Below are 134,704 nucleotides of genomic sequence, written 5' to 3'. Positions count from 1 at the left end.
GGTTAGGTGGGCTTCTGCCCACAGTCTGGGGCTGTTACCACCCACCAGTCCTTCCTGGCACTGCAGCCCGGCAGGCAGGCTAGGGCTGGGGCAGAGCCCTCAGACAGGCAGGCTGTGGCCCAGGGGCACGTGGGATGCCAGGGAGGTGCTCTGCTGCTCCCTGGGAGCTCTGCCACGGAGCTGGGCACCTGGAGCAGGTGAGGTGTAGCTGAGGTGCTGGGCCCATGGTTAGGTGAGTTGGAGGGGAGGGGAGGGCCCTTCCCACAGGGCAGAAGATGGGTCGCAGCGCCCCGAGGGCAGTAAGCCGGGCGCAAGAGCCCAGGGGCTGCTGGCCGTGCCTGCCGCAGCTCTCACCTGGCTGGATGGTGTCCATCCTCATCTCCAGCAGCTTCTGGCGGGCAGTGTAGTCGGTGTAGGGCTGCGTGCAGGTCTCCACACAGAGGTGCCCGGCTTTGCGGATGGCCAGGAAGCCTTTCTGCAGGGTGTTGGCTATGGCAGCGCCTGGCAGGAGGGCAAGCAGAGGAGTGAGCAAGCACCAGTGCCCTGGAGGGGCAGAGCCCAGGGGTTGCAATTTAGCTTGTAAGCAGCTAGCACAGGGAAAAGACTGCCCCGAGCGCCCCAGCAAGGAGAGGGCAGGCCAGAGCCCAGGTTAACCCTTTGTTCACTGGAGGTCAGGCAGTGCCCTCACCCCAGCACACACTCCCATCCCTAGCCCCGAGGGAGGAGACACCCGGGAGCGGACAAGGGCTTACCCAAGATGAAGCCCATGGCGTCAATTCCAGCGACCAGGTCGATGGGGTCTTCGCAGAAGGGCTGGAGCAGGTCTGCAATGCAGTCCTGCAGGCCCTGGGGAGACAGCAGAGCTGCTGAGGGTGCTGCGGGCTGGTGAGTGCTGCCACCCGCCTGCCCAGTCTGGAGCAGAGATGCCTGCGCTCACTGGCTGGTGCTCACTTCATCTCCAGGTGGCTGGGCATGTACCCAGGCCCTCCGAAGGGAGCCCGCTGGCCCCTGCAGTGGCACTGGAGGCCTTCAGGCAGGATGTGCTGGAGCCGCAGGGCCAGGAGAGCTAGGCAGCCAGGCGCCTGGCTCCATGCGTCCCCTCCTGCTCCACTCCATGGGAGCCAGTTTGCCAGGCAGTTCCCAGGTACTGGCTGTGTCCCCCTGACCGGGCTCAGAGCCAGCAGGTGCCCAGCCAGCGACGCCCCTGGGAGCAGGGTCAGCAAGGCAGAGCCCTTGGCTTCTTTCTGTGCCCAGGTGGCCGAGGCTGCCCTTGTGTCCCAGGTCTGCATGCCCAGGGCTCGGGGCCCATCCTCCCCCTCACTAACCCACCAGCCCAGCATTATGGGACTCCTGGCAGAGGCTGGTGCCATAGCAGGCCCTGCTCACTCGTCTGGCCAGCTGTGCCCATCACCACGGGGTTGGGGCACAGCTAGCTAGGGCGGGTGACCCTCCTGGCAGATCCCTTTAACCCTTTCCCCCCTGCTACACATGAATGGACACCCCTGGGCCCAGCAACCCGTAGCTAGACTGCCCGCCACGTGCAGCCCCCTTACTGGGGCAGGGGGCGTACCTGCCAGTGACAATACAGCCTGGAGGGGTCGAGCCAAGGATAACTGGGGCCCTTGACATTCGGGGCTATGAGTGCTAAATACCATCCCGTCTCTCGGCTGCTGGGAACACGCCACAGGTCCATGAGCACAGGGCAGCGCAGGGCACGGCTGGAACCTGCTGCACGGGAAGAAGAGTCAGCCCTAAATCCGCTGGGACGGCTGGCACAGCGCCCGCAGGAGGGATGCTCAGGGGGCACCTTACCCACCTCCTGCCCGCCAGCACAGCCGCGCATCACGTGAGCAGAGAGCAGCTCTGCTCCTCCTGGCCCCCTGCCGCAGGAACCCACCCCGACCCCCTGGGGCAAGGCCTGCGGTTCACAGGCATCCCAGGAACCACAAAGCAGCCAGTGGCCCCCAGGAAAGGAGCCAGGAGGAGCTGAGTCAGGGCCGAGCTGGCTTCTCATGGGAAGCACCTGCCAGGCCCTCACTTCTGGAGCAGAGTCCAGCCGCTCAACTGCTTTATTTACCAGCAGGGCTGCTCTCTCAGCCGCTCGAAACGAGCAAAGACTGGACAACACGGCGTCCTGGGGCCTGAGTCCTAGGTGCTGTAGGTGGGCTCAGTGCTCCAGTGTCTGAAATAAACAAGCCCATGGTCAGGGGCTACCCTCCAAAAACAACCCAACACCAACCAGTGCCTGTCAAAAACCCTCCAAAAACAACCCAACACCAACCAGTGCCCATCAACAACTGTCACGGAGTCCCCGGGCGATGCTCTGGAACTGCTCCCTACGAAGCCAGGCAGGACTCTGGGGTAGTCACCTTTCTGGGAGCAGCCTGTCTGCAGGACACACAGCTCACCCAGCTTCCACCTTCCTGGGTCTGACCTCGGAGCATTCAGCATCCTCTGCCCCTCCGTGCGCTTCCCACAGCGAGTCCGCCCAGGCAGGCTCCTGGGGAAGCCAGAGGGTCCTGCCCCCCAACTCCGCAGTCAGACGGGACTCTCAGCCAGCCAGTAAAACAGAGGTTCATTAGACAACAGGAACATGGTCTAAAACAGAGCTTGTAGGTGCAGAGAACAGGACCCCTCAGCTGGGTCCATTTTGGGGGGCAGTGAGCCAGACAACCACGTCTGCCCTTCACACCATGTCCCAGCCAGCCCCAAACTGAAACTCCCTCCAGCCCCTCCTCCACTGGGCTTTGTCCCTTTCCCGGGCCAGGTGGGCACCTGATTTCTTTGTTCTCCAAACCTTTAGCTCTCACCTTGCAGGGCGGAAGGGCCCAGGCCATCAGTTGCCAGGAAACAAGAGGGTGTCGGCCATTCTCTGTGTCCAGACCCCTGCACATACCTGCCCTCTTGGGCTCTGCAAGGATCATACACCCTTACCCCACCACCTAGATACTTAAGAACTGCCTAGGGGAAACTGAGGCACCCCCACACTATTCAGAGGAAACATTAAGAACAGTCCCGCTTCGTCACATCTCTCCCCCCTTTGAAACCGAACTGAGAGGGGTCACTTTAGCTGGTGACCTGGGGAAGTTCGAAGCCACCAACGTTCCCACAACAATCCTCCAAAAACAACCCAACACCAACCAGTGCCTGTAAACAACCCTCCAAAAACAACCCAACACCAACCAGTGCCTGTAAACAACCCTCGAAAAACAACCCAACACCAACCAGTGCTCGTAAACAACCCTCGAAAAACAACCCAACACCAACCAGTGCCCGTAAACAACCCTCGAAAAACAACCCAACACCAACCAGTGCCCGTAAACAACCCTCGAAAAACAACCCAACACCAACCAGTGCCCGTAAACAACCCTCGAAAAACAACCCAACACCAACCAGTGCCTGTAAACAACCCTCGAAAAACAACCCAACACCAACCAGTGCCTGTAAACAACCCTCGAAAAACAACCCAACACCAACCAGTGCCTGTAAACAACCCTCGAAAAACAACCCAACACCAACCAGTGCCTGTAAACAACCCTCGAAAAACAACCCAACACCAACCAGTGCTCGTAAACAACCCTCAAAAAACAACCCAACACCAACCAGTGCTCGTAAACAACCCTCGAAAAACAACCCAACACCAACCAGTGCCTGTAAACAACCCTCGAAAAACAACCCAACACCAACCAGTGCCTGTAAACAACCCTTCAAAAACAAACCTGCATGCTGCAGCGCACACAAAGTTCAGCAAGGCAACAGCTTTCATTGTCAAGTTTCCTAGTGGTTAGTACAAGCGAGGAGGAGTAAGGCTGGGAGGGGCCTGGCCTCCCAGTAAACCCCCCAGCCCCTTGGCATCCATGCAGCGCTGCCGAGTCCCTGGAGACCAGTCGGGATTCTGTTGTGCCCGTTGCTCCATGGGCCCCGGCTGTGCCGGCCCGTAGCTCCTTCAGCCTGAGCCCCTGCGTTTCACACACCTTCCTGGCCCGTACCCCTCGCTTTCCGTTTGCTGCTGCAGCTCATTCCCACTAACGCGCCCCAAGCAGGAGCCATTTAAATGCCCCCTGAGCGGGGGCCACGCTGGCTCAGTACCTGCAGGAGGGTCTCTGCTGTGGAGCCCTGGTCCCAGTGCTTCAGAGCCCGGGGGGGCGGGCAGCAGGCAGGCCTCACCCACGTCCCTGCAGAGCCAAAGTGCAACTGGACACGGACGAAGCTCCCGTCACAAACAACAACAGCTGGGGAAAGCTCGGGCCGGGGCCGAGGGCTGGTGAGCTCAGAGAGAGTTGTTGCAGTGGGGGAGGTTTAGATTGGATATTAGGAAAAACTTTTTCACTAAGAGGGTGGTGAAACACTGGAATGCGTTACCTAGGGAGGTGGTAGAATCTCCTTCCTTAGAGGTTTTTAAGGTCAGGCTTGACAAAGCCCTGGCTGGGATGATTTAACTGGGAATTGGTCCTGCTTTGAGCAGGGGGTTGGACTAGATGACCTTCTGGGGTCCCTTCCAACCCTGATATTCTATGATTCTATGATTCTATGTTCACCATTCAGTCTCTGGGCAAGCCCCTGAGGACACGGCCTGGGGGAGGAAGGGGACACCAAAGGGAGGGAGAGCCAGGGGACACACGAGCCTTTGGAGCCTCAATGGGAGAACGCTGCGGGAGTGGCCCAGGTGCCCAGGGCAAGCCCAGCATCCCCGGGGCCTGAGACCTGTTCACACAGGGCCTGTCCATCCTGCAGTCAGGCAGAGCGAGTGCTGCACATCGCCAGACCCCAGCGAGTGTCAAAGCGAGCCGGGTGACCATAGCAGGGCGGCTACGTCAGGCAGCCCAGGCAACGCAGGGGCTCGCCCCAGGGGTAGCGCCCGGGCTCCCGGGTGGGTGAGGCCAGCCTGGGTCCCTGCTGCTGTCCCGCAGGCAGATCTGTTCCCGCACAGTGTGTCTGCACGTGGGGCAATCCCAGCTCCTGATTGCGGTGAGACAGACCCTGCGTCGCCTGGAGTCCAGCAGCTGCGGGGACCACGACTGCCCGACTGCAAAGGCAGCTGGTTTCCTGCTACCCCTGCTCAGGCCTGAGTGGTCTACTCACCGGGCCCTCCAGCAGCTCCGCGATGCTGCACAAGGCTGCTCCTCTGCTGGGGCAGCATTTGGCACCGGAGCCCACTGCAAGTCAGGGAGGAGATCTTCCCCCAGTCTGTCCCCAAGCCTCCTGCACCTGCATGCTGGAGCAGGCCCTGGGGACTCACAGCAGAGGGAGCAGGGAGCCTCCCTAGTGACCCTGCAGGGTGGAGAGCTCCCCAGAGCCCTGGTATTGCAGGGGATCCCAGCAAAGCTCCTTATCAGCATCCTGACCACTCCCTCCCCCAGCAATACTGAGCCACGGAGCCCCCTGCCAGCACTGCTTGGGCCAAGGCCTGAGAGCCAGGGCAATGAAATAGCCCCTGGGTGTCTCTCATGCCAGGCCCCAGGGTGGAGCCCAGACCAGGAGCCTTGGAAGCACGGGGTGGAACCAAGCCAAGACAGCACTGAGGAGGAATATCTGGGGCCCACGGCCAGCTCCTGGGTGACCTTTTGCCCAGCACAGTCCTGCCCCGGTTGGGGAGCAGCCTCCCCGTGCTGGGCCGCCCGGTTCCACACCCTCCATTGGCACTGCCCTCTGGGTTACGTGCCTACCATCTGACCCTTCCTGGGGCCTTCGCTTTGCCCCAGCAGTGATCCCCGCGCCTGGCCAGGTCTCCTGGCCCTGTGGAAGGGGCAGGGGGCCACGCTGCTGCTTTCTTGTTTTGCTGGGCCCACGTTTGCACAAGAAGAACCTTGTCCCAAGTGCTAATTCATTCTCCAGAGACCCCGTCCCTCGTGCACGTCGTCGCCGCTCGCTCGCTCGGGGGCCGGGGGCCTGGCAGCATAAGGCACCATCGGCCCAGGCCCTCCCCCCACCTCTCTCCCCGGGGCGGGGGAAGCAGCAGGTATCAGGCAGGGACTCCCTGGGTCAGCAGAAGGCATGGCCTGTCGCTCACGCCCGCTGGGCGCTCTCCCCCCGTGCCCCCTGCAGGGCTGGCTCATCCGCAGGCTGGTGCCTTCACCTGCCTGTGGAGAGAACCCCATCGCCCTATGGGGCGGGCCTGGGCGTCAGCTGGGGGCACAGAGTGCAGGGTCCCTCTCCCCTGCCCTGCGGAGCGGGGGGCGGGCTGTCTGGTGGGGAGCAGATGCCTGCATTGGCAGGGCTCTGCCACCTGAGCGGCAGGGTTTGTGCGACAGTCAGTCCCCCCCACCCTTTACAGGGACCCCCATCGAGCGGTGACCCGGGCATGGAGCCCCTGGACAGAGACTAGAGCGGGGTCCCTTATAGCCACACAGGGCTCGCAGGCCCCATGCCCCCTCTGCGGCCACCAGGGGGAGCAGTGGGTAAGCAGGTGGAGACGGGTCTCACGCGACTGGGGATGCCAATGTTCAGCTGGCACCTGGTGCCCGGAAAGCCCAGCATCCTCTCTGCTGCTGCACTGGGGCTGGTGTCCAGGTCGCGGTCCGGGCTGGGGCTCGGGGAGATGGGCAGGGAGCACGCCCAGAGCTGAGCCCAGAGGCAGGTGATGTTCAAAACCAGAGAGCGAAGGGGAAATGAGTTATCCACTCAGCTTCCTGGCATCAAACTGGCCGGTTACAGGCTGCACCCAAGTCAGGCCCTGCCCTCTTCCCCCCACCATGGCAGCCGAGACATCTGGCCCCACCCCAGCCTGCATCACAGACATGGCCTTGTGGGCACAGCCCTGCCCCAGCAGCATGGGGTGCTTTCCAAGTGGGGGATTTCCTTGTTTTTTCCTTGTTTTTCCAATGGGTTGCATGCAGGGGGCGGGGGGGAGGGATTCAGTTTCCCTGGGTGTTCCTGGTTTAACGAGGGGATGGGAGAGGGAGTTTGTTGGTACAAAGGACCAGGGACGGAACATGGGACCCCAGCCACTGGCCTGGAGAATGGAGAGCCCAGCGACAGGTGACCTGGCGATCCAGAGGCCCAGCTCAGGAGTCGCAGCCAGTTCTGGCCAGTGGGAGGACAATGGGCTGCAAAGGGAGGACCCTGGTGACCTGACCAGCTGGTTCCAGCCAGAGGGGGCCAGAGGACAGGAGAGGGGGGCCCGGCGACCCTGTTTACCTGCAGAGAAGACAATGGACAGGGGGGCCAGAGCACGGAAGAGAGGAGAGGGGGGGCCAGACGACCCTGTTTACCTGCAGAGAAGACAATGGACAGAGGCGGGGCTTGGAGCCGGTGCTATCAGATGCCCAGCTGGGAAGCAGGGGGGCTCTGGGCTGGAGGGAGGGAGCAGGCAGAGGCCACCTGGATGCAGGGGAGACTTGGATATACTGGGCTGAGGGAGGCCAGGCCTGAGGCCCGGAGAGTTTCCAGTGATGTGTTCAATGCTCAATAAACCTCCTGTTTTACGCTGACTGAGAGTCGCTCCGGTCTAGAGAACAGGGTTGAATCACCCCCTTTGGGGGGCGGGGAGTGGAGGCCCCGGGGGGCCAGAGTGAGTGGACTCCCTGAGGGGGCCCATGGCGAGAGACAGGTGTGCTAAGGCTCAGAGAGGTGCGGCTCCAGGAGGTGGAGGGGCTTAACCCCGAGAGAGAGTGGACCCCCGAGAAGGGCTGTTGCACTGAAGGGGGTTCCCCCCAGGGACCACACTGAGCCAAGAGTGGGCATGACCTGTGAGTCCGTGACAGGTGGCATGGAGGAAACGACAAACACCTGGCAAAGCAGCTTAGCACCGTCACTGGGCTCCACGTGGGCAGCACACCTGGGACTGGCTCACCTGCTGCCAGGGGAGAGCTGCGGCTGTTTCTGTGCCGCAGGTCGGTGCTCCTCTGGCTGGCAATCAGCCGCTTGCTGCCCTGCCGGCGCACAAAGCCAGAGACCCGAGCGGATGTACAAAGTCAGGCCACTTGCTAGCTGGATGGAAGCGACTGCCCCTGTCCCTGCCCAGTGCTCTGGGCCCTGGCCTGGCCCTGCACCCCCAGCAGCAGCTGGGCGGGGGTGACCGGATACCTACACACGTGGGGAACCCTGCTGCTCCAGGGGGGAGTTTGTAATGTGAAAACAGGCTGAACATGGCTGAGAAGGTAAAACCCAGCTGGTACCAGGCTGTGCGTGCCAGGGCTCCATGACCCCAGGGGTGACTGAACAAACGTGTGCTCAGCCGCGTGCGGACATGCCCATCGCTTCACGCTGCCCCACGGACGCGCTCGGCGGCAGAGCGCCCAGCCTGGGTTCCTATCGGACAGCCAGCGGGGCTGGTGCTGAGGCCTGCCAAGTGCCAAGGGGGCTCCCACATGGCTCATGAGATGAGTGGTTGGTGATGATAGAGACGGAAGGAAGAGGGAGCTGAGGGCCCAAAAACTCATTGCACTGGTCACCGAACCTGCATTCATACCTATGTCCCCACAGATAAAGGCTAGTGCCCCCCCCACGAGCCTCCCCACTGAGTCTCATTCCCTCTTCCCCCACGACCCTCCCCACTGAGTCTCAGCCCCACCTACCCCCCACGACCCTCCCCACTGAGTCTCAGCCCCACCTACCCCCCACGACCCTCCCCACTGAGTCTCAGCCCCACCTGCCCCCCATGACCCTCCTCACTGAGTCTCAGCCCCACCTACCCCCCACGACCCTCCCCACTGAGTCTCAGCCCCACCTACCCCCCACGACCCTCCCCACTGAGTCTCAGCCCCACCTACCCCCCACGACCCTCCCCACTGAGTCTCATTCCCTCTTCCCCCACGACCCTCCCCACTGAGTCTCATCCCCTCGTCCCCCATGACCCTCCCCACTGAGTCTCAGCCCCACCTACCCCCCACGACCCTCCCCACTGAGTCTCATTCCCTCTTCCCCCACGACCCTCCCCACTGAGTCTCATTCCCTCGTCCCCCACGACCCTCCCCACTGAGTCTCATCCCCTCGTCCCCCACGACCTTCCCACTGAGTCTCAGCCCCACCTACCCCCCACGACCCTCCCCACTGAGTCTCATCCCCTTGTCCCCCACGACCCTCCCCACTGAGTCTCATCCCCTCGTCCCCCACGACCCTCCCCACTGAGTCTCAGCCCCACCTACCCCCCACGACCCTCCCCACTGAGTCTCATCCCCTCGTCCCCCACGACCCTCCCCACTGAGTCTCATTCCCTCTTCCCCCACGACCTTCCCACTGAGTCTCAGCCCCACCTACCCCCCACGACCTTCCCACTGAGTCTCATTCCCTCTTCCCCCACGACCCTCCCCACTGAGTCTCATTCCCTCGTCCCCCACGACCCTCCCCACTGAGTCTCATCCCCTCGTCCCCCACGACCTTCCCACTGAGTCTCAGCCCCACCTACCCCCCACGACCCTCCCCACTGAGTCTCATCCCCTTGTCCCCCACGACCCTCCCCACTGAGTCTCATCCCCTCGTCCCCCACGACCCTCCCCACTGAGTCTCAGCCCCACCTACCCCCCACGACCCTTCCCACTGAGTCTCCTCCCCTCATCCCCCACGACCCTCCTCTCTGGGTCTCAGCCCCATCTGCCCCCCCATGACCCTCCTCTCTGGGTCTCGGCCCCATCTGCCCCAGCCTCTCCCGGGGACGCGCTGGGGCCTGGGTGAAGGACAGAGCACGGCTGCGTTGTGCTGGGGAAAGGCCAAGGGGTTCCTGGCCGACTGGTGGCTGAGACCTTTGTCCGCGCTTTTGGCTCCCAGGTCCCTGCACATTCCACAAGGGCTTTGGTGGGGCCGGGAGAGGTGGTGATGCTGCGGTGCCAGGAGGAGCCTGGGACGGGAGCTGATTGGCAAGGGGGCCGAGCTGCCCTCAGACCAGCCAGGGTTCGGGTGGAGCTGGCTGCACTCCCATGGGCTGGCCCAGCGGGGCCGGGGAGGTCAGTGGCCAGGCCCTGGGGGTCAGGCTGGCTAGTTGCCAGAGTGCCCCACAGAGGCCAGTGCGAACACTGCAATGTCTGTCATGCATCCATGGGGCTGGGGGCTGGGCCCTTGTCCTCCCAGCCCCCCACCTGTTTGCAGCCCCATGGCCTAGGGCAGTATCGGGAAGGGCTGAGGTCAGAGATGCTCCCTAATCCTGCTGGTCCCGGAGCCCTGGAGCAGCAGGCTGGGGGTGGGCAGGGCTGGAGTCCCACAGGGATGGCTCTTCACTCCTGGGTAGGAAAAGCGTGTAGCCCCCGCTTCCAACCAGCCTCCTCTCCCCTTCCCTTGCCACTACCCCACAATGCACAGCCCAGCCCACCTCGCAGAACTGGGCCGGAGAGAGGGAACTCAGAACATTGTCTTTTAATAGCTCCCCCTCTGAACCCGCCAGTCCCTCGGCACCCACCAGGCACATGTCGCTAGGAAGGTGAGCCAAGCACCAGGGCCTCGGCAGGGCCCCTGGCAAAGCTGGGATCCCCAGGAGCTGCGCTGGGGCCTGCATCTGACTCACAGTCCTCATCAGGGCGCTCGACGATGGGCTCATGGGGTGGGACCTGGTGAGGGAAGAGTTAAAGGAATGTAACCACTAATGTAGCAGGGCACAAACAATGCCCAGAACATGGGGCAGGGAGCGCATGGCTTGGGCACCACCCCCATGCACTGCAGGACCCCCCCATACCGGGGGGCACATGGTGCGGGCACTGTCCCCATGCACTGCAAGACCCCTCCATACCAGGGGGCACATGGTGCGGGCACTGTCCCCATGCATTGCAGGACCCCCCCCCATACCGGGGGGCACATGGTGCGGGCACTGTCCCCATGCACTGCAGGACCCCCCCCATACCGGGGGGCACATGGTGCAGGCACTGTCCCCATGCACTGCAAGACCCCCCCATACCAGGGGGCACATGGTGCGGGCACTGTCCCCATGCATTGCAGGACCCCCCCCCATACCGGGGGGCACATGGTGCGGGCACTGTCCCCATGCACTGCAGGACCCCCCCATACTGGGGGGCACATGGTGCGGGCACTGTCCCCATGCACTGCAGGACCCCCCCATACCAGGGGGCACATGGTGCGGGCACTGTCCCCATGCACTGCAGGACCCCCCCCATACCGGGGGGCACATGGTGCGGGCACTGTCCCCATGCACTGCAGGACCCCCCCATACCGGGGGGCACATGGTGCGGGCGCTGTCCCCATGCACTGCAGGACCCCCCCCATACCGGGGGGCACATGGTGCGGGCACTGTCCCCATGCACTGCAGGACCCCCCCATGCTGGGGGGTGCACGGCTTGGGTACTGTCCCCACGCACTGCAGGACCCCTCTCCCTCAGGCATGGGCGAACCCCCAGGGAACTCTGGGAAGAGTCCAGCACAAGTACACCCCACAGTGCACTGCAAAGCACCCCCCATGCTAAGAAGTATGAGCTGCAGTATCCGCCCCCACCCCACCTGGACCTGCAGCCTGGGCACACGTTGTCCCCCAGGGAGGAGTACCACAGGCAAGGACTTAGCAACGGCTTGGTGGCAGATTTCTCCCTCCCCAGGAGAGCAGAGGCCTGGTCCCCCTGCCTGTGCCTTGGATGGCACCACCCCTGTGCAGAGCAAGGGCCAAGCAGGTGTGAACGCCACCCCCATGGGCGTGGCAGAGAGTTCTGATTGGGTGGCACGTCCCTCTCCCCACCCCACCCCCGGCCCGCAAATGTTCTGTCCTGGGGTGTGGCCCAGTGAGGCTCCCCCTCCCTCCCGATAGGGTGGGGGGACTGCAGGGTTTCCCCTGGCTTACAGAGCCTTGGGCGGGTGGGTCTCGCCAGCCCATGCCCCCAGTGACACCTGCCGTTTGCTGTCTCTGCTGCCTGCTGCCCTGCCCAGCCTGTGAGGGAAGCGGAGTCCCAAGGGCCAGGTTCCCCACAGCCGCGTCTCAGGGAGAGCAAGCCCCTTGGGGACTTACCAGCGACGATCTCCTCCTCGGCCGGGAGGGACAGTCCCTGATCAGCCGCAACTCCTGCTCCCGACTGTGCAGCTGGAAGCTGCTTGAACATCTCGGCTTCTGGCTCACGGGGCTCCCCATAAGCCCCGCAGTCTTCAGTACCGTGTGCATGGATTGTGCCTGGAGAGCCAATGCCAGGGGAATAGGTTCCCAGCTGCCCAGATCCTCGTCCAGCCAGCAACCCCCAAGAGTGCACGTCCCTGGATCCGGGCTGCGAGGCAAGTGCTGGGGCCGAGTGCTCCAGAGGGGGACTGGCCCTGGCCCTGGCCCATGTGCCCTGGAATGAGCCAGGGCCGAGGTTCCATTCCACCAGGTCACAGAGCCGCTGAGAATGGCCAGAGAGCGCCATGGAAATGCACAAGCCACCAGCGAGCTTGGGGCAGGGGCTGGGTGGGCGGCTGCAGGGCGCATCGCCTGTTGCTGGGCTTTTTAAGAAACAAAGCTTTAGTTCAGATTACATATTTCCCCCCAACAAACCCTGTGAGCGAGGGATGTAGGCATGAGATCAAATAAATCTAAGTTCACAGTATTTACCCCTGACATTAATTGGTAAAAAACGTTACTATCAAAGAAGACTTGCCAGGCAGGCTCACACCAAGATACCAGGGAAGTTACTGGTTTTACTCTTTTCAAATCAAGCTCGTTTGGAGTTTCTCAGGCGGACACTACTGCCCCGAGGGAGGTCAGGCCCTGGCCAGGCTCCCGCAGCCCCTTGGCTCAGGTATTACACCCCCCCATACACACGCTCAGCCCCTCCCCTAGCTCAGGCATGGGGCTCCTCTCCCAGACCCTGCCTCTGGCTCCGGAGCCGTGGGGGCCTGACGGAGTGGTGTGCTCTTCTCCCCGCCGGGGGTGGCGCTGCTGGGTCTCCAGGGGGCTGCCCTGCATCTGGAAGGTGCAGCGTACACCTTGCTCCAGGGCCAGCCGGTGCCCCCACATTTGGTGGGAAGGGACAGACAGACAGACAGGAGCGGAAGCCTGGCTGGGGGCAGGGGGGTGGAAAGGGATTGACAGACACGAGTGGAAAGCTGGCTGGAGGGGGTGGGTAAGGACAGACAGACCAGTGAAAAGCTGGCTGGAGCGGGTGGGAAGGGACAGACAGACAGACAGACCAGTGGAAGGCTGGCTGGAGGGGGTGGGATGAGACGGATGGACGGACAGACAGACCTTGCATCTTTCCACAGGTATCCTGGGCACTTTACATTCTGTGGCCCAGCTCTGGCAGCCTCGGCCTTGGCCCTGGCCCAGCGACACAAAGCTCCGCTCTGAGCCGGGTTGTGACTGTGAATTGTCAGTGGGCTCCTTGACAGGGGGTGTGTGAAGCCAGCGAAGAAGGGTAACGAGCCCTGGCAACCGTTCCCAGGAGCTGTCAGCAAAGTCTGGCACCCTGGACGCTGAGCAGGGCCTGGACCCACCTCGAGCCAGGCCCAGGGGGCCCTGCACAGGCCAGCTCCCGTCACAGTGCAGAGGGAGTGGGCCCGAGGGCTGCTGGCTTGTTGGCCATGGAGGCAACCGAGCCGCCCCCCAACCTGCTGTCTCCCAACAGCAGGAGCTGGCATAGGAGCGCTGGCTCTGGGGCAGCTCACAGACACCCACATCCTCAGGGGAGTGGGCTTGGGGCTCAGTCAGGCTCTGAGCTGTGACAGCTGGCCCTGATCCCGCTTCGGGAGTGTCCACAGCGTGTCAGGTGCAGCCCCACCCTAAAGAATGGGGAGGTGGGCCCCACTTGTCACGGAGTCCCCGGGTGATGCTCTGGAACTGCTCCCTACGAAGCCAGGCAGGACTCTGGGGAAGTCTCCTTTCTGTGAGCAGCCTGTCTGCAGGACACACCGCTCACCCAGCTTCCACCTTCCTGGATCTGACCTCGGAGCATTCAGCCTCCTCTGCCCCTCCCTGCGCTTCCCCCAGCAAGTCCGCCCAGGCGGGGTCCTGGGGAAGCCAGAGGGTCCTGCACCCCAACTCCGCAGTCAGACTGGACTCTCAGCCAGGTAGTAAAACAGAAGGTTTATTAGACGACAGAAACATGGTCTAACACAGAGCTTGCAGGTGCAGAGAACAGGACCCCTCAGCTGAGTCCATTTTGGGGGGCAGTGAGCCAGACAACCACGTCTGCACTTCACTCCATGTCCCCAGCCAGCCCCAAACTGACTCTCGCCAGCCCCTCCTCCTCTGGGCTTTGTCCCTTTCCGGGGCCAGGAGGGCACCTGATTCCTTTGTTCTCCAGCCCTTTAGCTCTCACCTTGCAGGGGGGAAGGGCCAGGCCATCAGTTGCCAGGAAACAGGGTGTCGGGGCCATTCTCTGTGTCCAGACCCCTGCACACACCTGCCCTCTAGGGCTCTGCAACAATCATACACCCCCATCCCACCCCCTAGATACTTAAGAACTGCATAGAGGAAACTGAGACACCCCCACAATATTCAGAGGAAACATTAAGAACAGTCCCGCTTCATCACATCTCTCCCCCCTTCGAGACTGAACTGAGAGGGGTCACTTTAGCTGGTGACCTGAGGAACTTCGAAGCCACCAACGTTCCCATGGATGCCCCAGCATCTCTCCCATTCCTCGGTGGGAGTTACACCAGGCCCTTCCAGTTTCACACCCTCCCTTAGGTCGGGGGTGGTCGATAGCACTCGCAGGCCGCATGTGGGAAGGTTTATGCAGCCGTGCCCTTTTGCCACTCCAAAACTCCTGGGGGTCAAACTGGGATCGGGTCTTCTCCCTGTGCTCCAGTCTGGAGGCCTGCAATTCAGGCTCTCTTGGTTAAGAGCCCCCGTCTTGACCTGGGCCACATACTGTTCGCTTACAGAATCAGCATGGAGACATCCCTTTCTCAACAACTTTGTCTCCCCAACTAGCTGGCCAAACACAGCCACTTGGTTATAGGACTGTTTAACTTTCTTAACAGCTTTCACCCCATCTGAGACCTTTTCAAAGCTATCCACACTGGATCTTTCAACAGGAAAGTCAGTGGATCCATTCACAACAGAAAATTTCTGGCTGTTAGGAACTGAAACTTTCTGGATTAAATCACTTTCACACCCTTCAGTTGCAGTAAACTGCTTGCAAAGACGACCATGAGGATTCCTTTCTCCAGGGGCTTTTCTATGCAACAATTCACTCCTCACAGAAATTCTGCTCTTACCCTCTTTAACGAGGGCTTGCTCTAGAGGAACACTTTCCTGAACAACAACAGACTCTTTCTGGGTCTCCCTTACATCCAGAATTACCTCTGGCCCATCCGGCAGATTCCTACACCATCCCCTTTCAGGCAAACTTACAGACTCTCTAGATAAAAGGTCAGAAGCATTCTCTTTCCCTTTGCCACACACAAGTTCAGGAATCTTTTCCTTCTTGCTACAGGTTTCCACACCCTCAGTAGGTAACACAATCACATCACCTTCATGCTCTCCTTGTGCCCTGGCTAGGATCTCACCCTGATCAGACAGAGTTGCTACACCCTTTCCCAACAACACACTAGCAACAGGCAAAATACAAGCACCAGAATTGTCTGGTCTCTGGGATTTTACATAGACACTAACTGGATGCGACCTAGTTACAGGGCCATTCTCCCGAGCAGACACAAACTTAGGACCATTCCCTTCCTGGGCTTTAGCTGAATCAAGAACCAGCTCTGAGACACCTGCACGACCCTCAACCATCACAGGTTGAAAGGCCCCTTCTGTCTGCTCCACAGATGAAGAAGAGCCGGACACACTTTCTCCTTTCCCAGACACACAGCTTGGGATCTCTTTCCCCTGGTCCCAGCACACAAGGCGGGTCACAGACAACTGCTTGGAGATCAGGGTAGCTCCCTCCATAGGCAAGTCAATACCCCTGACAGACACAGGCACGTTTCCTTCCCTGTCCCAATTCTCCACCCAGGGACACTCATCTTCCACTCTCCTCGCCTTCCCACCCTGCTGACTAGACACAGCCATCAGCTCATAAGGCTGCCTGGGCTCATCCAGACTTTCCTTACCAAGCACCTTGCCGCTCCCCACAGATCCCCTGCCCTGCCTGTGTCTCCCCCCACTCAGCTGGGGTCTCAGCTCCCACTGTGCTCAGCGCTGCCCTTGCTGTCCCAGTAGGGGTAGGCAGCGAGCTCGCTGCTTTCCTCACTGCGTCAGAGCCGGCCTGAGCCCCCTCTCCAGTGTGCAAGGGGGTGGGGAGCATCTCTCTGTCCCACCCAGCCCCAGGGGCTGGTTACAGGCAGGCAGGTAGCCTGAGCCTAACAGCTCCTCCCCACTGCCAGCCAGGTCATCTGCATTTTCACTGACCATTTCCCTCTCCACTGATTGGTTCCCTGGATTCAAATTCAAACCCTCGGCAGTTACAGGAGCAGGGCCTGGATCCTGTCCCAAAGAGACACAGTCACCCCACAACAGGGTCTCACAGCTGGTGTCCTGGAGAACCCCAACAACCAGCCAGCCCCACCCCTCCTGGGTCTGCACAGGGATCCGGGCCATAGGCAGGGCGAGGGGCTTCATCCCTGGGACCTTCACCCAGCTCACACAGCCCCATAGCATCTGAGGCTGCACCACCCAGGGCCTGACAACAGTTTTCTCTCTCCCAGGATCTCGCCACCCCAGGAATGTCTCCCCATTGATCATCACCTTCTGCTCCCACTGGAGGTCCGAGGGGCCTGGCCCCAGGAAACTCCACACAGACATATAGGTTGGGGTCAGGAGTGGGAGCGTGTCCACCTCCCCACCCATCTGGCTGATGGAGTCTATGGCCTTGGGACCCAGCAAGGGAGCTAGACACCGGGGCTTTTCCGCAGGGTCCCCCTGGTTCAAATCGCCAGCCTGCTCAAAGGCAGTGAGGTGGCATCCACATCCCCCCCACCCCCTTAATCAGGGGCAGCAATTTAGTCTCGAGGTTCCCTGCAGAACTGGCCCCCCGGGGTCTATCCCCACTCACCCCTGGGGGGTCCCCTAGCCATCCCCACTCCCCCACTGCCAGTTCATGCTGCTGCTGCTTCTGCAGCTCTTTCTCGGAGTCTCGCTGTCTCTCACAGTCCTCTTGCTCTCTCGGACTCAGCTCCAATCCCGTCCATCTCCAATCTCCCGATGGGGAACCCGATCCTGACGATCCTCATCTGGTCGGGGACAGGAGTCTTGGGGGGTGCCTGGCTACCACTCAAGCTGCTCCCAGATCCTGCTATAGCCTCATTTGGGGTCAGGAATCTGCTCCTTAGAGCCGTCATCCTCCTCCAGCTGCATGATGAACTCTGCTTTGGTGAACTTTCCAATGCGCAACCCTCTCTTTCTGCACAGGGTTCCGATGTCCTTCTTAAGGAGACAGTGACAGGCCATCACTCCGCTCTTCCCAAGTTGTTGTGGACTCACCGGCCTGTGTGCTCTCAGCTCCCCACGGTTTCCAGGGAGAACCCCTAGTGTGCCAGCCCTTCTCGAGGTCACCACCTCTTTGCCAGGGTCGAGCTGCAGACTCCTCCGCCCCTGGGACCGCTCGCTACAATCCCCAGGGGAACCCTGTTACTGCAAAAGTCCTTCTCTCTGGTCACACACTCCCAGGGGTTAACCGCCCCTGAAACCGTCTCTCTCTGAATCTTCAGCACGCCTGGTCTCCGTCAATCCCCCTTCGTTTTACTGCTCCCCAGTCACTTACTGCAGGAAGCGCCATCCACGGGGTGCAGTACATCCCACCGCTCCCACCAGTTGTCACGGAGTTCCCAGACGATGCTCTGGAACAGCTCCCTACTAAGCCAGGCAGGACTCTGGGGAAGTCTCCTTTCTGTGAGCAGACTGTCTGCAGGACACACAGCTCACACAGCTTCCACCTTCCTGGGTCTGACCTCAGAGCATTCAGCATCCTCTCTGCCCCTCCTTGCGCTTCCCACAGCCAGTCTGCAAGGCGGGGTCCTGGGGAAGCAGAGGGTCCTGCCCCCCAACTCCGCAGTCAGACGTGACTCTCAGCCAGCCACTAAAACAGAAGGTTTATTAGATTGTTGCCGGCACCCAGTGCCGAGAGGCTGAACAACAGCTTGAGTGGTTCGTTACTCGGTGTGCTACACCCAATAATCACAACGGGGTGGAGAAGCAGAAAAGTTTATTTGAAGCTTCAAATAGGTACAGGGAGATTTGAATCTCAGATCCTGTACACAGAGCAGGAAGTTACACAGGCTTTTATACATCCTTTTTCCCAGCATACTTATCCAATAGCAAGCTGCCCCAAGTATCCATATAGCTAGCCAATCCAGTTCCCAGCTAGTTCCCTGGTTCTCTGTATCATTTATTAAACTATACATAAAGCTGCTTTATTCAGCATTGTTCTTCCATATCTGCCCTGTGTGGCCTTGCTTAGTTTCAGGCAATCTGACTCTGCAACATATTGTTGCAGATTCTCAGCATAACTGCTGTGTGTGCCTCCAGGCGGGGGCGGGGGGGCAAGGACACTTGGGCCTAGTACGCAGAGCTGCTGCGAGTGCCTCCAGGCGAGAGGGGGGGCCAAGGACACCTGGGCCTAGTGTGAGGGGGCTTCATCGACACTCGTGGTCTTCCATCCCCTCGAGTTACCTAGTGGCCATGCCCCAGTGTCCCCAACAAGATGACAGGAACATGGTCTAAAACAGAGCTTGCAGGTGCAGAGAACAGGACCCGTCCGCTGGGTCCATTTTGGGGGACAGTGAGCCAGACAACCGTGAGCCAGACAACCACATCTGTACTTCACTCCATGTCCATGTCTCCAGCCAGCCCCAAACTGAAACAATCTCCAGCCCCTCCTCCTCTCGGCTTTGTCCCTTTCCGGGGCCAGGAGGTCACCTGATTCCTTTGTTCTCCAACCCTTTAGCTCTCACCTTGCAGGGGGGAAGGGCCCAGGCCATCAGTGGCCAGGAAACAGAGTGTTGGCCATTCTCTGTGTCCAGACCCCTGCACACACCTGCCCTCTAGGGCTCTGCAAGGATCATACACCCTTACCCCACCACCTAGATACTTAAGAACTGTATAGGGGAAACTAAGGCACCCCCCACACTATTCAGAGGAAACATTAAGAACAGTCCCACTTCGTCACACCACTACCTGGGCCATGGGTTACAGAGAGCAGCCCTGAATCTGGCACCATTTCCCCTTTAAATTCCCTGCAGTCCCATGGTCCCCTATTGCCTGCCATGTGGTGCCACCAATCTCACCTCCTTGGCTGCCAGGGTCAGGCTGTGCCCAGGCTTCACAGCCAGAGGAAAGACACGAGACAGAGGCAGTGCCAGGGCTGCAATCCCTCCCCATCCTCCAGGCCGGTGTGAAGGAGCTGCCCAGAGGTTACATACACTGCCTGGCAGGCAGGGTTCATAAATGGGGCACATGGGGGGCAGTGTCAGGCTGCAATTCATGGCCAGAGATTTTAGAGGGGAACCCCCCAGCTCACCTGCCCCTTCCCCAGTACCATCCAAAGGCCAGGGGGCTGTCGGCTTGCCCGCTGCAGGGTGGCAGCAGGAACTTGCTGAAAGCCCAAGGCCTGACACTCCTGGGCCAAAGCCAGAACCGAATTCCTCCCGAGTACGCTAGGCCCCAGTGTGCTGCTCATGCACAAGCAGGGCTGCTCAGCGCAAGGCCAAGCGCTGCATGCCGGAGCCTGTGGCCTCTGCCAGCTGCATCACGGGAATGGGAGGTAGCCCTGAGCCACGCCATCAACCCCCGGGTACCTTTGGGGCCCCCGGAGGCTGCCAGGCCAGAAAACTCCTGCAGCCCATAGCCGGGCAGGGTGGGTGCAGCGCCTGGCCTGTGTGAGAACAGGGTGCGTTGCCTTGGGAGGTTCAGGTGGCAGCCCAGCCAGCGGGAGCCCACGGCACAGGGGCTGCCAGCCCCATGTTAAAGGCCCCAGCAGATCGTGTGGCTTTTCCATAATCCAGCCCCGGTCTCTAGGCTCCTTAATGCAACTTTTATTAATATGCTCAAAGAAAGAGGTGTTCTTGGCATGAATTCCCGTGGCCCGTGGTGTGAGAGCGGGTGACTCCCCCTGCACTGGCCTGGCTGCTGCATCACAAAGGGCCCTGTTCCGGGCACAGGAACATGAAAGAGCCGATGGCGTGTTCAGGGGGAGGCAAAATCTGAAAGGAGCCTGAGTCCTATGGGCCCTGCAACATCACCCCATTGCAGGCTGCCAGGCAACCAGGCTCAGCCCGCCCCTTGGAAGCCGTGAATTCAGGAGAGGGGGCTTGGGGGTAACTCTCGGTCAGAGGCCTGGGAAGGGAAGAAGGCAGATTAAGCGCTAACCCTTTCTTTGCCAGGCTGAGGCCTGGGAATACAGCTGAACAGAGCCTGGCCTGGGAGGGTCTGAGCCGCCTGCTGACGGGGTGCTTGGCACCTCACGCGACTGGGTCTCTTGCTTGAGCCAAACCCACGCGGAGGGTATTGGGGCAGGTTGGCTGAGACCAGGAAGAGCCGGTCTTGGTCCCAGAGGCCATGGAGCCATTCCCGGCTGCGCACAGAGAGCAGGGCCAGCTGCCCCCAGGGCTGAGGACGGGAGAGATTCACCCACCCATGTGGAATCCTGGTCCCAACCAAGTGGCTGGGCTCAGCACAGGCTGGTCTACAGTCTCACAGCTGGAGGGGGCCTCTGGAAACCCCTGTGTTCCCCAGGGCTCCCATCAAAGGCCAGCAATGGGATGCACACAGCTCCCAGAAGATGCTCTTCAGGCATCAGCCAGGCAGGGTCTGCTCCCTCTCCCCTCACCCAGCAGCCCTCGTAGCCCCTTGCAGAGCCCCCAGAGCCCCCGAGGGGCAGGACGAGCTCATTGTTCTCGTGGCACAACCCGAGCTCCTGCGAGAACAGACCCGTCAGCACCAGGGCAGAGCCCAGCAGTGTGGTGCGGTGCCAGGCTGCCACAGAGCAGTGGCTTGGGGGTCTGAGCCCCAGGGCTGACAGCCCCTTTCACCCCCTGGCACGGTTGTCCCAACCCTTCAGACCCATCAGATACATCCAGCATCGTGCCGGTTCCTCTGTGAGCCTTGCTTTGCTGGTACCGAGAACTCAAGGGGCTTTTCCTGATGCCCTTGGCCAAACCTCTCCCTCCCCACACACATTGTGCTGGGTGGTGGCTCCCACCTTCACCCCAGAGGTGGCTGCATCCTTGGTGCCGGAGGGACGGCGGCTCAGCTGAGAGCAATGTGAGAGTTGAATGAGTTCAGCTAGCTGGGGATGGGGGGCTGCAGATGCTCACAGAGGCGTCATGGCTGTCGTTACAGATTCGGGCTCCAGAGGGAGGCCCAGCTTGCCCTGCCTGACAGCCCTGAGTCTGGGCGAGGGCTGCCACCTCTGGGGCACCAAACACCAGGGCATGTGGCATGATCCCAGGGCCCGGGCACCTTTCAGCTAGCTCAGAAAAGGGACATTCCTAGGGAAACCTGACCAACCTGCAGCCCTGGACTGGGTTTGTCTCCTCCCCACCCCCCCAGCATGCTCTGGGCCTGCACTGGGAGCAGGTGTCTTTCCACCCCCACCCCAAGTGAAGACAGGCCCCGTCTGCCCTCCTTGCGGGGTTAAAGCCCAGCATCCCACCCGATCTTTGGGAACACCTAGTGCAAATAAATGCCCCCCCCCCGCATCCCCTCTCTGTCCATGGCTGCCTCATGCCTCAGAAGGGTCCCTGGACTCCCCTCCCCACCCTGCCATCTGGGGTGAGATCAACTGGGGACTCCCTAGACAGAGGAGAGAGGGGGAACAAAGGGGGGGAAGGGGAGGAGAGAGAGATGGGGAACAAAGGGGGGGGAAGGGGAGGAGAGAGAGATGGGGAATGGGCGTGGGGAGAGGAGATGGGGGAGGGGATGCGAGCAGGGTAGAAGGGTTGGGGAGGGGGCAGGGGGCTCGTGGGGCAATATATGGGGAGGGGGAAGGGCAGAGAGGGAGTTGCAGTGGGGAGGGGGTCTGGGGGTAGATGAGGAGGGTGAGGGAGTAGCGGGGGGACAGAGGGAAGGGGCGGTCGGGGGGGAAGAGGGGTCAGGAGGGGGAGTGGGGGGGAGGGAAGGGGCAGGGAAGGGGCGGTGCCGGGGCAGGAGGGCGGCGAAGGGGCAGGGAAGGGGCGGTCCCGGGGCAGGAGGGCGGCGAAGGGGCAGGGAAGGGGCGGTCCCGGGGCAGGAGGGCGGCGAAGGGGCAGGGAAGGGGCGGTCCCGGGGGGGTTGATAAGGCGGCGGAGAGGCGCTGTCTGGCCCCGCGGTGCTGAAGGCGGCCGGGCCATGCGGGCCGTGGCGCTGCGGCTCCTGTGTCTGCTGGCGGCGGCTCGGGGGGCCGAGAGCCCCGGGCAGCCCGGCCCCGCCTGCGCCCCCGCCGGCTCCCCGGGCTCGGGCGGGCGGCAGCCGCTGGGCGCCACGTGGGCGCCCGGCCGGGGGCGGCCGGAGCCGGCGGGAGGCGCCGCCCGCAGACGGGCCAAGCGGGGCTTCACTTACCCGGGCACCCTCTGGTGCGGGGCCGGCAGCAACGCCGACAGCTTCGAGCAGCTGGGTGAGGGCCGGGACCCCCCCCCCCGCCTTGCCCGGGGCGCTGGAGCCGGGTCGGGACCCCCCCCCCCGCCTTGCCCGGGGCGCTGGAGCCGGGTCGGGACCCCCCCCCCCGCCTTGCCCGGGGCGCTGGAGCCGGGTCGGGACCCCCCCCCCCGCCTTGCCCGGGGCGCTGGAGCCGGGTCGGGACCCCCCCCCCCGCCTTGCCCGGGGCGCTGGAGCCGGGTCGGGACCCCCCCCCCCGCCTTGCCCGGGGCGCTGGAGCCGGGCCGGGACCCCCCCCCCGCCTTGCCCGGGGCGCTGGAGCCGGGCCGGGACCCCCCCCCCGCCTTGCCCGGGGCGCTGGAGCCGGGCCGGGACCCCCCCCCCGCCTTGCCCGGGGCGCTGGAGCCGGGCCGGGACCCCCCCCCCGCCTTGCCCGGGGCGCTGGAGCCGGGCCGGGACCCCCCCCCCGCCTTGCCCGGGGCGCTGGAGCCGGGCCGGGACCCCCCCCCCGCCTTGCCCGGGGCGCTGGAGCCGGGCCGGGACCCCCCCCCCGCCTTGCCCGGGGCGCTGGAGCCGGGCCGGGACCCCCCCCCGCCTTGCCCGGGGCGCTGGAGCCGGGCCGGGACCCCCCCCCGCCTTGCCCGGGGCGCTGGAGCCGGGCCGGGACCCCCCCTCACTGCCCGGGGCCCTGGAGCCGGGTCGGGACCCCCCCCCGGGACCACCCGGGGCGCTGGAGCCGGGCCCCCCCCCCCACAGCAGATCTATGCGAGGAGCGGCAAACCGCAGCCCCCTACCCCGCCCAGTCCGAGTGTGGACGGGGGCGGGAGACGCGGGGCGGGGGGGTCGGAGTGCTCAGTGACTGATCACTCAACACACCCCGCGGGGGGGGGCAGGTAAACCGTGAGTGTGAGGGGGCAAGTGGGGGCGTTTGCAGAGGTTGGTGTGTGTGGGGGTGTGTTTGGGTGTGAGCGGGGGGTCGTTGGGGTGTGTGTGGAGGAGGTGGGGGGGTGGGGTCATTGCGGTGTGCAGGGGGGGTTTATGAGTGTCTGTTGGGGGTTGTTGGATGGGTTGGGGGTGCACGTGGGGGTTGTTGGGGATGCATGCAGGAGGGGGTGGGGTCTTTGGGGGTGTCCATGGGAGGTGTGGGGCGTTGGGTGTGTGGGGGTTTTGGGGTGTCTGTGTGAGGGGGTTGTGTGTGGGGGGGTAGTTGGGGGTGTGCATGTGGGTTTTTGGGGTGGGGCCTTTGGGAGTGTGTGGGGAGGTTTTGGGGGTGTCCGTGGCATGTGTGGGGGGTTTTGGGGGCATGTGTGGGGGTTTTGGGCGGCATGTGGGAGGCAGACGGGGTTTTGGGGGTGTCCGTGGGAGGTGGGGGGGGTTTGGGGGCATGTGGGAAGCAGATGGGGTTTTGGGGGTGTCCATGGGAGGTGGGGGGGTTGGGGGCATGCCTGGGGGGTTTGGGGGGCATGTGGGAGGCGGATGGGGTTTTGGGGGTGTCCGTGGGGGGGTTTGGGGGGCATGTGGGAGGCGGACGGGGTTTTGGGGGTGTCCGTGGGAGGTGGGGAGGGGTTTGGGGGGCATGTGGGAGGCGGACGGGGTTTTGGGGGTGTCTGTGGGAGGTGGGGAGGGGTTTGGGGGGCATGTGGGAGGCGGACGGGGTTTTGGGGGTGTCCGTGGGAGGTGGGGGGCATGTGGGAGGCGGACGGGGTTTTGGGGGTGTCCGTGGGAGGTGGGGGGCATGTGGGAGGCGGATGGGGTTTTGGGGGTGTCCGTGGGAGGTGGGGGACATGTGGGAGGCGGACGGGGTTTTGGGGGTGTCCGTGGGAGGTGGGGGACATGTGGGAGGCGGACGGGTTTTGGGGGTGTCCGTGGGAGGTGGGGGGCATGTGGGAGGCGGACGGGGTTTTGGGGGTGTCCGTGGGAGGTGGGGGGCATGTGGGAGGCGGACGGGGTTTTGGGGGTGTCCGTGGGAGGTGGGGGGCATGTGGGAGGCGGACGGGGTTTTGGGGGTGTCCGTGGGAGGTGGGGGACATGTGGGAGGCGGATGGGGTTTTGGGGGTGTCCGTGGGAGGTGGGGGACATGTGGGAGGCGGATGGGGTTTTGGGGGTGTCCGTGGGAGGTGGGGGACATGTGGGAGGCGGATGGGGTTTTGGGGGTGTCTGTGGGAGGTGGGGGGTTGGGGGACATGTGGGAGGCGGATGGGGTTTTGGGGGTGTCTGTGGGAGGTGGGGGGGTTTGGGGGGCATGTGGGAGGCGGACGGGGTTTTGGGGGTATCTGTGGGAGGTGGGTGGGTTGGGGGACATGTGGGAGGCGGACGGGGTTTTGGGGGTGTCCGTGGGAGGTGGGGGGGTTGGGGGACATGTGGGAGGCGGACGGGGTTTTGGGGGTGGCGTGGGGTTGGGGTCGTGGGGGGCTTTGGGGGTGTGCACAGGCTGGGTGCAGGGTGGTTGAGGGGAGCGAGGAGGAGCGGGAGGGGCAGGGCTGTCAGCGAGTCTGGAAGGCAGCCTTGGCAGACTAGCAGCAGCCGGGAGGCAGGGCCCCACGTGTGCCGAGAGCCCCGGAGCCTGTTGCCTCAGGCCTGCCGGCCGCAGAGCTGGCAGCCCTCGGGCGTTCACGCTGGGGCCCGCTCCGGCGTGCCGCTCTTGTGCGGCGCGGGGGGCTGAGGTGTTCTCTCCCTCGTCCCCCCAGGAGAACACCGGGAGACCGACAAGTGCTGCCGGGAGCACGACCACTGTCAGCACGTCATCCACCCCTTCACGTACCAGTACGGCTACCGGAACCTCCGCTGGCATACCATCAGCCACTGCACCTGCGACCTGCGGTGCGGGGCCTGGCCCGGCCCGCTGCCGGGGCTGCACGGGGGAGCCAGCCATGGCCGACGGCCAGGGGATGCTGTCGGGCCGGGGGGATACGCTGCCCCGGCTGTTGAACACAAAGTAGTGACAGCTTGGGCAGCGGCAGGGGGTTGGAATTTCCCGACTTCTCCCCCCTGCCGGGAGCAGAGCCAAGCGGGCGCTGGAGAACAGGCTGCTGCAGGGCAGGCTGAGGCTACTGGCTTTCTTTGTAACCTGGGCCAAGACCCAGCCTCTGGGTGGGTCCACGCACGTGGGAGGGTTTTCTCCAGTCCATGTGGTTCAGCCATCTCTCCCAGAGGAGGTCACTCGGTGGATGGAAGAATTCACCCGCCCCCCTCACTGTGTCTGCCCCGGGGGTTTGGTCGACCTGATCACAGCACCCAGGGCACAGGCCTTAGGCATAGGAACAGCTTACCCGCTGACGGAAGGCCCCAGAGACGGGTAGGGTTAGTTAACTGGCACGGAGTACAATGCTGCCCACTGGCAGCAGCTACAGGCCCCGTCACCGGGCCCGTTGGCTGGTTCCTGTTTAGAAACCTGCATGCCACAGTTCTCCCAAACCAGTCCCGCTGCCCTGAGGCCTTGTGCTGGAGACACTGGACAGCTCTCCCCACCGCAGCGCTTGCTCCGAGAGACAGGCTGCTGCAGGGGGTGAGGAACAAGAGCCGGTGAAGTCCCGTGACAGCTCCTCCCCCGCTGCCCCGGCCAGCGCCCAGATCAGCCTGGCAGGAGAGGCCCCGTGCCCCTTTCTTACCCTGCCTGAGGCTCTGCGTTGCCCTTGCAGGTTGAAAGGCTGCCTGAGGCAGGTGAATGACACTGCCTCCCGCGTGGTGGGCCAGGCGTTCTTCAACGTGATCCAGGTGCCCTGCTTTGAGTTCACCTACAGAGAACAGTGCGTGGAGCCCTATCTGTACATCTGGTAAGTCCTGACCAGGGAGCCTGGGGTGCTCCCACGCCCCTCCCGCTGCACCCCCCTCACTCTGCTTCTCGTCCCACTTCTCTCAAGGTGCAAGAAGTACAACACCGTGGCCATTGCGGTCCCCCGGGCGCCGGTGCTCTATGAGTTTGGTGGGGAACTGATAGACCAAGTGGCAGCCGGCTCAGACAGGGCTCCCTCCAGCCCAGCGCCCCAGCCCAGCACTCCCCCACCTAGAGAGAGCACGGGCAGATGGGCCCCTCCTCCGACAAAGCACCCACCCCCAGGCCAGGTTGTCACACGGGCTATGGACAGCTCCCAGAAGTCTGCGCCCACTGGGCCCAAGCCAGAGAGCCCCACCAAGAACCAGCGGAAGGGGAAAGGGAAGAAGAGAGGGAGGAAAACCATGAAAGGAAAAGGGCTGAAAAAGAAGAAAGTCCATTCCAAAATTGAGGTGCTGGGGCTCCCCACCCCCACTGCAGATGCTGCCTCCCTCCTCCCTAAGCATCTGGGGCTGGGGGAGCTGGGAAACAAGCTGCTGGACTCTGGGGGGAAGGAGGATGCATTCAATGCCATCCTGAACGATGCCCCCATCCGGGAGGAGACCCTGACTCCACACGGGACAGCGCAGGCTGAAAACAGTGACTGGGGGCAGTGGAAAACAAGGCCTTTACCTACTCTCCAGCCCACGTTCCCAGCTGCCAGCAGGAGGAAGAGGAGGCGGGAAAGAAATGGAAGGAAGCGCCTGAGAAAGAAAGCGGAGTCTCTGCCCAGGCCTGTCTGAGACTCACTGCAGCCAAGGCTGCCCTTCCCCTCGTCCCCAAGAGAGCAGCTTGCCAGTGTAATAAATTAGCTCAATGCAGCAGATGGTACCATGCTAGTGTTCTATACCTAACCCGTCCAGCCCAGACCCTGCTGCTGGCAGGGTGTCCGTGCAGGGCCGATGAGATGGAGCTCCTGCTGCTGGCAGGGTGTCCGTGCAGGGCGGCTCCTGCTGCAGGGAGTCCTCTGTGACTTGGCTGCTGCGTCACCAGCGCCGTTGAAATGTTTGTCCAGGAAAGAGGTGACAATGCAGTTTCGTACATTTGTAAAGCGGGACAAGGAACAGGAAAGACTCCAGATCTAATCCAGCACGGAGCCAAAAGAACAAGAGAGCTGGGCTTAGCATAGCCGAATGGGGAGAGCCCTGCCTGCTACAGAGCGGAGGGCACGGACCAGAAACCCCTGCTCGTGCAGCTGCGGGGCGGCAAAGCCTGCCTGTTCCACCAGCGGAGCAGACCGGCAGTCACCGTGGCAGCACCCCTCTGGCCATGCAGCGAAAGGCACAGTCCCTGCCCTGAAGGGTCTAGGCAAGATGAAAGTCCCTGGGGAGGGGTAGAAACAGGCGAGGGAGAGCACGCGTGTGATCACTGCACTAGTGTGCAGAGCTAGTGGTTCTTCTTCAGCTGTTGCTTTCCTGATCCCACCTCAGCTCCTGTATTTCCCCTGCTCCCCAAAATGGGTAATTGCATCAGGGGTTCCCAAGAGATACTTTGGCCCTGGTCCTTTTTTGCTTTACTGAAGTTTTGGGGCTCATGCTAACTGCCCCCTAGGAAGTAAACACCCACCCAGCCCCTGCTGGCACAGCATATACCCCCCTTAGCGCCAACACCCCCTGCTTGGGTGCCTTTTAAAGTTAGACTCCCAGAGATTTGCTGGTTCCAGGGCCTGGAGCACGGTGACGGGGGCTGCTCTTCCTGCACACCCACAAAGAAACAACCCTGGTTGCGTCCCAGTGTTTGGAGGGGAAACAGCAGCACAATGGGACCCTGTGAGAGCAGATGCCAGAGAACTGGGCAGAGCAGAAGGGGAAAATTCTTCAGGCTCCCAGCCCTTGGTCAGCTCGGAGGCCAGCCCAGCACCTGACCCTCCCAGGGCAGCACTTAAAAGAAAAGCAAGTTGTGTGTGTTTCTGTGAACTGGGTGCTTGTTTGGCCTAGGCCAGGCAGACAGCGCCTTGGGCTTTGAGAAAGTATCCTGTTTGGTCCAAGTGTTGGACCATGAGAGGGGCGCAGGTTATTAAAGAACTAGGCTGAGTTACTCCTCACCATTAACGCGGTTTCATTTCTCAACGCTCAGCTCAGGCACGGAGCTGTTTTCCCTGCAAGCTGGCAGGGCAGGAATGGCAGTGGGAGGATGGGCATGCAGATTTCCTGCACTGAGTTAAGGGCAGGGCAGGCGGTTCCCTGCCCTGACCCCGCCTTAGCACGGCTGGTCAGTACCTTGATTTGGGGCATTCATTAACCAACTGCAGCTTCTTGCTTAGCTGGGATGGGGTTGCTGCTGTAGCAGTTCTCAAGCCACTTACAGAGCTTGGGGGTTTATAACAATAATTCTCTGCCCTGCTCCAGTGATAGCAATGGGGGGTGCTGAGTTTTACACACGAACCCTCTGGCCCGCAGGCAGGTACTAACTCCGTTTGACTGAACAGGTCAGTGCCCTGCATAAAGCTACATGCCAAACCAGCGCCTATGGGCCGGGAACCCAGGCCAGAGCCCAGCCTGTGCTGTACCCACAGGTGGTAGCAGCTGGAGGGTCACTTGTGAACATTAACATCATGCCCACGCACCCTGCAATTCTGTGGTGTCCTCGAGGCAGGGCGCCCATCTGTCTGTGTGGCCTGCGGCTCTAAGAGTCAAGGTCTCTCACTGTGTGGACTTCGGCTGCTTTGCTGCAGCCACTGGGAGATCAAGGGGGTGGAGGATGTGCCTCAAGGAGCTCCCCAATGGGCTCAAGGTCTTGCAGGCACCAGCCAAGCACTTGGATGAAACGTGTATGAATACCTAAGAAGGCATAAGGCAGAGGTTTGCCCCAGTTACACAGCTCAGGAAAGCCCTGCTCCCACTCTCATTCTGCACTGAGCGAGAGATGCAAAGATCATGCTGGAAAACAGATCCACCAATGCATGGGAGAAGCCCTGTTTTCAGCGAGCTCCACCCTGGAGCCAGGCAAGCCATTCTAGCCAAGTCTCTCAGGAGACTAAAAAAGCCTTCATTTAAAACCAGCATTTGGCAAGATGATCCTTATCTCAGTGTCAGCCATAGGGCCCAGGTACGAGGTGCTGGGGGAGGGCCGTGTGCCTGTCCATGCAGGGAGGCCTCTCAGCGTTACCCAGCCACTCAGAGCATGCAATGCTAAAGCAAAAAGCACAGGAGCGTTTAGTTTCAGACTTTTGGGGAGATACTGATTTAAACCTGCCACCGCATCCTGCAGGACTCTTCAAATACCGTAAGAGACCAGCCCCTGCTCCGGAGAGGATGGGCCATTCCCCCGCCCTTGGACAAAGGATCATGAGAACCCAGACACATCACAAGCGAGCAGCCTACTTACCATGGGCCCCGCACAGAGCCAAGCGTGCTGCTTGTCACTCAGCCACAGCAGTGCAGCTCAGAGCGAGCCTAACCCTGGGAACGGCCTTTCCAAAGCTTTGCACTCCTACCGAGCGGCCATGGGCGTGCAAGGGGGCAGAGCGCTAGCCGGAGAGAGACATTTAAAACCACAGTGCAGTGCCTCCGAGCTCAGCCAAGCGTTGCTAGGCAGAGTCTTTCAAGCGATGTCCTGGGTGCAAGCGGGAGCGATGTAGCGTAGAAGGCTGCGGCCTCCTCTGGGGAAGGAGGCAGGGTGTGGGAGGGGATCGCGACTTGCAGGAGGGCCTGGGATACAAATGGGAAACGCAGGCTCCCATTTCCTACTAGCAGCAGCTCGTACACATCTTCCCAATCTCCCCCGTGGAGATCAGACCAAACCCACCCCGCCCGAGCAGAGGTTGGTGCAGGAGCGTTATCGTTATCCGGGCTGCAACATGCATGCTGCGGAACCGGAACGCCCCAGCCCGAAGCAGCAAGAGGGCCCAGCAGCGTAAAGGGAGGAAACGCAGGCTCTCTACAGCAGCGGCTAACACTTCTCATAACCTGCTGCATGTTTTGCCAGGGCCTGTAGCTCAGGGACGTGCCCCCTTGAGCGTTTACAGGCCATGCCATCATTAGAGCCACACAAGTGCTGGTAGAACAGAGACGGGGCAGCTACACTTGTGTGACGCAGGAGGGAGCGGGGTTGGCGTCTAGTTCTACGGGGACTGTCTGCATTGGGGAGGGGAGAGCAAGGGATGAGCCTGGAATCTGAGCCAGGAAGGGGGTGGGGCCAGGTGACATCTTTGCCAGGGAAACTGGACAAAGGCTAGAGGAGAGAGCCTGCAGTTTTGTGCTAGGTGGTGGAAAGCAGGGAACCCCAAGGCTGGGGTCAAGCTCCCTGCCCCCCAGAAGGACTTGACTGAGGGGTCCTGGTTGTACCCACAAGTTCCGTTTTAGACTGTGTTCCTGTTGTCCAATAAACCTTCCAGTTTACTGGCTGACGGAGTGTCACGGTGAATCCCAGGAAGAGGGGTGCAGGGCCCTGACTCCCCCACACTCCATGACAACCTGGCATCCCCAGAGCAGGGCAGGAGGTGGCTTACAGAGCGGAGCGCGTTAGTGCAGTAGGCAGGGAGAACGCTGGGTACAATCGACATCCCAAAAGTAGAATTTTATTGATGGAAAGGGAAAAAACTAAAACCAAAGACAGCCAGAAGGAGCGGCCAGACGAAGCGCAATGGCTCTCTGGCAGGTTCCTTCACAGGAAGCTACTCCACAGTCAAATTCCTGTCATACAGAACTGAACAAAATAAACAAACAGCGTAAGGTTAGTATGCTTGTTAATCTACCCCCGAGCAGAGCCCGCCTGCACGGTAAGGAGAGGGATGCAGCCAGGCCAGCACCCTGGGGAGCAAAGGGGATATGCTGTAGGGAAACCAGGTCCTGCACTCCTTGGGAGAACAGCTTCACCTTCTTGTCTCCTGCATCTCTTGCTATTTAAGGGCATTTGCACGCAACAGGACCTTTGTTTCCTAAGCTGTCTGCTCCTTTCCCAGCTGAGGGCAGAGCCCTCTGGGACTTCAAGGAGCGGGTTGTGATGTTAACAGATCAAGAGCAACAAAAATCCTGCTTCCAGGCAAAATCCTCCTGGAGAAGGCAGGTGGCGAAATACAGGGAAGTGTATTGAACAGAGCCCTCAGCTCTGGCAGGGCTGCTTCTGACCCAGGACAGACAGTACCTGCGTTCCGTCAGCCTCCTGCCTGGCTCCTGCTAGGACAGAGGGGAGGGCAGTGCCAGGGGTGTCGCCCTGATACGCTGGGCTGAGAACCCCACACAACACATTCAACACAAAATATTCTTCAGCATCAGCCCACCAGGCAACTCGGGCAACACAAGACGAGGGGCATTTCCTGGTTCACTGCTGTACTCTGCTTCTGCAGCAAATCCGTGGTTGAGAGCAGAGGCAGGCAATACAGGATGAGAAGAGAACACCTCCAGACTAGTGTTCAGTAGAAACACTATTTATTCACCCTTTTCGGTTACATGTGGACAGAGCTAAGCGGGATGACAGAGGACATGCACTTCAGGCTGATTCGCATTCTCCTCACCACAGGAGTGGCTGCACTTGCAGTGCCTTAGGTCTTGCTCACTCTTGGAAAAGCTGCTGTTACCCAGGGTTTTGCTTTGCAGTCCAAGTTAAAAACCAACTGAATAAATATTGTCCCAAATGAAGCCAGGAGAGGATGAGCCTGTGGTACAGCTGCTTCCCTCTCTGGCAAGAGCCCTAGCCCAGAGCTGCTCTGCTAGAACACCCTTGCAAATACAGCTGGGGCAGTTGGTGGAGTTTGGCAGAGCCCACTATACAAGGAGCCACCAAGCAAACAGGAGCAGAAACTTCAGAGGATGTGGGTTGAGTTGTCCGAGCCCCCACGGGATTTCGTTCCGTGGGTCAGAACGGGGACGGGCGACGTTCAGAATACATGACGATCAAAATAAAACTTCGCTCTAGGCCAAGAGCTTTTGCATTTCCAGCTAGGTTTGCTTTCTAGTCTTTGGCTGTGAAAGCAGGTCGCTGTGCATTTCTAAAGGGTCTCGTTCGACCCTTGTAACTGTTTTGCTGAGCTTCCCACACGGTGAACCAAGGTTTAGTGCACAGAGGTGTCTGCAGCATCCCTTCCTATGATCTGTGTGTGTGTATTTATACCAGCCCTGCCAAGTATATTAGCTCATGTGGGTGGACGCACCAAGTGTCATTTCACATAGTTTTATGAAGTATAAAATAGGAGTTGTGTGGAGAAGGGAAGGGAACTCGTTCTCAGCTGTTCTCCCTCCCCCCTCCCCTCCCAAGAGAAAGAACAGAGGTCAAGGGTCAGGTCCAGCAAGGCCTATCGATCCATTTCATCCAGAAGTGGTGTGGCGTCCCCAGCAATGGACATGGGCGTGCTCTCGATCATGGGGCTGGGAGATGGACGAGGGGTCAGCCTCTGCTTCTGTTTCCTCCGCTCAGCCTCCTTCTCCTGGAGCCACTGCTCGGCCATTTTCCCCCAGTCGATTGCAGCGTGGCTGTTGGACCTACACAGACAAAAGCAGGAAGTGAAACATACGAATAGCAGGAGCCCAACAGGGTCAGTTTCCCTCCCCAGGTGCTGCCTTCGCAGAAGGATGCCACTACTGGATGCCCCCAAAGTCTCTCTCTCCTATTCAAAGGCAGGCAGGTGACAGGGCAGCCCACGCAGACTTCCTCCCCCAGCACGGTTACTCAGAGCAAGGTGCAGCCTGGCATGATGGGACCCTGGGACCCATGGGCTCTGCAGCTTGAGCTGGTGGCTCTAGGATGCCTGCAGAACTCTGTGGGCTGTGTTCAGTTACGTCGGAGGTAGCAGATTCCTCATAGCTGCAGAGTGGCCTTTAGTCAATGGGACCCATTGTGGCCAATTTCCTTAGCAGAGTCAGTTCCGCCCTTACGCCTGGCCAAGGAACGGGTTCCCGATTCCTGATCCAGTGCCACAGTGTCAGAAGGGGCCAGCCCGCAGCTCCTTGCTCTGGCTTCTTTACACCCCCCATCAGCACCACGGCCTGAACTGTACTTCCCCAGGGCCGATGGGCCGTGACTACGCTCTTCACCCTTGCTCGGCTGCAGTTCTCCCCAGACACCGCTTCCTCTGCCCTTTGAGCAGTGGCCATGCAGCTCTTTCTCCAGGTGCACATGCTGAATGTCCCCACCCGCCACCCCCGGCCTGTGCAGCACGCCCCCTACTGGCAGCAGGCAGAGTTACTGCAGAGCCTGGGTCCTGCTGCCAGGGCCGCGCTTGCGTGGCCCTGCACTGTGCTCAGGGCAAGAGTGGCTCAAAGACAGCAGAGAGCTGCACACATCCAGCACCATGGATGAGCTACTCACTTCGGCTGCTGCCTCTGCCTGGAACTGGACGATGGCTGCGACTGGGTGGACTGGGGCGTAGTGCTGGCCTGCAGCTGATGATACTGAGGGGTTGTAATTGGCTGGCTGGGGGTTGTGTAGGAGTAGCTGGGGGTCATCAGAGGGGTGGCCACTGGCTGCTGTGCTGGAGTTGTAAAGACCTGCAGGAGGACCGACACGCTTAGGCTAGCGCAAGGCTCAGGGCACCACCGGAGCAAGGCTAGACAGACGCCCAGAGCACAGCACATTCCCTCACCTTTTACCCAGCGAGCAGCCACACAAAGGGCAGGAGGCAGGGTCAGGTCCTCACTACACGTCACTAAGCCGCCATGCCTTCCTCAGGGCGCGGCCTAGCACCACTGGAGGGTTTTGTGGGGACTCCAACAGGGAGCGATAGGCCCCAGATGTCAAGTCCAGAGTGCCTACCCCAAGGAGGAGGGTTTTAGCTGAGAGCTCCCCAAGGGGGCAGGGGCATCTGCTGCACTGAACCAAGCCAAGCCCCTCCTGCTGCCATGGAGGGCCGGAGACAGTGGGTGGAGTGGGCAGGTGCAGACGCACGCGGGGAACTGCTCAGTGGCGGGTTGGGAGGAGAGTCCAGGGCCACCTTCGGGCATGAGGCAGAGCTGGAGTGTTGCCTGCCTGCACACCTCCCAGCTGAAAGCCCTGCAAGCTCAGCACATATTTTCATAGCTAATCCCTTTCATGTGCAGCTCCATGCTGCCGATACTGAAGCACAATCATGTCGTTTCGTGTCCCTCTCACTCACCACTGGGTCCCAACCAACCCCAGGCACACCTTCCTCGCAGCCAGCATTGCATTTCCCATGTTCCCGGCCCTGGGGACACGGAAAAAGGCCCAGGAATCTGCACAGCAGGGCTGAATGCTGCAGCTAGGCCGCTGGCTGACCACGGCAGGTCTGTACTGCCCTTGGGTATCCGTGCAGCCCATTGTGCTGTCCCCTGCACAGCCAGTCTCTAATGCTGCCGAGGAAGGCGGCGCTTCCAGGAGGGACAGGCTGCTGCGCGCTCTGATTCCTGCCCCTCTGGCTCAGCTACTCAAGATACACCTACGTGATACGCGCTGCTGCCCCCTCCGCTGCCTCCGTAGCCATACTGGCTGGATGCCCACTGTGCAGGCGTGGCACTGGGGTTCTGCCCTTGGCCCGTCACCGCGGCGATGGCACTGAACATCTGTGAGGTCATGTTCTGTGGCAGCGCGTTCACGGCTCGGGTCAGATCTAGAAGAGAAAACACCGAGTTCCGTGAAGTGAAGACACAGGAAGAGAATGTGACTCTGGTCTGGGGACTAGCTTCGGAGTCAGCCTCCATAGATCTGACCGAGGAGACAGGCCGGTACTCACCAGCTAGGTTAATATTAGCAGGAGTAGCATTGATGGAGGCGGGGGTCCGGGTCCTGCTGCTGCTGCTCGGGGTGATACCTTGTGAAACAAGAGAGAGGAGTATGTGTGACACCCTGGCACCCCAATATTCATCACTGTCATGTAATTAGAATATGTTTTGTACAAAGTCTGCGTTGTGAGAGGTCATTCTAAAAGTCTTGATCTGCTAAACAGCAATATTGTTGGATTGTATGTGCTGTCGTCGTGTGTGAAGTTATGAAGTTTGGCTATGTGTGTGTAACTGAAACACGTTGCGAGGCTGAAAACACCCACAAGCAGCCTTTCAGGTACAACAGTAAAAAGGGCAAACAATGTTAATGGCTCATTGAGGAAAGACACACAAGCACCAGGATTACCCCAGGAACCGTGTACAACAGAAACCTCTCCTCTCCGAGATAGCACTACACCATGGGAGCGGTTTGACCAGATCACTGCAAAAGAGCTTTCCAGCAAGTGGGGAGAAGATATAAAAGGGGGACAATGACATCATGAGGGTACTTGAGTCTCCCTACAACAACAAACCTGGAAACACCTGAGGAACAAGGACTGAACTGTGGGAAGTGATGGTCCCAGGCTAGAGGGATTGTTAGCCTGTGTATGAAAACCTGGGAAAGCCTTAAGAATCTGCCACCCTGTTTTATCACTCAGGGTGAGAATTTGCAAATTCATATCCCACCTATCTATTGTGTTAAGCTCAGTTAGCAGTTTTGTTTATTTACTAAGGGAATCTGCTTTGATCTGTTTGCTATCACTTCTAATCACTTAAAAATCCATCTTTTGGAGATAATAAACTTGTTTTGTTTTGTCAAAAACTAGTGAGTGGAAATCATAACTGGGGGGACAAAAAGCTGTTGCATATCTTCCTCCACATTGAGGGAGGGGGCAAATTTCATGAGCTTATGCTGTACAGCTCTCTGTGCAGTGCAAGACAATATAATTTTGCGTTTACCCTCCAGACAGGGTGTGCATGCCTGGGAAGCTGGTAAGTGCCCTAGCTGTATAGCCTTCCTGTGCAGGGGCTAGTCACAAAGCCTGTCTGCATGTTACTACAGCTGGGTGTGTCCCTACTTGTGTGCTGGTGAAAGTGTGAGACCGAGAGCGTGTCTGCAGCTTGTTACAGCATCAAAGCGTGAGTGGGAGCCCAGGCTGGTGGGTCGGGGGGCTCAGTGGTACCCCAGTTCCAGGTGACACGCCGAGGAGGGGGGAACCTGTCATAGTATGTAATTCTGAAATCTGAGTGGGGGTTCTTACTACCCAGGATTTTAAAAGATCCCAGCAAAAGTCTTGTGTCAAGGTGCTACTCTGCTCAAAAACAGGGACAATGGAATAAAGAGCATCTGGTACGTAGGGGACAGAGATAAGAGTGAAATGGTCAGGCCCAGCCCACACCATGCTGCTTGCCTGGCAGACAGATTCCTTCTAAACAGCATTAGTTTATGCGGATGAAAAGCAAAGCTAAGCACTTTAATCTGGTTTTCTTGGGAACATTTCCCACATTCAGATCAATGGAGCCTTTCTGTATTTCAACAGACAGGGAGTCTGGAACGTCACCAAAATCAAACTCTGATTTTCCGACATTCCAGTAGGTCTCCCGAGCCATCTGGATCCCCAAGTTCACTTTGTGGTTTTTGAGCTTTGTTTACAATCAGCAAGGCCATGGATGTTTAAAGAACAGAGCTTCACAGCCCAGCTTCTCTTACTGAGCCCTGTGGCACAGTCACAAGGATGACGCCGACCCTTTCTGGTGCAATGAATGAGTCACAAACACAGGAGAGAGACTTCTCTGCAAGGCAGAGCAAGAGCTGACATACAGGCAGACAGCAGATCATGTGTGTGTGTGTGTCTGGCTGTACAAGTCCCTGTAACCGGAAGCAGCTCTGTAACTGCACATCTGACTAATTGCTGACAGATGCTTGATCCCATTTCCATTTAGACTATCCATGGAGCATGAGCCAGCCCTTAATTAGTCTGCCCCACGAGTTGATTTCCTGCAGGACAGAACAATTCTGGTGATTAGGATTTGGGGGTCACCTGGCACTGGGTCCTGATAATGATCCTTAAACCACCGGAAGAGCCCATTCACTGTAGGGAAGATCTGTCCCCGGTACCGGAATCCCTCTGGTGTTACCGTCACATACTCTATCCTGTAAGGTCAGGAAGGGGGAGAGACGAGCACATTGCACTGCGGCACACTTTACCGACTGCTGGCAATCAATCACCAGCTCCTCCCAACACAGCGTGAGAAAGGGATGGGTGGGGCACATGGTACTGAGATGATGGGGGCATCAGAAAGGAACCCACAGACTCTGCTGGGACTACCCGCCTTCCATCAGCTTCCAGCCCAGCCCCAGTAACACTTGGCCATGACTCAGGAAATGCCAATGGCTAGCGGACTGCTGAGGATACTCAAAGGGAATCCATACTCTCCCCTGCCGAGGGGTGGGACATGGCTCATGGTGGCCACCTGGTCAAAGGCATCAGCAGCCAACCTGATGAGACTACATGTGTGAGGCACCTGCAGACCAAACCCCAAGGGTCAGGGCTGCTGCTACACACTGAACCAGAGCAGAGCCCAAGAAAAGTCAGGCCGGGGACAAGCAAAGGCCCAGGCCCTGCAATGACTGACAGCCAGCTGTACGAAACAACATACATGCACCACTGACCTCGGTTTCCCTCGAGGCTGGTATCCGAGAAGGAATTTGCCAGGTAGCTCTTTACACGCACAGATAAAGTAAGGAATAAAGGTTGGCTTCTCCTTCTTGGTCTTTATTAGAAGTTCTTCCAGTTTCTGGTTAGAGGGGAAGAGAGATAAACGCTCCATTGAGATGCCCTGTGCAGCCTGGGGGCAGCACCAGGACTCACAGGGGCGCGCTGATGGCCTCAGAACACTGCAGTGCTGGCTTCCGCCCAGCCCACCCCTCCCCATGGCAGTGTCCAGGCACAAACAGCATTCAGTGGTTTCATCTAGGGCTCATTTCACAATGCTGAGTATGGCACGTAGGGCTGGCAGCTGTAACCACTCGGTGGAAGCAACTGGGAGGTCCAGATGGACACTCTCGTGCTTACTTAGGTCAGTGCTGCAAACAAGTCTTCAAGCAATGGTGTGAGGGGAGCAGCATCCCTTTATCCCGCTTTAGGGCACTCATGTCCCATCTGAGAGCCCTTCCCCTAGAGTGGGGCAGCAGCAGAGCTGGAGAGGGAGAGATGCCTTTCTGCCCGTGTCTTTGTGACGTGCAAGCACTGTCAGGCTGTCCTCCCTTCCCTGGCGTAGACAGTGACAAAGCCCTTCAGACATTCCGGCCCAGCAAGCCAGCCCAGGCTCTCTGCTGGTTCTACCGCTCCAAGCTAGCTCCCCCAGACACAAAGCGGGGAGGTGACCAACACAAGCACTGTGCGATAGGTCAGAACACATGAACCTCTTCTATTTTACCCCGGACTTGAACTCAGTGGTTCGTGTTCACACAGAGGCCAGGAGACTGATCTGGGGCAGCCAGCTGCTCCTGCGCTTTGCTTCTTACAGCTCTGCAGCAGCCCCTCTGGGAGGCTCACCTTCCTGTCTCCACCACTGCAGTCTTGGTAGTATTTGTGACTCAGCAGGTCTCTAGCAAAAGACGCCATTGGTTGGACATAGCGAGCGACGATTTCATCCAGGTCCTCGAATTCCTTGGAACGAACACAGAAAGAGCCACTTTATTCCGAGTCTGACTCCTGAACCTCCAGAGGCAAAACTGAACCCGCTGCGCTGAGCGATGCCTGGGCCTTGGGGGCTCAGACCCTCTTAACCCCGAATGCTAGAGGGGAAGGCACCACAGGGTGACGAGACTGCCTGTCTGCAGTGGAGAGCAGGGCAAGGGCCCTGGCTCCCTGGAGAGGCCCACTCCCTTAGACACGTGCTCTGTAGGATTAATGTGCACAGTGCAAGTGGTGGGCAGCTCAGTGCCTTTCAGTCTCAGGGATAAACAGTGACCCCAATTCTATTTGACAAGCTCGGAGGGGAAGCACTTTGTTCCTTAGACTAAAGGAGCAAATGGAGCACAGCAAACTGTCTTGCAGTGGTTGGACTAGATCAGGGTTTCTCAGCTGATGGGTTGAAACCGACCCAGGGATGGGGGCATGAAAGGCAATGGGGAGTCATGAGGCATTGGAAACAATCTAAAGCAAGGAAAAATCTCATTCCTGACTCCTCAAGGTCAAGTATTCTCGGTCAGCCTCCTGAAACACACAACAGATTAGTTGCACAGGCATTGCACTGTTCTCATGGATCCATTTTCCCCTCACAACTTTAGAAAATAAATGTAATGGGGCTGCATTGTTTTGTTTTTTACACTTCAGATAAGGAGTCACAGCGACCTGAAAAGGTTGAGAATCACTGAACTGGATTAGCTAATGGGCTCTTCTAACACTGATCTCTAGGATTCTTTTACACAGAGCCACCAGTTACTCTAAAATCTGAATAGAGAGGCTGGCTGCCGAGCATTCGCTCAGGAACTGGAAGGGAGGGAAACTGGAAGCTGCTCCCAGACAGTCCGGAAGCACCTGTGAGAAGAGTAAACCCTCAGGATCCGGCTCCCAGCCTCACAGGCTGTCCATGGCCGGTTCCATGTTTCTCACCCAGCTTTGTGAAGCTAGGAAAGGTTTTGGTTTGATGGCCAACTTGTACTAACGTCTTCTGCAAGCCAGGAGTGGTAGCACCCCAGCTTCTGCTTCCACCTCTGGCTTCGAAACGCCAAACCATTCAATCCTTCAGCAGTTCCTCTGGGGTGACTGTGCCCACCCTCCATGCTGAGTCAGCTTTCACCTCCCATTAACTGGGCTGGGATTCACTCCACCAGGTTCACGTCCCCAGTCATGCTTCCACCGACTCTTACCTCTGTGTTAATCCAAAGGGTGGAGCCCAAACTGAAGGCGTTCTCCTTGCCCTCCTCTCGGACATCCACATGCTGGTAAATCCCATCGTTCACCTTCCAGGTGACAGTCAGGTGGTTCTCCCCCTTGCTGCTTGGCCGGATGATCACGTCCCCTTGGTCCATGGTCTCCATCATCTTCTCGGCTTGCTTGAAGCTGATATTATGGAATGACGGGTGAGCGATCACCCTCTTGATGTATGCTGTAGACAAGTGGGCGGTTAGCATTCCCATAGTAGCAGTTTCATTGCAAGAAACATCCAGTCCCATTTCTTTTCCCTGGAGCAGACTGCGAATATCCATGCCCCAGGTTCTCAGGGCCCTAGAGAAGGGATACTCACTTGTGCGCTGCTGTTTCCTCTTGTAGTCTTCTTCCTGCTTGTGATCTGCTGCCTCAGCATCAAAGTCATAGTAAGTGTCTTTGGGCAGCTTCCATTCATTGTTCTTATCCATCAGGTCTGACGTCCTGCAGGTCAGGTCTGCACTGAACTTCTCAATGTCTATCTTCATGATCCTACAGTGAACAGTCATTCCTACCTGCAGAGAGGCAGACTGGATTAGTCAGCAGGTGCAACTCACATGCTGCACCCGTCACTCGGAGAGTGACCTATCACAGCCGCACCAGGTGTGGTAGGCTTACCTCGAGTATTTAAAGGGACACATCAACCTGAAAATAATGATTAGATATCCCTCTGAAAGCTGTTTATCTACCACTGTTACAATGACCCTACAGAAGACTAGACCTGGAAGGGATTAGAGGAGAATCTGACTCTTCTCCAGTGTTTTCTCTTTGGCATTTCACAGCCCTTTGCATAGTCAGCTTCCTTGTTCTGTTGCTGGTGTCCCCTAGTGCCTCGGAGCTGAAAGGGGAAGTGAACAGAGAGCAAGCAGCAGTCAGGTGTGCACACACAACAGGATGGGGTGGTGGGCAGAGCACGTTTTCAAGCCTGTCCAAAAGACCCTTCTAAATGAACAGGGGAGCAGAAAAACCCTTAACATTTTAAAGATCCAGGTCATAGTGTTTAAAGGGGCTCTAGGAGAATCTGGTATGTAGTCCATTTAAATGTGTTTAAGTTGACAGTGTCCTCTTAAAAGGGATTGCTAGGAGACCTCAGATCTCAGCAGGATAGTCCTTCATCTAAACGCTAATTCCCTCAGTAAGGATCCCAAAGGAGAGCACAGAGATGAACCCTTCTCTTTTAATTACGTGGACATCTGCATTCTATACCCATGTAATTCTACTAATAGGGCCCAGGTCCCCGTTCTGACGGAGACCAAGTAACTCAGACAAGCCACAGAAACTGATTCAACTAGGAAAAATAACCCTGAGAGAGGGATTCAGCTAGGAGAAACTACCCTGAGTGAGGGGAAAATGACCCTCCTGGAATCTAGCAGCCGCTCCTTGAGCTATTTTGAAAGCTGGAAACAAAGGTCAGCTCCTCATTAGAATGCCTTCCAGCCTCCCAGGGTCTGGACTTCATACAGACTGTAATAAATCCTGCACAGTGTAATATGCTAACTGATTCACACAGTTCCCACCAGCAGCTAAGGGAGACTTGCAGTCTGGGAGAAGGAAGCAAACAAGAACCTAGATTCACTATTGATTTAGAGCCCACAAGAGAAAGAGCAGTTGCAGGGATATCAGGGGGGCAGAGAGATGAGCAGGATTCTGAGCCTCTGGTACCAGCTCTTTAGAGACACCCATCAGGAGCTGGAAGAGGAGATGCACTCTGTTCTCCTACCTTCACCCTTTCTTCTGGCCGCTTAACCACCTTGTCGCTGAGAAACTTGGTTGGTATAAAGCCAGTGACCCCATTGTCCAGCCGTGTCTTCACCCCAATAGCCTGGCCAGGGCAGGAGCCACTGTCAAAGTGATTCCAAACCTTAAGGAAGTAAAGGAATAAGACACTCAGCATGGAAACCAATTTCTGAAGGCAGCACAAGTACAATACAGTTAGACACAAGAGACACAGTCAAGCAGGGGCCTGGGTGTGCCAGGGCAAGTTGGGGGTAAGTTCTGTAACACACTGGCCATAGCAGCAAACTGGAGAACCTGCAGCAGCTTCGGAGAAATTAAAAGACAGAGGTTTGACTGACTGAAACCGATCCATGCAGCATTCCTATGCCAGCAACGCTCGGCTCATAGCAGGCGGGTTTGCTTTGCAACAAGGCAGGCTAGAACGCTTAGGCTCTGTCTACACTTACCGCAGCGTGCAGAGTAAGGCACAACACATGTAGACACACGCCGCAGTCAAAGGGAGGCTGTGTCCGCACCTGGGACTGCAGCCTGTAGCTGCACAACAGTGAAATGCTCCAGCAGTGGGGAGGCAGCAGGACGCTGTGCTGCTAAAAGCTGCAGTGTAGATGAGGGAGGCCCTGCTTGGGTGTGTGGAAAGGGCGCGTAGGTTCCGTACCCTTGGGATTCAGGCACGGAGGATGCTCTTCTGCATGCCTCACGGTCTATGCTGCTGTTCATGCCTGTACCAGCTGGGCCTGCCATGTCTGCACCCTACACGCCGCTGCAAGCGTTGAGGTCCCTTTGAATTCGGAAGCACAACTCCGCAGCAAGGGGTGGGTTCCACTTTAGTCCCATGGGAACTGCTGATTACCCAGCGTCCTGGCTATCAAGGCTGGAATATGCCACTCTTAAGGCAGGACCCAAAAATGCCACCCCATCTAAGAGCAGGGAGTCTGTGCTGGTTCTTAAATTGAGACAATGGGGGTGAAATCAGCTTATTTTCTCCACCCCATAGGCGGCTTCTCTGCATAAAACAGAAAAGTCCAGACTCTGAACAAACCCATTCTGAACATCTGTAGGGAAAAGCTGACCGACTGGCTATAGCTGAAGATCCCATCCCATGTCACACCTAGTCAAATATACTGGGCAACCCTCACACAGCAACTAAGTGGTGCTAGCAGACCTAGAAAGAGGCAATTCCAGAAGCAGAAGTAAGTATTCCTATTAGGTTTACAGCCAAAGGCTCCAGTAGGGATTGGGGGCCCACTGTGCTAGGCGCTGTCTGAACACGAGAGGCACAATCCCTGCCCTGAAGCGGTCTCCTCTCTCAGAAGGCCCCTCCAGTACTGCATGCCCTACAGGATGCTCCGGGGGCAGCATCACATCTGAGCAGCCTGCCGGGAGACGGCACCTGCGGGAGCAGCCCGATCACTTTACCTCACTGAGCTCCGGGAAGTTATCCTGCTGACAGAAGGGACATTGCCAGAGGCCTGTCTCATCATTCCGTATGGCCTGATCGTAGCTTTCGCCTTGGGGCCTCCTATGGGCTATCCCAGTCACGTTGCAGGTGATCATTTTACCTGGGGAGAGGAAACAGGAGTATATCGGGCACATGCAAGGGTTGGATGGTGCCCTGAATGGGATGCCACGCAGACCTCTTGGAGGCTACTTGGAGTACTTAGTACTCCCGTACCTACGGGTGGGCCTTCCATAAAAGGCTGTCAAGTGCAACACGGACAGTGTGGTTCTGCAGCACACCAAGTAGCCGTAGACCTTGCACCGACCCAATCAGCATTCACATAGCTGCCACTCTCACAGACCTCCACTCCTGGTGCAGCTTGCGACAGCATTTCCGTACCTGAGAGAGCCCTCCAAGTAGATGGGGACGTACCTATGTAGAAGGTCTCTGGTGTTTCTTTGGTCAGCATATTGAAGACCTCCTCCGTGTTAGGAGAACGGTACGGGGTTCTCAGATCCTTGTATCTGCAGCTCAGCTCAGCTCGGATGTCGTACAGCGTGATGTGTTTGTCACCGTAACCCTGTTTGTGCAATGGCATGGTTTAATGTTTGCGTCCCATGTAGGATAGAGGTCATGCTAGAACAGCCCTGTGCCATCAAACCCCAAGAGTTCAGGGCTGAAAGGCAGCTCCACCCCCTCTCCCTTCCCCTGCACAGACCTGTCTCTCCAGCTCTTCAGCAAAGGCATCAAGATCCAGGTCTTTCAGACGCTCTGGGTTTTCCAGGATCTCCTCTAGAGCGCCAGCTGGATTGGCATCCTCTGCTGATTCATCATACTCTAGGGCATCCACTGCCATTTTTCTTGCCCATTCGTAGGTTTCAGGGTGGACCCTGGACCCATCTAGGACCTCGATGTAGGAATCCGTGCTAAACGAATTCAAACACATGCATCAAACTGGAAACTCTGCAGGAGGCCAGCGATGCCTTCACAAGCCAGAGGATGCAAAATGACTAAAGAGAACATGCTGCTGCTGAGTTGCTGCTGTTCACTTTCACAGTTCACCGCAAAATTTAGCTGCTTTAAATGAACAAGAATTCTCTTAAATGAACGTGAAATAGAGAAGGGCAGAGTGCAGCCTGCGGCCACCCACATCATCTGGGCATAGCCTGGTTGCTACTGTGCACTTTGGCCAGTCTGATTGAAAGCGAGTATTGCACGTCAGAGCTTGTGCCCTGTAGCAGGAAGCTGTGGCTATAATTTGCTATCTCATACTAGTCAGGTGTGGCTAGTTGACAATGCAACCCTCTGCACCGAACTGTTTCAGAGGTACCAAAACTTTGTCTCAACCCAAGAGACCCCGCATTCACATTCCTGGGGTCTGTGTCCTGTCAAGGCCAGAACTCCCAGGGAGGGGAGCAAGGCTGAAGAGTTCACCTGGCTGTCCTGTTTGTTCCCAGACTCTTCCAAGCCCAGGGGAGATAAAGAAAGAAGCAGCCCAGTGAGCACAGCATGTTCCCGGCCCAGAGGCCATCCAGAGATTAGAATCAGGTTCAAATTGCCCTCACGCTTTCTATTTAACACTAGCTTTGGTTAACAACATTATTTTTAAGCTCTGTACATTTCTCCACACAAACTCCCACAATCGTCCTTCCAGTTTAAGAGCCAGTTACAGTCTTGTGCTGTGCTACTGCCCCAGGTTTGGGACTGTTAAAAAAAAGCATTAAAAATAAATCAAGGCGCGAGACCAGCACTAAACGAAAGGGTCTGTGGGCAAGTGTGGTGAAAGGTACAAAGACACTAACTAGGGAAGAACTGATTCTCGCTTTGGTTTCTCTTCACCACAAAGGACCCTCCCAATCACGGCAGAGAATTCGTGCTGTACTGCTCACACGAAAGTTTAGGTTGAGTTGGCCTAGAGAGAGTCAGATTAATAACCAGCAATAAACCCACTTGGCTGGACATGAAAGGCTGCTGCACAGAAGTGCCTAGGAATACGGTCCCGGCAGAATGGAATCCCTTTCAGCCAGTCATTCAAGTACTAAACCCATGCAGCACCACCTAATACCAACCTGTCACCCAGCGATGCTGTGTCAATTTTGATGAAACCAGCACAATTAATGAAGACCTTGGGTCCCATGTGACACATGGTGACTAGCTGAGTCCGGTTCTCCAGCCTTGTGTTGTTTTGTTTCAGGATCTAAGGGAGGAGATTTTAGCATTAGCTTTGCAACTCAGCACATGGAGGGTACAGATATCCCAGCCCCGATGGAAGACAGGCAAGGAAAAAGAGGCCTCAGACTGAATAGTGAGGGGTCCAAAGAGAGTATCTGGTACAGCCACCCTGCTCCTGTCGCATTAGTCCTTGCTTTGCTATACAGGAAGCATTTCAAAGCCACACGAAGGGAAGATCTAAAATCAGCACCACACAGCAGGCAGGACTGCCACCCCTCTCAGGACGAGGAGAAGTACTTGGCCTTTCACTTTGTGCTTCCGAAAGCAGCCGAGTGTCCTGATAGCACAGCACACTCATACCTGTTGGACACTACCGTCATCTCAGGAATTTTCTGGGATTGATGGATCTGCTGAGAATTTCTAGGAACACCTGGGAGAGTGGCCCATATGCAGCTCCAAGTTCACTAGCAGTAAGATAACCACTCTCTGGGCCCCATGGGGACAGTGCTGTCAGACACACCACGAGCACAGGCCCGGACACTGTGCCTCCCAGCGCTGCAGCTGATGCAGACTGCCACAGAGTAGCTTTAAGGTAACGTCAGCTGTGGGGTGGCTGAGACAGCTCCATTCTTACCTTGAGCAGGTGAGTCCCTTTGCGTGGCCCCAGGCCACAAACATACTGTAGCAGGGCCTGGCTGTAAGGGTGAGCAATTGCCCGATTTACGTCCACTCCCACCTCATTCACACGGTTTATGAACTCGCAGTAGAGGGCATTCAGCAGCTCCTCCTTCACCACATGTTCCTGCCAAGGGAGAAGGGGGTCACTCATGGGGCAGGTCTACACAATGCTGTTCAAAAGCAAATCTGGGCTGACTCTGGCCCTCACAGGTGTAACCCCTCCCTTAGGCTCAACACAAGTGGAGATTTATCTTGGAGACCAAGACTAGTCTAAGGCCGCAAGGCAGATGAGCACTGCTCTCTAGAGAAAGGGAGCAGGGAGGAGTCGCGCTAGTTGGACGCATCCTAGAACAGGTGGACACCATGTTGTCTCAGCTTAGGGCCTGTTCCTGCTGTTGAAGATTCCCAGGCTTGTTTCTTTCTGACTGAGAACCCTGTAAGGAACAGTTACCTGCAGAGGGTGAAGCTTCAGACACAGGATATCCTCATCAGAGCTGCAGACCTGAGCAAACTCGATCAGGGGGTCCTGAATGCGGCGAGCCAGGGAGACAGCTTGGCGCAGCACAGGGGGGTAATCCCGGAACTCATTCTGCAGAGGATCAGAGAAGCAGAGCAAGGCTCCCATGGCTGCTAGCATTAATGACAAGTGACACCAACTCAAAAAAGCACCTTTCAGCGCTCAGGGCAGGTTGGGGGATGGGTCCAAAGGCTCCCAGGGCTTTTCTACAATTAGAGCGAAGACTCCAGGAGAAAGGAGGAGAGGATAGTTCTAGCTCCATTTTGTTCAGTTCCTCCCCATATTAGCTAGGTTGCAGCAACTCCCTTCTGCTAAAGTGGGCAAAGCTCTGTCCAGACCTTCCCGGTACCCACCACTGAGTCTCCTGGTGCATGTGTCTTCAATCAGCCCCAGCAGGATCCCTTCACAAGCTCCTCCAACCCCAAACCCTGACGCACCTCAGCCAAGGCTTGATCATCATGCAGCAGCAGAGACCTCCAGCCTGCCTGAGGTGGTGGGATTTCAGTGAGATGGGTTATCCTCCCAGTGGCCAGGGAAAGGCAGGCCACTTGGGAGGAGCACAGGAGGACAGATGCACTGGTGCTTTACCTCTGACTTCCTGCTGTTCATGTAGAGAATGGCCAGCTCATTGTCCACTAGCTCCACCCCAATGGAAGACAGCTGCTGCCCCTGATCCAGTTCATGCACAATCCGCTTGACGTCCTCCATCAACATCTGGGCATCCCTGGGGAGACATGGCCAAGGGGGATGGGGAGGAAGACAAGAAAGCTGGACACTCAAATCACACTGATCTCCAAGGCAGCTCCTGTGGTGGGCATGTCACACCCCCAGCTCCCAGCCCCTCTGAACTGAGCATCGGCTGTAGGTGCTAACAGCAAGAGGCTCCGTCAGTCAAAAGCACCAAATCGGAAGCCAGCCAGTGAATTGAGTGATGCACAGCAGGTCTCTTGGGGCATCTTGAGCCCAGTTTGGGGCTTAGTCCTTTCTTACTGATGAAAGGCGCTGGACTGGGAGCCCTGGAAGCCTTTGCTATACAACCACCAAACATGGACACTTGGGCAGTGCGAGCTCCCCCCTTCTGCCTGGTCTGAAGGAGAAGGTCTCTTCACTCTGCTGCAGGGGCCAGCTGACCACTAGCAATGGGACTGAAGCCACCCACTACCACAGGGCCCATGCGAGAGAGGTGTGGCCGACCCTGCTCTAGGGCAGCAGGGCTCTCCCAGGCTGGCTCAGCTGTGCAACGCTGGAGACAGCTGGGTTCTGGGACAAGCATTTTCACTTGGGGAGGGGGATAGAAGCAAGTGACAGATACCGCCTCCGTGGGGCTAGGCGTACCATCAGCACTGCAGAGTGGAGAGCCAACCCCTCACTCGGTAGGATCTGCTGTAGGAGCAGCAGCAGAGTCCCGCCCCGCGGCGGGCGCAACATGGACAGGTGGCAAGGGATGGGGAGGAGGAAGAAAAACAAATGGCTGGGGAGGGACGGCGGGGCGGGAAGCGGACGCCAGAGATCACTCATACCTGTTCTCTCCTGCAATTGTCACCACATGAGGCTTCTTGTTCAGAAGGAATTTTTTCAGAGTTTCGATATCCTGGGCCTGGAGCACAGAAAAGAAAGCAAGAGGCTCCATGGAAACAGGCCAGTTACTAGAGCTTCCCACATGCTGAGCACCTGCCCCAGGCTGCGGAGCTCCCATTTCACAGGGCAAATCCTCAAACCTACCTATGGCACTGACCTGCCACCAAGGTCCGCCAGACAAAACCCAGAGCGGGGCAAAGCACTGGCTCACGGCCCTTCCCATACAGCCCTGGGAAGGGACAAGCTGGCTCAACTGGGGAGAGGTTAGAGGTGACCTGCTCACAGAGTTACAGGGAGACTGAGCCAGAAATAGAAGCCGGGAGCCCTTCCCGATTTCCACTGAGTCATGCTGCCTATTGCTAGCTGGCGGGGCAGAGGCCCTGAAATGGCAGCTCGAATACCACAACGTACACAGGAGCAGTGACACCAGTTCCAAAAGGGGCAGAAGGACCAATTCAGACCATCTGTAACTAATGGACAGCAAGGCCTGTTTCTGGCCTTTCCAGAAGTCAGACAGGCCTTTTCCAAAGGCTCCCAGTGCAGCGAGCAGGGTTCCTCAGCAATCCCACCTGCAAACTTGGGACTGTCCCTGCCCCCATGAACTGCTTGCCTTACAGCCCACACTGATCTGATCTGCAGCAGAGATCGCTTTCCAAAAACGACCCTCTCACCCAGCCAGAACATGCCCCCTCCTCTCCACTCACTGATCCTAGGGCTTATTCCAGAACTCTTCCATTCACAAGCACATAGCTTTGCTCCCAATTCTGATCCATTGGCAGGATGCAGCCAGATACGTCTCAGACTCAGCTCTGACCGACATGCTAGGGATTGCTTCCTGCTGACTGCACTCCACGTGCACTGTCCCACTTCAGTAATAAGCTTGTGAATACAGCCCCTGCCCCAGCTCACCTTCTTGTCCCGCTCCTCCTCCCGCCAGGCGTTCCGTCTTTTGGTGAAGTGTGGCAGCCGGAGGAAGTCTGTAACCTCGCCTTCGCCATTAACCAGGGCACAGAACACGGGGTGGTCTCTGCAAAACAAACAGGGTCCCCCTGAAGCGATGGGAACAGGCTAGTATGGCAGGTAAACTCAGGAGCCACCCTGTCCCTCATACCTGGCAGAGGAGAATGCAATGCCCAGCACCCGAATTCCCTTCCCCTGATTTTCATCCATGAAATCATCGTCTTCCTCCACCTGCTGGTCTGGACGGTAGGGAGACACCTTTAGCCAGTTGTACAGCTTCCGGCTGCAAGCCTGAAGGACAGGAAGAGGGAGGGGTGTGAGGGAGAAAGCCAATCTCCTCTCCCTTCACATCCCATCAGGCATACGGGCCTCCATTGGGCAAGGTGCAGACGGCACCCTGCACTGAGCATGATGCTAGGGTGAGGCACAGATGCTGGTGAGGCACAGATGCTAGAGATGCTTCTTCTTCCAGCCAGGACAGCCAGTTACTCGGTGTTCCTCTGGGGCCAGAGCTCCCAGCTAGGATCTGTACAACCTCACAGGCCAGCAGCTCCCAGCACGCTAAGCAAAAGATCTTGTTCCCGGGGAATCTGACTCTCGAGCCAAGGAATTACCTTGCTCACTGCTGTGGCAGTCAGGATCCCTAAGCACCAAGAGATTCCTGTTTCTTCAGCACAGAACCGGGCATCCTCCAGGGACCTACTGTCCATTGTGCTCTAGGTACTGAAGGACTAGCGCCCTGATTTGCAAGGTCTGATGGGTAGAATATCCTAGTACAGGTGACCCCGGAATGGGCCAGTTAGAGTTGTATCTAATGTTTTTCTTTCCTTTCTACCCAGGGAATGGAATGAGACTGACTCACGGATGTTCCCGTGGGTCCATCCCCAACCTCCTCCTGCCTTTTCACTATCCTCATGTACCCCCGTCAAAGGACTCTCCCCCGGACTGCCTCCTACACTTGTAACCTCTGAGTGTGACTCCAGCCCGGTCCAGAATGCAGGTGACGAGTCAGCATGGGCCCCAAGCACCTCTCACCTTAATGACGTATTCTTTGGCCTCAACCAGCAGCTTGTTCTTCAGCTCTTTAGCCATCTGCACGTAGAGGAACTGGTTGAGGGAACGTTCGATGGCCATTGTGCGCTGACGATTCCACTCCTGCACCTGGTGGCTGAACTCGTCCCGGTAATAAAACTGCTTGATTTCCTCAAAATACGTCTGGTCACTACCATACCTGTGAGGGGGAGAGACGGAGGGGATGTCACGCCAGCTCCTGCTGAGCTGCCTGGGCCTCTGGAAATGGGGTGCCCAACAGCCTTCCACACAGGAGACGTCTGGATCCCCAAAGCAGATGTGGAAGTGCTGCAGGTCCCCATAGGCCATGCCCAGCTTCAGCTGCAGCAGAGCCTATTCTTCCCTGCTGTTGAGGGCTAGGCTCCAGGAAAGGGTGGATGTTAGGCTGTCACCCCCTGGCTGAGCTGCTCTGGTCATGCTGGGGTCTCTTCACTTATGGCCGCCTCCTGCCCATACTCCTAGTTCAACTATGGCTGGCAGAAGCCTGTGCTGCAGTGACGTGGTGGCTCCTCAGGGCCGGGGAGCTCCCTGTCGGTCAGCCTGAGGGAGGAGCTAGCTCTCCCAATGTTCCCTTAGCCAGCTTGCCAGACAAAGGGGCCCTGGTTTTACTCATCCAAGGGCTGTGCTAGCAACTTGCCTGGAAACCCAAAGCCCCCACCAAGTCTGCATAATGAGGGGCAGCCTGCAGAGACCAGCAGGGCCCAGAGGTAGGAGCAGACTGGTGGCTGGAACACCTGGAGTGCTGCACTGGGGAGTTCCCATACTCATGGGCCAGCTCTCTGAGGGAGTGGAGGATGGCTCCACAGGCTGCACTTAAGGGGTGTCTGTTGAGATAAGCCTCGTCTTTCACCTCGCTCCGTTTCTTGTCCCGATACCAGGATCCATATGTACGGCCCTGCCTCATTCCACAGCATTATCTCAGCTGCTCCTGTGCCAGCAAACCTGGCTGCCATGGAGAGGGGACAGGGTTCCACTGCACGATGGAGCACCAAGGGGATGTGAGCTGGGGCCAAGGAAGCTGGCAGGACAAGAGTGGCAGTGGGGGGCCGTCAAAGGGACTCCGAGGCTAAGGGGACGCAGGGGGGAGAATGCTTGGCCAGAGCTGGCCTCACCCCTCAACGCCTTTCATGTCAATACTGATGTCGATGCTCAGCAGCCCCTCCTCCTCAGCCAGGCAGATTTTCAGAAACTGGTCATCTCGCAGCTCCTTCACAGGCTTGTTCTTCAGGTACTTGCAGGAATACGCATAGTGGGCTTCATCAACATCCTGCGCCCCCGGAGAGAGGAGACGAGACACCGCTGAGTCAGCGCCCTAGGGCCTTGGGTAATGAGGGCATGGCACAAGCCCAACCCCCCCCACACACACACACACTAGGAGCCAGCCTGGCCATGTCGACACTAAGTGGACTATACTGGTGGTGGTGGCATAACCCAATAGCATAGGTGCAGCCTACACCGATGGGAGGGGGTTCCCCAGCTATGCAGGAACACAGCCCCCGCCGCAGGCGATGGTAGGTAGGTTGATGGAACCATTCTTCCATCCACCTAACCGTGTCTACACTTGGGGTAAGCTGACATAATGACGTCATTCGGGTGGGGATCTGTCAAACCTCGGAGGGACTTGACCTAACGTTGACCTAACATTAAAGCATAGACCGGGCCTTAAGGTCAAAAGCGGGTTTCTGAGATCCCGATTTCAATGCCTGCCAACTTGCACTGCCCTTCCCCAGAGTCTGAACAGGACTTCACAGACCGCCCCTAGCCCTCCCAGAGAATAAATGATGGTGTCAGTGTCTTGGCAGCAAGAGCTCAAGGCCATGAAATGGTGGGAGTTAAAGCTGAGTTGCAGCATGCTGACGAACTCCTGGGGTAAACCCCACACTGGCCTCTCACACCCCCAAAGTGTTCATGCCCCATCAATGACCAGGTAGGAGCAGGAGCAGACCCTAACTACACACCCCCAGAGAGGTCTCAGAGCTGCCATGGTGGCCTTCATCCAGCCTTCCCCAAGCCAGGCTTCAGCACACAGCAGATGCTAAACCCTAAGCACTGCCCCAAGAATGGAACCAGGGCTGGACTCAGCACTTCCCTTTCGAGGCAGAAGGAGCACGCCCATTATTGAACCATGCAAGAGTGACCGTAACTCCTTGCCTCTAGGTACCCACGCTGGGTGACCCAACCCCAGCCGACGCCCATGGGAGCAGTGCTCCACTCCCTTACCTTTTTACCCTTCTTGGTCGGTGCAATGTTGAGTTTGGCTCTCTCTTGGAAAGTCTGTCTCAAGACCTGCCTGACAAGTGGCTCTCGGGCTATCTGCAAGGCCACCATGTAGCGGGCTCCTTCCAGCACAGCCTCAGGGGTCGGGAATTGACTGAAAAGAGCAACAAAGCCAAGACACAGGATGTGAGAGTGCCTGATGGCATCTCTCCCCACACATCCCAGAAGGCCCATCCATGGTGGCACCTGCACACTGACCTACACACGTAATCCTTGGCCAGCTCCAGCGGCTCTGCTGGGAACTGCTCTGTCTCATGACGCTGGTAACTGTCCCGAAGATTCTCTCCAAACTGCTCAGGCGTCAGACCAAACTTCTTAGCCAGGCCGTCTAGAGCAGAGAATGCACAAGTACACAAGGAAGTGCATCTTTGCAAATGCTGATCAAAACCACCCACCCACATCCAGTAGACAGGGCCCTGGCTCCTCTGAGTGAGGGCAGCTGCTACAGTATGCCATAGTGTGTTGAACACCTGCCTCCACTCTGCAGCCAATGAGTTCATTTTATCATTGAACTGTGGTGTTGTCGTGGGGAACTCATGCTATGTCCTATGGAATCACTGTGTGATGACAGACAGAAGTAGGATAGGCTTATAGGTGTATAAGACTGACAGGTATTTAGGAGTGATGAGTATGTATTAGGTATATAAGTAAAGCATGGCTGTAAAGCAAGGCCTACAGGCTAAGGCCTGTAAGATTTCAGCTTAGCCACCATAGGCCTCAGGCGAAAGGAGACTTGACATGAGTGACTGACCTAAGACTGACCCTATGCCAATAAGCCCACAAGATTACTGTGAAGGATGTGCCAATAGGGGATGTTATGGAAAATATGTCCCTATGTACCCATCCAGACCACAAGACACCTGATTGGAACATAATGGAAAATTCTGTTCTGACTGTAGATTACCCTGGAAACAGGTTGATGTAAGTGTTAAGATGCTAAAAGATAAAGGGGAACTAAGAACAGGCTGTGAAAAGCAGGGCACCCCCAAAGTTTTGGGGTATGGAAGTACAAATAAGGAAAAGGGGGGTTGGAACCTCCTACACAAGCAGAAGGCGTGGTCAGAACAAGATAAAAGAGGTTCCCTGGTTGGGCTAAAGTGGGAAGCCCCTGAAGGGAGACCCGCGCAGGAATCACCCCTCTATCGATGCTCACCAGTTGAGAGATCCACTAGGCTGCACAGTACATTTGGCATGTGAGTACAAATACGGCCTTGGCTATTGCTTGGGCTCTCTCAGCTTGTGTGGATGAGTATGTGCATGTGACTTACAATACATAAAACATTTTTTTAACTTGTAACTGTGTGGTCATTGTATTCGTTCTTCATATGCTCCGAAGAGTCGCCCAGGCCAAGAGAAACCTGAAGGGTAACCTTGACCCTACTGAGCCGAAAAATGTAGCACCGCAGGAGCCACGCTCACTCCTAGGGATGCTAGAGTTTAACCAGAACTACCAAGTGAATTTTAAATAGAGGCTACGACTCCCAGACCTGATGATGCACTAATGCTGAACACTCCATGCCTGTAGCCAGCTCATCACGACTCACCAGGCAGGAGCCCTTACCCAGTCCGGCGGTTTGACAGATGGTGTACATATCCCTGCGGGATGCCTGCTTCAGCTCGGGCCCCTTCTGCTCCTCATCTTCTGCATCCTCTCCTTCCCCTGCAGAGGAACAGTGTATTCAGCATGGTGTTTATAGGGACACACTTGTTAGACACCTGCAGTGCTGGCTGACTCAGCAAGAGTCCTGTGTACTCTGCTGCAAGCTGGAACTGCCCCTGTCCCAGGGTCCCTGGATTCTGGGACACTCCAAACTGGAGAATCTGCTGCAGCTTCAGATCGCTGACCAATGGACAGGTGCACTGAACAGTCAATACTGTACCAGTAAGCTATGGAACCTGACAGTAAGTTCAATTGTTCTCTGCTTCTACCATTTTAATTTTCAGTGTGCTGCAGAACTTTGTAGTGAAAACCCATAATTGCCTTATAAAAGGCAGTTCCTACATTCCTACAGTGTCAGGAGAAGCTGGCGGTCTTGGCAGCTAGTTGAGGGGCATGTGGAGTTTCTGGCACCTGAGAAGACGTAGGATGTCACCTGGGATCATATTGGCTACGAATGGATTGGACTGATGGAGGGGCAGCTGAACAATGGCTGGTTTACAGAATTCGACAATGTGGCTGACCCAAAGCTACCCGCATCTTTAAATACTGGAGGTGGGGCCAGCTGGAATACAACTCCCAGTATTCAATGCTCTCGTTTGATCTGCCACGATCCTGAAACCAATAGCTGCCACAGGCTGCACATGCAGACTGAAGATGAGGGTAGCTGCAACTTGCTCCAGTCTAGGTTAATGAGTTGCAGAGCTCAGTCTCCTGGACAGTTGCAAGGGCAGGGATCCCCACAAAGACTTGTGACAGATCAAGAGCTCATTTCAGATGGAAGGGAGCAAAGGGGTAGGGCTCGATGAATTATGTGCACACACGCCTGTGCAGGCATGTGCTTGGCTGAAGGAGAAGCAAGCATGCTGCCTCTAAATGTCACACAATCATTTTAAAGCAGCAGCTCCAGCTGCCCCATGGTCACAAGAGCAAAAAGCCGAACTCATTTGGGACAAACCTTCGGCCTCTTCACCATCCTCCCGCATTCGTTTATGCTTCTTTCGGCTGGCTTTGGCAGCATTCTGCATCTTCGGGATGTCTCGCCCGTAGTACAGCAAGAAATGGTTATACACATCCTTCAGCTCATCCATGGACTGCACGTCCTTCAGCCTACAGTGTGCAAAGGCAGCATGTCATTCCCGTGAGGCCCTGAGCTGGGACCCGTGCACAAGGAACCAGCTCTGTGGTGGATTAGTCTGGCAGAGGAAGAACTCCGGTTATTGCCCTCTGAATGCTTACAGGCAAGGAAGCTTCAGTCTGTTTCCCATCTCTCTGGCTTCACAGGGCAGCTCAGACAGAGAGACTGCAAAAGACAGGCATTGTGCTGCTATGTGACCATTTCATACTGAAAAGGTGCTTGGTGCTGGGATGCGATGGCTATAAAGTAAAGCAAGGGACACCCTTGCACCAGAGTTCTTGCTGGCCTTTTCAGGAATTAGAAAGTGCTTACTTCTGCTGTTTGGGAGACTCCAGCAACATCATCCCTATAGTTTGCAGTGCTTGATGCCTCCCAAACCGCACATAAAAGCTGCCCTGAACTCACTTGTAGTTTCAGTGGGTCGTGTTCACCCCAGAGATAGCTGCATTTCAGGGTGGGGGGGAAGCGATCCTGTTTTGGACAGCACGCATATCAGTCTGTAAGCCACTTGGGGATGAAAGATGCTGTATAAGAACACAAAAGGTTATGGGACCATACCTCTCCATGTCAGTGGTATCAAGCGCCCTTATCCCATCAGCCAAAGGTTTGTCCGGATCAGCAGAGATTTGCTCGTACTGATAGGCCTGCATCTTCTCAAACAGACGGGTCAGGTTCTGCTTGCGGATTTTTAGCTGGGTCCACTGTAACACGGTAGCAGAAATAAGTGTGTGCTAACCCTTCTCTGGTTGGAACCCGCGGTTTGTGGCCCTGCCTCACTGCTACTTCCTCCCCTCCCATCTCGCTGGCCAAGGCAGGCTCCTGGCCACTACTGCTACTAGAAAAACATCTGCCAGCAAGACAACATCTCCAATAGCTGGGCTCACATCTGGTAAGCACGGCAAGTCTCATCTCGGAGACCTGCGTCCAAAGCAGAGCAGGCTTTGGACAGAGTGCACCAGGAGGTCCTGGCTCGCTGCTGCTGGAAGAGTCACCAGACCACAGACAAGTTTAGGAGAGAGAACAGGGCAATCCCTCCCTTCCCAGGTCGGTATTCCCCATTGCCAAATGGTAGCAGAACCCCAAGAAAACGGACGGCCTGGTCTCCAGTGTCAGGAAAACAGGCTGCAGTGTACCAACGTGGGACTGGATAAACCTAGAAGACTTGGGGGTCAGAGACATGGCCTAGCTGCTGATGAACTAACAATGGGTGGGGAATGCAATGCTTCTGCTGAAGTCTCAGGCAAGCAGCATTCTAGAGCAAATCCCTTGCCCCTCACCTTTTCATCCCACTGCCAGACCCTCCAGAGGTCATTGATGTGCAGCTCCGGCTCTACATACTCCTTTCGGTAGAAGGCAATGAATGGGACCTAGGTGAGAAATGAGACCCATCAGTGCCCCCTTCAAGGACAGACCTACTACTGGCAGTCAGGAGTGCAGAGAAATGCAGTTACCCCAGATGGTGGGGAGGAAAAGCTTCCGGGACTGCAGCACACAAGGGCTGTGTGGAGCTGCCCTTTCCTGCCTTGCTATGGCAGCGTATTTAGTCCAACCCCAATGTGCGGGACTCTGACAGCCCCAGACATTGCCCTCCATCTCCACTCCCACAAAAGTAAACCAAAGGGGCTCTCAGTCTCTAGGTAGCAGTGCAGGTGACAGCCTGGGCTGAGGTGAGTGTGGATTACAGATTACAGCCCCTGGAGTTCGAGTCACTATTTACCCCTTCGTCCCACCTCTTAACTACAGAATCTTCATCCAGCCTTCCCCTGCAGATGCTCTGGCTCCTGCAAGGCCAGGTGCGCTCAAAGCAAGTCACCCGGTGCTGTCCCTGCCCGTGCTGGCCCACGTGAACGCTTTCCATTGGCCCCAGTACATTGGCAGCCGCTGCATTAATCCTTCACATTCCAAGAAAACTAGCTTAGACCCTTGCTCCCAACCCTTCTGCAGAATTGTGAGTTACCTCAAAGTGCTGATTTCTCATGAAATTCAGGGCTTCTTTAATCTTCTGTATGGTGCTGGGCCCCTTGCGGCTGAAGCTGCTACTGGCCTGGCCCCGGTCCAAGTAATCAGAACTTTCCTGAAAGAGGGAATATCATGTCTAGCGCTTCCCACAGCCCCTTCCCCAGGACGCTGGGCAGGCCGGCCTGGTCAATGGGGAGACAGGCCCAGCCAAAGGGAACATGATGTCCCCAATTAACAGATACTGGTTTGAGAGCCCAAAGCATCATTCTAGCCCTGAAAAAAGAAAAGGAGGACTTGTGGCACCTTAGAGACTAACACATTTATTTGAGCATAAGCTTTCGTGAGCTACAGCTCAAGTGCAGTTCGGATGAAGCATCTGATGGAGGTGACTGAGAGCTGATGATTAATAATACTCACTATACCCACAGCACTGCTTCAAGAGCTTTATGAATGACAATGCCTCAGGGCCCCCTGAGCAAGGCATCACCACCTTCAATTCACAGAGGGAAACTGAGCCAGCTGCAAAAGTGACCTGCCCAACGCCAGAGAGAATCAGTGGCAGAGCAAAAACAATTCCGGTGTCCTATCCCCCATCCTCTTCCAGTTTCACCACTAGATAGGTAAGGAACCCAGACATCAAGGGTCCCAGTAAATTAGGTACCACCTCACTCCAAGAAGAGTCCAGGAAGTTTCCCCAAGCAAAGCATGCTGGAGAGTTAGAACAGTAGTCACCTCAGACCTGGGGTCCAAGGAGAAGCCTGTTACCTGCAGCGAGATGGTAGGTGTGGCAAAGGCATTCCTGTAGATCCAGTCAGCTTCTTCCTCCAATTCATCATCTTCAGCACTCTTCACAGGGATGGAGCGCAGCTGTGTGGGAAGGCAGGGTGAAGAGAGGGCCACGTATCACCTGTGGCTTGCATTACACATTGGTTCTGAGGGGCCCACAACCATTCCTTTCATTCCACACATGCCTGGAAGGTCTCAAAAATGCCTGCACCCAAGGGGCTCTCTTGACAGCAGCTTTTCAAAGCATGCATCTTTGGACTCCGGGACCTACCTGTGCCCAGCTTCATGCTAGGTCACTACCAGCTCGCTCTTCTGGGAATCACTGGCAGAAAATTCTGCAAGTGGTGCACAAGTGCCACTGCCAGTCAAACCAGAGGCTCCTAAACCACTTGTGCCATGGCCTCTTCTATTCCAACCACTCTGTAGCCCGTGGGTCTAGCCCTGTTCAAAGTCACCGGCCACGTTAGCGTTATCCCTGCAGTAGCCGCACAGATGACAAAGCGCCAGTGACCGTGCCATCAGATTCTTGTCTCTCTCAGCTCCTCTGAGCATTTAATCTCCCCCACCTCGTCTATCCCCAGGCTTGGTCCACCTGTAATATGACCGTGTGGCAGGGCACGACAAGTCTGGCTAGGCCCCATGACTCTTCCCCCAAGAAGAAGAACGTGGCACTCCCACATGCAGGGCCCACTGATTTGAAGAAAAACAACCAATTCAAATTCAATATTTAAAAGAAAAAGGTCCCTAGCGGCTTCACGCGTTTCATTCCCAGGAGGGTGGGTACAAATGTCTGCCAAAGGTTCAGGGATGCAAACACCCAGGGGGTGGGGGAGGGCAGAGAACTTTGAATGTTCCAAGGGGGTCAGGGCTTTGGGCAATGGGATGAAATTAAAAGAGGGAAAATTGAGTCTGGCTCTCAGGAAAATTCCCCAGTGTGAGATATGTCAGGCTATGGAACACTCACTGCAGGACGTAGCGAAAGCGCCAATTTCATGGCTAGGGTCATTGAAGAGGAGGTTATATTAAGCACTAGAAAATGTCTTGTGAGAAATGTCCTGCATTAGATAGGCTGGGGTACAGACAAGTCTGGAAAGTCCTAGCTCTCTCTCTCTCTCCCCCCTTTTTAATCTCCATTCTCATGAGGAAGAGCCGTAATGGATGGGATCCAGCACCAGGGACATCTGGGCGTAGCTGGCTGGCAGCTGGGGAACTGTACTTCACACCACATGGGCAACACAGGCATCCAGTGGCCAAGGAAAAACCCACTGCAGCTCCCATCCTGCCTTTTCAGCACCAGCACACAGGGATAAGGGAACAAGGATCCGATCCCACAGTCAGGCCACACCCCCAAAGAGCTGCACTATAGGCCATCAGCTCTCCCTGGCGGCCAGGAGGCCCTCTCAGCAGCATGGAACCCTCACCTGGAACCTCTCTGGCATGTCGGTCACGCGGATCTCATTGTCCTGGTCTGTCAGGTGACTGTTTTCCAGCTCACTGGGCTCGTACATCTCAAAGATGCTACGTCGACTGATGCGCTTCTTGGCAGTCTTTTTGGGTCGGACACGGATCTCCCCTTCAGCCTCCTCATCCTCGTACTCATATTCCTCCTCCAGCTCCTCATCATACTCATTGTACTTCTCAAATTCATCATAGTCAAAGTCCACTCCGAAGATTTCCTGAGCCTCTTGCAAAGCACTGGGGGCGAGACAAAACTTCATTAACCCCCAAGTTACCTGAAAACCCTTCTCGCTGGGTGAGTGTACCATGGCACCTGTGCTCACGTCTAGTCGAGCATGGCAGGAAACGGGTTGGATATGTACACAGCTCATGAAGCTTCACTCACAGCACATGCTGCTTTGTGCGGAAAGAAGAGGTATCTAATCAATTTCCAATTAACTTGCTCCCAAGATCGTTAGAAGGGAGACCTTGTCCCCTCCCAGGAAAAGCGTGGGCACTATAGAACTGCCCTGTGATGGCCAGGGCCCAATGACAGACAGGGACTTCTCATTTACCAGAGGCGTTTCCCCCAATGCCCTTTTCAGGAAGCAGGGAAATAAACCTGGTGGAACTAACACAAGTCTGCCCAGAGCAGTGGAAGCTAACACTTTCTCCAGACCAGCTAAACAACTGGTACTCTCCGCAGCACTATCCCTGAGAGAGGAGCCCTCAGGCCCAGAATGACTGCCGTGCTCTCAGAGGGAACTGGGAAAGTGACAGGCAGAGGGAGTGCCTCGCCCCAGCACTGGGTGACATGAGTAGGAACGGCACTCCCGAGGTTCCAGTTCGGACAGGAGGATGCAGATAAGGGATGGGTCTGGCTCAGGGAGGCAAGGGGATGCCACTGCTAAAGGACTGGTCAGCGTCCCTGCAAAAAGGGGAAATCTTCTGCAAGGGAGGGGAGATTTGGCACTTCACAAAGTCACTCCTGCTCTAGGCCCTGGATTTCATCTTAGCTTGGTTTCCCTAGGAGGGTCCCAATGTGATGACATGGGGACAGGGAGGAATAGGCCAGACTGCCATTGTGAGAGCTGAGGAAACTGAGCAGCCTCCCCACAAACCTCTGTTTCTACTTACGCATCCGTGTAGCCAGGGAGCTTCTTCCGCCACTTTGGCTTCTTCAGAGGTTGCCCATCATCATCCACAATGAAGTCGTCGATGTCTGGACACAGAACGGAGTTTAGGCTATGCAGAGCTCTGACAGTGCGTACGCAGGCAGCCACGGAGACAAGCCTCTGCTACAGGTTTCAGCTATTGTTGGGTGCTAACTTAGCCAAGCCACCCATACCATACAGGTGCCTGCCAGGGAAGTTCTAACCCCTCGAGCTACAGGGATCAGCCAGCGCTAAGCCCACACTCCCAAAGATGAAGAGAGCTTTGCAAGGCAAAGCCACCACAGCCAAAGAAAGCCTCACTGGGGGACATCAGTCACTGGGTTAAATGGAAGGAATACTTGCAGTCCATCCCCTCCCGCTGGCCAGTGATGTTGGGCTGCTGCCTAAGGGAGGACTTCCGGCAGCAGCGGGGCCTAACAGCTCAGAAGTTGGGCGATCAAATGCCCAGAGACAGGTAGTCTGCTCCCTTCATTTGAAGCTGTCACTACCACCATTCTGGGGGCAAGTGAGGCCAGAAGAACAGCAACTCTAAACAACTCTCTTCCCTAGCCACAGCCTGGCCACATCTGTACCCCATGGCTGTACACTTGGTTTGGGAGGTGGGTGCAGAGCACAAACAGCAGCAAGTTCACTCCCACCCTGGAAGCAATCAGTTCCTCCACCCAAACACGGGGCACAGACAAAGCCTCCATACGTACAAGGCCTGAAGTGCAGGGAGTGAAAGCACTTGAAGCAATAGGCCACTGATGCCTACCAGATTCATCTTCCTCATCCTCTTCCTCTTCTTCTGGGGGAGCTATGGGAGCATCAACAGCCTCGCCCCCCTCTTCCCCTTCTCCATCCTGGAAGATTTCTTCAGCAATGGCTTCCTTCTCATGTTCCTCCTTCCCATAATCCTCCTCTTCATCATCCTCATCATCTGACATTTTTCGCACACGCCTGAATTTTTGCTACAAGAGTGAAGTAATCATAAGGTCCTTGTCATCACAGACAGCACATAAATGCGGCTTGTTCTCTACCAGAGCCCTCTCCACCCTTCTGAACACTCCCTACCCCACGGCAACGTGTCCCAACCATGGGGAGCACCAGCACACCAGTGCCTTCCATCATGTGTGCAGAACCTCCCCGGGCCTGGTCAAAGCCCTGCCTATCACTCTGAGGGCCACAACGCTACCTTCCCAACACCCCCGCACTCACCCTTGGGCTGGGAGAACTGAAGGCCTGGCCTCCATGGCTGTCCTTGACTTCCACGCTGCAGAAGTGCTCATATAGCAATGCACATAACACACCCATGCTGGGCTCAACTTTCCAGCCCCACCTTCCCCCTCTTACTTACTAACCCAAGTCCAGGTCCCAGCTCGCCATGCAAAATATTGGCCTGAAAAAAGAACTCACTCTTTTGACTTTAACACCCAAATTCTCTTCAATGAGGTCAAAATCGTCATCCTCCAGACGGTCGTCGAAAGCTGGCAGAAGAGAGCAGGGACAGGTTAACTCCCCATTACTGGTCAGTGCACAGCACAGAGACTGAGCTAACCCCATTATTGCTCAGGCATCAGACCCTGGGAGGACAAGGAGAAGCCCGTTCCCCATTCCGCAGCTCCAGCAGGACACGTGTGTTTGTATGTACTGCACCGCACTGCCTGCCGCAGAGCCAAGCTTACACAACTTACTGCGTTTTCTCTTTTTGTGGCCAACATCGTCCTCCGAATCACCAGAGTCGCTTGCTTCTTCCTCCTCCTCCTCTTCCTCATCATCATCATCATTAATGAATCCCTTTAGGTTCCCCTGCTCATCTTGATCATCAAGATTCTCCTCCTCCTCTTCTTCATCTGAAATGGGCAGTAATACAAGTTTTAGAGGGGCTCAGGACACTTCACCCAGACTATTCTAGGTTATTTGCAATGAGCTCCTCTCTCAGCTTATCCATGGGGGTCCGGGGTGTCACAGAATTAAACTCTTTCAACCCGCACTCAAAGCAGACTCCTGCCCAAGTCAAAAGCCCAGCATTTCAACAGCCTTACTGGGCTCTGTCTGCATTGAGAACAGAATTACAAGCAGGTCTCATTACTGAAACAATTTTGCGGCGCTGAAGTGAATATTAGTCTCCAGCGAGCAGCTGGGTTACCCTAGCTGACTGCCTCTAGCTCTGTCCATCTGAACCGTGGAGGCAGGCTGCAACGAGCAGAAGGCCAGAGACTCTGGAACCGCCGCTCTTCCCCCTCAAACAAAGCTCAAGTTCATGGACCTTCCCAGCTGGCTCCAAGGCCTGCTCACTGGAGCAGCTCTCTCTGCAGAGGAAATGGAGGGGCTGCGTGTGTGTCTGGGGAATTCCTTTGCTTTATTGGGTAGCATCAGGTGGTTCTAGATGTTGATGGCAGGTGATTTGGTGCTTGGGAATAGAAAATACGCTTCCAAGTGCTTTGAGGAAGAAAAGCACTAAAACATTGTATGGGACTGTCTAGAGCCTGCCCTCCTATACTCATTACGCCATGGCTTTGTCATGTGTTCCCCACAGATATAGGATGCTAAACAGGATAACTAGGGATCAAATCCTTTAAATAAAAAAGCACTAAGGGCTTATTTACACGGGGAAATTTACCGACAAAACTATAGCAGCATAACGCCGCATGTGGCCGCTCCTACTACAGACTAAGTACTTCCCTTAGGACGGTGGTGTATCTATACCCGTAGAGTTCTACTGGCAGTTTTCTCCATGGAGACAAGATTTCCCAGTCAGCACAGAACACACTTGTGTGTCTGTTTCTCAGGAGAGTGCTGCCTTATATGGCCTGGTGGCAGGATATAGTTCACACCGCAACCCTCCGCCCCGCAGTGATGAGAAGGAACCTTGCTATGCACTGAAACATGGAAGAGCCGCCATGACTCCTCAGGGCATGTTGAGAGCGCTGAAGCAGATGAGCGTGATGACAGACAAGCAAACTCACCATCTTCCTCTTCCACAAATTTCTTGTTTACTCTCGGAACAACCTCCCCATCATCGTTGTATTCCTCCTCCGACTCCTCAGCCTCGCTCTCTACAAAATCAGACATGGCTCCGGCTTCTCACACCCCGCTCCACAGAGAACTACCTGGCAAACGTGAAATCCCACTTACAACCAGCCAAGGAAGCAAAAAACAATGTACTCCGAGGAGTCACAAATACAGAGAGAGAGTTAAGGCAACAGGATTTCAAACCATTTATGAAGCCCCCTGAATTACGCATAATCCATCCTGCATGAATGCACCAGTTGCCAAGGTGGTGCAAATCAGACAGCAGCCCAGAGCTTCTAGAGGCTTTTAACCTGGTCTGAGTGAGCAGCCAAATCACAGGAGCAACCATCATTACAGAGCTGAGCTCCTGTCGCATCCAGAAAAGCAGCACCACTTGATCGCTGCCCAGAAACCTATTAGGTATACAACCTCAGCGAAGGTTTTAACAGGATTAAACGTCACACTTGGCTAATGAAATAAAAGCTAGAGAAGCCTGATAGGGTATATTGCTGACTGGCTGCTTACCAGCCTAGACAAACAAGGTAGCACCTTGTTCACAGAGCTCCAGGAGCCAAAGATGGCAAACTTACTACAGGAGAGGGCCTCAGAGGACAGAATGCACTAGGAGCCTGAATGTGACAAAGCATGACAGTTACACAGCATCACAATAACCCTGCTCTGGATTAGAATGTTTACGGATTGCCAGAGAACAGTAAAAGGACTCAGTGGTAGGATTGAAATGAAGGCACTAGACGAGGACTTTTAAGATTTGTTTCCAGGATCCAGACCCTTTGACTGCCACTGCATTAGAATGTGGCTTCTGGAAGCAAAGGGAGAGTCAAGGTCAGCACAAGGGCAAACCACATGTACATAGTGGTGGTTTGGATTTACTATTTTTGTTTCCTTTGAACTTGTGGCTTTACAACTCACCATCATTCCCAATTGACTCACTGCTTCGCAAAGTAACACTGAAACAACAGGACGATTTGATAATTCTTCCAGCTAGCACCCTGGTGTGGAGGCAGACCAGACACTGCCTCTGGAGATGGATTGAGAAAGGTTAGATGAAGAGGAAGATCTAAAGCACTAATCTCCAAACTCAGTGTTGAAATAGATACGATGCATACATGTAAAAAACTATGAGAAGCAGAATTCCATGGCCCCCTAGGGAACGATACCTGGACAAACGAATTCCAGAATGCTCACAAAGCACCACCACCCTCCTGCCCAATGATAGCCAGTGGAAGGGAATCACACACAAGACAATCTGACTTTGTTGGCTTGGGATATGGGCAAATCACATCCCCATCTAGCTGCTGGGGCTGCCCCCAAATCTAGACATTCCGATTGCACCAACATGGCTGCTTACAGCAAATCTTGGGCCTTCTCCTCGATAAGACCACGACCTAGGCTATCCCTGGAGGTCCTACCCAAACCATCACACATTAAAAGCTGCAAGGAAATGCATCAGCCTATGTCTCACAAAAGGAAATCTCACAGCAGAGATATGGTAAAGACAAGACATGACATTAAAGAGATGAGCAGCTCACCGCTCAGATTCTACAATCCCAAAGCTATCTGGGGACTCCTGGGCTCGAGCCAGCACTCCCTCTACAACATACTAGAGATGGACAAATAGCAACTGCCCCGGGCTAGAATGACATCACTCCACCTCCTGGCCAGTCATCAGCCTGTCACTCATATACCGATACTTGTACAGAATATCTCCTCCCCAGCATCTGTATTTCTAGCAATGACACACACAATCCCTATGATATCTGCTTGAGCTGCTCTCCCAGATGGTAAGGCCACAAACATCTAAATATGCCTTTGTACATGGCTATTGAACCAACTACCTCAGATGAACTGTGTAACACTATAATACAGCAGTATCATGTATCACTACATTACCAACATCCCTACTTCTGCATGTAGGTGTGTATCAACCAACCACAAACAGTTTTCCGGTGTATCTGCTCGTAAGTGCCTCTTGAAATACAAACAATTACAAAAACAAGCAACAGCAGGCCGAACGGCTTTTACACATTTAAGTTTCTAAGTAGAACAGCCTCACCCCCTCTGCCCAGAACTGACCCTTTTAAGACAGCTGCGAAGATGGCAGAATTGCCCCCCTCAACTCTGCAGCATGCCACAACCTTCTGTCTGTTCTAACTTTTCATTCTGAGCCCAAACTTCTCACTGCATGTTCCAGCAGCTTCCACATACATCATCACCTTCTGCACATTTCCATTCGAGTTTGTCTAGTGAGCTGAAGCACTACAACTGAGAAGTAGCAGTTCATTTCCTGGATGCACTCTTGCACCCAGTTCCAAAATAGCCAAATATCTCTAAATGAGTGGCTATTTCCAGCTCCAGCATCATCTACTCTAAAAACAGTGTGAATGGCAGTAAGCAGAGATTAATTAGCATGGGAACTAGAACTGAGCATGGCTATTGCCATGGAGATGTGGAATCAGATATATACTAATACAGCAGCCTCCACTCTGCCTTGAGTATGGAAATTCATTCAAACTAGTACTGAAATCCCACTGGATGCCATGTCAAATGGCAAGCGGGAGTGTGCTGGAGACTGGGTGGCACAGAGTTGCCTGTCACTGGGGAATGTTGAAATACTAGAGAATCCTGTGGAAATGTGCAAAACTGCGTCTAATCCGACATAGGGACAGGCCTCTAGGCCCCACAATTACATTTGTGGACACTCCTGAGGCTAATTATCTTTACTGCAGGCCTCCCTTGCTGCAAAGAGCGCTCACAGCACCGGAAACCCATGACCAGGATGCTATCGTACACTTGGTAAAGAGTTATGTGAGCTGGCTAAAGGTAACAGGAATGCAGCAAGGTAACTGAGTACAGAAATACTTGGCTAGTGTTTGTGGAGGTGTGTGACTAAACCTAATCATTTATTTAAAGTCACTGTTTGTGGTGTACCAGTAATCTGCTGGATGCGGAAGTCTTGAGATTGAAGTTACTCTAATACCATAGCGAGACATCAATAGGACCTTCCTTAGCACTGAATACAGGTTAATTTTTCCTGTCTTATTTTAGCAAATGCATTTGGTTACTTTAACACCCTGCCTAGGCAGTTTGTGAATATCCGTTATGTCACTTCTTACTGAGAGTTTGAAACAGCACTTTGCAGCACTGTGAAGTTAGACAGCTGGTAATGGAAAATGCCAGTCCCCTGCCTTGAGACCCATACAGAACCCACCCTTCTCTCATCATAAAGCAACACAAGGCTGGGCCGGGGGCATTCATATTCTGCTCAGATCAAGACCACCCTGACAACTTTCCAGAACCCACAAGTTGCCCTTAACTGGAATAAAACAAAGCAGATAGCAGCTACCCTTGCCTTTAATGCAGAGATTATGGGTCTTGCTAACTAAGATCAGGCCATTCAGCTCAAGCAAGATCATCACATGCTGTGGGTTACATCTCTGTTTAGGTGAAGAAAGCCAGGATATCCAATAAGGCCTGTGTGAATCGCTTTGGCCATTGCTGCTTTCAGCGCTGAAACACCTGTACAAGACCAGCCACTAATGCGAGCGACCCAGCAATCTCTTAGTTGCTTAACAAAACACACATGGACATGAGTGCTGTGGCAGACACAGCTCTGCAAATACTGTACACAAATGTTTCTGCGGAAGTTAACCCATGGACAAAAACATACCAATATTGTGACTAGTGAGTCACTGCAGAGAGTCAGAATGTTACAGGCACAGATATCAGCACACTGGCGTTTTCTCTCACTTCACAGTGCCTTGTTCTGGGAGAGCAAAGCAGCAGAGGCGAGAGGTCTCGGGAACATCTCAGCTACGCCTCCTCTGCCTGGAGGATGGGGGCTATGACGTGGGGGACAGGAGAGAAGTGGGGGACGGGACATGACAGCATAACCTTCGGTATTTGCATAGCTAAGATGATGTCTCCTTCCCCAAAAAGACGACACTCCTCTTGGCCAGAAGCCACTCCATTACAGAAACAGCTTCAGAATGTAAATATTGCCAGAGAAGAGAGAAAAAGCCAATCTAGGCTTCAGGAAAGAAAAATAATGCCAGAGTACACGGTGGGGGCATACACCACTCAGACTCACAAGGAAGAGATAAAAAGAAAAAAAAAAGGAGGATTAGTGGCACCTTAGAGACTAACCAATTTATTTGAGCATAAGCTTTCGTGAGCTACAGCTCACTTCATCGGATGCGTTCAGTGGAAGAGGTATGCCTTAGTCATTGTATTTAAACAGCTACCAGAAAAGGGCATGTGTGTATGTGCAGCTCCACAAGATGGCGCTAAAGAGAGGCCCTAGTATCAAAAAGGTTGAGAAATCCTGGACTAGCTGATCACAATGGTCACTTCTGGCCTTAAACCCTATGAAAGCATCACACTGAAGCACCATGGCGCACCCAGACCAGTACCTTGGACAAAAATACCCTTCAAGGGCAATTAACTGCAGGGCAATGCTCAAAATCAAACAAGATTTATTTAAATTGGAATCAGAGTGGTAGCCGTGTTAGTCTGTATCAGCAAAAACAAAGAAAGTTTATGCCCAAAGGTATTTGTTAGTCTCTAAAGTGCCACAAGTCCTCCTCATTGTTTTTAAATTGGAATGTGAATCTCTACCTGTTATTCCCATCCTGTGTCTATTGTGACTATAAGCAGCTCCGATCAGGGATCATATCTCAGCGGGTGTGTAGAGTGCCTACCACTATGGGCCTGCAGGTACTACCCAAACACCAGTACAGATTTCTAGTTTAGATTTTGCAATTCTTGGTCTTTATTACAAAATCTAAATGACCCTATCACCACTCCACCCTCCATACATTTAATCCACAGATTGCAATGCCAGGAAATCCAAGAATGAGATCACAAATACCACTCTGCCACTCAGGCTGGCTCTAGCCTGTGGAAACACCACAATATTATTCCAACAAAATGTAGTGACAGCAGACATTTCATCCTGATAGTCAACTGGCAATTGCCTATAACCCACTACAGGCAATTGCCAGGGCAAACTCCATCTAAGTGGCTCCTGCTTCAAATCACCTTATCAGGTTAAAAAATAAAAGGCACTTCTCCTAAGGGAGCTTATGATTTTCAGAGTCGGTCAGTAGTTTAAATAAATACTTTTTCATCAACATATCTGACCTGAAAAGATGTAATTATTTAAATTATACAGATCCCTATTAACACTGACCTAGTAAATTCATATTGCCACACAAGTATGATCAATCTTATTCATAACTCCCAGCTCACATTCTAATTCCACTTTATTTAAACGCAAAGACTCCAGGGGCCTGGGGGCCTCAGACCTCTACCCAGCAACAACACAAATACCACTTTAGAAGTTTAGGCCACAGTCCCCAGCACATATTATCCAAATATGAACAGTGACTCTGACTTCCAGTGTGCGGTGGCCAGAAATGTCCCCTTTTTCTGTTATTTTTCTTTGTATGAATCATGTACAGCATACCCAGCTGCTGTGTGTCCCCCGGCTCTCCTCCACTTCTGCCTATTCCCTAGGATTGATTACCTTCAAAAGACTCATTTGTTTGACCAAACTCATAGTGTTATCTGGATATTTATGTTGTTCAGACTCCATATACAGTAACCTTACACTGTAAAATGTGCTTGATCCTAATACAAAACTGCCATTTCCCCATTGCAATACCATATTCCTTGTTTCTCTAAGATACTAATATTGGGGGATTGGTCCTTTTCCAAAAACAAGCTATCACACATCTGGCTGCTAGTAGTACCTGTATTATCGATCGGTCCTTCCAAGTCACTGACAAACCTTTGGACTATTACCTAATTGTACCACTGTGGGTTCTGAGGGTAGCCAAATTTTAGTTATTTGTTATAATGAGTGGAATTAATGTTTTTTGAAAACTAGCTATTTGTAACTACAAATATCCAAGCAACAGAATACGAAGGAAACACTTAGCAGTGCTCAGCAACTCAGGGTATTATTTGGGGATCCATCCCCACCAATGGCGGTACCCTACTGCGCAGTGATGAAGTGCCATGGGATTCTTTGGGATGAAAGGTGGACAGAGAGGTCGCATGAAGCTCCTGCAGGGGAGAGTGCAAAGGTCTCCGCAGCAAGTTTTAAACACCTAGAGTCTCTGGAACCAAAGGTTCAAATCAGAACAAGAGCAACTCAACTCTGTATCCAAACATAAGTTCAGTAACACAGGGTTAATCTGTGGGTCCCTTAGGGTAATGCCTTAAAACAGTGGCTCTCAACCTTTCCAGACTACTGTATCCCTTTCAGGAGTCTGATTTGTCTTGCGTATCCCCAAGTTTCACCTCACTTAAAAACTACTTGCTTACAAAATCAGACAAAAAACATAAAAAAGTCTCACAGCCACACTATTACTGAAAAATGGCTGAGTTTCTCGTTTTCACCATATCGTTATAAAATAAATTAATTGGAATATAACTATTGTAGTTACACTGCAGTGTACAGTATATAGAGCAGTATAAACAAATCGTCGTCTGTATGAAATTTTTGTTTGTACTGAGTTTGCTAGTGCTTTCTACGTAGCCTGTTGTAAAACTTGGCAAATATCTAGAGGAGCTGATGTACCCCCTGGAAGACCTCTGAGTACGCTGGTTGAGAACCACTGCCTTAAAAGACAGAACCTCTCTGCTAATGTTAAAGACCACAAGGCCCTTTTTGTAAGGGGAGAGGTTTGTCCCCGAGTTGTTGTTTCCCGTTCCCTTTTGGGTCGGGTGACATCCATCCACAGCATTGCTGGTACCCTACTGTGCAGTGATGAAGTGCCCTGGCATCCTTTGGAATGAAAGGTGGACAGAGAGGTCGCATGAAGCTGATGCAGAAGCCCTCATTGCTGCTTACAGCCATGACTCAGATTTTGTTGCCCAGTACCTGGAAAACAGGTTCTCTCAGCTCCATGTGCAGCTGGCGGAGAAGCATGCAGGCCTCTAACCCAGGGAAAGGTGAGTCACCATTGCAGCTCCGGGTGCCTTTTCATTTCCCCCCGGGACACCCCAATACACCCCAGCGTTTCCCCCCGGGACACCCCAATACACCCCAGCGTTTCCCCCCGGGGTGAAGAGCTGCTGCAGTCCCGTCTTTGCAGCATTCCCAGGGCTACCGGTGTGTGGTGGCCATTCGTACAGAGACCCAACGCTGCCGATGGCCACACGCGGGCTGTGGGAACGGGGTAGCCGAGGAGGGTGACGGGGCGCGTGGGAGAGCGTGCTGAGGTGGGGGAAGGGGGTAGCAGAGATGGTGGAAAGATGGGACAGTGAGGAGGAAAAGGAAGAGGGGGGCGGGGGGGACGATAGCAAAGGGAAGAGGGCGGCGGGGGAGGAGAGGGCGGCGGGGGGGATAGCAAAGGGAGGGGGCAGGAGGGGGGCGGCGATAGGAAAGGGAAGGGGGCGGCGGGGGGCGGCGATAGGAAAGGGAAGGGGGCGGCGGGGGAGGAGAGGGTGGGGGGGGCGGCGATAGGAAAGGGAAGAGGGCGGCGGGGGGGCAATAGGAAAGGGAAGAGGGCAGAGGCGAGGAGAGGGCGGCGGGGGGGATAGCAAAGGGAGGGGCGGGGGGGGCGGCGATAGGAAAGGGAAGGGGCTGCGGGGGAGGAGAGGGCGGCGGGGGGGCGATAGGAAAGCGGGGGGGCGGCGATAGGAAAGGGAAGAGGGCGGCGGGGGGGGCGATAGGAAAGGGAGGGGGCAGTGGGGAGGAGAGTGCGGCGGGGGGGCGATAGGAAAGCGGGGGGGCGATAGGAAAGCGGGGGGGCAGTGGGGAGGAGAGTGCGGCGGGGGGGGCGATAGGAAAGCGGGGGGGCGGCGATAGGAAAGGGAGGGGGCGGCGGGAAGGAGAGGGCGGCGGGGGGGCGATAGGAAAGCGGGGGGGGCGGCGGGGAGGAGAGGGCGGCGGGGGGGCGATAGGAAAGCGGGGGGGGGGGCGGCAGGGGCACGGGGCGGCGGCCCAGGAGGACCCTCCCCACCGCCCGCCGCTGCCCGGCCGCGCAGTGACGCCCGCGAGCGACGGGGGCCCGGCCCCCAGGCCAGAGCCCCGGCCGGCGCCCGGACTTACCCGCTGGGCTCCGAGACTCTCGCCGCCGCCGCCGCCGCTCGGGGCCGAAAGGAAAATGGAGGCCGCCGCTGCGGCGGAGATAGGTGGGAGCAGAAGAGCCGCGACCTCCGGGCGCTCAGAGCGTCACTCGGAATGTTTCCGCTTCCGGCCCACAGACGCACTTCCTGTCTCTCTAGGCGCGGAGAGTGCAGGGGAACGACAGGCTCCGAGGGCTCTGCTCTATGGTTCCGCTTGGGTGGGGTTCCGGTTCCGGTAGAGAGGATGCGGCGGTGGCGAGTCCCGGGGCCCCGGCTCCTGATGCTGGTGGTGGGCCTGGGCGCGGCAGCGGGCTCCGAGCCCGGCCTGGTCACCTGCGGCTCCGTAGTGAAGCTGCTCAACGTCCGCCACAACGTCCGGCTCCACTCGCACGACGTGCGCTACGGATCCGGTAACGGGCCGGGCCCCCACCCGGAATCCCCGGTCCCCTGGCCTGGCTCCCGCCCCCGGGAATCACCACCCCCCCCGCCCCAATCGCCTGGCCTGGCTCCCGCCCCAATCGCCTGGCCTGCCTCCCGCCCCCGGGAACCCCCGCCCCAATGGCCTGGCTCCCGCCCCTGCCGTAATCGCCTGGCCTAGCTCGGCTCCCGCCCCCGCCGCAATCGCCTGGCCTGGCTCGGCTCCCGCCCCCGCCCCCCCCCCAGCCCCAATCGCCTGGCCTGGCTCGGCTCGGCCCCCGCCCCCCCCCCGCCCCAATCGCCTGGCCTGGCTCGGCTCCCGCCCCCGCCCCCCCCCCCAGCCCCAATCGCCTGGCCTGGCTCGGCTCGGCTCCCGCCCCCGCCCCCCCCCCCCCAGCCCCAATCGCCTGGCCTGGCTCGGCTCCCGCCCCCGCCCCCCCCCAGCCCCAATCGCCTGGCCTGGCTCGGCCCCCGCCCCAATCGCCTGGCCTGGCTCGGCCCCCGCCCCCCCCCCCCCAGCCCCAATCGCCTGGCCTGGCTCGGCCCCCGCCCCCCCCCCAGCCCCAATCGCCTGGCCTGGCTCGGCCCCCGCCCCCCCCCCCAGCCCCAATCGCCTGGCCTGGCTCGGCTCCCGCCCCCCCCCCCCCAGCCCCAATCGCCTGGCCTGGCTCGGCTCCCGCCCCCCCCCCAGCCCCAATCGCCTGGCCTGGCTCGGCTCCCGCCCCCCGCCCCAGCCCCAGCCCCAATCGCCTGGCCTGGCCTGGCTCCCGCCCCCCGCCCCAGCCCCAGCCCCAATCGCCTGGCCTGGCCTGGCTCCCGCCCCAGCCCCAATCACCTGGCCTGGCTCCCGCCCCCAGGAACCCCCGCCCGCCCCAATCGCCTGGCCTGGCTCCCGCCCCCGGGAACCCCCGCCCGCCCCAATCGCCTGGCCTGGCTCCCGCCCCCAGAAACCCCCGCCCCCCCCAGCCCCAATCGCCTGGCCTGGCTTCCACCCACCCCAACCCTGGTCACCTGGCTTGGCTCCCACACCTGGACTGGGACCTGCCTCCATGGACTGAAGCGCTTTCTCGCCTGTTCTCTTCCCATCCCTTCCTTATTGCTACATATTGTCCCAAGTTTGGTCTGGAACTGAGTCTCTTGCCTGGTCTCCCATCCCAGAAATCTACAGTTTTGGTACAGAATCTGTTCTCCCCCATCCACCCTGTGACATCATCTGCATCTGTGGCAGGCTTCTGGGAGCCTTGTTACCCCCAAAGTTCTTTTGAAGGCTGGGTATGTTGTCTCCTCTGGCGCAACTTGGGGTCCCTGCCCGCCTTGTACTCTGGCTGCACGTGGGCAGTTTTTGTGGCTCCCAAAAGCCTTTGGAAGGAAGGTACTCCTGTTCCTGGTTTGCGTGCTGCTGTACAGCATGCTCGCTGGATCGGTGCGTAGTGATCGATCTATCGCGTCTTGTCTAGACACGATAAATCGATCCCTGAACACGCTCCCCATCGGGCCGGCACTCCAGCTCCTGAGAGGCGGAAGCGGAGTCGACACGGGGGGAGCGGCAGCCATCGACTCGCCACCGTCCTCACGGCCAGGTAAGTCGACCTACGATACGCAACTTCAACTACGCGAATAGCATACCTGAGGTCGGCGTATCTTAGGTCGACCGCCCCTGTGTAGACCAGGGCTTTAAGGGACCCAGCAGGTCAAAATTTTTTGTTGAACTAAAACTGCCTGATGGGCAAATTCCTGCTCTTGCTGAAGTCTGTCTGCAGCCTTCCGGAGTGTTTCTTGCCTTCTGCAGTAGTTAAGAATTAGTGGGCAGGTTGCACACTCTCTGACTTCTTTTCTGTTCACGCAGGTAGCGGGCAGCAGTCAGTGACGGGCGTCTCTGCTGTGGACGACAGTAACAGTTACTGGAGGGTTCGGGGAAAGACATCCACGGTCTGCGAGAGGGGGACTCCTGTGAAATGTGGGCAGTCCATCCGGCTGACCCACATCAACACAGGGCGAAACCTGCACAGCCATCACTTCACATCGCCTCTCTCAGGGAACCAGGTAATCCCTGGAGTTAGAGTTGTGTGGAGACAGCTGCGGGAATGGCTCCCACTTATTTCCCTCCTCTGTGGGGAGGTCTATGGTATAGCATCAGCCTTGGCACCCTTCTCTGCTCACTGAGTGGTCAGTACTTCTCTGAGGGGGTTGGACAGGATAAATCTTGACCTGTCTGCTTGAGAACTGGGCTTTTGCTTCCCTGAGACAGTGACACTGGCTACCCTGTTCTGTGCGCCTGAGAGAGGAGAAAGGTGTTGTGTGAATGACTGCAGCAGGGAGAGACTTGTCTATAAGTCACTGCCAAGAAAAGGCAAGTCCTTGTAGGTCCCTGCCCCCTTTTCCAGTGGGAAGCTGGTCTCTGTGTGAGTCCTGCAAATCTGACACAATGTGATTCCTCAGGAGGAGGGGGACATGGAGGTATGCTCCTTAATTCTGGTCCAAAGGCCCAAATCCCTGCTCAGTGCTCATGATTGGAGGATTCATCTTCAGGCTAATATATAACCTGTACCAAGAATATAATCATTCCATGTTCTAGCTCTTCTCTGTGTGGCTCACTCTGTCTCCCCGGGAAGTTTTCAGAGGCCCATTTAAATAGTGTTTCCTTCTGCTGCTCTTGCAGGAAGTCAGTGCGTTTGGGGAGGATGGCGAGGGAGACTACCTGGATGACTGGACTGTTCTGTGCAGTGGGACCTACTGGGTGCAGGATGGCGAGGTACGGTTCAAGCACTCATCTACTGACATGCTCCTGTCTGTGACTGGGGAGCAGTATGGGCGACCTATCCATGGCCAAAAGGAAGTCCATGGCATGTCCTATTCCAACCAGAACAACAACTGGAAGGTGATGGAGGGGATCTTCATGAAACCCAGTGAGTTGTTGAAGACTGACTCCTATCATGCTGAGCTTTGATGGACTGCGCTGGGGCTCCTCAATACCTCTACCACACAGTGTTCAGCTCCTGAAGGAACCAGTCTGTCTCTAAATTCTTCTGGAGAGAGACTATTCCTGCAGTGGTTGGCACAGGCCAAGGAGCAGAGCTCTTGGCCTCCTGGTTATTCCTTGTGTGTCTAATTCTCTGTATTATTTAGGGCTCTGTCTTTTGCAGGATCCTACTGCAGTTGGTTTTCTCCCCGCAGTGGGGTTAAGAGAAACTCTCCCTCCACAGGAAAAGCAGGAAGGGACTTTTAATGATTTGTGTTTATCATCTTGTACTGAGTCTGTTCTCAATGTAACGACCCTGAGCGTTTACCACATTGACATCCTGCTGCCCCTGTAAACTCCATATTGCTGACATTCAGGCACAGATGTGCCCTGGGGGAGAGAGCTGCTGACTAGGACTGGGCTCATAAAAGAATTCAATTGTCAAAGAGTGGGTGATACTTTATCTTGCTCCCATTCGTATTTGCTTACCGACTGAATTACTCCAACAGGCGTGGAAATCAGCAGCACCTCCCAGGGGGTGGGCAAGTGTCACCACACCCCCACTGATAAGACACATCCACGGTGCCGCCCCCCCACTGATAAGACACCCCCACGTCACCACACCCCCACTGATAAGTGGCACAGATTAAAAAATAACGGATCAGCCAGCAAACTAATAGCACTTGGGAACTAAAAAAGCCCCAGACCACTCGTATCATCATCTGAGCACCAGCAGAGGCATGGTCAGCTGTTGCTGGCAAGAGCCAGGGTACAAGATGGGGAGAACGATAGTTAGTTGTGTTTAAACCAGTAAATAGCAATTGTCTGCTCTGCCTGCTCATCCAAAAGGGAATGAAAATGTTCTGTTGATAATCCCAGGTAGGAGAGCGTAACTGTCTCGTGCAGGCGTGACCACGGCTCCCATGTCTGAACACAGGGACGGAGGGTGTCCGGGGCTGCTTGTCTCTGAAGGCTTAAGGGGGGGAGACTCCCGACAGCTTCTGGGATTCCAAAGTCTGACCATGTCTTCCTCAGGGCTTTCCAGCCTGTGCAGGTCAGAGGCAGCTCGGCACCAGTTGGGGAGGGGCTGTTGTGTTGCTTAGGCAGAGCCCGTGCTGCCACCAATGCCCAGGCCCCCACAATGGCAAGCCTTATTGGGTAGATGAGCTATGCCTAGGTGATCCACAGCCCATGCTGCAGAGGAAGGTGAAAACTACTGTCAGTCTGACCTGGGGGAAATTCCTTCTCCACCTCAGATCCGTTCCCTTGTCTCTAAAGAATTCATGCTTCTGGTGAACCGCTGGGTGGGCTTGTCCCAGCTGGAGCTAAGGGTGAGCGAGAGCGTGGGTTTGTGCTGAAGTCTTGCCACTGCCGAAGGACCTGGTGTGCGGGGGAAGAATTCTCTGTGTCCTGAACTAGCCTTTCCCCATGGGACGGACACTCACCTTGCTGCAGGCTTGGGTGGGGCTTGGTTTCTGCTTTTTCAAGCAGGCTCCCTCTGGCTTCTGCCTGTGCATGAGTAGAGGGCTGGGCCCAGGGAGCTGCAGAGATGTACGAAAATAAAAGAACTGCTTTGGCCATGACCCTGTAACTCCCCACAGCATCACCCACCCTTTCAGGTGGGAGGTGGGGGACTCAGATACCCCAGGGAAGTGTGCCTCAAATGGACAGACACATTCTTAATTAAAACAGTCCAGCTCTATTGCTGTCAATTGCATTTTGGGGTGACTTTGGATAAACAGCTCCTGAGTTGCTGGTTCAGATGCCTCCTGGAGCAGTAGAAACGGCAAGGTATTCCCTTTGGATGGTGATTTCTTGGCTTTTGTGTAGGTCTTAGAGCAGTTCCTAATGCATGGGTGTCCACAGAATAAATCCACCTCCTCCAGTTTGAACTGACTTCTCAGGGCAATCCCTGCAGAGGCCCAGAGGTGAGTGAGGCAGGGACACTGACCAACCGTCCTACCCCACCAATGCTTCCTCCAGCAAAGGGCCGAGGCTGATGGGATGGTGGCAGTGCATAGAAGGGGAATTGCCCTGCTGTTCCCTAGCCTGTTCTTGTAGAAATGAATGGAAGCCGTCTGGCTGCAGGGCTGTTGATCCCTCACCTTTCACCAGCCACTCAATTCACTAAGCCATGCCCCAAGCCTGGCTGTGGGGCCGGAGTTCTAGGGTGGGAGAAGTGCAGGCTGCTGCCACCTGCTGTATTATTCTTTGTCCTTTCTAGTCCCAGGCCCTTCTGTCATTTCTCCAAGAAGTATTAGTTTGTGTTGGCTCCCCTGCACCCTGCCTCCATTAACAACCAGCTGTGATCCCATCAGGGAAAGGAGAGATGGGAAGGTTGGGGGCAGGATGCTGCTCTAATCCCTCTTGCTTCAGTTACACAGAGTGCTGCAGACCACTTCCCTGGAGCTTTTCAAGCCGCTTCCATGGTGTGGAAAGCACTGTTTGCGAACAGCTCTTTACCGAGTCCTCAAAGGCTGCTGTTGATATTCCCAGGGCATTACCACTGTCCCATCCTGTTAGCAGGGTGTTGCTCACTTGGTCCTGTCTGCACTGTAAACTCAGTTGGCATTCTGAACTATTCTGATGCAGAACTTGACTAGACACCAGAGAGGGAATGGAGTGATACTCTACGCCAGTTCTCTCCCCTCTCAGCTCCAGCCAAACTCCCTGTCCTCTCCTGTTCCAAGTAAAGGCAGTTATATAACAGAGTGCCTATCAAACTGAATAGAAACAGTGGGGATGTGGGGGGACCTGACCTGCCCCATTCTGTAGCCCGGCTTCAGCTGAGACATGCTGGCATCAAAAATGCAGAATTGTTGGGTGGATGTTTAATGAAATGGGGTTGGGGGAAGAGTTCTCAGCCCAGTTCTCAATGGCCAGGTGCCAATGTCATCAAAGTCACAGCTGGAATTGGCATTTATTGGGAGCCTCAGCAGAGGCCAAGGTCTACAAATAGGGACTGAAATTCCTTCTCCCCTGAGAGATGGTTCCTTGGAGTCAGGGAGAGAAGCAAGCTTGCCCTGCTCCTCAGCCTGTGTCTATTCTGCGGATAAGCAGGATTCCAGTTTTCAGCCCCAAATTCACATGAATTGGAGAGAGAAGTGGAAAAATGTATGCTCCAACCATAGGTTAGTGCATAGTTGACCAAACACAAAATGCAGACTTTTTAAAGGGGTAGGGTCCCATCATATTAAACCTTGAGTTTGGGTGAAAGAGGTGCCTGGATCTCATGGCAGTGGGTGCTCCGTCCTGGATAGACGCTCTATGCTCAGACCCCGTGGTGACTTGGATGCCATGGTGATGGGCATTCAGATGTCATGGTGACAGATGCCTGGACATCATGGAGGGTGCTAAGATCCTGTGAGGACCGGTGCTCAGACGCCAGGGCAATGGCTGTTCAGAGCCCGAGGTGACGGATGTTCAGTATTATAGGCACTGGGGCACCATGATGACGGGTGCGGTATTGGACCTGGGCAGAGCAAAGTTGTGATCCACGTACCCTTGTTCCTGGTGCTGTGCGTGCCCGGGCTGGACAGGACAGCCTGGGGGTGGCCGCAGGATGGTCTTTCCCTGCTGGGACCCTGGGTTGGGGGTGGTGACATGACCAGGGAGGTGGCCGAGCGGCATTGAGGCTCACACCCCAGGTGGTGTCCCAGGCACAGAGACCCCCCTGCCAGCCCACAGCACCCCTCACCCTGTCGGAGCAGATCCCCTCAGCCCACAGTGCTCCCGACAGCACCCCCCTCGGAGCCGACCCCCCTCAAGCGCCCCCCCTCGGAGCCGACCCCCCTTGCGTCCCCCCATCGGAGCCGACCCCCCTTGCGTCCCCCCATCGGAGCTGATCCCCCAGAGCCCCCCTCGGAGCCAACCCCCTCGGAGCCGACACCCCCAGCGCCCCCCGTCGGAGCCCCCCTCGAAGCCGACCCCCCTCAAGCGCCCCCCCTCGGAGCCGACCCCCCCTGCGTCCCCCCTCGGAGCTGATCCCCCAGCGCCCCTCCTCGGAGCCGACCCCCCCTGCGCCCCCCATCGGAGCCGAGCCCCCCTGCGTCCCCCCTCGGAGCTGATCCCCCAGCGCCCCTCCTCGGAGCCGACCCCCCCTGCGCCCCCCATCGGAGCCGAGCCCCCCTGCGTCCCCCCTTGGAGCTGATCCCCCAGAGCCCCCCTCGGAGCCGAGCCCCAGAGCCCCCCCCCGGAGCCGGCCCCCCCCCGGAGGCCGATCCCTCCAGCGCCCCGCCCGGAGCCGGTCCGGGCCCGTCACTCCGGGAAGGCCCCTGTCGGCCCGGCCGCTCCGCCTTCCCGGCGCCGCCCTCCGGGTTCGCGGCAGGTCGGCCCCGCAGAGGCGGCTCCTGGGCCGGGGCCGCGATCGCGATGCTGCCGCCGCCGCTCGCCGCGCTGCTCGCCCTGCTGCTGGGCGCGCTGGTGCTGGGCCGGTGAGCGGGGACCGGGGGGGGCCGGGTGTCGGGGGGGTGAACGGGGGGGGCTGGTGTGTGGGGTGAGTGGAGGGGGGCGGAGTGTGTGTGGGTGAGCGGGGGGGCCGGGGGTTGGGGGGGGCTGGAGGGTGAGCGGGGGGGGCGGAGTGTGTGTGGGTGAGCGGGGGGGCCGGGGGTTGGGGGGGGCTGGAGGGTGAGCGGGGGGGGCGGAGTGTGTGTGGGTGAGCGGGGGGGCCGGGGGTTGGGGGGGGCTGGAGGGTGAGCGGGGGGGGCGGAGTGTGTGGGGGTGAGCGGGGGGGCCGGGGGTTGGGGGGGGCCAGTGAGCGGGCGAGCGGGGGGGGGGCTGGAGGGTGAGCGGAGGGGGCGGAGTGTGTGTGGGTGAGCGGGGGGGCCGGTGAGCGGGGACCGGGGGGGGCCGGGTGTCGGGGGGGTGAACGGGGGGGCTGGTGTGTGGGGGGCCAGGGAGGGTGTGGGGTGAGTGGAGGGGGGCGGAGTGTGTGGGGGTGAGCGGGGGGGGCGAGGGGTTGGGGGGGCCAGTGAGCGGGCGAGCGGGGGGGGGCTGGAGGGTGAGCGGGGGGGGGCGGAGTGTGTGTGGGTGAGCGGGGGGGCCGGGGGTTGGGGGGGGCTGGAGGGTGAGCGGGGGGGGCGGAGTGTGTGGGGGTGAGCGGGGGGGCCGGGGGTTGGGGGGGCCGGAGGGTGAGCGGGGGGGCGGAGTGTGTGGGGGTGAGCGGGGGGGGCGAGGGGTTGGGGGGGCCAGTGAGCGGGTGAGCGGGGGGGGGCTGGAGGGTGAGTGGGGGGGCGGAGTGTGTGGGGGTGAGCGGGGGGGCCGGGGGTTGGGGGGGGCCAGTGAGCGGGCGAGCGGGGGGGCTGGAGGGTGAGTGGGGGGGCGGAGTGTGTGTGGGTGAGCGTGGGGGCCGGTGAGCAGGGGGCCAGGGTGTGTGTGCGCGGTGTTGGGGGGCTGGTGAGCCAGGGCTGGGGTGCGTGTGGGGTGAGCGGGGGGGCTGGCATGTGGGTGTGGGGCAAGCATAGGTGGGGGAACAGAGGACATGGGGAGGGAGTGAGGGGCAGCGTTAGGCGCTAAGGGGGCAGGTGCTGGTGTCCGGGTACCCCAGAGTGTAGTTGCTGCACACTGGAACAGCTGCCGTTTCTAGTGGCTGGGGTGGGTTCCCTGGGGGCCCCCATCACCCCACGAACCAGGCCCCCCAGCCTTGAGGCCCCAGCACATTTCCCCAGAGGTGAATTGGGGGCCAGGACTGTGCAGCTGGGGAGTTGTCCGTTGCCCTAGACACCCTGGACTTGGGTTTCTGTGCGCCCCCTCAGAAGAGACCGATTGAGGCTCCCCTAAGCACCCTGCCTGGCACTGCCCAGGCCATTGTGTGCCTGGCTCTGGGCACAGGCGTCATGGCCCCCCTGCTTCCCCCTCCGGCTGGCACTGCCCAGGCCATGGCGTGTTCAAACGCAGACTCTGTGCCACTCCCGCATTGGCACACAACATTTACTCTTTATATTGTGGCAATGCCCCACTCAGGGGTAGGGCCCTGTGGCAGTGGGTGCTGCAGAGACTCAGTGATCAAGTCCCTGCCCAGGGCTTGTTCCATGGGGCTGTGATTAATCCAGCTGCTGCTGGACCTACAGCGAGGTGAGTTGTTTCCTGAGCTGCAAGCAGAGGGTGGGACAAGTGTTCAGATTGGGAGTGACAGGGAGGCCCTCCGGGGGCTCTCGGAGAGCTGGCATTTACCCGCTCGGAGACCTGGCATTTACCCGATCTCTCTTTGACTTGCCTGCAGGTGGCTTGTGTGCCGACTGGCCACTAACTGGTGTCGTCAGAGGCTCCGGGCAGAGCTGAAGATTGGTTCCTTTGGGTTCTTTTGGCTCCAAAACATCAGCCTTAAGTTCCAGCAGGAGCAGCAGACGGTGGTGGGTACTATACTCCTGAGGGCATTCTGCGCCAAAAAATTAAAAATTCCTTGCATGATATTTTAAAATTCTGCAAGTTTTATTTGTCAATAAATAAATGCAGAGGCTCCAGTATGGAGGTGGGGAGCACAGACCGCTGGCTGCACGAAGGTGGGAGATCACCCTGCAGCTTCCCCACCCCAGGGACACAGACTCAGCGGTGAGGCTGCACCCGACCCTGACTCAGCACAAGGCCTGGGCCTGCCCCAGAAACACTCTGAGGCCCTGCCCCTCTCTGCCAGACACACCAGCTGTGGGTGGGCAGACTCAACCAGACAGGATCCAAGTGTGGAGGGGCTCATGTGGGGGGAATCCAGGTGTGGGGTCCGAGGATTCTGTGTGGGACAATCTGGGGGCAGGCAGCTCAGCGGGGGGTCTCGGTGTGGGGGGATCTGGATGCACAGGGGCTCGTTGGGGGGGTTCCAGGTGCAGGGGCAAGGAGACTCTGCAGGGGCTTCCAGGTGAAGGTGGTTGGGGCTCAGCGGAGGGGTCTGGGTGTGGAGATCTCAGCAGGGGAGTGTGGGTGCTGGGGGCATAGGGCTTGGTGTGATGGGGTTTTGGGTGCAGCTAGTTGGGGGTCAGTGGCCTGGGGGTCTGGATGTGGGGGCTCAGGGTGGTGCAGGAGGGTACTTATCAGGGTGGGGGGTTGAGTGCAGGGAGCTCAGTACAGGGTGGCCTGGGTGCAGGGGTGGGGGTCGTGAGGGAGGGGGTCTGGGTGCAGGGGGCTCCAGAGGCAGGGGTTGAGGTTCAATAGGGTGGGGTTCGGGTATGGAGGGCTAGGGGGGTTCTGGCTTGGCAGTGAGTATGGGAGGTCTGGATGCACAGGGGTCAGGAGGATGGGGGAGCAACTTGCTGAAGAGTGACCCCTCCCTCCCCCGCAGCTGAGAAGCAATGGGGGCAGGAAGCAGGGGAGGATGTTGAGCTTCCTGCAGCTGGGGGTGGGTCTGACCCAGCCCCAGCCACTCCTTGCAGGGAAAGAGGAAGTCCTGTCCTCTTCTGCCTCCAGCGCAGTTGGGACGAGCAGCTGATCCCAGCTTAGAGTGGGAGCCACTGGCTGGGGTGTCCCCAGCCCTGCAGTGATTTACCTCTCTGCTGGTTGCTCCGGGTGCCTGAAATGATGAATCTGCTTTGCTAGGGAGTGGTGCGTGACTCCTCTTGCAGCTTCCCTTTGCTTCCCCATCAGAAAGTCATTTTTCTGCAGGGAAGCAAAGAAATCTGCGGGGAACATGAATTCTGCGCACTCCTAGTGGTGCAGAATTCCCCTAGGCGTAGTACTAGAGGCGCTCAGAGTGACGGGGATCAGCTCCTCCGGGTATGCGAGGCCTCTGCCTTCCCCCACAGTGACCCGCTGAGGTCTCACATCCCATGGCAACCGCTCATGCAGCCACTGGAGTGAATCCCCACGTGGCTAGTCCTTTCCACCTAGCCCCACTGCTGGCCCTAGGCCCTTCCTCCCCCCGTACTCAAACCCTGATGCTCGCCCATCTGCACAGTGTGATGCCAGCTAGTCCGTGTGCTGGCAAGCTGAATGGGAGCTGGGAGTGGGGGGAGAGAACACAGGACGGGTGAGCATTACAGGGTGGGGCTAGGCTCTGTAGCTCCACTGACTTTTTTGTCTGTCCGTTTGCAGGAGATTGACAATGTCTGGATCTCCAGTAAACTCCTGAGCCACGAGCTGCCGTAAGTACCCACCCTGGCTCTTTCCTCGCTCTCCTTTCTGTGCTTGGGAGCGTGGCTAGACCCTGACTCCACTTGCCTTGCCAGGGTCCCCCAGCTCTGCCCGTAGGCGTCGGCCTGCTGCGGCAGGTCACATTCTCCTGCTCTCTGCCGTAAGGAGTGACCAGCTGTGACTCCCCTGGCTGCGCAGACTGTGTGGGGGCAGGACATGGGGGCACTATGGGTGGCTGGGCTGATGTAGGGGAGGGACTCCAGGCTGTGTTAAGCTGCAGTAATGCGTGCTGTTGCTGTTCCTCTGCGCAGACGCTACCTCGCGCTGTGTTTCGGCGAGGTGCGGGTCCGCGTGGATCTCCAGAAGGCACCAGCGGCAGGGTCCCCAGTCCCTGAGGCTCCAGCTGAGGGCGGCAGAGAGGAGAACAAGGGGGACCTGCCCATTAAACCCTCCCTGCTGAGAGTCCTGAGCCAGGTGAGTCTCCGTGTGCTGGATCTTAGGAGGAGGGTGGGCGGGGAGCAGGCCTAGCTCCTGGCAGACGCTCCTCACTATGGCCCCCTTGCTCCCAGCTCTTCTCGATTCACGTGGAGTCCATCAACATCATGGTTCTGCACGTGGCCACCTCCGAGTCCCTGTGGCATATCCAGCTCACCAGGACGCGCCTGCTGCTGGACAGCGACGGGAAGCGGTAACTCCACCCTTGCTCTGGCCTGTGGGACCAGGGCTGGGTAACAACCACGTACAGCTCCCTTGGCTCACGAGAGCTCTGTTGTGGCCTTTGTCCTGGGAGACCATTCCCGTCCCGTGCCTTGTAGAGCTGGGCTGGGGGCCTGCTACTGGGACTCCTGCCTGGCAACATCCTTTCCGCCCACCCTCCCAAGGGCTGTTAAAATCCTCATCTTCTACCCCCTCCCTCTTGGTCAGCAGCTCTCTGTAGCCACTGGAGGGCGCCCCAGGAGCATGGCACCCTAACCCTCTCCCTCCTGGGACTGAGACCATCCCAACCCCTGTGTGATGCCTGGTTCTTGCGGATGGCAGCCTCCTGCTGCATGGTCCAACTCTAGGGTGGATGCTCCGGGGGCTGTAGCACAGACCCCAAGTTGGAAAGACCTGGCTAGGGGGCAGCAGGGCCCCTCTGTGCCTGGCAGGTCTGAGCTGAGCTTTCTTCTGCTCTCCCCCCAGCCTGGACTGTGAGGTGACCCTGTCCCAGGTGAACAGCAAGGTGCTGAAGAGCAGCCAGCTGGTGAGTATCCAGGGTGGGGGGCCCTGCAGCTGCCCAGCCCCTGCTCTTGGGGAGCTCATGCTGCCTATCACCTGAGCCCACCCGGTGTGGCACCAGGAGGCATGGCGTGAACCACAGGGGCTCCCAGCTGGAGATGCTGGCCAGTCCTGGAGCCCGGCGAGCGATGCTGCCAGGTGGGGCTGTAGCCTCGGGGGGGTGTAGGACACTGCAACCTCCTGCTTTCTGCACTGTGACCAGGCTGCCTGTGGGCACCGGTTGTGGGCTGCAGGGCTGCACCCGATGCACATAAATGGAGTGGCTAGAAGCTGCCCCCATCACCATGGGCTCCCTCCCCTGTGATGTCATCTCGCTCTCCTTGACCCTCTGCCCCCCCATGCAGGATGACACATGCCTGGCAGAGCTGGTGCTGGCTCTCACCTTCTCCATGGAGGTCAACGTGAGCAAACGGCAGCTGGTGGGCATCACCCTGGGCGTGTGGACCCTGCATGCAGAGCTGCATGAGGGGCTGTTCTGCAGCGAGCTGCTGCGCCGGGCAGCCAACGGAGTGAGACGCAGCGGCGCAGGGGACCAGCCAGGTTGCCTGGCCCCAGGTCGGCCAGCCATGTTCCCTGGGAAGTCTCGGGGGGCTGCGGGGAAGGGAGAGGGTGCCCTGGGACCCCCATGTTCCCTGCACCTCTGAGAATGCGTCTGTCAGAATGGGCATGGGGTGGTTTATGCTGTCTTGGGTCCCAGCCAGGGGTCCTCTTGGGCAGGTCAGGCCATTGCTGCCTCCTGCTGGGGGGAGTGGGGAGCTCTGGGGTGAGACTCCTGCCTGTGACCAGGTCTATCCCTTGCTCCCAGGCCCCGGGGAGGCCCCAAAGTCTCTGCCCCTGCTGAGCTTGCACACTCTGCAGCTCATCCCCAGCAAGGCGAAGGTGGAGCTGGAGAACACCAACGTGGTGCTGTCTGTGAACAGCCAGCAGAGGTAATGGGGAGCTGGCACCATGACAGGCCCGAATGCCCAGCCCAGCGGCTCTGCTATCCCTCCCGCCTGCAGGCGCCCTCCTGAGGCCCATGCCTCTCCCCTGGCTGCCCTCTGCTGGGCATCCCCTCCCTGAGGGCCTCCAGCCAGCAGGGTCCAGACGTGAGTGGTCCCTGGGGGAGGCAGGATTGCTGTGGGTGAGAAGGCCATGGGCCAGGCTCCGGGTGGCTCTGGAGTGGGGGCAGAATGAGCATGGCCTGTGCTCCCTTGGTCGCCCCTCCCTTCTGAGGCCGTGAGGAGCGCTCTGCCACGGGCTGGGCTTGGCAGTGATGGGGCAGGGCTGGGCCGTGCCCGGGATCTATGCTGGCCACCAGTGGGCAGGGCAGGAGGGGCTGGGTGGTGGAGCTGTGGCTCCCTTCTGGGTGTCCTGTGACTCTGCCTGGCTCCAGTTCTTGTGGGTTCAGGCACCTCACGTGGACCCTGAAGCTGCTGCAGTTCCTGTATCAGCGAGACGAGGAGCAGATCCCGCTGCGGAACTTCACGCCCACCTCCGACCTGGGCCAGATGAGCACTGAGCTGCTGCTGGAAGGCGAGTGCGGGGGGCTGCTGCGGGAGGAGTGGCTCTGTCCAGGGGACTGCGGGAGGAGGAAGGGAGATCCACACCACTCTCTGCCCCAATGGGTGGGGCTGGGTACTCCAGCTCCGCAGCATGTGCGTGGGGGTGGCTGGCTAACGCCCAAAGCTCTGCTTGGTGATGGCCGCCCCTTTTCCCCACAGATGGTCTGCTGCTGTCCCAGAGCCGCCAGCGTATCGTGTGCCTGAACTCCCTGAAAGCCAGCGTGCAGGTGAGTGCGTGACTCTGGCGGCTGTGTCCTGGCACCTACCGAGCCACACTGCCCATCGATGCCTGCAGGCCCTGAGCTGGCTGGGCCTGCTGACATGCGCGTGAGCAGCGGGGAAGAGGTCTTGCTCACACCTCCCTTCTCCCCATCTCTAGGTCACGGCCATAGACCTGTCAGTTGCTGTTCTGCTCAATACCTGCATTGTCCACTATCGCCACCAAGAGTTCTCTCACTGGCTCACCGCGCTGGCCCAGGAGTGCCGGGGCCCAGGAGTACCGGCCCCCCTCCAGAGCCACAGGCGAAGGTACATATGGACCCAGGGAGGGTGATGGCTGGTGTCGTTAACCACCCTCTGGTCTCCAGCTAGGGTGCTCAGCAGCCATGGTCACCTCCCTCGGAGCATGGGCAGAGCACACAGAGTGCCGCGGTTTGAGGGTTAACTGCACCTTCCCTTCCCCGCCAGCTTCCTCCAGGGTATCCACTTAAGGTTGCAGGCTCCCAACCATGGGGAGGCCCAGGTCTCACCCTCCAGACGGGGCTACCTCTCTTCAGGGGCTACACGGATGTCTGCCAGTCGCCAGCTAGCCCCCACAAAGCGAATGCCTTTCTTCGTAGGGGAAAAGCAGTGCTGAGAGAACATCAATCCACCCCAGGTTAGGGCCACGTGCCTGGGTCAGCCAGCAGCCTGAGGGGCCCTAGCCAAACCCTTACCAGCCCTGCTGCATTGTGGGGCCCTGGCTGGCTCTGAGTCACAGGAAGGCCTGGGGGTCCTTTATGCAAAAAGCCTTTTCTTTTTGTGCTGGGCTCTGGGAAGCAGTAAATGCAGCCCCCCGGGGACTATCACCTGAGGGACTCACCTCGCTGAGCCCTGTGGGAGGAGCTGTGGTAACCCACCCCCGTGGAGCTGCCTGCCAACCCCAGCCAGTGGTGAGCCAGAAACTGTACCGGGCGGGCCCCAGAAGTGCCGCGAGCGGTGTGATACCTGCCCCATGGAGCATTCCTGCCCTGGCCCAGAGCATGGCCTGGTTCCCTCCACTCAGCAGGAGCTGCGCAGCTTGGCCTCTCTGCAGGCGAGAAGCAGCCCTTGGGGCTGGGCTGGCATGTGGCCTGCTGTGGCCCTGGGACAGGAGCTCCCTCCAGCCCTGTTCTGTAGCAGGGGGGCTTGGGCTCACTAATCCCATGGCGCTCTTCACCCTCTGGCAGGAGCTGCCCCCAGATCTTGGCTCCCATCATCCTCTCTGCCTCTCTATCCAACGTCAGCATCTCTGTGCAGCTGGGGGACACGCCACCCTTCGCACTGGGCTTCAACACCGTCTCTGCAGGTAGGAGCCTGAGACGTGACAGGGCGGATGCAACCCAGCCTGGGCAGAGCACGGCCTGGGCTTTGGCTGCTGCCATGCCCATGGGGCCCCTCCTCTGCTTTGGAAAGGGCTCTGTGGCTTCCAGGGCAGTGCCTGCAGCTGACAGAGAAGAGGCAGGTCTGGGCTGGGGCCCTCTGGCATGGCGTGGAGGGGCAGAAGGTGATGGGAATGGGTGCTCCAGCCTGGCGGGGAGGCCTGGATGGGCACTGCTCTGCAGCAGTTCCTCAGCTCCTGGGTCTGGGTCAGGATTGTTTCCGGGGGTGAGGTAGCAGCTTGGTCCGCAGCCCCAGGGGAGCACGCTGGCCCCTGCCTCGCACACTCCAGCGGGGCGTCCGGAGGGCCCCGGCCCATGCTCACCTCCTGCTCTGTGCCCTCAGACTACCAGCACCTGCGCCCCCAGAGCGTGCACCAGCGGGGAGTGCTGGCCATCGACCACCTGTGCTGGCGCGTGGGGAACGATTCGCACATCCAGAGAGCCCCGCACCCACCCAGCATGCACGTGTGGGGAGAGGCCCTCATCCTTGACTCCTTCAACTTGCAGGTGAGAGGGGCGGCCCGCCAGAGCGGGGGAGGGAGGATCAGCTCCCCCCCACCGCCCCAACAGGCATGGGCGCGGCTCCCTTGTGAGGCAGTGGGGAGGCGCTTCCTTCCCCCCCGGACCCTGCAGTGGGGAGGGGCTCTGCCTGGGCTGGGCTGGGAGTGGGAATGTGGCAGTTTCCGAGCTGCCAGCCAGTGACTGGACTGTGCCCCCTGCAGGGCAGCTACAACCAGCCCCTGGGCATGTCCAGCGCCCAGGCAGACACGCTCTTCCTGGACTGCACCATCCAGGGGCTGCAGGTGGAGTCGTCGGACACCTGCACCAAGTGCCTCTCCAGGGTCCTGTCCCTGCTGCACCCAGGGGCCAGCCCAGCAGAGCCTCTGGTGGAGCCAGCCCCCTCCCTGGGGGAGTCTGCAGGCCTGCTCTGGAAGGTGGACCTGAAGGTGGAGGATGTGAACCTGTTCACACTGTCCAGCCTGGTGGGTAAGTGACCAGGTGGGGCTGCTTGGCGGGGGCAGCACCATGGGCGGGCAGCCATCCCGCAGGACCTTCTGCGCCAGCCAGACGGAGGCAGTAGTCCTTGTCTCGTCCTGGCTGTCGGCAGCTGTTGGTCCTCCCTGCACTGCCCAGTGCGGGGGACTTCGAGGGCTGTGCCCTGTCCTGCCCCCAGAGATAACCTCCTGTTTCTGCCAGGTTCCTTGGAGGTGAGGCTGGACACGCTGATTGCCCTGGGCAGTGCTGAGAGCTGCACTGTTAGCGTCCAGGGCATGGCGCTGGCTTTGGTGAAGAGCATTTCTGAGAAGATGCAGCCCTGCTGCAAAGCCCCAGCCATCCGTTGCCCCATCCTCAGCATCTCCATGCTCTCCTTCACCTACCACAGTAGCGTCCACGCCCTGGAGGTAGGTGCTGGCTGCTGTCCTGGCAGAGGGCAATCTGGGATGGCAGTGCCAGGCAAAAGATGTGCCCGTGGGCTGAGTCGGAGGGGGCTGAGTGACCAATCAGGTCAGGGCACCTGCTCATCGTCCCACTCACACTGGGACTTCAGTGGGGCTATCAGGTGAGGGCGAGCGATGGGCTCTCAGCCTAGGCCCTGTGCATCCGTGTCACACCCTGCCTTGTGGCTGGAGGCCTCTGCTGCAGCATGTAGCAGGGCTGGGGAGGGGGTCGGGGGGGTCAGGAGTGAGGTGGCCAGCAGAGCAGTGGGGGAGCTCGCTCGGCCCCTGCCTGCTCTGGCCCTCCTGGGCTCTCTCGGCCCCAGGGCGTGCTAAGAGGCGCTGACAGAGCAGAGACCCAGGCCCGCTTGCCTCTTTCTGTGCCCTAGGTCCAGTGTGGCGAGGGCCTGACCCTTCTGTGGAGCCCCCCTGACCACATGTATCTGTATGAGCACGTCCTCGCCACGCTCCAGTGCCGTGACATGCTGCAGAGCACCTTGGGCCGAAGGGGTGCTCCCTCCTTCCCCCCGGAGCTCCAGGCCGCTGAGGCAGCGAGCCCCAGCAAGCCTCCCAGCCCAGCCCAGGGTCTCCCAAAGAGAGTCCTCAACCTGACGCTGGAGATGAGCTCTGCCAAGGTCACGGCCTTCGTCTCTGAGGCCAGCTACATCAGCCTGGTGGCGGAGCGGGTCTCGATAAGCTGGCACGGCAGTGCCCTCCACGCCTACTGCCCTGACCTGGCCGCCGGCTTCGACGAGCACAGCATCTTCAGCTTCAAGGAGGTGGAGGTGCAGCTGCTGCCGGAGCTGGAGGAGATGATCCTGCATCGCAGCCCCTTCCCCACCCTGCGCACCCTGCGGAACCGCGTCTGGGCCTTCTCCTTTGCCAGCGTCGTCATCGAGCTCCCCTACCAGTACGACTTCTCCCGCACGCTGGACGAGGCCATAGGCGTGCAGAAGTGGCTGAAGAGCCTGCACCGGCAGGGCCGCCCCCCGAGCTCGGCCCTGCCCCCGGACCTCCTGCTCAAGGTGCAGCACTTCTCCTGGGTCTTCCTGGACGACGTCTTTGAGGTGAAGCTGCGGGACAACTACGAGCTGATGAAGGACGAGAGCAAGGAGAGCGCTAAGCGGCTGCAGCTGCTGGACACCAAGGTGGCGGCTCTGCGCAAGCAGCATGGCGAGCTGCTGCCCGCCCGCAAGATCGAGGAGCTTTATGCCTCACTGGAGAGGAAGAACATAGAGATCTACATCCAGCGCTCCCGGCGCCTGTACGCCAACATGCCTATGCGGAAGGCTCTGCTCACCTGGACCCTCTCCAGCCTGGAGCTGGTGGCCCTGGCTGATGAGTCCTTCCACGGCGTGGAGCGTGTGCTGGAGCAGATGAAGGACCTGGACAGCGTCAGCCCCTTCCCACCCGAGGGGCTGGAACTGGTCACCCAGTGGTGCCGCATGCTAAAGGGCAGCGTCAAGACCTTCTTCGGTGAGTGTGTCTATGGGGCTCCTCAGCCCCCATGGCCATGTCAGCTCTGGGCTCTGGTTCCCTGGCATGAAAGTGGGGGCATGACGGGCACCCAGGCCACATGCAGTGGGAAGCACTGTGGTTCCCCCACGTAGGGTCCCTCTGAACTAGCGGGGGGTGTTGCCTGCTCGGCCTCTTGCCCAGAGGCTGGGGAGAGTGAAGAGACCACTGAATGCATGGCCCCTCCCAGGGACCCTGGGGGTGAGTCTAACGCAGGCTCCCCTCTGGTCCGGCAGTCAGCGTGGTCTCTGGCTCTGCCCCACAGTGCGGATCCGTGACTACCCACGCTACCTGTTTGAGATCCGGGACTGGCAGCTCTCGGGTCGGCTGATCGGGACGGAGCAGAGCGGCCAGGCCTGCTCTCGCCGCCGCCAGCTGCTGAAGCTGGGAGCGCCATGGGGGGATGCTGCTGTGGAGAGGAACATGCCTCCCTTGAAGTTCTACCATGACTTCCACTGTAAGTGGGCTCTGGGGGGCCTGATCCTACAGGCAGGCATGCGGTTGGGGTCCAGAGTGGGGCTCCTTCTGGCTCTTGCTGAAGGAGCTTGGGCTGGGTTGGCTGGGAGGGGCTGGGGGGCCATGTGGGCTCCAGTTGGGACTGGAGGAGCACCGCTCTCGTGACAGGGTCACACTGATTTGGGGGTGGCCTTATCCCTGGCACTCTGGACCGTGAGCTTGGGCCAGGCTTAAGACACCGGGAATTGTGGGGGGAGGTGCAGGTGCTGGTCGGTGCGAAGCAGGCTTGTTCCCCTCTGAGCTGAGTGGAGGGAGGATTAGTGATGGGCCCAGGTTTCCCCCCACCCCAGGGACTGGGCAGTGCCTGGGGTTTGGGATCCTGCCCCCTGGGGTCAGGATGCTGGAGTGGGGCTGCGCTGGGTAGCTTTGGGGGTCCTGGGGCAGCGCTGTGGAAGGGAGGGTGCAGAAAGTAACTTTGGGCCAGGCTGTATCTGGTTGGGGCAGGGACCGGGAGCTGCCCTGAGCCACTGTCTGTGTCCCTAGCGGAGATCTTGCAGTACACCATTGTTTGGGGGCCATGCTGGGACCCGGCCTGGACCCTGATTGGCCAGTCTGTGGATCTCCTCACCAAGGCCTCGGAGGATCCCAGCCCCACCCTGCCCTGGTGGGATAAGAGCCGCCTTCTCTTCCACGGGGATTGGCACCTGGACATCGAGCAGGCCAACCTGCACCAGCTGGCCACCGAGGTGAGACTCGCGTGGGGTCGTCCAGGGCGCCTGGGCCCCCCCACGGCCTGGCGGCCTCACGCTCCGCCTGTGTCTTGCAGGATCCGTACAACACCACCGAGAACATGCACTGGGAGTGGAGCCACCTGGCCTTCCTCTGGAGACCTGGCCAATTCGTCTTCAAGGGCGACTTGGACATCAACGTCCGCACGGCCTCCAAGTGAGTGTCAGCCCAGGGGGCGGGGGATGGGGGCTGTGATCTTGGAGAGCAACCCAGCACCTTCTCCCTGAGCAGGTACGATGACTGCTGCTTCCTCCACCTGCCCGAGCTCTGCATGACTCTGGACCTGCAGTGGCTTTGCCATGGGAACCCCCACGACCATCACAGTGTGGTGCTGCGCTCCCCAGAGTTCGTGCCCGAGCTGCCCGTGGGGCAGCACCATGACTCGTACCGGGCCTTCCGCTCCGAGAACCTCAACCTCTCCATCCGGATGGACCTGACCCGGCCGGGCGGGGGTGAGCGCTGCCCCGCAAGGGCACTCCAGAGCTGCTGGAAGCCAGCGTGGCCCCGTGCCAGCTGCTGCTCAGCCACTGACTGGAGCGTGGCCGTTCCTGCTAGGAGCTCTGGGGGCTGCTGGTTTGGGGCTCTGTGTTTGGGAGGCGGGGGGTCCTTGGAGATCCCCTGTATCCCTCCCCCGCTGCCTACCTTGGCCAGGGGACGAGCTGAGTGCTCGTGGGCTCTGCCATCCCAGGGAGGGCGGGCTCCTGGCGAGGGAGGGGCCGGGGGGGCCGGGCAGTGGCTGCCGTGTGCACAGTGCTGCCGTGTGTTGCTCTCAGAGCTGTCCCAGCCCCGGATCCTGCTCTACAGCAGCACTCTGCGCTGGATGCAGAACTTCTGGGCCACCTGGACCAGCGTGACGCGCCCCATCTGCCGCGGGAAGCTCTTCAGCAACATGAAGCCCGGCAAGAAGAAGCTGGGGCAGCACTACAAGCAGCTCTCCTACACGGCGCTCTTCCCCCAGCTGCAGGTGAGGCCGGGCCCCTGCGCGGCGCAAGGCTGGCCCTGCGGCTGGCCCTGCGGCTGGCCCTGCGGCTGGTGAGGTCCCTCGCGTTCCCTGCCCCCACCAGCTCAGTGTGGCGAGGTCCGTCGGCTGTCTCTCTCCCCCATCGGCTGCTCTCCTGCGTCCCGTCCCGTCCCCCCCAGCTCAGCGCCCTGGGTCTGCTTCCCTTAGGTGCATTACTGGGCCTCCTTCGCCCAGCAGCGGGGGATCCAGTTGGAGTGTGGGCAGGGGCACATATTCACGCGAGGGACTCAGCGGCTCATTCCCCAAGGTGAGGCTGGGGGCCCTGCCTGGCAGGGTGGGGTGGGGGCGAGGGGCAAGGTCCCCCCACTGATGGCTCTCCCCTACCCCCAGCTGGCACGGTGATGCGGCGCCTCATCTCGGAGTGGAGCATCACACAGATGGTGAGCGACCTGAGCTTCGTCACCGTGCACCTGATGGCGTCGACCTGCGACGAGAGCGCCGACCACCAGCTCGGCTCGCTGGTGAAGAAAACTCACCTGCTGAGCCTGTCCTCCCTCACCTACCAGCGGCACAGTAACCGCACGGCCGAAGAGGTACCCACCGGCTCGCGCTGCGCGCAGACCCCTCCCGCACCGAGGCAGGGAACAGGCCAGCGACTAGCGCTCTGGCTGTCTGCAGGGTGAGCCCTGGATGAGGGAGAAACTGAACAGGGCCCCACTGGCTGCAGACTCAGCAGCCTTGGGTGCCGCTGATCACCCTCTCGAAGAGCTCAGCATGGGCGGGGCAGCTGGCCCAGAGGGACAGTGACATGACCAAGGCCACCCCGCTGGGGGTGACGCCCGGGTGTTCCCAGCCAGGGTGCTCCCTACTGGCCACAGGGCCTCCCTGCTGTTGGGCGGGTTTGAGCGGGGAGTCGCTCTGCCCTGGCCGTTGTCTGACCCCGGCTTGGCTCCAGGAGCTGACCATGCGGGATGGGGCCGACGCCTTCCACACCCACCAGCTGCAGCTGGTGGACCTGCGGGCGTCCTGGACCACCACCAACCGGGACATCGCCTTTGGCCTCTACGACGGCTACAAGAAGGCGGCTGTGCTCAAGCGGAACCTGTCCACCGAGGCGCTGAAGGGGTTGAAGATCGACACCCAGCTGCAAGCTAAGAAGCTGAAACAACGCCTGCTGTCCGCTGCCCTTTCCCCGCAGAGGGGGACTGGCACCACCAGCGAGCGAGGCTCCTCGGGGGGTGAGTGCCCAGCCGCCTGGGTGGGACCCTCGGGATGCCGCTCGGCACACAGCCCCGTCCCCCAGAGCTGCACAGCTCGTTCCACACATGTCCTGCCTCAGTACTGACCCACCTCAGCTCCCGTCACAGTCAGCTGGCCAAGGGCTGGCTCCCTCTCCCTCGGCCCTGACCGCCACCCCCGTCTGCTCCCAGGGGCCTCCCTCCCTCGATACTGACCCACCTCAGCTCCCGTCACAGTCAGCTGGCCAAGGGCTGGCTCCCTCTCCCTCGGCCCTGACCGCCACCCCCGTCTGCTCCCAGGGGCCTACATGCTGCAGAAGCTCATTGAGGAGACAGATAAATTCGTGGTCTTCACGGAGGAGGAGTCGGGGGCCAGCGAGCAGCTGTGTGGGATCGCTGCCTGCCAGACCGACGACATCTTCACCCGCAACTGCCTCGTTGAGCTGGTCAACTGCCAGGTACCCCGGTCCCAGCCAGGCTGCTTCTGGGACAGGCCAGCCAGAGCTCCTGCCCCGCTCCCTACAGCGCCCCCTGCTGGGAGAGGTGGTGACTCAGCTGCGTCTTTCTTTCCCTGGCGCTGCCGCTGGGGCAGACACTGCAGGCCTTCGTGGCTCTGGTTTATCTCCCGGCTCGGCCGCCCCGTCCTGGAGTTGGCAGGGTCACTTAGGGGCCTGTTCCCCTGCAGATGGTGCTGCGTGGTGCAGAAACCGAGGGCTGCGTGATTGTGTCGGCTGCCAAGGCCCAGCTGCTGCAGTGTCTGCATCACCCCGCCTGGTACGGAGACACCCTGAAGCAGAAGACCTCGTGGACCTGCCTGCTGGATGGCATGCAGTACTTCGCCACCACTGAGAGCAGCCCCGCTGAGCGGGAGGACGGCCAGCTGTGGCTGGAGGTTGGTTGCTGTTGGCCGGCTGCTTGGCCGGAGTGAACTCAGGTGGGGTAGGGGGTCCGCGGCTCTTTGGCTCCCATGTGGGAGGGGTTTGTCACAGCCACAGCCCCAGGGTGCTGAGACGCAGAGGCCTAAAAGTGAGGGCAGCCCTGGAGCCCCCTAAATCCATGGCAGGGCAGGATCCCAGTGCCAGGCAGCTGGGGGAGAGGGTGCCAAGCCAGCCCCAGGGACAAGCCCCCCAGCCGGCCAGCTCTGGCTGGGCTGGGCCCGAGGCCTGGGGAGTCACCAATGTCCCTCCTGCCCCAGGTGAAGAACATCGAGGAGCATCGGCAAAGGAGCCTGGACTCGGTGCAGGAGCTGATGGAGAGTGGGCAGGCCGTGGGCGGCATGGTCAGCACCACCACAGGTCAGCCTCGGGCCTGAGAATCGTTCACACCAGCACCCGGGGATTGCTGGGCCCTCTCTTTACCCTTGGTCCTTGTCTGTCACCTGAGGGACAAGCAGAGCCAGCCCAGCTGAGAGCTCTGTCCCTCTCCTGTAGCGCCCCACGCTGGGATGGGCTTGGGGTCCCTGCCCAAGGAAACATTCTGGGGTAACTCTCCAGAGGACTTACGTGCATCCCCTTCCCCCACCTTGTGTTCAGATCCCAGAGGTTTTCCCCCCGCCCCCTACCCTTGCCCCTGCACTCTGATGCATCAGACTGTCTGAGAATCGGGGCCCTCATACCTGGGGGTGGCAGCACCGGCCCTGACAGCTGCCATGTTTGGCCCCCAGACTGGAATCACCCCTCAGAAGCCCAGCAGACCCAGCAGGTGCAGAGGATCATCTCCCGGTGCAGCTGTCGCATGTATTACATCAGCTACAGCCATGACATTGACCCGGAGCTGGCCACGCAGATCAAGCCACCCGACGCCCCAGCCAACCAGGAGAAGGAGGATCTGCTGAAGAAACAGGAGGGTGCGGGCCTGCGCATTCTGGGTCGTTCTGCTCCCCTCTGGGAGGGAGCTCCTGGGGGCAGGCCACGACCACAGGCCTCAACATGCCGAATTCTCGTGTAACCCTTAGCAGGGGCTGTATCTCCCTTGGATCAGAGCTGGGCAGCTGCAGTCGGCTCCGGTCAGTAGGGCCCTGGGGTGTCTGGCACCGGGTGCAGTCTCTGCTTTCCCTTCTTGGTGCTGATCTCCGGTTCGTTCTGCCTGGTTCTCGGAGGCCAGGGAACGGCACTCACAGCCAAGTGCACAATTCATGCCGCGCTCCAGCAAAGCCCGGCACAGGGTGGCAGAGCATTGTGGGCTGGAGAGACGGGTTTGTCTGTGCCTGCTGGGGCCTGTGTAGCGTCTCTGAGCTGTCATTGCCTGGGGGAGGGGGTGGACTTGGTCTCCCCAGCCCTGGCCCTTGTTTGTGTGTTAGCCCCGTAGGTGGTTCCCTCTGCAGCTCCCAGGGACTATACCGACCCCCCATGTGCTCTCCTAGCACTCCCTGGCTGTCACAGGGGCTGCCCCAACGCCCGTCCCTCTCCTCGCTCCCCAGGAGCCGTCGACACTTTCACGCTGATCCACCACGACCTGGAGATCTCGACCAACCCGGCGCAATATGCCATGATCCTGGACATCGTCAACAACCTGCTGCTGCACGTGGAGCCCAAGCGCAAGGTACCTGTGGGCCTGAGCGGTGCGCAGGCGTAGCGAGTTCCCCAGAGACCCCTCACCTCTCCTGTCTCTCTCTGGCCTCAGGAGCACAGCGAGAAGAAGCAGAGGGTGCGGTTCCAGCTGGAGATCTCCAGCAACCCTGAGGAGCAGCGCAGCAGCATCCTGCACCTGCAGGAGGCCGTGAGGCAGCACGTGGCCCAGATCCGCCAGCTGGAGAAGCAGATGTACTCCATCATGAAGGTGAGGCCTGGGCGTGCGGACTGCAGGTCCCTGGGTCGGGCCTGCTTAGCCTGGGGAGGTGCTGACTGATGCCGGCTCTTCGGTCCCTGCAGGACGACAGTAAGAACGAGAACCTGCTCGAGCTGAACCAGAAGCTGCAGTTGCAGCTGAGCCAGGAGAAGGCTGATCTGCAGCTGGAGAGTGAGGAGCTGAACATTCTCATCAGGTACCAGCCCCCACCAGCCTGATGTGCAGAGCAGGGAGGCAGCTTGCCCAAGACCTGCTGCCCCCCTGGTGCTGCCCAGTCCCACCGCCTTCCAAAGCCACCACGCCACTGCCCCCCGGCTCTGCTTCCCCGGGGCTCCCAGGCCTCCTCTCCCCCAGGCTGCTCTGAGGGGCTGCCCTTCGACTGGCCCTAGCCCCGGGGCTGCCCAGGGCCTGCTCTCACGGCTTTCCCGCGCCTGCTTGGGCAGGTGTTTTAAAGATTTCCAGCTGCAGCGGGCAAACAAGATGGAGCTGCGCAAACAGCTGGAGGACGTGAGTGTGGCCCGGCGGACCGAGTTCTACTTGGCTCAGGCGCGGTGGCGCCTCACCGAGGAAGACGGGCAGCTGGGCATCGCTGAGCTGGAGTTGCAGCGCTTCCTCTACAGCAAGGTACCGGGCCCAGCGGGCGGGCTCCGCCATTGAGGAGGAGGGGCAAGGGGTGCGCGGGGGTCCGCAGCCTGATGGCTCTGTTTGCAGGTGAACAAGTCGGACGACACGGCAGAGCATCTCCTGGAGCTGGGCTGGGTCACCATGAACAACCTCCTGCCCAACGCCCTTTACAAGGCAAGTACCAGCCCAGCGGGAGGCTGAGTGGGGCCCTGGCCGGGGCGGGGGCGTGGCGGCAGCCAGCCTGTGGGTGGGGTTTTCAGAGGGGTCACCAGGTCCAGCTGGGCCTGTGGCTGGCTGTGCCCCCACCGTCTCTGCATCCCCATCTATGCCCTGCAGGTGGCGCTGCGCCCTCAGAGCTCCTGCCAGTCGGGCCGGCAGCTGGCTCTGCGGATATTCAGCAAGGTCCGTCCGCCAGTGGGAGGCATCTCTATCAAGGAACATTTTGAGGTGAGGCTACGGGTGGATCCTAGGGGTCGGTAGGCAGGTTCCGCTCCTCTGTGTCCCCAGTAGGAGGTGCTGTAGGCAACAGGGCAGGCGCACCCATCCTGGTTGGATATCTGGGTGAGGGGGCCAGGGTCCCCTGGGCTGCAGGGCGGCACAAGGATTTGTGCACTGGCCCCTGACGTACTGCTCCTCTTGCAGGTGAACGTGGTGCCCCTGACCATCCAGCTCACGCACCAGTTCTTCCACAGGATGATGGGCTTCTTCTTCCCTGGCCGCAGCGTGGAGGAGGAGGAGGTGGGGGATGAGGAGGATAAATCCAAGCTGGTGACGACGGGTGAGTGTGCTCTGTGGGGAGGAAGAGAGGGGCCTAGCACAGGCCAGCTCGACCCCCCCAGTTGAACTCAGTGCAGTGATGGGGTACATGCTGGCTGGCCAAGAGCCCCCCAACGGGGATTGTAAATGGGGACTCCTCGTCGTGTGGGGTCCCCTGGGTCCAATCTCGACCCAACGCTATTCAGTCTCTTGTCAGTGGTGTGGAAGAAAATATTAAATCCCTGGGGGGTAAAGTTTGGAGCTGAGGCCCAGACTGGTGCAGTGGTGGATAATGGTGGGATAGGGCAGTTCTTGAGAGCAATGTGGATCACCGGGGAAGCTGGGCGCCTTTGGCCAACCTGCATTTTAATGCAGACAAAGGCTGGGTCCTCCAGCTAGGAGCCAGGAACGCAGCTCTCACTTACGGGGGGGCTGTGTTCTGGAAAGTGGGGACTCTGATAGGAACATGGGGTCATGGTGGAAACCAGCTGAAGCGATGGGCTGACTAAGAGGGCAAATGCAATCCTTGGCTGGATCCGCCCAGGAATATGGAGCAGGCGTAGGGAGGTGATCCCACTGCATACAGCCCGTGGGAGACCATTATGGGGGTAGTGCTCAGTGCTGGGGTCCACACTTCAGAAAGGACATGGGCCAGCTGGAAGGGCTCAGAAAGGAGCTGCAGCGATTCGAGGTCTGGAAAACCTGCCTTACTGTGACGGGAGAGAAGCTCAGCCAGTGCTAGCCAAGAGAAGAGGAAGAGTGACTTGATCGCGGTCTGTAAATACCTACCTGGAGGAAGGTCTGTGAGCGGAGAGGGCTCCTCAGTCTAGCAGACAAAGGCTGAACGAAACCCAGGGGCTGGGAGCTGAAGCCACGCTGGGAATACGGTGCCCATTTTTAGCAGTGAGGGTCATTGACCATTGGACCAGCTGAAGGACCTGGTGCACTCTGTGGTGCACTGAGTGTCTCTGTTTCTACCAGCTCTGCCCTAGTCCAGCCAGGGTTCTGGCTGGCTGCAGGGATCAGTGTGGGGATACTGCAGTGGGTCAGGCTGGATAACCACAGTGCTCCCTTCTCTCTCAGGGATGCCCGTGGTGAAGCCGAGGCAGCTGATTGTGGCTGAAGACTCACTGGGCCCAGGGAAAGGAGTCGCTCAAGGACTGAACCGGACGTCAGGAGTCAGGAGGTCATTCCGGAAAGCCCCCGAGGTACCCACCCCACTGCTTTCGCGGGGAGTCTCCTTTAAAGCCTCCCCAGGAAGCGTCTGTTTGGCTCCTCTTGAGGCTCAGACAGTCTAGAGCCAGCGATTGCTCCCGCAGTGCCTGGGGGCAGTGGGCTGGGCAGTTCTGCCCCAGGGCTGTGAGGGATTCACCCACTTACCCTCACACTTGTCAGCAAAGCTGCCCCTTGCATGCTGAGCAGCTGGTGCAGACCAGGGGGTGTCATCCTGGGTCCCCTGGCACGTGGCAGGGAAGAGAGATGAGCCTTGGCTGCTCTCCTGAATGAGCTGGATCCGCCCCCTTCCCACTGGTCCAGTGGCCAGCTGTGCATCTCTTCCCCCTTCTCTTGCTCTGTCCCTCCCAGCACCCCGTGGACGACATTGACAAGATGAAGGAGCGTGCCGCGATGAACAACTCTTTCATCTACATCAAGATCCCACAGGTGCCACTCTGCGTCAGCTACAAGGTCAGTGCCTGCCTCCAGCACAGTGTCTGGGGCAGGGTGACCCCGAGGGTGCTGGGGAGGGAGGGGACAGCTGTGGTCCCGTGCCAGGGAGGGAGGGGACAGCCGTGGGCGTGTGCTGGAGCGGGGCCGGCCCTGGAGGGTGCTGGAGAGGGAGGGGATAGCCATTGGCATGTGCTGGGGTGGGGCCGGCCCCAGAGGGTGTAGTTGGAGGGGTTGTGTGTGAGGGGCTGCCCTGCCCTTTGATTGGCCCTATCCCTAGGGCTGCCCAGGGGCTGCTCTCACGGCTTTCCCTTGCCCGCTTGGGCTGAGCTGAATTCACTTTCTGCCTCTCCTCTCTCTGCCCCACGGGCCGTGGGTAGTACAGGGTGCCTGGTACCTTCTTGGGGCAGGGAGCCCCTGCCTTCTTCCTGTGCACTGTCACTGCTGTCTGTCTGGCTGGGATGCATGACTCTTCTGAGCCGTGGGGCAGAGGGGAGGAGGCCATTCCTGGGCCCCAGCACACTGCCCTCAGCAGGGGCCCTGTGTCCCCGTTTCCGCTCTGGGTCCCCTCTGCCCGTCTCCGCTCCCATGAGCCCAGGGGTTCTGGCTGCTGGGTCTCGCTCCGAGCCTGTAGGAACACGGCCAGCGGCGCAGGCCCATGATTGGCTGGCTCTGGCCGCGGGGTCTGACACGTTGTCTGGCGCAGGGCGAGAAGAACAGCGTGGACTGGGGTGACCTGAACCTGGTGCTGCCGTGCCTGGAGTATCACAACAACACGTGGACGTGGCTGGACTTCGCTATGGCAGTGAAGCGGGACAGCCGCAAGGCATTGGTAGCACAAGTAAGGGCCCGGACCCTCCCCCCACTGCGGGAGCCCCAAACTGAAGGAGCAGGGGGGGGATCTGCTCCAGGTTTTCTGTTAGACCTGGGGACTGAGTTATACCCCCTCCCACGCTGGTGCCTGCTGCTGTCTGGTTCCAGTTTGCTGCCCTCCCTCCTCATCTTCTCCTGAGTTGTGCTGGGCCTGTGCCCATGGCGAGTGTCTCTCTGGGCAGGGCAGGGAACATATGCGCGGCCAGACTGGGTCAGACCGAAGGTCCATCTAGCCCAGTATCCTGTCTTCTGACAGTGGCCAGTGCCAGGTGCCCCAGAGGGAATGAACAGAACAGGGAATCATCCAGTGATCCATCCCCTGTCGCTCATTCCCAGCTTCTGGCAAACACAGGCTAGGGACACCATCCCTGCCCATCCTGGCTAATAGCCGTTGATGGACCTATCCTCCATGGACTTATCTGGTTCTTTTTTGAACCCTGTTATGGTCTTGGCCTTAACAACATCCTCTGGTTAAGGAGTTCCACAGGTTGACTGTGCGTTGTGTGAAGAAATACTCCCTTTTGTTTGTTTTAAACCTGCTGCCTATTCATTTCATAGAATCATAGAATATCAGGGTTGGAAGGGACCCCAGAAGGTCATCTAGTCCAACCCCCTGCTCAAAGCAGGACCAATCCCCAATTAAATCATCCCAACCAGGGCTTTGTCAAGCCTGACCTTAAAAACCTCTAAGGAAGGAGATTCTACCACCTCCCTAGGTAACGCATTCCAGTGTTTCACCACCCTCTTAGTGAAAAAGTTTTTCCTAATATCCAATCTAAACCTTCCCCACTGCAACTTGAGACCATTACTCCTCGTTCTGTCATCTGCTACCATTGAGAACAGTCTAGAGCCATCCTCTTTGGAACCCCCTTTCAGGTAGTTGAAAGCAGCTATCAAATCCCCCCTCATTCTTCTCTTCTGCAGGCTAAACAATCCCAGCTCCCTCAGCCTCTCCTCATAACTCATGTGTTCCAGTCCCCTAATCATTTTTGTTGCCCTTCGCTGGACTCTCTCCAATTTATCCACATCCTTCTTGAAGTGTGGGGCCCAAAACTGGACACAGTACTCCAGATGAGGCCTCACCAATGTCGAATAGAGGGGAACGATCACGTCCCTCGATCTGCTCACTATGCCCCTACTTATACATCCCAAAATGCCATTGGCCTTCTTGGCAACAAGGGCACACTGCTGACTCATATCCAGCTTCTCGTCCACTGTCACCCCTAGGTCCTTTTCCGCAGAACTGCTGCCTAGCCATTCGGTCCCTAGTCTGTAGCTGTGCATTGGGTTCTTCCGTCCTAAGTGCAGGACCCTGCACTTATCCTTATTGAACCTCATCAGATTTCTTTTGGCCCAATCCTCCAATTTGTCTAGGTCTTTCTGTATCCTATCCCTCCCCTCCAGCGTATCTACCACTCCTCCCAGTTTAGTATCATCCGCAAATTTGCTGAGAGTGCAATCCACACCATCCTCCAGATCATTTATGAAGATATTGAACAAAACCGGCCCCAGGACCGACCCTTGGGGCACTCCATTTGATACTGGCTGCCAACTAGACATGGAGCCATTGATCACTACCCGTTGAGCCCGACAATCTAGCCAGCTTTCTACCCACCTTGTAGTGCATTCATCCAGCCCATACTTCCTTAACTTGCTGACAAGAATACTGTGGGAGACCGTGTCAAAAGCTTTGCTAAAGTCAAGAAACAATACATCCACTGCTTTCCCTTCATCCACAGAACCAGTAATCTCATCATAAAAGGCAATTAGATTAGTCAGGCATGACCTTCCCTTGGTGAATCCATGCTGGCTGTTCCTGATCACTTTCCTCTCATGCAAGTGCTTCAGGATTGATTCTTTGAGGACCTGCTCCATGATTTTTCCAGGGACTGAGGTGAGGCTGACTGGCCTGTAGTTCCCAGGATCCTCCTTCTTCCCTTTTTTAAAGATTGGCACTACATTAGCCTTTTTCCAGTCATCCGGGACTTCCCCGGTTCGCCACGAGTTTTCAAAGATAATGGCCAATGGCTCTGCAATCACAGCCGCCAATTCCTTCAGCACTCTCGGATGCAACTCGTCCGGCCCCATGGACTTGTGCACGTCCAGCTTTTCTAAATAGTCCCTAACCACCTCTATCTCCACAGAGTGCTGGCCATCTCTTCCCCATTTTGTGATGCCCAGCGCAGCAGTCTGGGAGCTGACCTTGTTAGTGAAAACAGAGGCAAAAAAAGCATTGAGTACATTAGCTTTTTCCACATCCTCTGTCACTAGGTTGCCTCCCTCATTCATTTCATTTGGTGACCCCTAGTTCTTGTGTTATGAGAAGAAGTAAATAACACTTCCTAACTTCCTCCACACTAGTCACGATTTTATAGACCTCCATCATATCCCCTTTTAGTCATCTTTTTTCCAAGCTGAAAAGTCCGTCTTATTCATCTCTCCTCATACGGAAGCCGTTCCATACTCCTAATCATGTTTATTGCCCTTTTCTGACCCTTTTCCAATTCCAATATATCTTTTTTGAGAGGGGCGACCACATCTGCACGCAATATTCAAAATGTGGGCGTACCATGGATTTATATAGAGGCAATAGGTTATTTTCTGTCTTATGATCTATCCCTTTCCTAATGATTCCCAACATTCTGTTCGCTTTTTGACGGCCGCTGCACACTGAGTGGATGTTTTCAGAGAACTATCCACAGTGACTCCCAAGATCTTTCTCGAGTGGTAACAGCTAATTTAGACCCCACCATTTTACACGTATAGTTGGGATTCTGTTTTCCAATTTCCATTACTTTGCATTTATCAACATTGAATTTCATCTGCCATTTGGTTGCCCAGTCACCCAGTTTTGTGAGATCCTTTTGTAGCTTTTCGCAGTCTGCCTGGGACTCAACTATCTTGAGTAGTTTGGTATCATCTGCAAATTTTGCCACCTTGCTGCTTATCCCTTTTTCCAGATCATTTATGACTATGTTGACTAGGACTGGTCCCAGTACGGATCCCTGGGGGACACCACTATTTACCTCTCTCCTTTCTGAAAACTGACCATTTATTCCTACCCTTTGTTTTCTGACTTTTAGCCAGTTACCAATCCATGAGAGGACCTTCCCTCTTACCCCATGACAGCTTACTTTGCTTACGAGCCTCTGGTGAGGGGGGACCTTGTCAAAGGCTTTCTGAACATCTAAGTACACTCTATCCATTGGGTCCCCTTTGTCCACATGCTCGTTGACCCTCTCAAAGAATTCTAGCAGATTGGTGAGGGATGATTTTCCTTTAAACAATCCATATTGACCCTTCCCCCAAAAAATCACGCTCACCTCTGTGTGTCTGACAGTTCTGCTCTTTACTGTAGTTTCAACCCATTTCCCCGGTCCTGAAGCCAGGCTGACCGGCCTATAACTGCCGGGGTCACCGCTGGGGCCTTTCAAAAAATCAGCCTCACATTAGCTGGCCGCCAGTCACTTGGTACAGAAGCGGATTTAAATGACAGGCTGCAGATGAGCTGTCTGGGGGGCTGCTGGAAATGCCCGGGCTGGAGTGGGCACTGCTGTCTCTGCCAGGCTCACTCTGCTCGCCCAGATTGCTGCCAAGTCCCTGCCTCTGGGGCAGGCTGTGCAGGGGAGCCCCAGGCCACGAACCCTAGTCAGGTCTGTGGCTGAGCTGTTGCAGCCAGGACAAGCCTTGGCCTTCCCCCGCCCGTGCTGTCTCCTGACCCTCTCTCCGCCGCGCAGGTGATCAAGGAGAAGTTGCGCCTGAAGCCAGCTGCTGGTGCTGAGGCCCGAGGGAAGCTGGAGAACAAATCTGACGGGACCATCCAGCAGCAGCAGGAGGAGGATGAGAAGGCACGGCTACTCATTGGCCTGAGTGTGGGCGAGAAGAACCCCAGCAAGAAGTCCATCTTTGGCAGGCGCAAATGAGGGCAGCACCCGTCTGGCTGGGAAGGGACGCGGCAGCTCCTGCCACCTCTTGGGCACATGGCCCCTTTGCAGGCCTGAGCTGGCACAAACAGGTCTAGGTGGGGGCCCTTGGTGGCACAGCCCAGCCATGGCACAAGAACTTGATGGACTGATGGCACGGGCAGAGCCCCTGTCCAGGCAGGGAGCGGCATGGCGGTAGGGGGACACCGCGCAGCGTGAAGTGGCTCCCCAGCCGCGGGAGCTGGGGCGGTGGCATCACCCAGGCCTGGGGCTGCCTTCATTTGCACAGAGCCTGGGTGGCGAGGAGCACTCTCCTTATTCCTGGTGGGTCCTGCACTGGCAGCACTGGGCCAGCAGCTCTGTCCGCACTGCAACGCGGCCGCTCCAGTCTGGTTACTGTTGGGAAGTGGGCACTGAGGAGAATTTAAATAAGAGCTTTTAATTTGGACCCACCTCTGTCCTGGTGTTACTGATCAGTTCCCCAGCTGGGAGAGGGCGGGAGCCAGGGCCCAGCGGCCTACCAGCCTGCCACCAGCACCTGGGCTCAGCCTGGGCCTGCTCCCCCACCCAGAGACCTGGGGCCTCACGGCCCGCTGAGCTGCTTTCCCCTGGTTTTCCCCTTGCTCTCTGGTGCAGCCTGCAGCCTCGCCTGCTCCGTTCCTCCGAGCCCCTAGCAGGACACTGCTGTCCGTGCTGCAGCCCTGCTGTGGGGTTTGCTTGGTCTGTGAGTCCCAGCTCCCCAGGCAGCAGGGGGACGGCTGGGGGTGAGGCGCAGCTGGAGGTGACTGAGCTGATCTGTTACCCCCCACCCTCCACTTTCCTGGATTGTTTATCCAGCCTGAGTCCAGATTACTGCCTAGGGGTAGGAACCTTTCCTGTGAGCTGCCCCCTGGGTTAGTAAACATGAACACCCCTTGGCTTCACCCTGCTTGTATGTAACTTTTCCATTCTCCCAGCTGTGGTGCTGTCCCTATCACCTGCCTCTGCTCCGGCTGCTTTATAAACAGGAGCTTGGTGGCTTTTTTTTCAGTGCATTCCCCCTGCTCTGTGCTGGGCCTCTCGGTGCTGTTCTGGCTAGGGAAGCCCCATGCTGCACTGGGCAGCTGGGCGCAGACCTTGCTGGGGCCGCACTAGCCTGCAGCTCTGTTTTCAGTGGCACCCATCCCTCCCATCTATCGCGGTGGTCAGAGGCTCTCCTTCCCACAGTATCTTCCTGCCAGCAGGCGCCCAGGAGAGAGCATGAGCTCCGGAGGCTGGTTATTGTCTGTGGGCCGGGGGCCTTGGATGGGTCCTGTGTCCACAGGGGCTGAGACCCTCCTTGCGATGAGCAGCAGAAGCAGCTGGTGGCTGAGGGAGGAGGATGAACCATGGAACTCAGTCTGTACAGCATGACCTGAGCAATGTCCCTGCCCTTGCTGCAGTGCTTGGGGCAGCTAAAGCCAGAGCCAGCAGGGCCCATGCCTGCCCTGGGGCCCATCAGCCTAGGGCCCCTTATGGCCCTGCTTGGCCTGGCTCCTGGAAACTGATTAATATCCAGGAGGTGGGCATAGCCTAGGGCAAATTGTCCTGAAGAAACAGCCACTGGGTGCATCCCATAAGGAGCGAACAAGCAAATGGGCGGGGCTCGCATGGCAATGAAGGGGTAACAGGCTCTCTGCGTTATGTGTGTGTGGGGGGCAATGAAGGGGTAGCGGGTTCTGCATTGTCCGTGTGCAGGGCGGGGCTCGCGTGGCAATGGAGGGGTAGCGGGCTCTCTGCGTTGTCTGTGGGCGGGGCGGGGGTCAGGGAGGGGTAGCGGGCTCTGTGTTGTGCGGGGCGGGGGTCAGGGAGGGGTAGCGGGCTCTGTGTTGTGCGGGGCGGGGGGCAGGGAGGGGTAGCAGGCTCTGTGTTGTGCGGGGCGGGGGCAGGGAGGGGTAGCGGGCTCTCTGTGTTGGGCGGGGGGCAGGGAGGGGTAGTGGGCTCTGCATTGGGCGGGGTGGGGGTCAGGGAGGGGTAGCGGGCTCTCTGTGTTGTGTGGGGCGGGGCGGGGGGCAGGGAGGGGTAGCGGGCTCTCTGTGTTGTGCGGGGCGGGGGGCAGGGAGGGGTAGTGGGGCAGGGGGCAGGGAGGGGTAGCGGGCTCTCTGCGTTGTGCGGGGCGGGGGGCAGGGGTCAGGGAGGGGTAGCGGGCTCTGCGTTGTGCGGGGGGCAGGGAGGGGTAGGGGGCTCTGCGTGGGGCAGGGTAGCAGGGCGGGGGGCAGGAAGGGGTAGGGGGCTCTGCGTGGGGCGGGGTAGCGGGGCGGGGGGCAGGGAGGGGTAGCGGGCTCTCTGCGTTGTGCGGGGCGGGGCGGGGGGCAGGGAGGGGTAGCGGGCTCTCTGTGTTGTGCGGGGCGGGGGGCAGGGAGGGGTAGCGGGCTCTCTGCGTTGTGCGGGGCGGGGAGCAGGGGTCAGGGAGGGGTAGCGGGCTCTGCGTTGTGCGGGGCGGGGGGCAGGGAGGGGTAGCGGGCTCTCTGCGTTGTGCGGGGCGGGGGACAGAGAGGGGTAGGGGGCTCTGCGTGGGGCGGGGTAGCGGGGCGGGGGGCAGGGAGGGGTAGGGGGCTCTGCGTGGGGCGGGGCGGGGGGCAGGGAGGGGTAGCGGGCTCTCTGCGTGGGGCGGGGGGCAGGGAGGGGTAGGGGGCTCTCTGCGTTGTGCGGGGCGGGGGGCAGGGAGGGGTAGCGGGCTCTCTGCGTTGTGCGGGGCGGGGGGCAGGGAGGGGTAGCGGGCTCTCTGCGTTGTGCGGGGCGGGGGACAGAGAGGGGTAGGGGGCTCTGCGTGGGGCGGGGTAGCGGGGCGGGGGGCAGGGAGGGGTAGCGGGCTCTCTGCGTTGTGCGGGGCGGGGGGCAGGGGTCAGGGAGGGGTAGCGGGCTCTGCGTTGTGCGGGGGGCAGGGAGGGGTAGGGGGCTCTGCGTGGGGCAGGGTAGCAGGGCGGGGGGCAGGAAGGGGTAGGGGGCTCTGCGTGGGGCGGGGTAGCGGGGCGGGGGGCAGGGAGGGGTAGCGGGCTCTCTGCGTTGTGCGGGGCGGGGCGGGGGGCAGGGAGGGGTAGCGGGCTCTCTGTGTTGTGCGGGGCGGGGGGCAGGGAGGGGTAGCGGGCTCTCTGCGTTGTGCGGGGCGGGGAGCAGGGGTCAGGGAGGGGTAGCGGGCTCTGCGTTGTGCGGGGCGGGGGGCAGGGAGGGGTAGCGGGCTCTCTGCGTTGTGCGGGGCGGGGGACAGAGAGGGGTAGGGGGCTCTGCGTGGGGCGGGGTAGCGGGGCGGGGGGCAGGGAGGGGTAGGGGGCTCTGCGTGGGGCGGGGAGGGGTAGGGGGCTCTCTGCGTTGTCCGTGTGCGGGGCGGGGCCGGCGTGGCAATGAAGCGGGTCGAGATCCCGCCTGGTTACGTAACCGGCCCGCAGGGGATTAGCCGGGCCGGGCGCAGCGGCCCAGGACGCGCGGGGCCGGGGCCGGGGCCGGCGCCGGCGCCGGCGCAGGAAGGAGACGCGATGGGAGCTGCCAGCAGCGAGCCCGAGCCCCCGCCGGGGCCCCTCAAGGTGTGTCAGGGGGCGGAGCTGGCTGGGGGCGGCAGCGGGGCTCCCCCCGCCCGGCCTTGGGGTGCCTGCGCGGGTCTCCCTGCCAAGGAGTCCGCGCGCCCCTCCCGCACGGCTGTGGCTTCTGTGCCCTGCCCCAGAGCTGGCTGCAGCGGGGGCCGGGGCTCATCCTTCTGCTGGCTCTGCAGGGTGGTGGCCTCGCAGCCCAGGCCTCCTGGGTGCGGGGCTGGAAGAGCGTCTTGGCTGGCATCGGGGCGACGCTGTCAGGGCTGGAGCGCAACGTGGCCGCGAGGAGATGCCTCCGGCAGCAGCGCGGCCCGGGCGAGAAGCTGCCCCGGCTGGGGGAGAAGGTGGTGACGGGCTGGCCAGTCCCGCAGTTCGTCTCGCTCTTCCTCCCGGAGTTCCCCTTCCGGCCCCCCCTGGGACAGCAGCAGCTCAAGGTGCGATGCCCAGCTCTGAGCCCTTGGGGGGTGGCTGGGGCTGGGAACAAGACGTGGCTAGGGCCCATTGGCCTCTTGTGGCCCTTTGGGGGCCCAAGCCGGAGTCGAGGAGCCCAGGAGTGCTGGCACACGTCTGCCAGTGCTGATCCCACGCGTGGGAGTGTCGCGGCGAGCTCCGGTCTCCAACTAGGACTCAGGTAGCATCTGTTCCCCGGCCTCCTGCTCTCCCTCCGGCCCCTGGGCGACTACACGCCTTTCCTCTCTGAGTATGCTGGAAAGAGAAAAGGCCCCTGGGGTTCTCCCACCCCCCCATCCTTTGGGAGCCCGTCTAGATCCCAGCAAGGGGACGGGAGGCTGGGTGGTTCCCCCACACACCTATTTCAGGGCTCTGTCCAGCCTGGCCAGGAGACACTGCCCTGCGTAGTCCCTGGAGCTTGTCCTAGCTGAGTCCCATGCTGCTCTCGTGGGACCTGGCCCTGCTGGTAGGAGCAGTCACACCCCACACTCACTGGTTCCTTCCTTTTAGATTCTGGGCTTTGTTGCCAAGGGCTCCTTCGGGACGGTCCTGAAAGTGCTGGACTGCGGGCGGGAGAAGGTCTTTGCTGTGAAGGTGGGTGCCCGTCACACTGCCCCCCTTCCCCAGGGCGCTGCTCCGTTCTCCTGTGTCGACTCACTGGGGCCATGGCTCCTTCTCTTGTAGGTGGTCCCCAAAGTGGAGGTGCTGCGGCGTGACACCCTGAAGCAGTGCAAAGAGGAGGTCAGCATCCAGGTAGCTGCCGCTCTCCTTGGGGGCATGGGTCACGGAGGAGGGGTGGAGGGATGGTTTGGGGAAGAGAAGAGACTGCTGAAGCTGCCCTGCCACAGGAGCCTGGCCAGCTGCCCTGAGCTCATTCTGTCACCGAGCCTTCCTGGCTCAGAGTCCCAGGCAGGCCATACCTGGCCCCGTCAGCTCAGGGCCCCATGCATCTGAGGAAGTGAGCTGTAGCTCACGAAAGCTTATGCTCTAATAAATTGGTTAGTCTCTAAGGTGCCACAAGTCCTCCTTTTCTTTTTGCGTACCTTCCTTGGCACCACAGCTTCAGCATCTGGTTTGCAGATGTGCCTCTTACCCAAGCTACCTGGCTGGCTCTTCTGAGCCCTCTCCAGAGATGCCCGGGGGGGTCGGGGCTGTATCCCAGAGGGGGTGGGTTAGGGCGCGTTGGCAAGAGGGATGTCCTGAGTCTTCCTGCTCCTCCCCGCCTCATCCCCTTCTCCTCCTCCCCGACTTCTCCCATTGGGTGTCCCCATCCCCAGCTCAGATACTCATGAGTCCTGTTTTTCTTTGTCCCCAGAGGCAGGTCAGCCACCCATTTGTTCACTGCTTAGGGGACAGCTGGCAGGGACAGCGGCATCTCTTCATTAGTGAGTCACCATCTGCCCCCCTGGGGTCTCCCTAGAGTAGGGGCTCCTCCCGTGCATCTGACTGATATTAAACCTCTTCTCTGGCAGCTGGAGTGCAGCCTGGCTCTGCCACCCGCAATCCCCTGTGGATTAGGAGCTGCTTTGCGGCTCGCTCCCCTCCCCCATGTCCACCGTGGCTGGGTCATGAGAGCAGGATAAAGGCAGTTCCCTCTGGCAGGCCTGGGCTGGTACGGTTCTCTCGGCCCTCGGGCAATGAAGGGATTGGCAGCGAAGAGAAGCAACCCCACTGTAAATATCAGCCCAGGCCATGCCCGCTCTGTGCCCTGCCTCCCCAGCAGGTTCAGGCAGGGTCTGTAGATCTGTGGGGAGGGAGAGGGGATGGCATTTGCCTGGAGCCCTGGCTCTCCCCAGCTGGGCTGTGTGTGCTGGCCCCCCCAAGCTATAGTGTCTGTCTCCCTCTGCAGTGTGTACATACTGCAGCACCGGAGACCTGTACACGCTCTGGGCCTCTGCGGGGCGCTTTGCGGAAGCCACCATTCGCCTGTTTGCAGCGGAGCTGGTGCTGGTGCTGGGTAAGTGACCTGCTGAGAAACACTTGCATGGGAACCTGTGCTGGGGCAGGGCGTCCCTGTAGGTTCCCCTGGTGCTGTGTGGCTGATGCTGCCAGCACCCTGGGATCTCTGGGGCCTGGGGAGGAGGCTCTGTGTGGGGCAGAGGGGCCAGATGTGAGCTCCTCCCTGCCTGCTAGGAACTGCTGGTCAGACAGCTTCCCCTGGACTGGGTCCTCCTCGCCATGCCTGGTGGGACTCTGGTGACTCTCCTCCTTTCTCCTCTTCCAGGTTATCTCCACGACCTGGGCATTGTGCACCGAGATGTGAAGGTATGAGTGCCCTGGGAGAGGGGGTCTGACCTGTCCTGCCCCTCTCCGGTCAGACACGTGCTTGGGGCGATGGGCTCCACTGCAAGGCTCTGGGCGGCTGCTCTGCAGCTGGGTTTGAGTCAGTGCTGGCTGGCAGGAGCGGGGGAGTTGGGGGTGGCAAGTTCCTCTGCGGTGGGGGGACCTCACCCCCCCCAGACCCGAAACTCACATCTGGTGGGGTGGGAGCTGGATTCAGCTGCTCCGCTCAGTGGCGGGAGTGGGCAGCTGCCCTTTCCCCCACTAGTTTGGGGGAGCGCTGCCCGAGGCCTGATCCAGCCCATTGCGGACCCTGGGCGGCTCTTAGAGGCGGGGCTGGTGTCCTCACACAGGCAGACGTGGAGCGTGAGCCGCAGGGGCCCTCGCAAGCAGCCTGATGGAATATGGCCCTTTCCAGGCCCGCAAGGCCAGCTGGTATGTCCTGTCCGGGCAGCCTCGCTGGGCTGAGTACACCCTGGCCGAGGATGTAATGTGATCTCTGACCTCTCTCTCCTTTTCAGATGGAGAACATACTCCTGGACGAACATGGTAGGTGCACTGCTTCCCCTCCACCCCCTGCGCTAGGGGCTGGGAACGTGCTGGACTTGGGCCTCTGTTCCCTGGGTAGGAGGGATGCTGGACTGGCAGCGTCTGGGGTGGGGGGAATGCCAGGTTGGCCGTGTCTGTGTACAGGGCTTGGGTGGGGGGGATACTGGGCTGGCAGTCTGGGGGCAGCAGGATGGCTCCATGGGGGCAGGGCTCTCGCAGGGCAGAGATACAGTGTGTGTCTGTGCACAGGGCACCTAAAGCTGACAGACTTCGGCCTTTCGCGCCACCTGCGCCAAGGGGAGCGGGCTTACACCATCTGTGGGACCCTGCAGTACATGGGTAAGGCTGGCACGGGCTGCTGCTGGGCGATGGGGCTGGGGGGCGGGGCACTGCACAAACCCTGACTCTGCTTTCTCTTGGGATTGACAGCCCCAGAAGTGCTGAGCGGAGGCCCCTACAGCCATTCTGCTGACTGGTGGTCTCTGGGCATCCTGCTCTTTACCCTGGCTACTGGGAAGGTGAGGTGACGGGGCCGGGGAGAGATGCTAAGCGGTCAGATTCTCTATCACTGGGAGGCGAGGGGCTGGGGCAGCATCCCTATTGGTCTGGGCACACAGCCCTGCTATCCCCTTGAGCCACATTGGCCAGTGGGAGGGTCCGGGGGCAGAGGAGAAACCTGTGTTCCTCATCTCTCCCAGATCCCGCTGGATGGGTCACTGGGCCCCCCTTCTCCTTGTCCAAAGGCTGCTTCCACTCTGCGTCACTTCCGCCAGCACTGCTGGCGGGTTCCCTGCTTCCCATCCCCTGCGCATGCATTGGAGCCCCTATCCCATGGTCTGGATTGTGGCTCTTGTGCAATAGATCAGGGAAGGACTTGAGCCTAGAGGGGCTTGGGCCTGCTGAGGGCTGGAAGATGGTGTAGGGGGTGGCTGATGGGTACCTGCATCCAACATGTGGTGCTCATGCGGCAGCCTGGCTCCTGCCCTAAGCTGCCCCAGCCTGGAGCTGGGCTCCTGCTGCAGCTGCTGGGCCTGTGCAGAGGCAGGGAGGCAGCACCCACTTCTGCGCCCGCTGCTCTTTGGGAATGCGTTCTTCCGGGGGACTAACAGCCCGCTCCTGTCTCCCCAGTTCCCGGTTCCTCCCGAGCGAGACCACCTGGCCATGCTGGCGAGCGTGAACCGCTGCAGCTACGAGAGCCCGAGCTCCCTGAGCCAGGAGCTGTCCCTCCTGCTCAGCGAGGTAACTCCTTCCTGCACCCGGTCTCCTGCGGCCCCTTCGCTGGCCCATCCCCCCTCCAGCAGGGCAGGCTGGCCGAGTCCATCCCCGGACATGCAGCCCGGTCTCACGGTCAGGCTCTCCCTCCCCAGCTCCTGTGCCGAAACCCCCTGCGGCGCCTGCACGACCTCCACCACTTCAAGAGCCACCTCTTCTTCCGGGGAGCGACCTGGGACGCCCAGCTCCTGCAGAAGCACCCGGTGGACATCGTCCTGGCCGCACGGCAAGCGGAGCAGGCAGCCCTGGAACCCTCCGTCGCCTTTGCAGACTTTGACTGTGACCTCCTGGCCTCCCTGAGCCGCCCCTGGCCTGGCTGAGGCAGAGCGGACCCTCTCCTCTGGCCCTGCTGGAGCTCCGGCCCGTTGGAGGCTCCATCTCCTTCCTGTTTGCCGGCTGTGACCAGGCCCCACGTGGGCCAGCCAGGGGCACCGTTCTGTGTGCTCAGGAACCCCCCTTGTGCAGCGCTCAGGAACCCCCCTTGTGCAGCGCTCAGGAACCCCCCTTGTGCAGCGCTCAGGAACCCCCCTTGTGCAGCGCTCCAGCCCAGCTGCAGCCGTCTCAGGGGGAGCAGCAAAGGGCACCCAGCCCCCTCCCCAGCAGTGGCTCCTGCCTGGGCCAGGACGTGGCTCCCCTCATGGGCGCCCCGTTCCCAGGCCAGGCTGTGCCCCCCCCCCCCCTTCCTCAGGTTAGACTCAGGCTGGGCCAGCGGGCCGCCCCCCGGGCCGGGCTCGTGCATGCCCCGGGGCCTGGCGGCGGGACCCCCCAGCTGGACGGGAGCGCGGGGCTGCACGTGGCTGAGCAATAAAGGGCATTTCCCGTGGCTGTCTGCGTGGCGTCTGTGGGGGAACCAGACCGAACCGCTAGGGGGCGCCCTAGTCCCTGCGCGCTGGGGCTGGCATGCGACACTTCGTCGCCCCGCCCCCTGGCGTGATGACGTTGCTGGCGCTGCAGCCAATGGCGTTCGCGCGCGCTGTTCGAATGGCGGGTGCAGCGGCTGGCGGCTAGAGGCCGCGGAGCAGGTCGGGTCTCCCGGGTCACCATGGAGACCGCCGGGCCCCGCGCGGCCGCGCGCGAGGTGAGGGGGGGGCCCCGGCCCCGAGCCTGGGTCCCGTGTCGGGATCGCTGGGCAGCTCCGCCCGGGGTCCTGCCCCGCCCCGCCCCCCCCCGGGCACCGGCCTCCCCCCCCCCCCCGGGTCTCCTCCCCGGGTCTCCTCCCCCCCCAGCCCTGGGCCCCCCCCGGGCACCGGCCTCCCCCCCCCCGGTCCCCGCCCCGGGTCTCCTCCCCCCCCCCAGCCCTGGGCCTCCCCCCGCCCCGGGTCTCCTTCCCCCCCCCCAGCCCTGGATCCCCCCAGGGCCCCGCCCTGGCTTCCCCCCCTCGTCCCGTTCCGGGCCCGGCCCCCCCCGCGGGCCCCGCCCCGGGTCTCCTCCCGCCCCCCAGCCCTGGACCCCCCCCCGGGCACTGGCCTCACCCCCCGGTCCCCGCCCCGGGTCTCCTCCCCCACCCCCCCCCAGCCCTAGCTCCCCCCAGGGCCCCGCCCTGGCTTCCTCCCCTCGTCCCGTTCCGGGCCCTGGCTCCCCCCCCCCGGGCACCGCCCCCCCCGCCCGGGGTCTCCTCCCCCCCCCAGCCCTGGCTCCCCCCCCTCATCCCGTTCCGGGCACCGGCCTCCCCCCCGGGCACCGCCCCGGGTCTCCTTCCCCCCTCCCCCAGCCGTGGCTCCCCCCAGGGCCCAGCCCTGGCTCCCCCCCCCCATCCCGTTCCAGGCCCTGGCTCCCCCCTCGGGCACCGGCCTCCCGGGCCCTGCCCTGGGTGTCCTTCCTCCCCGCCCCCCGGGCCCTGCCCTGGCTCCCCCAGTCCCGTCCCAGGCCCTGGCTCCACCCTTGGGCACCGGCCTCCCCCCTGGGCCCCGCCCTGGGTCTCCTTCCCCCCTGGGCCCTGGCTCCCCCTCCCCTGGGCTCTGGCACCAGCCACTCCCACCCTGGGGCTCCTTCCCGCCCCCGTGCCCTGAGTGTCGTTGTCTGTCCGTCTGTCTCTTTCCACCCCCCCCCCCCCAGATGCCCCTGGCCAAGCAGAGCCTGGCGGGGGGGTGCAGCCTGTAGGGGTCACACATGGGGTTTCTTGTGTCCAGCCTCGGAAGTCAGCCGGCCGGGCCCCGCTCCAGGACCTCTCGCTCCAGCAGCTGGCTACTCCCCAGAAGCAGAAGTTTTCTCAAAGCGCGATGGAGTCTGCGAAACCCTCGTCTCTTACGCCGCTGTTCTGCAGGCTTCGGCTGCAGGTGGGGGCTGCTGCTGTGGGGCTGGAGAGCGCTGACCCCAATGGCCAAATACAGCCCCAGTGGGGCCGAGAGTCCGGAGTCTCCCGGGGCACTGACCCCATAGACCCCACGCAGCTGTAGGCCCGGGGTGAAGGGAGCCTTCTCCTGAGTCAGGCTGGCTAGCCTAGTTCTTAGAACCCATCTGCACCCTGGCTCTGACTCCATGGGTCCCACAGAGCTGGGTGGGAGAGGGAGAAACAGCAGTTGGGAGGGGCTGGTGTCTTGCCATGGAAGAAGGCAAGGGGGTTCCTCCACATAGCCTAGAGAGCTTAGTGGGGCTCTCCTGCCGCCCCCCGTTCTGCGCTGAACATAAGGATGTTCCCTATATGCTGTCTCTGGAGACGGGAAGGAAGCTGGGAAAGGGGCCTTCTGGGGTCAAGCCAGTCAAAGCCCAACATGCAGGATAGGCATCCATGTGTCTGGGGGGTGCGGAACAGCAGGGGGCAGGGATTCTGCGGTTCTTGACCTCATTATTTTCCCCCTCCATGCAGGATGGCAGAAGCCCATTGCCTGGCTCACAGATGTCACCAGCTATAAAAATCTGGGCAGACTCCCTGCCAAACACAACATTCAGCCCCAAAACTGTGGAGGAAAACAAAGCTAGGCCCAATACAAAAGAGCAACAGCTGGGTCTGGCTCCAAATAGCTCCACACCAAAGGCTTTTGAGGCAGCTGGTAGCCTCCAGGAAATGGGTCAGGGGGAAAGTGCCATATCTGCCAGCTCTCTTCCTGGGGCTGAACCTGGGGGGGAGCTTGTGCTGGGGGAGGTCGGGACCCTGCAGGACAACTTTTTGGGGAGGAGTGCAGATGCTGCAAACACTTCCCAGTTGGAGAGAGAAGTGGAGAAGGATGAGGCAGACTGGCCATGTACACCTGAGACGTCTCAGGCTTCTAAAGTAACAGTGAGGCTGGATGAGGATCAGGCCCACGTGACAATGGCAGAGAATGAGCCCTGCCTGGACAGTGACCCTTCGGACGCCAGGGCCATCCAAGACACTGCTGCTGAGCTGGGCGTGCAGGAGAAGCAGAGCCATGCTGCTGTAACGATGATCTCATTAGTCCCTTCTGTGTGGTCTCCTGAGAGGCCGTGCCTGCTCCTAGCAGGGTCTGCAGGGGGGTGTGATCCTGAGCGGCTGTCAGCGACACAGGCGCTTGGCAGCCCTCCTCTATCCGAGGAGAATGGCATCTGGGCCGTGATTCCTGAGGCTGATTCTCTGCAACCTCCCAGCATCCTGGCCACCCTGAAGGAAACGGAAGGATGTAGCAGTACCCTGCCTATCCCACAGGGAGCAGAATCGGGAAGTTGCCCCCTCCCTTTTGGTAGTGACCAGCCCAGCTTGCTGGTGACTGAAGAGGGCTCCCCTCAGGCTTCTGTCTGGAAGGATGTGGCTTCAAGTTCTGCTCAGAAGCCTTCCCTGCAGGGAGGAGCAGCAGCTCTCACAACCCCAGTGCCCTCTCATGAGATTGGGTGCAACGTGGCTGGTACCATCTCCTGGATGACCCCACTGGCATGGCTGGAGAAGAACATGGGCACCTCTGCTGTGATGGAGTCCTTGAGGCAAAGCCTGCCGCTGCCAGCTCTGCAGCAAGATGCAGGCACAAGTGTCACCCCAATCTCCACCTGCTCTGCGGGGACCTGGATGACTCCCCGAGCGCTGCTGGAGAAGAGCATGAACACCTCTGTGGAATGGCCTGCCTGCGCAAAGGACAGTGCTGCAGAAACAGATTCTCTTCTCTGGCAGTAAGTTTCCTTGTTATCCACACACAATTCTGTTACTCTCACACTCTAGGGGCACCCACCTTTACGCAATTCCTAGGGCTCGGGGTGTACTCTTTGCGGGTTTGCAGGACCTTTTACTAATGAAAGAGCCTTACACAGTAATACCCTTATCCTCTCAACGATTACCAGGCAGAATACCCATGCTAAGCATAAAGTGCTCTGCTCCCCAGTCCTGGCCAGGCAGGCGGACTTTCCTGTTGGCCAGGCAAGGTCGGTCTCGTCTGGATTCTGGCTGCTGCACATCATGGTTGTGCTGAGGGTTCTTAGCAGCTTTGGGCTGTGTCTTGGGGGTGAATTCTTCCAGGTCTTTCCTCCTCTTCCTTCTCTGCTGCTCTCCTCCTTGGACCCCAGTTTATACAGTGAAACTTGAGTCCTGCTTAGCTGTGCCATAACCAGTCATTTCATTAACCAATCCTAACATATTGTAACAAAATTTTCTAACCTAGTCATACCCCATCACCTTAATTTACACCTAACAAAATTAATTAACACACAGACCATACAGCCAAACAATAGAGAAAAGGGGACTATAAAGATAAAACAATAAAGAAATGAGGATTTCACAACCATAACTGTCAAGTGATTTCTTGCCAGACAGAATGCTATCAAACTAAGTTTTCTTTAACCATCATAAGATCTGTTTCTTTATCTGGTGATGGTGGGTGCTATTAGGACAGGGACCTTCTTAACAGCCCGATATTACATTGTTTTAATGTAATTTAGATGGAATGTGAGGATCCAACTTCCTGCTTCTTAGCTAATGGCTGCTTCTCTTCTAATATGGCTATAGGAAAAGGCCTTATCCTTACATCCCCAGGTCCCTGGGGTTAGTCGATGTCCCTGAGCCGGGAGCCATTTCTGTAGTTCACAGGGGGTCTGTGCTCCTGAAGCCCCTCACAAATATCTTCTCCTCTGACCAGCTGTTCCCAAGAGCACCTGAGTGCCCTGTCCCGGGCGGAGCTGGAGGGGCGGCTGGAGAGCACGCTTATCATCATTGAAGCCCTCTCGTGCCAGCTGCGGGATTGGCAGCAGAGCCAGTGGCCAGTTCCTCGTCTGGGGCCGGCAGACCAGAGAGACGTGCTCACGCAGACTGACGTCACCCACCCCAAAGCAGTAAGAGGGGCCCACTGTAGAGATGAGATCATGTGCGTCTTGGTTTGCAGTGGGATGCTCCGAAGCAGAGGATGATGGCAGGTGTGGCCATGAGCTGTGCCTGCCTCCCTTCTGACTGAGTAGATCAGAAACTTCCCCTGTTGCCTACCAGTTAATTGCACTAGGTAGTTGTGACAAAGTGGGACTGTTCTTAATGTTTCCTCAGAATACTGTAGGGGTGCTTCAGTTTCCCCTGTGCATTTCTTAAGTCTCTAGGTGGTGGGATAAGGGGGTGTAATTGTTGCAGAGCAAAGGACCAGTGTACATAAATGGCAACACTCTGTCTCCTGGCAACTGATGGCATCTCTTCCCCCTCCCCCAACCCCACCCCCCACCCCCCGCAAGGTGAGAGCTAAAGGGTTGGAGAACAAAGGAATCCGGTGACCTCCTGGCCTGGGAAAGGGACAAAGCCCAGAGGAGGAGGGGCTGGAGGGGGAGTCAGTTTGGGGCTGGCTGGGGACATGGAGTGAAGTGCAGACGTGGTTGTCTGGCTCACTGCCCCCCAAAATGGACCCAGATGAGGGGTCCTGTTCTCTGCACCTACAAGCTCTGGTTTAGACCAGTTCCTGCCATCTAATAAACCTGTTTTACTGGCTGGCTGAGAGTCCCGTCTGACTGCGAAGTTGGGTTGCAGGACCCTCTGGCTTCCCCAGGACCCCGCCTGGGTGGACTCGCTGTGGGAAGCGCACAGAGGGGCAGAGGAGGCTGAATGCTCTGAGGTCAGACCCAGGAAGGTGGAAGCTGGGTGAGCTGTGTGTCCTGCAGACAGGCTGCTCACAGAAAGGCGACTTCCCCAGAGTCCCGACTAGCTTCGTGGGGAGCAGTTCCAGAGCATCGCCCGGGGAGCCCGTGACTGCAGTCAGGCAAAGGGGTGCTTAGCAGCCCCCCATATGCAGTGCTACCCTAGAACTTGGGAGCCCCGGGCTCTATTCCCTCTCTGCCAGACTTCCTGTGTGACCTTGTGCAAGTCACTTACCCTCTCCGTGCCTCTGATTTCTAGCTGTGCCATGGGGACAATAGCGCTGCCTGCCTCGCAGGAGAGAGACACTAAAGGTTTTGAGGTGCTCAGGTGCTGCAGAGGTAGGGGCCGCACAAATCCATTAGCTAGCTAGTGGTTCTGCAGTACTGTGGGGTGTGTCCAGAACCTCTGCTAGGTATGCAGCTGGGCAGTGCTGAGCAATCAAGGACTTGAGCGCTCCCTGGCCAGTGCTGGTGTGACTCCCCCACTGCAGCAAGTGCATGGACTCCAATGTTTCAGATCAACAGGCCACTCAAAGTACACAAGGTCCCACTGAGGGTAAATGGAGCGGAAGTGATGTGGGCTGAATGGCGATTGTTGAGTTCAGAGCTGATGAAACCTGGTCCCATGGTCGCCTGCTGCTACAGCACTGGCTAACCAAATCATGCGCATGGCTGGTCCAGCTCTTGCCAAGTTGGAGAACTGCAGCAGTCCTTGCTGTTCCTGGCCTCCTGATTACACTCGCCTGACTGCACCACTGACCACCAGCTCGTCCAGGAAGGAAGCTGCAAACGAGCATGTCTGCAGCCAGTGGGTGGGAGTGTGTGGGCTGCATCCTTTGGTGGGTGGCAGGGGGGGTTGGGAAAAGGCAGCACCTGGGGGAAGCTTGCAGCTGTCAGAACTAATGGTGATGCAAATGTCATAGCAATTGCTTAAATCTAGCCCTGCTGGGCAGAGATGCTGCCCAAGGCGCCCCTTCTCAGGCTGAGCCTGGTGCACGTGATCCTGGGGGAAGAAGACGAGGTGTTCAGCCTGTCTGGCTCTGCTGAGCCCCCAGAGCATGGGCAGAGTTGGCTCAAGCCCTGCCCACCTTACCCCTGTGAGAAACAATTCTCCTAGCCCTGTGAGCGATGGCTTAGGGATGGAATATCTTCCAGGAGGAGCAGCTTTATCATGACTTCTACATGGCAACCAGAGAGAGACTCAAGGCCCTGCAGCGGACCCAGGAGGACGAGCAGGCTCTGAAAGAGGAGCTGGAACAGGCCAGGGAGGCAGTGGTAGGTCCTGGAGGGGTTTGTGTACAAGGAGGGTAGAAAGAAAAGGAGTACTTGTGGCACCTTAGAGACTAACAAATTTATTTGAGCATAAGCTTTCGTAAGTTACAGATGAAGCATCCGATGAAGTGAGCTGTAGCTCACGAAAGCTTCTGCTCAAATAAATTTGTTAGTCTCTAAGGTGCCACAAGTCCTCCTGTTCTTTTTGTGGTTACAGACTAACACAGCTGCTACTCTGAAAGGAGGGTAGAGTGTCCTCAAGGGGGTGGGTGCTTCCAGGGCTGGCTGTCCAAGTGCGGCTTCCAATGAGAACAGCTGGAGCTGGTTAAACGTGCAGGGCTGTCTCTTGGTGGGGCTAAGCAAAATGGGCTCCTGACTCCTCCCTGTGGTCCTCAACGAGTCATCCACTACAGGGAGGCAGGGCTAGTCCACAGGTGGGACGTTCTGCTCCCCATCCCAGGTGTTGTAACAAGCAGGGCCCCTGCTTTAGCGATCGATTCCATGTACAGTGGGTCCTCTGAGAATGGCCACTCTAGGGACAGATGGCTTGTCTACTTGCTCATCTGCACATTCAGATACTTTGGCCTGTCTCTGAAGGCAGGAAACTGCCTAACAAGGGTCGTCACTTGTACAGGTTCCTCTGCTACCAATGGTGGCAATTTGGTTACACCACCAGATCTCCAGTGGGTCCTGGACCCTTGGCTGGTGCCCAAGTCCCAGCAGTGGCCTTTCGATAGGGTTCCCAAAGCCACATCTGCGGTGTGAATGCTCCTCTTGTCTTGTAGAGATCCTGGACTGTGGAGTCTCAATTGTTCCTGGACACCGCAAATACTTCCCTGCGGAATCTGCAGGAAGACCGAGGAACCCTAAACCAACAGGTGAGATTGTCTGGCTCTGCGATGCTCTGTGGCTGAGCCTCTGAGCGCTAGCAGGCGTATGTCAGCCCTCGGAAAGTGCCTTCGGCTCTTCCAACAGCCGTGCTCAGAGAGACCCTGGAGAGGGCCGGGCCTGGCTCGTGGTGCCCCGGGTTCGTTGGAGCACTCAGCGGCTGGGATGTCAGATGGCTCTAATTCGTGAGACTTGTCCCTGTGGAGCTGGTCACACCATGTGTTGCCAAGGCTCTGGGTGGGGTGGGTACCCCAGGGAGGGGGTCCAGCCTGGCAGCCTTAGTGCCCAATGCACGGGCCGCTTGAACGGCGCCTCTGAAGGAGCATGGGGCAGGCCTGTGTTGGGCCTGGAACCTCTGGGATTCCGCAGGGACTCCAGGCTGTCCTCAGGGGTGCTCTCCTCCTCCTCTTGTAGCAAGACCAGATGAGGGCCCTGCTCTCCCGGAACCGGAGTTCACTGGACAAAGTGGCAGCCAAACTGAAGAGCTGCCTGGCGGAGCGGGATGAGATGCGGAGCCGAGCGGCGGAGGCACTCAAGGCTAAAGAAGCGGTAATAGGCTCAGACCCCTGTGGGATGCTGTTCAGAGGGCAGGGCAGGGCTGTGGTGGTGCTGGGCCCAGAGCTTGCCCTGCCCAACAGTGGGGTAGGAGCAAGAGCAGCTGGCAGGACTGGTTAGCCTGGGCCTGGTGGTCGGGGCTCTGCATGCCAGGGCTGACTTCAGCCCCACTCTCGCTGCTAGCTCCGCAGTGCTGGGAATGCTACTGGTGTCTCCGGGGGGCAGGTGTCTCGTAGCTCAGCAGCAGCCACGTCGGTGGACAAGTGGGGTTGCCTCTCTCTGCGGGAGTGCTGGACAGCCCCCTCTCAGCCAGTCCCACTGGCACTTGAAGAGGGTGCTGGGTGACCTGTTGGCAGGGAGCTGTGCCCCAGGCCAGCGTATACAAGGGGGCAGGGTTAAGGACTTGGCTGAGGCCTCCCCAGTGCTTCAGCAGAGGGGCATGAGGGAGAGCCCTGCCCTGCAGCCTGAGTGTAGCGCTGGTGCTTCCTCTGTGACATCAACATCTTAATCTCCCACGGGTGGGTCCTGCTGCTAATGTGTGCTGGAGCTTGCCACCCCTCAGCAGTGGGGCTGTCAGGGCTCCTGGGGCACCTGGCAATGGTGGCACTAGGCTGATGGATCACTGTTAAAATCCCCACATGCACGTGTCTCCCCCTCCCCAGAGTGATCTGGTTCTGGAGGCCTTCCGTGTCCATGCCAGCGCTCGGATCAGAACCCTAGAGCAGGGATTGGAGTCCCAGTGCGAGCTCTGCACCCTTATTGAGGAGGCTCGTGAGCACCAGGTAAGGAAGGGTAGTGAGCTCTGCGTGGGTGTCTGGCCCTGCTCTTGATCTTCTTAGCCTGTGGGCCCAGCCAGCTTGCTGGAAACCTTGTGTGCTGCCCACTGCACGGGCTCAGCCTGGGGTCTGCTGAACTTGTGATTCAATTTGATATGCTGCAGCTTGGGGCAGTGTTCTCCTGTCTCTGCCATTAGTGATGCTGGGAGTTTCCCCTGCCACTACTTTGGCCTGGTCTCAAGGCATGAGGCTGCCTAAGACCAGTTCCTCTGCACTTCCATTGGGGGCGACTGACTACACCATCAGTTCTCCAGAAGGTCTTGGACTCTTGGCCACTGCCCATGTCCCAGCATCCGCATTGGCAATGCTAACGCCCCTCTTGTCTTGCAGAGATCCTGGACCGTGGAGTCTCAGTTGTTCCTGGACGCCGCAAATACTTCCCTGCAGAATCTGCAGAAAGACCGAGGAACCCTAAACCAACAGGTGAGATTGTCTGGCTCTGTGGCTGAGCCTCTGAGCGCTAGCAGGCGTATGTCAGCCCTCGGAAAGTGCCTTCGGCTCTTCCAACAGCCGTGCTCAGAGAGACCCTGGAGAGGGCCGGGCCTGGCTCGTGGTGCCCCGGGTTCGTTGGAGCACTCAGCGGCTGGGATGTCAGATGGCTCTAATTCGTGAGACTTGTCCCTGTGGAGCTGGTCACACCATGTGTTGCCAAGGCTCTGGGTGGGGTGGGTACCCCAGGGAGGGGGTTCAGCCTGGCAGCCTTAGTGCCCAATGCACGGGCCGCTTGAACGGCGCCTCTGAAGGAGCATGGGGCAGGCCTGTGTTGGGCCTGGAACCTCTGGGATTCCGCAGGGACTCCAGGCTGTCCTCAGGGGTGCTCTCCTCCTCCTCTTGTAGCAAGACCAGATGAGGGCCCTGCTCTCCCGGAACCGGAGTTCACTGGACAAAGTGGCAGCCAAACTGAAGAGCTGCCTGGCGGAGCGGGATGAGATGCGGAGCCGAGCAGCAGAGGCACTCAAGGCTAAAGAAGTGGTAACAGGCTCAGATCCCTGTGGGATGCTGTTCAGAGGGCAGGGCAGGGCTGTGGTGGTGCTGGGCCCAGAGCTTGCCCTGCCCAACAGTGGGGTAGGAGCAAGAGCAGCTGGCAGGACTGGTTAGCCTGGGCCTGGTGGTCGGGGTTCTGCATGCCAGGGCTGACTTCAGCCCCACTCTCGCTGCAAGCCCTGCAGGGCTAGGGATGCTGCTGGTGTCTCGGGGGTGAGCCTTGCAGCTCAGCGGCAGCCACGCCACATCAACAGCTGAATCTCCCACGGGTGGGTCCTGCTGCTAATGTGTGCTGGGGTTGCACCATCCCTCAGCAGTGGGGCTGTCAGGGCTCCCTGGTGCTAGCTGGTGCTTAGCAAATGCCGAGGGCTGAGCACCTCCTTCCTCCAGGATGACCCTGGTGCAAGATGGCCATGTGAGCAATGCCATGTTTAGCAGCCAATGGCAGGAGTGTAGCTGCAAGGAGGCCTGTCTGTCAGATGTCTGGTGCAGACCCGAGGATGCCAAGAGGCAGATGAGTGGGGCACGGTGGGCATTTGCCATCCAGGGGTCAGAACGTGGCTCCTTTTCCAGCATCGCAGTCTGGTACAGAACTGCTGCCCTGCCCCCTCCTGTATCTTTGGGAGGGCATTAGAAACCCCTGAGCACTTGTCCCATTTGGGATGTGGATGCCAGCAGCGTCCAGCTCTCGGTGCCTGTTGGGCTGGGCCAGAGAAGCCCCCAAGGGGCAGGATTGAGCAGTGAGCCAGGTGCTGTGCTCTGTTGCAGGCTTCTAGGGAGCTGGAGGCGGCTTTCGGGAGGCTGGAGGAAGTGACTGCAGAGCTGCAGGATTCTGTAGCCCAGGTGGATCAGCTGACTGTGACAAACTCCCGGCTGGGAGCAGGTATGCCTGCATGTGAGGCTGGGTCTCTCGGTGTCTTGTGTGGATGTGCAAAGGCCCAAGAGGTGGCAGCAGCTGGCCCTTCCTGCGGTAAGAGACTGGGAGACACTCGTACAGCTGCACCTTGCTGCATGCTGGTCACGTGCTAGGGCACAAAGCCCAGACCATGTCTTGCTATGCTGAGGACGGAGCTGAGCATCCCGAGCCTCCAACATTGGCTAGAGGACTCCTCCTGTAGCAGTAGCTGCCTGTTCCATTTGCATGTCAGTGCCCTGTAGATTTCTTGGAGGCCACCTTGCTGACAGCTCCAACAGCTGGATCAGACTAACGTGTGCACCCCCACCATACTCCAGTATCTGGGCTGCTGCTTAAGACCTGCTCTGGGGGATGGGCAGGCAAGGGCTCCTCTGCCTTCTCAGCTTTGCACGTTCACTGGTGCCAACTGTGCAGCTAACCTCCGTGCTGTGCACTGTGCCCTAGATCTCAGCACGCTGTTGAGGGACCTGGCCAGCCTGCAGTGCGAGCGGGATGAGCTGCGAGAGAAGCATGCAGACCTGTCGGAGGAGATGGCGCGGTGAGTCTCCAGCCTCCGGGTGCTGAGGCTGGGGGGCATAGAAGCAAAGTGCTGTGCAATCCAGTGACTGAATAATGAGGAACAAAAGGTGATGCCCTAAGGGGGGCTCTTGGACAATCCTCATTCTGCTGCTTCCCCTTCCCCGAAATTCACTTCTGTTCTGAAACAAGAACAGGAGGACTTGTGGCACCTTAGAGACTAACATTTATTAGAGCATAAGCTTTCGTGGGCTACAGCCCACTTCATCGGATGCACAGAATGGAACATACAGTAAGGAGAGATATATATATATACACACAGAGAAGGTGGAAGTTGCCATACAAACTGTAAGAGGAGTGGATCTCCTGGGCAGATCCCGTCAGCTGCCCCTCCTGCGCCCAGAGCCTGCAGCTGGCAGCCGAACTGCACACTAATTGCTTCCCTCCTTCCTATCTCAGGCTGACCAGAGAGCAGGAGCTTCTCCAGCAGCAGCACGACCGGGTGCGTCAGGAGCTGCGTGAGATGACCGAGTGCCACGAGGTAGACGCTGTGGGGGATGGGCTAACCCTTCTGTTAGGGGCACAGGACACTTGCTGTGCTAATGGCATGTGCTTCATCCCATTGACCCCTATGGCAGCCTTCACACACCACGATATTAAACCGTAGACCAGGACCAGTTAATGTCGCCTCCTCCCTGCACGTAGGCCTGGAGCTGCCAAGCCCCACTGACCGCTCAAATGTCCTTTCCAAAACCCCTCCTAGAGGGACACAGAAAAAGCTGGGCATCCTAACTGCAGGTGCAAATCCTACTGGCCCAGGACTTGCTATATGCGGTGCCAGACCCGTGCCATAAAACCCCTGGCAGCTAAATCTCTCAAAGGAACTCTCTCTCTCTGCCTTGGATCCTAGCCCTCCTCGCTACTCATCCTGCCCTTTCTTTCACTCCTTAACCTTCTGGTATCTGATACTCCAGGTGCGTCAGTTAGTGATGCTGTGGAGACTGGAATCCCAAGGTGACTTCCAAGTACAAAGGGCAGACTTCCCGCTCCAGCAGTTCTTGAGAAAGCCATGGCTGAAGTCATGGAAGAACTGGCTGAGCGTCGAAAGCAAGATGGGCATTGGAAGGTCTGGTATTTCACAAGCTGCAAGGGCTGAACAAGTATATAAATGCTGTGGGGAGCAATTGCTTGTTGCTGACCCTGTGCTCGGTCCTTTGATCCCTGTGGTCAGCCTTCCCAACCATCTCTGTGCAGTTACTCTGGGTGTGAGACTTGGCTGGGCCTTTCCATGCACTTGAATGCCTGACCCAATCCCCCTGGGGAATCGGCCTGGCTGCTGCAGCTTTGGCCTTTGCACACCCCAGTGCAGGGTGAGTCGGACCATCCCGTACTTCCTAGCAGAGTCTGCTGGCAGGTGAGGTGTGGGGGTGGAACTCTGATCTGCCAAGCACTCTGGTGAGAAGGGAGGAAGACTACAGAGCTGTTGCTGGGCTCTGAGGCCTGTTAGATGAAAGACCCCCTGATACCCGGGGGGAGGCCTCACCAGCCCCTCAAATGAGAATGGGGTCGGGGAGGAGTCTCCGCTTGGGCACTTGCAGGAAAGTAGAGTGGGATTTGAGCTAACTGCTCCCCAGCTCCTGGTGTGAACATGGCCCTCCTTAGCCGTTCCTGGCTTGCATGTGCTGAGCACCTCCCGCTGTACCAACTCCCACTCCTCCCTAGTAAATCTTCCCTCCGCCCCAGTTCATTGACCAGGAGAACCGTGTGTCCCGGGAGCAGCTGACAGAGACAGAAAATGAGCTGAGAGCCACCCTTGCAGTCCTGCGGGAGCGCAGCATGCAGTACGAGGACCTGAAGGACGCCTACCAGCACCTCCAGTGAGCCAGCAGCTCCACTCTGCCTCTCTGAGCCCTTCGTGTGCCTCCCGCCCCAACTCGTTGCTGTGTCTGGAAAGCCTGCGTCTGGGGGAAGGAGCTTGGCATGTCTCTGTTCAGCTCCTGACGGGCAGGGTCCCCTCCCAACCTCACCCATGGCTGGGAGGCAAAGGGTGCCAGTGAACGAGCCCCTCTATGCACCCTAGTACATCCCTAATTGTCCCTGTGGCAAACCCACAGGCACTCTGGCTGGGCACAGCTGGTCTCATCCTCTGGTTATTCAAAAGGCACCTCCAAGTGTCCCCCTGTGCTCTGGCCACCGAACCGAGGAAGTCAATCACAGCCAGGCCATTAGGCTGCCATGACATGCCTACCCTTTCCCCTCCCCACCCTGAGAAGATAGGGCCTCAGTGGGCACTGAGCAAGCTCTGACTTCCCCCTGTTCTCCCCAGGAAGGAGCGGGACACCCTCTGCGAGGAGCTCGACTGCAGCAAGGCAGAGGCCCTGGGCCTGCAGCTCATCAGGGACAAACTCCTGAAGTCCTCCCTGGAGCTCGCTCAGACCAAGGAGAGGCTGCTGGACCTCACTGATGCTCTCCAAGCTGCCCTGCCAGGAGAGGTAGGAGTCCAGGGAACTGCCCTCTGGCTGTTGATCGCAGAACCCTCTGTAGCATGGGTTTCTGCAGCCCGTCTGCCCTGGGGAAGCAGAGCAATGTCTGTAATGCTGCCTTGGCATCTGTGGGACAGCCACTCTGACCTTCTTTTGTCATTGAAGGCTGCTGATCTTGCATCGAGGAGCAGAGTGTGTACCCCTCGCAGCGTTCCCTGCTCCTTCGTGGGCAGCGTCTTAAAAGCTATGGCAGGAAAAGGTAGGATGTGGCTGCCAGAAATTGTTTATTGGCTCTGGTTCTTGTCTGCTGCTCCAGAAACCCTGCCTGTGTGGAGGGGGCTGGTTAGTGCTTCACAGACAAGGAGGGGCGTGAAGTGCTCTGTACACCAGCCAAACCCGGGGCTGAGCCTCCCATCACCCCTGCAGCATGGGGGGGCCTTCCTCTGCACTGTGCAGGCCTGTCATGCAGTGACCCTCCCCTTGGTATTGGAGATGCAGCCATTGCAGTGAGTGGGGGACCTGCCCATAATGCTTTGCTCTGCCGCGTGCTCAGGAGCCAGAAGTACCTTGCTGACACTGAAGCAAGGCAGAAGTGGTTACAGCTTCCCAGCCAGTGGTTGAGGCTGCTCCCGTGTCTGGGAAGGAGCCGTCAAGCTTCCAGTGCCCCCCGCTTTATTGTCGAATCCTGCGCCTCTGCTCTCCCTTCCTGTGACTGGTCGGGCTGCATTAGGCCTCCAGCGGGGTGGTGGATGAATTTTGATGAACCTGCCACAGAAAACCAGCTCTGCCCAGAACACTACAGCCCTCTGCTGCCTTGTGGGCTGTCTCTGACCCCGGAGCCAGATTGCTTCAGTGAGGAGTGTCGGCGCTTCCGTGGCAAACAGGACCCTCGATGCCCAGGGCTTCCTGTCTCCGGTTAGGCCTCCTTCCCATGCAGCCTGCAGACAGGGGATGGTTCAGCTCTTCGAGGCTGGTGCTGTTCCTCCCCGGGGCTGCCAGGATCACCCACTGCAGGGCCAGAAAGCACAGAACCATAGTTGTCTTGGGATGGCCTTGTCCCAGGGCTCCTCACATGGGGCGTGGCGAGGGGGTGATGTGAACGGGGCCTCAGCACCAGTCCCCTCTCTCAGGGCCCAAGCCCCAGGGACTCCCCAGAGGAGAAGGGAAGTTCCCGGATCTATGCAGGCACCATGGCCTAGCAGTGGGTCAGGGTCATAGAAAGGGGTAACCTGTGTTGATAACCCAGCATCAAGCCCCTCTGACCTACTTTGTTACAGGCATTGATGAAGAAGCTGCTGAAGGCTCGACCACGTTCACCGAGGTTGAACCTGCTACTCCTCAGATGCCAGCAGGTAATGGCCTGGTGTCTGCCCTCTCCTCCCTTGCCAATTAACGTGGCCTTGCTGGGCCCCAGTGCAAAGGGCACTGGCCTAGTCCCAGGAGGTGCCCTGGAGCAGGGCAGGTGCAAACACGTGAGTGCACTAGGCTTTCCCAGGGAACCAGGCTTGTCCCTTCATCCAGGTTTGACTCAGCAAGAGGTTCCCTCTTGTAACTGCTGAGCACCAGGGGGCCGGGCCGGGGGCAGTGGCTATGCAGGTGGGCTAAAGCTGCCTGCTGTTCCAGGCATAGCATCTGGTGTCTGTTCCTGGCCTGGCGCTGCCCTGGACCTTGCTGGGTAATTGGAACCTGAGCACAGTATAACACACAGGTTTGTTTCCTTTTGGCTTGTGAGGGGTTCTCCATTAACCCTGGCATTGCGGGCTAGCACCGTGCACTGTGAGCCATTGCTCCCCTGCCATGCAAATGGCTGGTGTCTGCTCTGCCCCCAGAGATCGAGGAGAGCCTGCAGGAGACTGTCTTGGAGCTGAGAGCTGCTGTCTCTCATCTCGTCACTGTAAGCTTCCAGAGCCAGAAGGCGGCACAGCACGAGGTTCAGGAGCTGCAGGCTAAACTGTGAGTTCAGCATCTGGCCCTTGAGTCAAAGGAGAGGTGATGGGAATACCCAGTGGGCTCTGGGCAATGCCACTGCTGCTTGCTGACCTGTCGCTCCCCCACCGCCACTGGCCATCCCTGTGCAGCTGAGCAGCACGTCTAGGACTGCGACCCCCAGGAGCTAACCCTGCCAACCTCCAGCCTCAGGGTCAGGGGGAGGCAGGGTCACCCTGAGAGCACGGCTATGCAGCCCACGTTCCATCTGCTTTGTGCCCTCTGAAGCCTCAGTTTGGCTCTTCTTCTCATAGCTCTGACCATCAGCACCAGCTGGAGAGCCTGGAATCCAGGCTCCAGGCAGAGATTGATGCCCGGGATGCAAACCTTGCCAAGCTAAACAAGACCCTGGGAGTCAGGTTTCAGGTGAGCAGGTGCCAGAACTGGGTTAGGTGTGAACTCCAGGGCAGAGCTGATCTGGGACGTGGACCAGGCAGGCTCAGATTCTAGGACACGGGAGAATCTGGGTAACTGGTTTTTTCCATATCCTGCAGCTGCTCGCTAGCCTGATCTAATGCGGCACTTGTGTGGCTCCCCAGTGTCCCAGGCTGAGGGCACATTACTGGCTGGGTCCTGAGTGTTCCTGGGTCAGGACTGCTCCAGCCTAAGAGAACTGCCCCCATCTGGCTGTGCAGGTCCAAATGTAATGTCTGCATTGGGGCAGGTTGGGACCCTGGTGTGACTGACCCCTCGCTACCTCTGGTGATGGGGCAGGATAACCCCGGCTCTGTGTGCAGCCTGGTGGCAGGGGAATGGTGTTGGGACTCACCTGACTGAAGCTGCTGGTGAACTGGGGGCTTGTGCCCAGCCTGTTGCCTGCCCCCGCCCTGTCCTCACTGTCCATGTCCCGCTGAGTGTCTGCTAGCAGCTGTTGTCACAGTGACTGCAACAGACAAAAGCCCACCAGCTGCCTCCCCTCGGTACTGGGCCTGGGCTCCCTCTTTGCCTGCTCCTTTCCTGGGAGAGCAGCACGTCCATGACTCTGCTGCAAGGGTGGTGCCACTCCGGGAGGCTCTGTCCTAAATGCTGCCGCCCTCTCTCTCTTCAGACCGAGAAGGAGCTGCAGGACATTGTGCGGCAACAAGAGGAGAAGATGCTGCAGCTCATTGACCGGAGCCGGGAAGTCACGGTACCCGCCTCTGCAGGCTGGGGGCATGTCGGGTTAGATCCTGGAATGGGCTCGGCCCTGCTGCCCACTGTGCTCAGTACGGTGCCACGTACAGGACAGGAGCTGCCCTGTGGGCCCCTAGAGGCTGGGACGGAGTCCTTTGCCCCACTCCCCGGCATCTCACTGGCTTCTCTCCCCTCAGAATTTGAAGGCAGAGGTCTCTCACCTGACGCACCTGCTCCGGCGTGCGGAGACGGAGGCTGAGGTGCTGTGGGAGGAGGTGAGGGGACGAGACCCCAGCACGACACCTCTGGATGCTGACACTGTCCAGGAGAAAGTCTGGCTACGGCAGGAGGTGAAGCCAGCAGTGCTTGGGCAGGGGCAGATTCTGGTGCAGGAAGGGAGGGGCTTGGTGGGGGGGTCGCTCTTGGCCTAGGGCAGTTGTATAGCATGGGGCTGACTGCCAAGAGACAGGTGCCCCGGGGCTGTTGGCATGTGTTTTCCCCCACCCATCGGCCCTTTCTTGCTACGTTGTGTCTCCTTTCTATTAGTGCTATGGAGAGGGAGCAGGGAGAGGCCCCGCAGCCCTGCTGGTGGTTCAGTAGTGGGTTAGACAGTGGGCGCTCCAGCCTGGCGGCAGGAGGGGGAGTGCTGGGCATGGCTAGGCCCGAGATGGTCTGCATGCTGGGCATGGGCTGGCTAATGGCAGGGAAGGGGAGGCAGTACGTGCCCTGGCTGGGAGCGGCTGGCACAAGGCGGGAGCCAGCTCTTTGGGGGCTGGTGGGGTCTGTTCTCTCCCCATCCCTGAGTCAGGCTCTAGCCCTGGCTGTGGGCATCCAGCTGCATTGTGCCCCTGTGCCAATACTTGTCTTGCAGGTGAACAAGCTGAGGGAGCTACTCCTGGAGACACAGCATGACTACCAGGACCAAGTAAGGAGCAGGGCCTAGGGTGCCGCGTGTGCGTGTGTGTTGGGGGGGGCGGGGTGTCTGGCTGCATTGTCCCCTCACCGGAGGCTTCAGGATTGACTGCTATGGAGCCTCTCTCATGCCTGCTCCTGCTCGGCGTTCTCCCCACCCAGCTGCTAAGCCAGAGGTGGGCAAACTACAGCCCGCGGACCACGGGACTGTCCTGCCTGGCCTCTGAGCTCCTAGCCCGGGAGGCTCGCCCCAGGCCCCCCCGTGGCGCAGCCTCACCTTGCGGGCGAGCTCCTGGGGCAGGGCAGCTGCAGAGCCCGGCCTGACCCGGTCTCTGTGTTGCGTGGTGACCTGGCCCAGCTCCAGCTGGGCAGGGCAGCTGTAGCGCGACCAGGCAGCGCGGGAAGGGGGCATGGAGCAGGGGGGTTGGATAGAGGGCAGGGGAGTTCGGGGAGGTGGTGGTAGAGGGTGGATGTGGATGGGGGCAGGAACAGGGGGTTGAATTGGGAAGGAGTCCCAGGGGGGCCATCAGGAAGGAGGCGGGGGGTTGGATGAGGCAGCGGGAGTCTGGGGGCAGTCAGGGGACAGGGAGCGGGGGTGTGTGTGGATGGGGTAGGGGTCCCAGGGGGGCCGTCAGGGAACAGGGGGGTTCGATGGGGCAGGGGTTCTGGGGAGGATAGGAGGTGGGGGCCAGGCCACAACCCCCTCCCCTAACCACCCCTCCATACAATTTCCAAAACCCAATGCAATCCTCAGGCCAAAAAGTTTGCCTGCCCCTGTGGTAAGCCATTAAAATATGCGGGCTCTGGGGTTTGCTCTGCTCCCATCCCTCTGCACAGCTCTGTGTTCTCCTTTGCAGAGAAGAATCCTGGAGGGGAAACTCCATCATGCCCAGATGATGCTAAGGAGCCGTGAGGAAATGGAAGAGAAGATCAAAGAGGTGAGGCCCTTTGGGGCGGGGCTCTCACTACACCTGCATGGTATCATTGATAAGGCTCTTGGCATGGCTAACTGACAAACAGCCAGGGCTGCCCCCCTTCCCCTCATCACACAGCCTGTTTCCACACTGCCATGCACAAAGCCCTTGGGAGAACAGCTGCGTCTCAGGGATGGGCCCAGCCCAGCCCCACCTGAAAGCATCGCAGGTGAGGCTGCCTTCAGAAGGGCCTGGTCTAGCTGCAGGGGTCTGGCAAAGGACATGAGTGATGTGACTGCTGTGGAAGGGCTGGGGCCCAGGAGTGTGGTGGGATTGCAGCCCAGGGAGAGCCCCTCCATCCTATTCTGCTACTGTCTTTGAGGGGCTCCCCTCCTGCTGCCCCATGCTGAGGGCAGTAAGTGGCTTGTGTGCCATCACTGAAACGACCACTTCTGCACCCACAGCTGCTCCCTGTCCTGTCTTTCTGGGTCCTGCCAAGGCCTAGGCACTGCCCCGGCTGGAGGGCCAGAACCATTCACACAGCTGCCTGGCCCTCGCTGTTAGGATTGAGAGCTATAGATGGAGACCCTCACTTGGCATGGCCTGCCTGTCCCATTCCTAGCTGCTGGAGTCCTGCTCCCCCACCTCCAGCTTGGCTGCAGCTCCTCGAACTCTTCCTCCTCCTTTCCCAGGTGCTCTCCTCCATCCCTGCTGCGGTGACTGCCGGCTCCTGGGAGTTCCAGAACCTGCTGCACTACCTTGGGCTGAAGCTGGTGGATGGCGGCAGATGCTCTGGGGACACACCGTAGCCGTGAGGTGTGATTCACTCAGTGTTTGGAAGCCTCCTTGCTTAGCTTCCCCTGTATTTGAACTGAGCCCGGTTGAGTGTCTGGAACGCAGGTGGGCTGGGCTCCGTAGCAGTACTGGTGTGTGTGTATATATATATATTTATTAAAGTTGTGACACCCTGCATTGCTCTGCCTCTTGCCTGATCCGAGAGCCAAGCTTGGGGGTGGGGCTGGGGGGGCCTCTCTTGGGGCTCACTAACAGGCTAACTGCCCAGGTAGGCTGGAGTTCATTCTTTGGGTTCTCTGCTGCCTGCCATGGGAGCATTCATAGTAACTGTCTGAGGGCACCTGGCATGACACCTGCTGCCCCTGGTCAGAGCAGCTGGACTCCTTTGGGCTTATCACAGGGCAGATGACTTCCCCACCACTGTCTCCTCTCCCTGTGTTGTGACAGCCCCCCCTTCCTTGGCAGGGGGTCACTCCTCTGCCTGGTGTTCTGTAGTTCGTATGCAGCCTTGCTGATCTTCGCGTTCCCAGGGCTCCTGCGAACTGCACACACATGAACCCAGCAAGGCTGGGCTGACCTAGTTTCCCCTCAGAGGCAGCTCTTGCTCTTGGTGTCCTAGATTCTCAGTTCCTTGCTCCTCGGATCTAACTTCCGGTGATCCTTTCTTAGGGTGAGAGCCTCCTGCAGAGGCAGTAGCCTGAGGCTGCTTTGTCCTTGGGACCCCCGGCTCTTGGGGGTGGTGAGAGAGATTCCCAGGACCCAGCAGTAATGGGGTGATGTGGAAGTGCAGCCTGGGCCCGGTGAGAAGGGGAAGCTGTCTGGTGGTGTGAGCATGCAGCAGAGCTGGACCACACAGCTGGGGCTAACCTCCTGTCACTGTCCCTCTCTGGCCAGCCCAGGGCTTCCAGGAGCAGAGCCCCTTGCCACTCCTGACCTCTCCCCAGCAGTCCTGCTGGGGAGGGGGGAGCACGCATGCTGGGCCTTCCCTGAGCACAGATCTGCGACAGGGGGCTTGTTTTGAAAACCTCTTTCTGTTTCGCTCAAATGTTGATTCCTTCCCACCTCCCCCCTTTGTCAAACATCTGCAGGATCTCCCTGCCTTGAAAGCATGAGGGAAGCCCTGAGTTGGAGTCTTCCATGCTGTTGCAGGACGTAGCCTTGTGCTGGCTCCTATGGGCCATGCTGTCCTCTGCTCTGGATCGGTGGGTTGTAGCTGCATGGGTCTATTGATCTCCTCCCAGGGCAGAGCTGCTGCCAGGACAGCACTTGCTTGTGACCACACTAACCATAATGTGCCCAAAAGCAGCTATATGGAAATAAAACGCTCTGGCTTTTAATGGCTTTACTCCCTGGTGCTGTCCCCGCCTCTCAGCTGGGTGGCAGGGTCACCTTGCCTCTCTCTTCAGCTGTGGAACAGCTGCCTCTGCCCCTAGCTGTAGCTGAGGGGAGTATGGGAGGAGCTGGGAAACAGGCTCACTTCCCTCTCCTCCCCCTCCTGTATTCAGCTTAAAGGACAGGTCTCCTAAACAGCAGCCTCTGAACAACTGCGATGCAGTGCCTAGACATCCTGCCAAGGAGCCTCTAGGACCTGCTGCGAGTAGATACCACCTATGCTGCTACTCAGCCCACAGTCCTGGAAAATTAACCCGGCTGGGTACGTTTGCCCTGCAGTACAGGGTACAGAGCAGATGGCCTGGTCCTTATCCCTCTTCTGCTGCTTAGAGGGACAGCAGGGAGCTGCGATTTCACTCCCTGTGAAGGCTGAGTGGCCTTAAGGACAGCATGGGGGCCTGTCCCTCCACTCCCTCTCTCAGCATTGTGCTCCTCTCCCTCGAACCACCTCCCTGCCGCATGCTACCATGGGCCCCACAGAGCCCCTTCTGCCCTACCTAGGACAGCAAGTAGAGAGAGACCCATTTTCATCTTCGAGCCTGGGAGCTGCTGTAGGGGACTGGGCTGCAGTTCTAGAGGAAGATGGAGGCCCCATGTCACGTGGGGTGACATGAGGAGACGCCCGACTGGCCAATGGCTGGCTCCTGGCACAGGCCTCCAGCAGCAGAGAGAAGCTGTGAATCTCGGTGGGGAAGAGCTGGGCCGTGTGTGCCGGGCAAGGCCTACGGCTCTAAACTTC

At 58.7% G+C, this 134,704-nt stretch overlaps 7 protein-coding genes across 18 annotated transcripts in view; 5 read left to right on the top strand and 2 right to left on the bottom strand.

Moving 5' to 3' along the window:
- The window catches only part of LOC311532387 (adenine phosphoribosyltransferase-like), a 6,287-nt gene extending 2,053 nt beyond the window's left edge, over positions 1-4,234 (bottom strand). For 2 of the 7 annotated variants that reach the window (XM_084650806.1, XM_084650812.1), the window contains exons 1-4: positions 4,090-4,234; positions 1,571-1,728; positions 753-846; positions 355-501 (exon numbers count right to left, since the gene is read on the bottom strand). In XM_084650806.1, coding sequence (XP_084506932.1) covers positions 355-501; positions 753-846; positions 1,571-1,693 — 364 coding nt within the window. In that variant the 5' untranslated portion in view covers positions 1,694-1,728; positions 4,090-4,234. The other 5 variants (XM_084650810.1, XM_084650807.1, XM_084650809.1 and 2 more) reach the window with 5 other exon arrangements.
- A 17,854-nt stretch (positions 4,235-22,088) lies between these two features.
- Positions 22,089-28,209, top strand: PROCA1 (protein interacting with cyclin A1). 2 transcript variants are annotated; one of them, XM_084651313.1, is made up of 4 exons: positions 22,089-22,373; positions 25,042-25,117; positions 25,993-26,127; positions 26,215-28,209. In XM_084651313.1, the coding sequence occupies exons 1-4, from the start codon at positions 22,109-22,111 to the stop codon at positions 26,906-26,908; spliced, it is 1,170 nt and encodes a 389-aa protein (XP_084507439.1). In that variant the 5' UTR covers positions 22,089-22,108; the 3' UTR covers positions 26,909-28,209. The 2 variants fall into 2 exon arrangements, with proteins under 2 accessions (XP_084507439.1, XP_084507438.1); XM_084651312.1 differs by having other exon boundaries at positions 25,042-25,174.
- Positions 28,210-31,517: 3,308 nt separating this feature from the next.
- Positions 31,518-71,524, bottom strand: SUPT6H (SPT6 homolog, histone chaperone and transcription elongation factor). Of its 2 annotated transcripts, none has more exons than XM_084650654.1 (37): positions 71,408-71,524; positions 63,282-63,425; positions 62,007-62,165; positions 61,729-61,799; positions 61,088-61,283; positions 60,296-60,380; positions 59,143-59,416; positions 57,701-57,802; positions 56,934-57,050; positions 56,254-56,343; positions 55,535-55,677; positions 54,797-54,948; positions 53,743-53,841; positions 52,380-52,509; positions 52,125-52,275; positions 51,017-51,171; positions 49,869-50,064; positions 48,985-49,124; positions 48,783-48,900; positions 47,816-47,892; positions 46,884-47,019; positions 46,230-46,367; positions 45,735-45,902; positions 44,998-45,125; positions 43,647-43,854; positions 43,361-43,508; positions 42,907-43,049; positions 41,474-41,614; positions 40,073-40,268; positions 39,696-39,934; positions 38,377-38,490; positions 37,491-37,615; positions 36,859-36,971; positions 34,789-34,866; positions 34,499-34,665; positions 33,411-33,589; positions 31,518-32,584 (listed from the first exon to the last, which is right to left on the bottom strand). In XM_084650654.1, exons 2-37 carry the CDS (start codon positions 63,385-63,387, stop codon positions 32,398-32,400), a joined length of 5,169 nt encoding a protein of 1,722 aa, XP_084506780.1. In that variant the 5' UTR covers positions 63,388-63,425; positions 71,408-71,524; the 3' UTR covers positions 31,518-32,397. The 2 variants fall into 2 exon arrangements, with proteins under 2 accessions (XP_084506780.1, XP_084506781.1); XM_084650655.1 differs by having other exon boundaries at positions 63,282-63,421; positions 71,408-71,508.
- SDF2 (stromal cell derived factor 2) lies at positions 70,295-75,122 on the top strand. Of its 2 annotated transcripts, XM_084650657.1 has the most exons (4): positions 70,295-70,305; positions 71,584-71,834; positions 73,688-73,884; positions 74,501-75,122. In XM_084650657.1, the coding sequence occupies exons 2-4, from the start codon at positions 71,669-71,671 to the stop codon at positions 74,786-74,788; spliced, it is 651 nt and encodes a 216-aa protein (XP_084506783.1). In that variant the 5' UTR covers positions 70,295-70,305; positions 71,584-71,668; the 3' UTR covers positions 74,789-75,122. The 2 variants fall into 2 exon arrangements, with proteins under 2 accessions (XP_084506783.1, XP_084506782.1); XM_084650656.1 differs by lacking the exon at positions 70,295-70,305 and having other exon boundaries at positions 71,525-71,834.
- Positions 75,123-79,092: 3,970 nt separating this feature from the next.
- Positions 79,093-104,770, top strand: BLTP2 (bridge-like lipid transfer protein family member 2). Of its 3 annotated transcripts, none has more exons than XM_084650652.1 (39): positions 79,093-79,233; positions 81,021-81,150; positions 82,820-82,869; positions 83,170-83,332; positions 83,428-83,546; positions 84,041-84,101; positions 84,481-84,691; positions 84,942-85,065; positions 85,527-85,651; positions 85,840-85,907; positions 86,060-86,208; positions 87,108-87,226; positions 87,643-87,806; positions 88,022-88,286; positions 88,497-88,702; positions 89,125-90,211; positions 90,516-90,707; positions 91,250-91,452; positions 91,533-91,651; positions 91,727-91,947; positions 92,269-92,459; positions 92,664-92,763; positions 92,847-93,049; positions 93,412-93,694; positions 93,995-94,152; positions 94,380-94,586; positions 94,890-94,989; positions 95,358-95,540; positions 96,114-96,235; positions 96,317-96,472; positions 96,565-96,677; positions 96,925-97,105; positions 97,193-97,279; positions 97,442-97,552; positions 97,748-97,883; positions 98,945-99,069; positions 99,446-99,547; positions 100,233-100,367; positions 104,137-104,770. In XM_084650652.1, exons 1-39 carry the CDS (start codon positions 79,172-79,174, stop codon positions 104,320-104,322), a joined length of 6,717 nt encoding a protein of 2,238 aa, XP_084506778.1. In that variant the 5' UTR covers positions 79,093-79,171; the 3' UTR covers positions 104,323-104,770. The 3 variants fall into 3 exon arrangements, with proteins under 3 accessions (XP_084506778.1, XP_084506777.1, XP_084506779.1); XM_084650651.1 differs by having other exon boundaries at positions 85,512-85,651; XM_084650653.1 differs by lacking the exons at positions 99,446-99,547; positions 100,233-100,367; positions 104,137-104,770 and having other exon boundaries at positions 85,512-85,651; positions 97,798-97,883.
- Positions 104,771-107,661: 2,891 nt separating this feature from the next.
- Positions 107,662-113,238, top strand: RSKR (ribosomal protein S6 kinase related). The gene is given in 13 exon segments (XM_084650683.1): positions 107,662-107,861; positions 108,047-108,298; positions 108,825-108,908; positions 108,999-109,067; positions 109,630-109,699; positions 110,164-110,271; positions 110,539-110,579; positions 111,116-111,143; positions 111,393-111,482; positions 111,573-111,661; positions 112,272-112,382; positions 112,511-112,702; positions 112,704-113,238. Coding segments are annotated over 13 exon segments (1,326 nt in total). The 5' UTR covers positions 107,662-107,681; the 3' UTR covers positions 112,716-113,238.
- Positions 113,239-113,355: 117 nt separating this feature from the next.
- SPAG5 (sperm associated antigen 5) lies at positions 113,356-132,748 on the top strand. Its single transcript, XM_084650682.1, has 24 exons — positions 113,356-113,493; positions 114,545-114,691; positions 115,222-116,471; positions 117,431-117,623; positions 119,559-119,678; positions 120,461-120,553; positions 120,978-121,112; positions 121,781-121,900; positions 122,285-122,377; positions 122,792-122,926; positions 123,707-123,821; positions 124,299-124,392; positions 124,830-124,911; positions 126,114-126,247; positions 126,697-126,862; positions 127,019-127,112; positions 128,131-128,205; positions 128,683-128,806; positions 129,094-129,205; positions 129,888-129,968; positions 130,150-130,302; positions 130,824-130,877; positions 131,722-131,802; positions 132,471-132,748. Exons 1-24 carry the CDS (start codon positions 113,458-113,460, stop codon positions 132,585-132,587), a joined length of 3,804 nt encoding a protein of 1,267 aa, XP_084506808.1. The 5' UTR covers positions 113,356-113,457; the 3' UTR covers positions 132,588-132,748.
- The last annotated feature ends 1,956 nt before the right edge of the window (positions 132,749-134,704 follow it).

Source organism: Lepidochelys olivacea, assembly GCF_965140295.1.
Source record: "Lepidochelys olivacea isolate rLepOli2 genome assembly, chromosome: 17".
Taxonomy (NCBI): Eukaryota; Metazoa; Chordata; order Testudines; family Cheloniidae; genus Lepidochelys; species Lepidochelys olivacea.
Note: the sequence above shows the minus strand (reverse complement) of the source record. Positions and strands in the feature narration are given on the sequence as shown.

Bases quoted from the DNA above. Each gene is read 5' to 3' on its own strand.
- SUPT6H (XM_084650654.1), bottom strand. From the start codon at position 63,387: ATGTCTGATTTTGTAGAGAGCGAGGCTGAGGAGTCGGAGGAGGAATAC. The intron at 56,344-56,933 runs GTAACTCACAAT...TTTCTCACCTAG, and splicing joins TGAGAAATCAGCACTTTGAG to GTCCCATTCATTGCCTTCTA. The intron at 52,276-52,379 runs GTCAGTGTGCAG...TGCTCTTTTCAG, and splicing joins GCCAAGGATTACGTGTGTAG to TCAATTCCCGACCCCTGAGG.
- SPAG5 (XM_084650682.1), top strand. From the start codon at position 113,458: ATGGAGACCGCCGGGCCCCGCGCGGCCGCGCGCGAG. The intron at 119,679-120,460 runs GTAGGTCCTGGA...CTTGTCTTGTAG, and splicing joins AACAGGCCAGGGAGGCAGTG to AGATCCTGGACTGTGGAGTC. The intron at 128,206-128,682 runs GTAATGGCCTGG...CTCTGCCCCCAG, and splicing joins TACTCCTCAGATGCCAGCAG to AGATCGAGGAGAGCCTGCAG.
- PROCA1 (XM_084651312.1), top strand. From the start codon at position 22,109: ATGCGGGCCGTGGCGCTGCGGCTCCTGTGTCTGCTGGCGGCGGCTCGG. The intron at 22,374-25,041 runs GTGAGGGCCGGG...TCGTCCCCCCAG, and splicing joins CGACAGCTTCGAGCAGCTGG to GAGAACACCGGGAGACCGAC. The intron at 26,128-26,214 runs GTAAGTCCTGAC...ACTTCTCTCAAG, and splicing joins GAGCCCTATCTGTACATCTG to GTGCAAGAAGTACAACACCG.
- SDF2 (XM_084650656.1), top strand. From the start codon at position 71,540: ATGTTTCCGCTTCCGGCCCACAGACGCACTTCCTGTCTCTCTAGGCGC. The intron at 71,835-73,687 runs GTAACGGGCCGG...CTGTTCACGCAG, and splicing joins CGACGTGCGCTACGGATCCG to GTAGCGGGCAGCAGTCAGTG. The intron at 73,885-74,500 runs GTAATCCCTGGA...CTGCTCTTGCAG, and splicing joins CGCCTCTCTCAGGGAACCAG to GAAGTCAGTGCGTTTGGGGA.
- BLTP2 (XM_084650651.1), top strand. From the start codon at position 79,172: ATGCTGCCGCCGCCGCTCGCCGCGCTGCTCGCCCTGCTGCTGGGCGCG. The intron at 82,870-83,169 runs GTAAGTACCCAC...TCCTCTGCGCAG, and splicing joins CTCCTGAGCCACGAGCTGCC to ACGCTACCTCGCGCTGTGTT. The intron at 91,453-91,532 runs GTGAGACTCGCG...TGTGTCTTGCAG, and splicing joins TGCACCAGCTGGCCACCGAG to GATCCGTACAACACCACCGA.